Source organism: Mobula hypostoma, chromosome 3, assembly GCF_963921235.1.
Source record: "Mobula hypostoma chromosome 3, sMobHyp1.1, whole genome shotgun sequence".
Classification (NCBI taxonomy): domain Eukaryota; kingdom Metazoa; phylum Chordata; class Chondrichthyes; order Myliobatiformes; family Myliobatidae; genus Mobula; species Mobula hypostoma.
Genome location: NC_086099.1, coordinates 123092391 through 123229745, shown reverse-complemented (window position 1 = coordinate 123229745; position 137355 = coordinate 123092391). Strand labels below are relative to the sequence as shown.

At 44.4% G+C, this 137355-nt stretch overlaps 1 protein-coding gene across 1 annotated transcript; it reads right to left on the bottom strand.

The window, feature by feature from the left end:
• Positions 1-35764: 35764 nt before the first annotated feature.
• Positions 35765-107431, bottom strand: LOC134344238 (26S proteasome non-ATPase regulatory subunit 13-like). The gene is made up of 13 exons (XM_063043702.1): positions 107258-107431; positions 105531-105609; positions 94214-94248; positions 85482-85537; positions 81953-81996; positions 74147-74233; positions 65685-65856; positions 62651-62730; positions 60495-60620; positions 53619-53681; positions 52523-52603; positions 41635-41751; positions 35765-36034 (listed from the first exon to the last, which is right to left on the bottom strand). Exons 1-13 carry the CDS (start codon positions 107353-107355, stop codon positions 35939-35941), a joined length of 1134 nt encoding a protein of 377 aa, XP_062899772.1. The 5' UTR covers positions 107356-107431; the 3' UTR covers positions 35765-35938.
• Positions 107432-137355: the final 29924 nt, after the last annotated feature.

Genomic DNA, 137355 nt, shown 5'->3' with positions numbered 1-137355 from the left:
AGACTGAATCACTGTTCAGACGACAAGCCTGACACTGAATCACTGCTCAGATGACACTTCTCACACTGAATCACTGTTCAGATGACACTTCTCACACTGAATTACTGTTCAGACGACAAGCCTGACAGTGAATCACTGGTCAGATGTCACTTCTCACACTGAATCACTGATCAGACGACAAGCCTGACACTGAATCACTGTTCAGATGACACTTCTCACACTGAATCACTGTTCAGATGACAAGCCTCAGACTGAATCACTGTTCAGACGACAAGCCTGACACTGAATCACTGTTCAGATGACAAGCCTCAGACTGAATCACTGATCAGACGAAAAGCCTGACACTGAATCACTGTTCAGATGACACTTCTCACACTGAACCACTGTTCAGATGACAAGCCTCAGACTGAATCACTGTTCAGACGACAAGCCTGGCACTGTATCACTGTTCAGATGACAAGCCTCAGACTGAATCACTGTTCAGACGACAAGCCTGACACTGAATCACTGCTCAGATGACACTTCTCACACTGAATCACTGTTCAGATGACACTTCTCACACTGAATTACTGTTCAGACGACAAGCCTGACACTGAATCACTGTTCAGATGACAAGCCTGACACTGACAGAAGCCGGGAAGATGTGGAATCGATATGGGTAGAGCTGCGTAACACTAAGGGGCAGAAGACGCTGCTGGGAGTTGTGTACAGGCCACCTAACAGTAGTAGTGAGGTCGGAGATGGTATTAAACAGGAAATTAGAAATGTGTGCAATAAAGGAACAGCAGTTATAATGGTTGACTTCAATCTACATGTAGACTGGGTGAACCAAATTGGTAAAGGTGCTGAGGAAGAGGATTTCTTGGAATGTATGCGGGATGGTTTTTTGAACCAACATGTCGAGGAACCGACTAGAGAGCAGGCTATTCTGGACTGGGTTTTGAGCAATGAGGAAGGGTTAATTAGCGATCTTGTCGTGAGAGGCCCCTTGGGTAAGAGTGACCATAATATGGTAGAATTCTTCATTAACATGGAGAGTGACGTAGTTAATTCAGAAACAAGGGTTCTGAACTTAAAGAGGGGTAACTTTGAAGGTATGAGACATGAATTAGCTAAGATAGACTGGCAAATGACACTTCAAGGATTGACGGTGGATATGCAATGGCAGGCATTTAAAGGTTGCATGGATGAACTACAACAATTGTTCATCCCAGTTTGGCAAAAGAATAAATCAAGGAAGGTAGTGCACCCGTGGCTGACAAGAGAAATTAGGGATAGTATCAATTCCAAAGAAGTAGCATACAAATTAGCCAGAGAAAGTGGCTCACCTGAGGACTGGGAGAAATTCAGAGTTCAGCAGAGGAGGACAAAGGGCTTAATTAGGAAGGGGAAAAAAGATTATGAGAGAAAACTGGCAGAGAACATAAAAATGGACTGTAAAAGCTTTTATAGATATGTAAAAAGGAAAAGACTGATAAAGACAAATGTAGGTCCCCTGCAAACAGAAACAGGTGAATTGATTATGGGGAGCAAGGACATGGCAGACCAATTGAATAATTACTTTGGTTCTGTCTTCACTAAGGAGGACATAAATAATCTTCCAGAAATAGTAAGGGACAGAGGGTCCAGTGAGATGGAGGAACTGAGCGAAATACATGTTAGTAGGGAAGTGGTGTTAGGTAAATTGAAGGGATTGAAGGCAGATAAATCCCCAGGGCCAGATGGTCTGCATCCCAGAGTGCTTAAGGAAGTGGCCCAAGAAATAGTGGATGCATTAGTGATAATTTTTCAAAACTCGTTAGATTCTGGACTAGTTCCTGAGGATTGGAGGGTGGCTAATGTAACCCCACTTTTTAAAAAAGGAGGGAGAGAGAAACCGGGGAATTATAGGCCGGTTAGCCTAACGTCAGTGGTGGGGAAACTGCTGGAGTCAGTTATCAAGGATGTGATAACAGCACATTTGGAAAGCGGTGAAATGATCGGACAAAGTCAGCATGGATTTGTGAAAGGAAAATCATGTCTGACGAATCTCATAGAATTTTTTGAGGATGTAACTAGTAGAGTGGATAGGGGAGAACCAGTGGATGTGGTATATTTGGATTTTCAAAAGGCTTTTGACAAGGTCCCACACAGGAGATTAGTGTGCAAACTTAAAGCACATGGTATTGGGGGTAAGGTATTGGTGTGGGTGGAGAATTGGTTAGCAGACAGGAAGCAAAGAGTGGGAATAAACGGGACCTTTTCAGAATGGCAGGCGGCGACTAGTGGGGTACCGCAAGGCTCAGTGCTGGGACCCCAGTTGTTTACAATATATATTAATGACTTGGATGAGGGAATTAAATGCAGCATCTCCAAGTTTGCGGATGACACGAAGCTGGGTGGCAGTGTTAGCAGTGAGGAGGATGCTAAGAGGATGCAGGGTGACTTGGATAGGTTGGGTGAGTGGGCAAACTCATGGCAGATGCAATTTAATGTGGATAAATGTGAAGTTATCCACTTTGGTGGCAAAAATAGGAAAACAGATTATTATCTGAATGGTGGCCGATTAGGAAAAGGGGAGGTGCAACGAGACCTGGGTGTCATTATACACCAGTCATTGAAAGTGGGCATGCAGGTACAGCAGGCGGTGAAAAAGGCGAACGGTATGCTGGCATTTATAGCGAGAGGATTCGAGTAGAGGAGCAGGGAGGTACTACTGCAGTTGTACAAGGCCTTGGTGAGACCACACCTGGAGTATTGTGTGCAGTTTTGGTCCCCTAATCTGAGGAAAGACATCCTTGCCATAGAGGGAGTACAAAGAAGGTTCACCAGATTGATTCCTGGGATGGCAGGTCTTTCATATGAAGAAAGACTGGATGAACTGGGCTTGAACTCGTTGGAATTTAGAAGATTGAGGGGGGATCTGATTGAAACGTATAAGATCCTAAAGGGATTGGACAGGCTAGATGCGGGAAGATTGTTCCCGATGTTGGGGAGGTCTAGAACGAGGGGTCACAGTTTGAGGATAGAGGGGAAGCCTTTTAGGACCGAGGTTAGGAAAAACTTCTTCACACAGAGAGTGGTGAATCTGTGGAATTCTCTGCCACAGCAAACTGTTGAGGCCAGTTCATTAGCTATGTTTAAAAGGAAGTTAGATATGGCCCTTGTGGCTACAGGGGTCAGGGGGTATGGAGGGAAGGCTGAGTTCTGAGTTGGATGATCAGCCATGATCATAATAAATGGCGGTGCAGGCTCGAAGGGCCGAATGGCCTACTCCTGCACCTATTTTCTATGTTTCTATGTTTCTATGAATCACTGCTCAGATGACAAGACTCAGACTGAATCACTGTTCAGACGACAAGCCTGACACTGAATCACTGTTCAGATGACACTTCTCACACTGAACCACTGTTCAGATGACAAGCCACAGACTGAATCACTGTTCAGATGACACTTCTCACACTGAATCACTGTTCAGATGACACTTCTCACACTGAATTACTGTTCAGACGACAAGCCTGACACTGAATCACTGTTCAGATGACAAGCCTGACACTGAATCACTGTTCAGATGACAAGCCTGACACTGAATCACTGTTCAGATGACACTTCTCACACTGAATCACTGATCAGACGACAAGCCTGACACTGAATCACTGTTCAGATGACACTTCTCACACTGAATCACTGATCAGACGACAAGCCTGACACTGAATCACTGTTCAGATGACACTTCTCACACTGAATCACTGATCAGATGACAAGCCTCAGACTGAATCACTGTTCAGACGACAAGCCTGACACTGAACCACTGCTCAGATGACACTTCTCACACTGAATCACTGTTCAGATGACAAGCCTCAGACTGAATCACTGTTCAGACGACAAGCCTGACACTGAATCACTGCTCAGATGACACTTCTCACACTGAATCACTGTTCAGATGACACTTCTCACACTGAATCACTGTTCAGACGACAAGCCTGACACTGAATCACTGTTCAGATGACAAGCCTGACACTGAATCACTGTTCAGATGACAAGCCTGACACTGAATCACTGGTCAGATGACACTTCTCACACTGAATCACTGATCAGACGACAAGCCTGACACTGAATCACTGTTCAGATGACACTTCTCACACTGAATCACTGTTCAGATGACAAGCCTCAGACTGAATCACTGTTCAGACGACAAGCCTGACACTGAATCACTGTTCAGATGACAAGCCTCAGACTGAATCACTGATCAGACGAAAAGCCTGACACTGAATCACTGTTCAGATGACACTTCTCACACTGAACCACTGTTCAGATGACAAGCCTCAGACTGAATCACTGTTCAGACGACAAGCCTGACACTGAATCACTGTTCAGATGACAAGCCTCAGACTGAATCACTGTTCAGACGACAAGCCTGACACTGAATCACTGCTCAGATGACACTTCTCACACTGAATCACTGTTCAGATGACACTTCTCACACTGAATTACTGTTCAGACGACAAGCCTGACACTGAATCACTGTTCAGATGACAAGCCTGACACTGAATCACTGTTCAGATGACAAGCCTGACACTGAATCACTGGTCAGATGACACTTCTCACACTGAATCACTGTTCAGACGACAAGCCTGACACTGAATCACTGTTCAGACGACAAGCCTGACACTGAATCACTGTTCAGATGACAAGCCTGACACTGAATCACTGTTCAGATGACAAGCCTGACACTGAATCACTGTTCAGATGACACTTCTCAGACTGAATCACTGTTCTGACGACAAGCCTGGCACTGAATCACTGTTCAGATGACAAGCCTCAGACTGAATCACTGTTCAGACGACAAGCCTGACACTGAATCACTGTTCAGATGACAAGCCTGACACTGAATCACTGTTCAGATGACACTTCTCACACTGAATCACTGTTCAGACGACAAGCCTGACACTGAATCACTGTTCAGATGACACTTCTCACACTGAATCACTGATCAGACGACAAGCCTGACACTGAATCACTGTTCAGATGACACTTCTCACACTGAATCACTGTTCAGATGACAAGCCTCAGACTGAATCACTGTTCAGACGACAAGCCTGACACTGAATCACTGTTCAGATGACAAGCCTCAGACTGAATCACTGTTCAGACGACAAGCCTGACACTGAATCACTGTTCAGATGACACTTCTCACACTGAATCACTGTTCAGATGACAAGCCTCAGACTGAATCACTGTTCAGACGACAAGCCTGACACTGAATCACTGTTCAGATGACAAGCCTGACACTGAATCACTGTTCAGATGACAAGCCTGACACTGAATCACTGGTCAGATGACACTTCTCACACTGAATCACTGTTCAGACGACAAGCCTGACACTGAATCACTGTTCAGATGACAAGCCTGACACTGAATCACTGTTCAGATGACAAGCCTCACACTGAATCACTGTTCAGACGACAAGCCTGACACTGAATCACTGTTCAGATGACACTTCTCACACTGAAACACTGTTCAGATGACAAGCCTCAGACTGAATCACTGTTCAGACGACAAGCCTGACACTGAATCACTGCTCAGATGACACTTCTCACACTGAATCACTGTTCAGATGACACTTCTCACACTGAATTACTGTTCAGACGACAAGCCTGACACTGAATCACTGTTCAGATGACAAGCCTGACACTGAATCACTGTTCAGATGACAAGCCTGACACTGAATCACTGGTCAGATGACACTTCTCACACTGAATCACTGATCAGACGACAAGCCTGACACTGAATCACTGTTCAGATGACACTTCTCACACTGAATCACTGATCAGACGACAAGCCTGACACTGAATCACTGTTCAGATGACACTTCTCACACTGAATCACTGTTCAGATGACAAGCCTCAGACTGAATCACTGTTCAGACGACAAGCCTGACACTGAATCACTGCTCAGATGACACTTCTCACACTGAATCACTGTTCAGATGACAAGCCTCAGACTGAATCACTGTTCAGACGACAAGCCTGACACTGAATCACTGCTCAGATGACACTTCTCACACTGAATCACTGTTCAGATGACACTTCTCACACTGAATTACTGTTCAGACGACAAGCCTGACACTGAATCACTGTTCAGATGACAAGCCTGACACTGAATCACTGTTCAGATGACAAGCCTGACACTGAATCACTGGTCAGATGACACTTCTCACACTGAATCACTGATCAGACGACAAGCCTGACACTGAATCACTGTTCAGATGACACTTCTCACACTGAACCACTGTTCAGATGACAAGCCTCACACTGAATCACTGTTCAGACGACAAGCCTGACACTGAATCACTGTTCAGATGACAAGCCTCAGACTGAATCACTGTTCAGACGACAAGCCTGACACTGAATCACTGCTCAGATGACACTTCTCACACTGAATCACTGTTCAGATGACACTTCTCACACTGAATCACTGTTCAGACGACAAGCCTGACACTGAATCACTGTTCAGATGACAAGCCTGACACTGAATCACTGTTCAGATGACAAGCCTGACACTGAATCACTGTTCAGATGACAAGCCTGACACTGAATCACTGGTCAGATGACACTTCTCACACTGAATCACTGTTCAGACGACAAGCCTGACACTGAATCACTGTTCAGATGACAAGCCTCACACTGAATCACTGTTCAGATGACAAGCCTGACACTGAATCACTGTTCAGATGACAAGCCTCACACTGAATCACTGTTCAGATGACACTTCTCACACTGAATCACTGTTCAGACGACAAGCCTGACACTGAATCACTGTTCAGATGACACTTCTCACACTGAATCACTGATCAGACGACAAGCCTGACACTGAATCACTGTTCAGATGACACTTCTCACACTGAATCACTGTTCAGATGACAAGCCTCAGACTGAATCACTGTTCAGACGACAAGCCTGACACTGAATCACTGTTCAGATGACAAGCCTCAGACTGAATCACTGTTCAGACGACAAGCCTGACACTGAATCACTGTTCAGATGACACTTCTCACACTGAATCACATTTCAGATGACACTTCTCACACTGAATCACTGTTCAGACGACAAGCCTGACACTGAATCACTGTTCAGATGACAAGCCTGACACTGAATCACTGTTCAGATGACAAGCCTCACACTGAATCACTGTTCAGACGACAAGCCTGACACTGAATCACTGTTCAGATGACACTTCTCACACTGAATCACTGTTCAGATGACAAGCCTCAGACTGAATCACTGTTCAGACGACAAGCCTGACACTGAATCACTGCTCAGATGACACTTCTCACACTGAATCACTGTTCAGATGACACTTCTCACACTGAATTACTGTTCAGACGACAAGCCTGACACTGAATCACTGTTCAGATGACAAGCCTGACACTGAATCACTGTTCAGATGACAAGCCTGACACTGAATCACTGGTCAGATGACACTTCTCACACTGAATCACTGATCAGACGACAAGCCTGACACTGAATCACTGTTCAGATGACACTTCTCACACTGAATCACTGATCAGACGACAAGCCTGACATTGAATAACTGTTCAGATGACACTTCTCACACTGAATCACTGATCAGATGACAAGCCTCAGACTGAATCACTGTTCAGACGACAAGCCTGACACTGAACCACTGCTCAGATGACACTTCTCACACTGAATCACTGTTCAGATGACACTTCTCACACTGAATCACTGTTCAGACGACAAGCCTGACACTGAATCACTGTTCAGATGACACTTCTCACACTGAATCACTGTTCAGATGACAAGCCTCAGACTGAATCACTGTTCAGACGACAAGCCTGACACTGAATCACTGTTCAGATGACAAGCCTCAGACTGAATCACTGTTCAGACGACAAGCCTGACACTGAATCACTGTTCAGATGACACTTCTCACACTGAATTACTGTTCAGACGACAAGCCTGACACTGAATCACTGTTCAGATGACAAGCCTGACACTGAATCACTGTTCAGATGACAAGCCTGACACTGAATCACTGGTCAGATGACACTTCTCACACTGAATCACTGTTCAGATGACAAGCCTGACACTGAATCACTGTTCAGATGACAAGCCTGACACTGAATCACTGTTCAGATGACAAGCCTGACACTGAATCACTGTTCAGATGACACTTCTCACACTGAACCACTGTTCAGATGACAAGCCTCAGACTGAATCACTGTTCAGACGACAAGCCTGACACTGAATCACTGTTCAGATGACAAGCCTGACACTGAATCACTGTTCAGATGACACTTCTCACACTGAATCACTGTTCAGATGACAAGCCTCAGACTGAATCACTGTTCAGACGACAAGCCTGACACTGAATCACTGTTCAGATGACAAGCCTCAGACTGAATCACTGTTCAGACGACAAGCCTGACACTGAATCACTGTTCAGATGACAAGCCTCAGACTGAATCACTGTTCAGACGACAAGCCTGACACTGAATCACTGCTCAGATGACACTTCTCACACTGAATCACTGTTCAGATGACAAGCCTGACACTGAATCACTGTTCAGATGACAAGCCTCAGACTGAATCACTGTTCAGATGACAAGCCTGACACTGAATCACTGTTCAGATGACACTTCTCACACTGAATCACTGATCAGACGACAAGCCTGACACTGAATCACTGTTCAGATGACACTTCTCACACTGAAACACTGTTCAGATGACAAGCCTCAGACTGAATCACTGTTCAGACGACAAGCCTGACACTGAATCACTGCTCAGATGACACTTCTCACACTGAATCACTGTTCAGATGACACTTCTCACACTGAATTACTGTTCAGACGACAAGCCTGACACTGAATCACTGTTCAGATGACAAGCCTGACACTGAATCAGTGTTCAGATGACAAGCCTGACACTGAATCACTGGTCAGATGACATTTTTCACACTGAATCACTGATCAGACGACAAGCCTGACATTGAATAACTGTTCAGATGACACTTCTCACACTGAATCACTGTTCAGATGACAAGCCTCAGACTGAATCACTGTTCAGACGACAAGCCTGACACTGAATCACTGTTCAGATGACAAGCCTCACACTGAATCACTGATCAGACGACAAGCCTGACACTGAATCACTGTTCAGATGACACTTCTCACACTGAATCACTGTTCAGATGACAAGCCTGACACTGAATCACTGTTCAGATGACACTTCTCACACTGAATCACTGTTCAGATGACAAGCCTCAGACTGAATCACTGTTCAGACGACAAGCCTGGCACTGAATCACTGTTCAGATGACAAGCCTCAGACTGAATCACTGTTCAGACGACAAGCCTGACACTGAATCACTGCTCAGATGACACTTCTCACACTGAATCACTGTTCAGATGACACTTCTCACACTGAATTACTGTTCAGACGACAAGCCTGACACTGAATCACTGTTCAGATGACAAGCCTGACACTGAATCACTGTTCAGATGACAAGCCTGACACTGAATCACTGGTCAGATGACACTTCTCGCACTGAATCACTGTTCAGATGAGAAGCCTCACACTGAATCACTGTTCAGACGACAAGCCTGACACTGAATCACTGTTCAGTTGACAAGCCTGACACTGAATCACTGTTCAGATGACAAGCCTGACACTGAATCACTGGTCAGATGACAAGCCTCAGACTGATCCACTGTTCAGACGACAAGCCTGACACTGAATCACTGTTCAGATGACAAGCCTCAGACTGAATCACTGTTCAGACGACAAGCCTGACACTGAATCACTGCTCAGATGACACTTCTCACACTGAATCACTGTTCAGATGACACTTCTCACACTGAATTACTGTTCAGACGACAAGCCTGACAGTGAATCACTGGTCAGATGTCACTTCTCACACTGAATCACTGATCAGACGACAAGCCTGACACTGAATCACTGTTCAGATGACACTTCTCACACTGAACCACTGTTCAGATGACAAGCCTCAGACTGAATCACTGTTCAGACGACAAGCCTGGCACTGAATCACTGTTCAGATGACAAGCCTCAGACTGAATCACTGTTCAGACGACAAGCCTGACACTGAATCACTGCTCAGATGACACTTCTCACACTGAATCACTGTTCAGATGACACTTCTCACACTGAATCACTGTTCAGACGACAAGCCTGACACTGAATCACTGTTCAGATGACAAGCCTGACACTGAATCACTGTTCAGATGACAAGCCTCACACTGAATCACTGTTCAGACGACAAGCCTGACACTGAATCACTGTTCAGATGACACTTCTCACACTGAAACACTGTTCAGATGACAAGCCTCAGACTGAATCACTGTTCAGACGACAAGCCTGACACTGAATCACTGCTCAGATGACACTTCTCACACTGAATCACTGTTCAGATGACACTTCTCACACTGAATTACTGTTCAGACGACAAGCCTGACACTGAATCACTGTTCAGATGACAAGCCTGACACTGAATCACTGTTCAGATGACAAGCCTGACACTGAATCACTGGTCAGATGACACTTCTCACACTGAATCACTGATCAGACGACAAGCCTGACACTGAATCACTGTTCAGATGACACGCCTCAGACTGAATCACTGATCAGACGACAAGCCTGACACTGAATCACTGTTCAGATGACACTTCTCACACTGAACCACTGTTCAGATGACAAGCCTCAGACTGAATCACTGTTCAGACGACAAGCCTGACACTGAATCACTGCTCAGATGACACTTCTCACACTGAATCACTGTTCAGATGACAAGCCTCAGACTGAATCACTGTTCAGACGACAAGCCTGACACTGAATCACTGCTCAGATGACACTTCTCACACTGAATCACTGTTCAGATGACACTTCTCACACTGAATCACTGTTCAGACGACAAGCCTGACACTGAATCACTGTTCAGATGACAAGCCTGACACTGAATCACTGTTCAGATGACAAGCCTGACACTGAATCACTGTTCAGATGACACTTCTCACACTGAATCACTGATCAGACGACAAGCCTGACACTGAATCACTGTTCAGATGACACTTCTCACACTGAACCACTGTTCAGATGACAAGCCTCAGACTGAATCACTGTTCAGACGACAAGCCTGACACTGAATCACTGTTCAGATGACAAGCCTCAGACTGAATCACTGTTCAGACGACAAGCCTGACACTGAATCACTGCTCAGATGACACTTCTCACACTGAATCACTGTTCAGATGACACTTCTCACACTGAATCACTGTTCAGACGACAAGCCTGACACTGAATCACTGTTCAGATGACAAGCCTGACACTGAATCACTGTTCAGATGACAAGCCTGACACTGAATCACTGGTCAGATGACACTTCTCACACTGAATCACTGATCAGACGACAAGCCTGACACTGAATCACTGTTCAGATGACACTTCTCACACTGAATCACTGTTCAGATGACAAGCCTCAGACTGAATCACTGTTCAGACGACAAGCCTGACACTGAATCACTGTTCAGATGACAAGCCTCAGACTGAATCACTGATCAGACGACAAGCCTGACACTGAATCACTGTTCAGATGACACTTCTCACACTGAATCACTGATCAGCCGACAAGCCTGACACTGAATCACTGTTCAGATGACAAGCCTGACACTGAATCACTGTTCAGATGACAAGCCTCAGACTGAATCACTGTTCAGACGACAAGCCTGACACTGAATCACTGCTCAGATGACACTTCTCACACTGAATCACTGTTCAGATGACACTTCTCACACTGAATCACTGTTCAGACGACAAGCCTGACACTGAATCACTGTTCAGATGACACTTCTCACACTGAATCACTGTTCAGATGACAAGCCTGACACTGAATCACTGTTCAGATGACACTTCTCACACTGAATCACTGTTCAGATGACAAGCCTCAGACTGAATCACTGTTCAGACGACAAGCCTGACACTGAATCACTGTTCAGATGACAAGCCTGACACTGAATCACTGTTCAGATGACAAGCCTGACACTGAATCACTGTTCAGATGACAAGCCTCACACTGAATCACTGTTCAGACGACAAGCCTGACACTGAATCACTGTTCAGATGACAAGCCTCAGACTGAATCACTGTTCAGACGACAAGCCTGACACTGAATCACTGTTCAGATGACACTTCTCACACTGAATCACTGTTCAGATGACACTTCTCACACTGAATCACTGTTCAGACGACAAGCCTGACACTGAATCACTGTTCAGATGACACTTCTCACACTGAATCACTGATCAGACGACAAGCCTGACACTGAATCACTGTTCAGATGACACTTCTCACACTGAATCACTGTTCAGATGACAAGCCTCAGACTGAATCACTGTTCAGACGACAAGCCTCACACTGAATCACTGTTCAGATGACAAGCCTCAGACTGAATCACTGTTCAGACGACAAGCCTGACACTGAATCACTGCTCAGATGACACTTCTCACACTGAATCACTGTTCAGATGACACTTCTCACACTGAATTACTGTTCAGACGACAAGCCTGACACTGAATCACTGTTCAGATGACAAGCCTGACACTGAATCACTGGTCAGATGACACTTCTCACACTGAATCACTGTTCAGATGACAAGCCTCACACTGAATCACTGTTCAGATGACAAGCCTGACACTGAATCACTGTTCAGATGACAAGCCTCACACTGAATCACTGATCAGACGACAAGCCTGACACTGAATCACTGTTCAGATGACACTTCTCACACTGAACCACTGTTCAGATGACAAGCCTCAGACTGAATCACTGTTCAGACGACAAGCCTGACACTGAATCACTGTTCAGATGACAAGCCTCAGACTGAATCACTGTTCAGACGACAAGCCTGACACTGAATCACTGCTCAGATGACACTTCTCACACTGAATCACTGATCAGACGACAAGCCTGACACTGAATCACTGTTCAGATGACAAGCCTGACACTGAATCACTGTTCAGATGACAAGCCTGACACTGAATCACTGTTCAGATGACATTTCTCACACTGAATCACTGATCAGACGACAAGCCTGACACTGAATCACTGTTCAGATGACACTTCTCACACTGAATCACTGATCAGACGACAAGCCTGACATTGAATAACTGTTCAGATGACACTTCTCACACTGAATCACTGATCAGATGACAAGCCTCAGACTGAATCACTGTTCAGACGACAAGCCTGACACTGAATCACTGCTCAGATGACACTTCTCACACTGAATCACTGTTCAGATGACAAGCCTCAGACTGAATCACTGTTCAGACGACAAGCCTGACACTGAATCACTGCTCAGATGACACTTCTCACACTGAATCACTGTTCAGATGACACTTCTCACACTGAATTACTGTTCAGACGACAAGCCTGACACTGAATCACTGTTCAGATGACAAGCCTGACACTGAATCACTGTTCAGATGACAAGCCTGACACTGAATCACTGGTCAGATGACACTTCTCACACTGAATCACTGATCAGACGACAAGCCTGACACTGAATCACTGTTCAGATGACACTTCTCACACTGAACCACTGTTCAGATGACAAGCCTCAGACTGAATCACTGTTCAGACGACAAGCCTGACACTGAATCACTGTTCAGATGACAAGCCTCAGACTGAATCACTGATCAGACGACAAGCCTGACACTGAATCACTGTTCAGATGACACTTCTCACACTGAATCACTGTTCAGATGACAAGCCTCAGACTGAATCACTGTTCAGACGACAAGCCTGGCACTGAATCACTGTTCAGATGACAAGCCTCAGACTGAATCACTGTTCAGACGACAAGCCTGACACTGAATCGCTGCTCAGATAACACTTCTCACACTGAATCACTGTTCAGATGACACTTCTCACACTGAATTACTGTTCAGACGACAAGCCTGACACTGAATCACTGTTCAGATGACAAGCCTGACACTGAATCACTGTTCAGATGACAAGCCTGACACTGAATCACTGTTCAGATGACACTTCTCACACTGAATCACTGTTCAGATGACAAGCCTCAGACTGAATCACTGTTCAGACGACAAGCCTGACACTGAATCACTGTTCAGTTGACAAGCCTGACACTGAATCACTGTTCAGATGACAAGCCTGACACTGAATCACTGGTCAGATGACAAGCCTCAGACTGATCCACTGTTCAGACGACAAGCCTGACACTGAATCACTGTTCAGATGACAAGCCTCAGACTGAATCACTGTTCAGACGACAAGCCTGACACTGAATCACTGCTCAGATGACACTTCTCACACTGAATCACTGTTCAGATGACACTTCTCACACTGAATTACTGTTCAGACGACAAGCCTGACACTGAATCACTGTTCAGATGACACTTCTCACACTGAATCACTGATCAGACGACAAGCCTGACACTGAATCACTGTTCAGATGACACTTCTCACACTGAATCACTGTTCAGATGACAAGCCTCAGACTGAATCACTGTTCAGACGACAAGCCTGACACTGAATCACTGTTCAGATGACAAGCCTCAGACTGAATCACTGTTCAGACGACAAGCCTGACACTGAATCACTGTTCAGATGACACTTCTCACACTGAACCACTGTTCAGATGACAAGCCTCAGACTGAATCACTGTTCAGACGACAAGCCTGACACTGAATCACTGTTCAGATGACAAGCCTGACACTGAATCACTGCTCAGATGACACTTCTCACACTGAATCACTGTTCAGATGACACTTCTCACACTGAATCACTGTTCAGACGACAAGCCTGACACTGAATCACTGTTCAGATGACAAGCCTGACACTGAATCACTGCTCAGATGACAAGCCTCAGACTGAATCACTGTTCAGACGACAAGCCTGACACTGAATCACTGTTCAGATGACACTTCTCACACTGAATCACTGTTCAGATGACAAGCCTCAGACTGAATCACTGTTCAGACGACAAGCCTGACACTGAATCACTGCTCAGATGACACTTCTCACACTGAATCACTGTTCAGATGACACTTCTCACACTGAATTACTGTTCAGACGACAAGCCTGACACTGAATCACTGTTCAGATGACAAGCCTGACACTGAATCACTGTTCAGATGACAAGCCTGACACTGAATCACTGGTCAGATGACACTTCTCACACTGAATCACTGATCAGACGACAAGCCTGACACTGAATCACTGTTCAGATGACACTTCTCACACTGAATCACTGATCAGACGACAAGCCTGACACTGAATCACTGTTCAGATGACACTTCTCACACTGAATCACTGTTCAGATGACAAGCCTCAGACTGAATCACTGTTCAGACGACAAGCCTGACACTGAATCACTGCTCAGATGACACTTCTCACACTGAATCACTGTTCAGATGACAAGCCTCAGACTGAATCACTGTTCAGACGACAAGCCTGACACTGAATCACTGCTCAGATGACACTTCTCACACTGAATCACTGTTCAGATGACACTTCTCACACTGAATTACTGTTCAGACGACAAGCCTGACACTGAATCACTGTTCAGATGGCAAGCCTGACACTGAATCACTGTTCAGATGACAAGCCTGACACTGAATCACTGGTCAGATGACACTTCTCACACTGAATCACTGATCAGACGACAAGCCTGACACTGAATCACTGTTCAGATGACACTTCTCACACTGAATCACTGTTCAGATGACAAGCCTCAGACTGAATCACTGTTCAGACGACAAGCCTGACACTGAATCACTGTTCAGATGACAAGCCTCAGACTGAATCACTGTTCAGACGACAAGCCTGACACTGAATCACTGCTCAGATGACACTTCTCACACTGAATCACTGTTCAGATGACAAGCCTCACACTGAATCACTGTTCAGACGACAAGCCTGACACTGAATCACTGTTCAGATGACAAGCCTGACACTGAATCACTGTTCAGATGACAAGCCTGACACTGAATCACTGTTCAGATGACACTTCTCACACTGAATCACTGTTCAGATGACAAGCCTCACACTGAATCACTGTTCAGACGACAAGCCTGACACTGAATCACTGTTCAGATGACAAGCCTCACACTGAATCACTGTTCAGACGACAAGCCTGACACTGAATCACTGTTCAGATGACACTTCTCACACTGAATCACTGTTCAGATGACACTTCTCACACTGAATCACTGTTCAGACGACAAGCCTGACACTGAATCACTGTTCAGATGACACTTCTCACACTGAATCACTGATCAGACGACAAGCCTGACACTGAATCACTGTTCAGATGACACTTCTCACACTGAACCACTGTTCAGATGACAAGCCTCAGACTGAATCACTGTTCAGACGACAAGCCTGACACTGAATCACTGTTCAGATGACAAGCCTAAGACTGAATCACTGTCTCAGACGACAACCTCAACTGACACTGAATCACTGCTCAGATGACACTTCTCACACTGAATCACTGTTCAGATGACACTTCTCACACTGAATTACTGTTCAGACGACAAGCCTGACACTGAATCACTGTTCAGATGACAAGCCTGACACTGAATCACTGCTCAGATGACAAGCCTCAGACTGAATCACTGTTCAGACGACAAGCCTGACACTGAATCACTGTTCAGATGACACTTCTCACACTGAAACACTGTTCAGATGACAAGCCTCAGACTGAATCACTGTTCAGACGACAAGCCTGACACTGAATCACTGCTCAGATGACACTTCTCACACTGAATCACTGTTCAGATGACACTTCTCACACTGAATTACTGTTCAGACGACAAGCCTGACACTGAATCACTGTTCAGATGACAAGCCTGACACTGAATCACTGTTCAGATGACAAGCCTGATACTGAATCACTGGTCAGATGACACTTCTCACACTGAATCACTGATCAGACGACAAGCCTGACACTGAATCACTGTTCAGATGACACTTCTCACACTGAATCACTGATCAGACGACAAGCCTGACATTGAATAACTGTTCAGATGACACTTCTCACACTGAATCACTGATCAGATGACAAGCCTCAGACTGAATCACTGTTCAGACGACAAGCCTGACACTGAACCACTGCTCAGATGACACTTCTCACACTGAATCACTGTTCAGATGACAAGCCTCAGACTGAATCACTGTTCAGACGACAAGCCTGACACTGAATCACTGCTCAGATGACACTTCTCACACTGAATCACTGTTCAGATGACACTTCTCACACTGAATTACTGTTCAGACGACAAGCCTGACACTGAATCACTGTTCAGATGGCAAGCCTGACACTGAATCACTGTTCAGATGACAAGCCTGACACTGAATCACTGGTCAGATGACACTTCTCACACTGAATCACTGATCAGACGACAAGCCTGACACTGAATCACTGTTCAGATGACACTTCTCACACTGAACCACTGTTCAGATGACAAGCCTCAGACTGAATCACTGTTCAGACGACAAGCCTGGCACTGAATCACTGTTCAGATGACAAGCCTCAGACTGAATCACTGTTCAGACGACAAGCCTGACACTGAATCACTGCTCAGATGACACTTCTCACACTGAATCACTGTTCAGATGACACTTCTCACACTGAATCACTGTTCAGACGACAAGCCTGACACTGAATCACTGTTCAGATGACAAGCCTGACACTGAATCACTGTTCAGATGACAAGCCTGACACTGAATCACTGTTCAGATGACAAGCCTGACACTGAATCACTGTTCAGATGACAAGCCTCAGACTGAATCACTGTTCAGACGACAAGCCTGACACTGAATCACTGTTCAGATGACAAGCCTCAGACTGAATCACTGTTCAGACGACAAGCCTGACACTGAATCACTGCTCAGATGACACTTCTCACACTGAATCACTGTTCAGATGACACTTCTCACACTGAATCACTGTTCAGACGACAAGCCTGACACTGAATCACTGTTCAGATGACACTTCTCACACTGAATCACTGATCAGACGACAAGCCTGACACTGAATCACTGTTCAGATGACACTTCTCACACTGAACCACTGTTCAGATGACAAGCCTCAGACTGAATCACTGTTCAGACGACAAGCCTGGCACTGAATCACTGTTCAGATGACAAGCCTAAGACTGAATCACTGTTCAGACGACAAGCCTGACACTGAATCACTGCTCAGATGACACTTCTCACACTGAATCACTGTTCAGATGACACTTCTCACACTGAATTACTGTTCAGACGACAAGCCTGACACTGAATCACTGTTCAGATGACAAGCCTGACACTGAATCACTGCTCAGATGACAAGCCTCAGACTGAATCACTGTTCAGACGACAAGCCTGACACTGAATCACTGTTCAGATGACACTTCTCACACTGAAACACTGTTCAGATGACAAGCCTCAGACTGAATCACTGTTCAGACGACAAGCCTGACACTGAATCACTGCTCAGATGACACTTCTCACACTGAATCACTGTTCAGATGACACTTCTCACACTGAATTACTGTTCAGACGACAAGCCTGACACTGAATCACTGTTCAGATGACAAGCCTGACACTGAATCACTGTTCAGATGACAAGCCTGACACTGAATCACTGTTCAGATGACATTTCTCACACTGAATCACTGATCAGACGACAAGCCTGACACTGAATCACTGTTCAGATGACACTTCTCACACTGAATCACTGATCAGACGACAAGCCTGACATTGAATAACTGTTCAGATGACACTTCTCACACTGAATCACTGATCAGATGACAAGCCTCAGACTGAATCACTGTTCAGACGACAAGCCTGACACTGAACCACTGCTCAGATGACACTTCTCACACTGAATCACTGTTCAGATGACAAGCCTCAGACTGAATCACTGTTCAGACGACAAGCCTGACACTGAATCACTGCTCAGATGACACTTCTCACACTGAATCACTGTTCAGATGACACTTCTCACACTGAATTACTGTTCAGACGACAAGCCTGACACTGAATCACTGTTCAGATGACAAGCCTGACACTGAATCACTGTTCAGATGACAAGCCTGACACTGAATCACTGGTCAGATGACACTTCTCACACTGAATCACTGATCAGACGACAAGCCTGACACTGAATCACTGTTCAGATGACACTTCTCACACTGAACCACTGTTCAGATGACAAGCCTCAGACTGAATCACTGTTCAGACGACAAGCCTGGCACTGAATCACTGTTCAGATGACAAGCCTCAGACTGAATCACTGTTCAGACGACAAGCCTGACACTGAATCACTGCTCAGATGATACTTCTCACACTGAATCACTGTTCAGATGACACTTCTCACACTGAATCACTGTTCAGACGACAAGCCTGACACTGAATCACTGTTCAGATGACAAGCCTGACACTGAATCACTGTTCAGATGACAAGCCTGACACTGAATCACTGGTCAGATGACACTTCTCACACTGAATCACTGATCAGACGACAAGCCTGACACTGAATCACTGTTCAGATGACACTTCTCACACTGAACCACTGTTCAGATGACAAGCCTCAGACTGAATCACTGTTCAGACGACAAGCCTGACACTGAATCACTGTTCAGATGACAAGCCTCAGACTGAATCACTGATCAGACAACAAGCCTGACACTGAATCACTGTTCAGATGACACTTCTGACACTGAACCACTGTTCAGATGACAAGCCTCAGACTGAATCACTGTTCAGACGACAAGCCTGGCACTGAATCACTGTTCAGATGACAAGCCTCAGACTGAATCACTGTTCAGACGACAAGCCTGACACTGAATCGCTGCTCAGATAACACTTCTCACACTGAATCACTGTTCAGATGACACTTCTCACACTGAATTACTGTTCAGATGACAAGCCTGACACTGAATCACTGTTCAGATGACAAGCCTGACACTGAATCACTGTTCAGATGACAAGCCTGACACTGAATCACTGGTCAGATGACACTTCTCGCACTGAATCACTGTTCAGATGAGAAGCCTCAGATTGATCCACTGTTCAGACGACAAGCCTGACACTGAATCACTGTTCAGTTGACAAGCCTGACACTGAATCACTGTTCAGATGACAAGCCTGACACTGAATCACTGGTCAGATGACAAGCCTCAGACTGATCCACTGTTCAGACGACAAGCCTGACACTGAATCACTGTTCAGATGACAAGCCTCAGACTGAATCACTGTTCAGACGACAAGCCTGACACTGAATCACTGCTCAGATGACACTTCTCACACTGAATCACTGTTCAGATGACACTTCTCACACTGAATTACTGTTCAGACGACAAGCCTGACAGTGAATCACTGGTCAGATGACACTTCTCACACTGAATCACTGATCAGACGACAAGCCTGACACTGAATCACTGTTCAGATGACACTTCTCACACTGAACCACTGTTCAGATGACAAGCCTCAGACTGAATCACTGTTCAGACGACAAGCCTGGCACTGAATCACTGTTCAGATGACAAGCCTCAGACTGAATCACTGTTCAGACGACAAGCCTGACACTGAATCACTGCTCAGATGACACTTCTCACACTGAATCACTGTTCAGATGACACTTCTCACACTGAATTACTGTTCAGACGACAAGCCTGACACTGAATCACTGTTCAGATGACAAGCCTGACACTGAATCACTGTTCAGATGACACTTCTCACACTGAATCACTGTTCAGATGACAAGCCTCACACTGAATCACTGTTCAGACGACAAGCCTGACACTGAATCACTGTTCAGATGACAAGCCTCACACTGAATCACTGATCAGACGACAAGCCTGACACTGAATCACTGTTCAGATGACACTTCTCACACTGAACCACTGTTCAGATGACAAGCCTCAGACTGAATCACTGTTCAGACGACAAGCCTGGCACTGAATCACTGTTCAGATGACAAGCCTCAGACTGAATCACTGTTCAGACGACAAGCCTGACACTGAATCACTGCTCAGATGACACTTCTCACACTGAATCACTGTTCAGATGACACTTCTCACACTGAATTACTGTTCAGACGACAAGCCTGACACTGAATCACTGTTCAGATGACAAGCCTCAGACTGAATCACTGTTCAGACGACAAGCCTGACACTGAATCACTGTTCAGAAGACAAGCCTGACACTGAATCACTGTTCAGATGACACTTCTCACACTGAAACACTGTTCAGATGACAAGCCTCAGACTGAATCACTGTTCAGACGACAAGCCTGACACTGAATCACTGCTCAGATGACACTTCTCACACTGAATCACTGTTCAGATGACACTTCTCACACTGAATTACTGTTCAGACGACAAGCCTGACACTGAATCACTGTTCAGATGGCAAGCCGGACACTGAATCACTGTTCAGATGACAAGCCTGACACTGAATCACTGTTCAGATGACACTTCTCACACTGAATCACTGATCAGACGACAAGCCTGACACTGAATAACTGTTCAGATGACACTTCTCACACTGAATCACTGATCAGACGACAAGCCTGACATTGAATAACTGTTCAGATGACACTTCTCACACTGAATCACTGATCAGATGACAAGCCTCAGACTGAATCACTGTTCAGACGACAAGCCTGATACTGAATCACTGCTCAGATGACACTTCTCACACTGAATCACTGTTCAGATGACAAGCCTCAGACTGAATCACTGTTCAGACGACAAGCCTGACACTGAATCACTGCTCAGATGACACTTCTCACACTGAATCACTGTTCAGATGACACTTCTCACACTGAATTACTGTTCAGACGACAAGCCTGACACTGAATCACTGTTCAGATGGCAAGCCTGACACTGAATCACTGTTCAGATGACAAGCCTGACACTGAATCACTGGTCAGATGACACTTCTCACACTGAATCACTGATCAGACGACAAGCCTGACACTGAATCACTGTTCAGATGACACTTCTCACACTGAACCACTGTTCAGATGACAAGCCTCAGACTGAATCACTGTTCAGACGACAAGCCTGACACTGAATCACTGTTCAGATGACAAGCCTCAGACTGAATCACTGTTCAGACGACAAGCCTGACACTGAATCACTGCTCAGATGACACTTCTCACACTGAATCACTGTTCAGATGACAAGCCTGACACTGAATCACTGGTCAGATGACACTTCTCACACTGAATCACTGATCAGACGACAAGCCTGACACTGAATCACTGTTCAGATGACACTTCTCACACTGAACCACTGTTCAGATGACAAGCCTCAGACTGAATCACTGTTCAGACGACAAGCCTGACACTGAATCACTGTTCAGATGACAAGCCTCAGACTGAATCACTGATCAGACGACAAGCCTGACACTGAATCACTGTTCAGATGACACTTCTGACACTGAACCACTGTTCAGATGACAAGCCTCAGACTGAATCACTGTTCAGACGACAAGCCTGGCACTGAATCACTGTTCAGATGACAAGCCTCAGACTGAATCACTGTTCAGACGACAAGCCTGACACTGAATCACTGCTCAGATGACACTTCTCACACTGAATCACTGTTCAGATGACACTTCTCACACTGAATTACTGTTCAGACGACAAGCCTGACACTGAATCACTGTTCAGATGACAAGCCTGACACTGAATCACTGTTCAGATGACAAGCCTGACACTGAATCACTGGTCAGATGACACTTCTCGCACTGAATCACTGTTCAGATGAGAAGCCTCAGACTGATCCACTGTTCAGACGACAAGCCTGACACTGAATCACTGTTCAGTTGACAAGCCTGACACTGAATCACTGTTCAGATGACAAGCCTGACACTGAATCACTGTTCAGATGACAAGCCTCACACTGAATCACTGTTCAGACGACAAGCCTGACACTGAATCACTGTTCAGATGACAAGCCTCAGACTGAATCACTGTTCAGACGACAAGCCTGACACTGAATCACTGCTCAGATGACACTTCTCACACTGAATCACTGTTCAGATGACACTTCTCACACTGAATCACTGTTCAGACGACAAGCCTGACACTGAATCACTGTTCAGATGACACTTCTCACACTGAATCACTGATCAGACGACAAGCCTGACACTGAATCACTGTTCAGATGACACTTCTCACACTGAACCACTGTTCAGATGACAAGCCTCAGACTGAATCACTGTTCAGACGACAAGCCTGGCACTGAATCACTGTTCAGATGACAAGCCTCAGACTGAATCACTGTTCAGACGACAAGCCTGACACTGAATCACTGCTCAGATGATACTTCTCACACTGAATCACTGTTCAGATGACACTTCTCACACTGAATTACTGTTCAGACGACAAGCCTGACACTGAATCACTGTTCAGATGACAAGCCTGACACTGAATCACTGGTCAGATGACACTTCTCACACTGAATCACTGTTCAGATGACAAGCCTCAGACTGAATCACTGTTCAGACGACAAGCCTGACACTGAATCACTGTTCAGATGACAAGCCTCACACTGAATCACTGATCAGACGACAAGCCTGACACTGAATCACTGTTCAGATGACACTTCTCACACTGAACCACTGTTCAGATGACAAGCCTCAGACTGAATCACTGTTCAGACGACAAGCCTGGCACTGAATCACTGTTCAGATGACAAGCCTCAGACTGAATCACTGTTCAGACGACAAGCCTGACACTGAATCACTGCTCAGATGACACTTCTCACACTGAATCACTGTTCAGATGACACTTCTCACACTGAATCACTGTTCAGACGACAAGCCTGACACTGAATCACTGTTCAGATGACAAGCCTGACACTGAATCACTGTTCAGATGACAAGCCTCACACTGAATCACTGTTCAGACGACAAGCCTGACACTGAATCACTGTTCAGATGACACTTCTCACACTGAAACACTGTTCAGATGACAAGCCTCAGACTGAATCACTGTTCAGACGACAAGCCTGACACTGAATCACTGCTCAGATGACACTTCTCACACTGAATCACTGTTCAGATGACACTTCTCACACTGAATTACTGTTCAGACGACAAGCCTGACACTGAATCACTGTTCAGATGACAAGCCTGACACTGAATCACTGTTCAGATGACAAGCCTGACACTGAATCACTGGTCAGATGACATTTCTCACACTGAATCACTGATCAGACGACAAGCCTGACACTGAATCACTGTTCAGATGACACTTCTCACACTGAATCACTGATCAGATGACAAGCCTCAGACTGAATCACTGTTCAGACGACAAGCCTGACACTGAACCACTGCTCAGATGACACTTCTCACACTGAATCACTGTTCAGATGACAAGCCTCAGACTGAATCACTGTTCAGACGACAAGCCTGACACTGAATCACTGCTCAGATGACACTTCTCACACTGAATCACTGTTCAGATGACACTTCTCACACTGAATTACTGTTCAGACGACAAGCCTGACACTGAATCACTGTTCAGATGACAAGCCTGACACTGAATCACTGTTCAGATGACAAGCCTGACACTGAATCACTGGTCAGATGACACTTCTCACACTGAATCACTGATCAGACGACAAGCCTGACACTGAATCACTGTTCAGATGACACTTCTCACACTGAACCACTGTTCAGATGACAAGCCTCAGACTGAATCACTGTTCAGACGACAAGCCTGACACTGAATCACTGTTCAGATGACAAGCCTCAGACTGAATCACTGTTCAGACGACAAGCCTGACACTGAATCACTGCTCAGATGACACTTCTCACACTGAATCACTGTTCAGATGACACTTCTCACACTGAATCACTGTTCAGACGACAAGCCTGACACTGAATCACTGTTCAGATGACAAGCCTGACACTGAATCACTGTTCAGATGACAAGCCTGACACTGAATCACTGGTCAGATGACACTTCTCACACTGAATCACTGATCAGACGACAAGCCTGACACTGAATCACTGTTCAGATGACACTTCTCACACTGAATCACTGTTCAGATGACAAGCCTCAGACTGAATCACTGTTCAGACGACAAGCCTGACACTGAATCACTGTTCAGATGACAAGCCTCAGACTGAATCACTGATCAGACGACAAGCCTGACACTGAATCACTGTTCAGATGACACTTCTCACACTGAACCACTGTTCAGATGACAAGCCTCAGACTGAATCACTGTTCAGACGACAAGCCTGGCACTGAATCACTGTTCAGATGACAAGCCTCAGACTGAATCACTGTTCAGACGACAAGCCTGACACTGAATCACTGCTCAGATGACACTTCTCACACTGAATCACTGTTCAGATGACACTTCTCACACTGAATCACTGTTCAGACGACAAGCCTGACACTGAATCACTGTTCAGATGACAAGCCTGACACTGAATCACTGCTCAGATGACAAGCCTCAGACTGAATCACTGTTCAGACGACAAGCCTGACACTGAATCACTGTTCAGATGACACTTCTCACACTGAAACACTGTTCAGATGACAAGCCTCAGACTGAATCACTGTTCAGACGACAAGCCTGACACTGAATCACTGCTCAGATGACACTTCTCACACTGAATCACTGTTCAGATGACACTTCTCACACTGAATTACTGTTCAGACGACAAGCCTGACACTGAATCACTGTTCAGATGACAAGCCTGACACTGAATCACTGTTCAGATGACAAGCCTGACACTGAATCACTGGTCAGATGACACTTCTCACACTGAATCACTGATCAGACGACAAGCCTGACACTGAATCACTGTTCAGATGACACTTCTCACACTGAATCACTGATCAGACGACAAGCCTGACATTGAATAACTGTTCAGATGACACTTCTCACACTGAATCACTGATCAGATGACAAGCCTCAGACTGAATCACTGTTCAGACGACAAGCCTGACACTGAACCACTGCTCAGATGACACTTCTCACACTGAATCACTGTTCAGATGACAAGCCTCAGACTGAATCACTGTTCAGACGACAAGCCTGACAGTGAATCACTGCTCAGATGACACTTCTCACACTGAATCACTGTTCAGATGACACTTCTCACACTGAATTACTGTTCAGACGACAAGCCTGACACTGAATCACTGTTCAGATGACAAGCCTGACACTGAATCACTGTTCAGATGACAAGCCTGACACTGAATCACTGGTCAGATGACACTTCTCACACTGAATCACTGATCAGACGACAAGCCTGACACTGAATCACTGTTCAGATGACACTTCTCACACTGAACCACTGTTCAGATGACAAGCCTCAGACTGAATCACTGTTCAGACGACAAGCCTGGCACTGAATCACTGTTCAGATGACAAGCCTCAGACTGAATCACTGTTCAGACGACAAGCCTGACACTGAATCACTGCTCAGATGACACTTCTCACACTGAATCACTGTTCAGATGACACTTCTCACACTGAATCACTGTTCAGACGACAAGCCTGACACTGAATCACTGTTCAGATGACAAGCCTGACACTGAATCACTGTTCAGATGACAAGCCTGACACTGAATCACTGGTCAGATGACACTTCTCACACTGAATCACTGTTCAGACGACAAGCCTGACACTGAATCACTGTTCAGATGACAAGCCTGACACTGAATCACTGTTCAGATGACAAGCCTCAGACTGAATCACTGTTCAGACGACAAGCCTGACACTGAATCACTGTTCAGATGACACTTCTCACACTGAAACACTGTTCAGATGACAAGCCTCAGACTGAATCACTGTTCAGACGACAAGCCTGACACTGAATCACTGCTCAGATGACACTTCTCACACTGAATCACTGTTCAGATGACACTTCTCACACTGAATTACTGTTCAGACGACAAGCCTGACACTGAATCACTGTTCAGATGACAAGCCTGACACTGAATCACTGTTCAGATGACAAGCCTGACACTGAATCACTGGTCAGATGACATTTCTCACACTGAATCACTGATCAGACGACAAGCCTGACACTGAATCACTGTTCAGATGACACTTCTCACACTGAATCACTGATCAGACGACAAGCCTGACATTGAATAACTGTTCAGATGACACTTCTCACACTGAATCACTGATCAGATGACAAGCCTCAGACTGAATCACTGTTCAGACGACAAGCCTGACACTGAATCACTGCTCAGATGACACTTCTCACACTGAATCACTGTTCAGATGACACTTCTCACACTGAATTACTGTTCAGACGACAAGCCTGACACTGAATCACTGTTCAGATGACAAGCCTGACACTGAATCACTGTTCAGATGACAAGCCTGACACTGAATCACTGTTCAGATGACACTTCTCACACTGAATCACTGATCAGACGACAAGCCTGACACTGAATCACTGTTCAGATGACACTTCTCACACTGAACCATTGTTCAGATGACAAGCCTCAGACTGAATCACTGTTCAGACGACAAGCCTGACACTGAATCACTGTTCAGATGACAAGCCTCAGACTGAATCACTGTTCAGACGACAAGCCTGACACTGAATCACTGCTCAGATGACACTTCTCACACTGAATCACTGTTCAGATGACACTTCTCACACTGAATCACTGTTCAGACGACAAGCCTGACACTGAATCACTGTTCAGATGACAAGCCTGACACTGAATCACTGTTCAGATGACAAGCCTGACACTGAATCACTGGTCAGATGACACTTCTCACACTGAATCACTGATCAGACGACAAGCCTGACACTGAATCACTGTTCAGATGACACTTCTCACACTGAACCACTGTTCAGATGACAAGCCTCAGACTGAATCACTGTTCAGACGACAAGCCTGACACTGAATCACTGTTCAGATGACAAGCCTCAGACTGAATCACTGATCAGACAACAAGCCTGACACTGAATTACTGTTCAGATGACACTTCTGACACTGAACCACTGTTCAGATGACAAGCCTCAGACTGAATCACTGTTCAGACGACAAGCCTGGCACTGAATCACTGTTCAGATGACAAGCCTCAGACTGAATCACTGTTCAGACGACAAGCCTGACACTGAATCGCTGCTCAGATAACACTTCTCACACTGAATCACTGTTCAGATGACACTTCTCACACTGAATTACTGTTCAGACGACAAGCCTGACACTGAATCACTGTTCAGATGACAAGCCTGACACTGAATCACTGTTCAGATGACAAGCCTGACACTGAATCACTGGTCAGATGACACTTCTCGCACTGAATCACTGTTCAGATGAGAAGCCTCAGACTGATCCACTGTTCAGACGACAAGCCTGACACTGAATCACTGTTCAGTTGACAAGCCTGACACTGAATCACTGTTCAGACGACAAGCCTGACACTGAATCACTGTTCAGATGACACGCCTCAGACTGAATCACTGATCAGACGACAAGCCTGACACTGAATCACTGTTCAGATGACAAGCCTCAGACTGAATCACTGTTCAGACGACAAGCCTGACACTGAATCACTGCTCAGATGACACTTCTCACACTGAATCACTGTTCAGATGACACTTCTCACACTGAATCACTGTTCAGACGACAAGCCTGACACTGAATCACTGTTCAGATGACACTTCTCACACTGAATCACTGATCAGACGACAAGCCTGACACTGAATCACTGTTCAGATGACACTTCTCACACTGAATCACTGTTCAGATGACAAGCCTCAGACTGAATCACTGTTCAGACGACAAGCCTGGCACTGAATCACTGTTCAGATGACAAGCCTCAGACTGAATCACTGTTCAGACGACAAGCCTGACACTGAATCACTGCTCAGATGACACTTCTCACACTGAATCACATTTCAGATGACACTTCTCACACTGAATCACTGTTCAGACGACAAGCCTGACACTGAATCACTGTTCAGATGACAAGCCTGACACTGAATCACTGTTCAGATGACACTTCTCACACTGAATCACTGATCAGACGACAAGCCTGACACTGAATCACTGTTCAGATGACACTTCTCACACTGAACCACTGTTCAGATGACAAGCCTCAGACTGAATCACTGTTCAGACGACAAGCCTGACACTGAATCACTGCTCAGATGACACTTCTCACACTGAATCACTGTTCAGATGACAAGCCTCAGACTGAATCACTGTTCAGACGACAAGCCTGACACTGAATCACTGCTCAGATGACACTTCTCACACTGAATCACTGTTCAGATGACACTTCTCACACTGAATTACTGTTCAGACGACAAGCCTGACACTGAATCACTGTTCAGATGACAAGCCTGACACTGAATCACTGTTCAGATGACAAGCCTGACACTGAATCACTGGTCAGATGACACTTCTCACACTGAATCACTGATCAGACGACAAGCCTGACACTGAATCACTGTTCAGATGACACTTCTCACACTGAACCACTGTTCAGATGACAAGCCTCAGACTGAATCACTGTTCAGACGACAAGCCTGACACTGAATCACTGTTCAGATGACAAGCCTCACACTGAATCACTGTTCAGACGACAAGCCTGACACTGAATCACTGTTCAGATGACACTTCTCACACTGAATCACTGATCAGACGACAAGCCTCAGACTGAATCACTGTTCAGATGACAAGCCTGACACTGATTCACTGTTCAGATGACAAGCCTCAGACTGAATCACTGTTCAGACGACAAGCCTGACACTGAATCACTGCTCAGATGACACTTCTCACACTGAATCACTGTTCAGATGACAAGCCTGACACTGAATCACTGCTCAGATGACACTTCTCACACTGAATCACTGTTCAGATGACACTTCTCACACTGAATCACTGATCAGACGACAAGCCTGACACTGAATCACTGCTCAGATGACACTTCTCACACTGAATCACTGTTCAGATGACACTTCTCACACTGAATCACTGTTCAGACGACAAGCCTGATGCTGAATCACTGTTCAGATGACACTTGTCACACTGAATCACTGTTCAGATGACAAGCCTGACAGTGAATCACTGGTCAGACACAATCCTCACACCGAATCACTGTTCAGATGACAAGCCTCACACTGAATCACTCACACTGAATCACTGCTCAGATGACACTTCTCACACTGAATCACTGTTCAGATGACAAGCCTCACACTGAATCACTGTTCAGACGACAAGCCTGACACTGAATCACTGTTCAGATGACACTTCTCACACTGAATCACTGTTCAGATGACACTTCTCACACTGAATCACTGTTCAGATGACAACTTCTCACACTGAATCACTGTTCAGATGACAAGCCTCACACTGAATCACTCTTCAGACAAGCCTCAACTGAATCACTTCTCATATGACAAGCATCACATAGAATTACTGGTCAGACACCATGTCTCACACCAAATCAATCTTCAAATGACACTTATCACCGAATCACTTTTCAGATGGTTCTACACCGAATCATTGTCCAGCCAATGTCTCATCGTGCATCACTGTCTGTGGGAGAAAATATCAAGGCCTTACATTGTAATGGGCATTGAGGGGCTAATGATTTGTTTTAAAGTGTGAATTCGAAGTCTACAATCATTTATCTGTAACTAATGGACTCTGTGTGACTGAAATGTGCCCAGCAAAGAGACACAAAAATAACTGTATCTGTACTTCTTTGTTCTGAGAATCTCACATGTCTGCAGCTGAACCAGCTTGCCTGATATATTTTTTGAGAATTAACACTTAAGTAAAATGTGCAGCAGCTCAAGGATGTATTTTTGCTGCTTCGCTGTTTGGTAGCGTTGCTGGAGTTCCACTAAATACTGAGAAAGTTTGCTAAGCTTCACCTTGAAGTCGTCATGCAGGATGCAGTGGACTAATTATACATGGTTCTCTAATTTGCAGGTGCAGTGGACTAATTATACATGGTTCGCTAATTTTCTAGACAAAGGCATAAATAAAGGATTGCCTGTTGAGGCAATGTCTTGAAGCAGGTTCTTAGAACAATGATTAGCTAATGATCGAACATCTTATAAGTACCTTATGTTACTGTTGCTGGGCAAGTCAGAAAGAAACCCTACCCAGCAACAGGTGACGTACTAGACATTGTTCTCTGTAAATGTTAGACAAGGGTTCAAATAAGGAATTATCTGGTCATACAATGTCCTGAGGCACATGACCTTTACTTCTGTAAAAATCTGCCTAAGTGTCTCTTGTCACGTACCATTCATGTATAAATATCACTGAGTTTTCTTGTTTGACAGAGTCCCAAGACCCTGCTTTTAGGAGCTTGGGCTCTCCATGATATCATGTATCAATAAAGATTTTCTGAAGCAGCTCCCTCCGGGTTCCAGTCCTCTTTTCCGCGACACTGTCTCACACAGAATCAATCTTCAGATGACACACTTCACACTGAATCAATCTTTAGACAACAAACGTCACACTGAATCAATCCTCACACAAGCGTCACATCGAAACAATCTTCAGACAAGCATCACACTGAATCAATCTTCAGGCAACAAGCATCACACCGAATCAATCTTCAAACAAGCGTCACACTGAATCATTGGTCGGATGACAGGTCTCACTCTGTACCACTGTTCAGATGTCACATCTGACACCGTATCACTGTTCAGACAACAAGCCCTACAACGAATCACTGGTCAGTAAATGTTCCCACTTAAGTAGGCTTTGTATTTTGTATCTGGTGCTGTCACGGTCCCGACCGTTAATTCCCTATTTGCTCCTAATTCTCTTTGATAACGGCAACCTGGTCTCTATCAAGACATGCAGCATAAGAACCCTGGCTTTACAACCAATAGCTGCCAGATCGTTGGTTTTGCCTGTGTGGTAATTAACGTTTCCAGGTCACTTAGGACTGTGTGTTCTAAGTTTTGCTCCCATTTCTCTTTGTGTCAAGATCAGTTTTCTAAGTTCTACTCCAGTTCCGAGGTTTACCTGAGAAACCCAGCCTCTCCAATTCCTGGGTGGTCACACATTTTAAATCAATTTAACGTTCCTAATCCATCATGTCGGTCCATGGACTCCTCTGTTACCACGATGGGACAACACTTGTGCATTCTCCCTGTGACCGCATGGGTTTGCTCCGCATGATCTCATTTCCTCCCACAGTCCAAAGACGTACTGGTTGGTGGGTTAACTAGGCAGCAAATCAATTAAGAGTGAGTTATCACCAGTTGTATAATTTCTGAGTTAATTCATTTACACTCGCAAACCACAGTCTGTTATCAGTATGCCCCCAGTCACCTTTTAGTCAATCAGTTTTCAGTAAACTAATGAATCATAGAGGACTAGAATATGAAAGCACTGGTGAGGCCTCACTTGGAGTATTGAGAGCAGTTGGGGCCCCTTATCTTGAGAAAGGATGGACTGACATTGAAGATTTCAAGGAGGTTTATGAAAATGACTCCAGGTTTGAAAGGTTTATCATATGAGGAGTGTTTGATGACTCTGGGCCTTTACTCACTGGAATTCAGAAGAATTGAAACCTGTCAAACATTGAAAAGCCTTGATAGAGTGGGTGTGGAGAGGGTGTTTCCTATAGTGGCAGTCTCAAAGACCAGAGGATATCGCCTCAGAATAGAGGGGTGTCCTTTTAGAATGTAGATGAAGAGGAATTTCTTTAGCCAGAAGAGTGGTGAATCTGTTGAAACTGTTGCCACAGGCAGCTGTGGAGGCCAAGTCATTGGGTACATTTTAGGTAGAGGTTGATAGATTCTTGATTAGTCAGAACATGAAGGAATATGGGGAGAAGGCAGAATTTTGGGGCTAAGAGAAAAAATGGATCAACCATTCTGCTCCTGCTCCTCTGTCTTATGGTCTTATACCTGAATAGATCACTTCCCATGCAGATAGTTCCACAGCTTATACCCTGCTATTTATTTTCTATTCAGAGATAGAGCGTGGAATAGACTCTTCCTGCCAAATGAGCTGCACCACTCTTCAGTCCACCTGTTTAACCCTAGCCTAATCGCGGGACAATTTACAATGACCGATTGAGCTACTACCCGATACGCCTTTCAATGAAGGAGGAAACTGGAGCACCCGGAGGAAACACACGTGGTCACAGGGAAAACGTACAAACCCTCATAGACAGCGTCAGAACTGAACTCTCAACTCCAATGCCCTGAGCTGTAATAAGTAATTAAGGCTATTGAATGGTCCGCTAGAATGATAAGGTGGCCTCCTGACCTCACAATCTACCTCATTATGACCTTGCACCTTATTGTCTAACTGCACTGTACTTTATCTGATTCTGCATTTTTGCTTTCGCAGGATACTGATGAAACAAAATGTTCTGTCTGGATGGCACATCTAAGTTTCTCAGTGTGTCTCAATAGATGTGGATGTTATGATAAGGAGATATGAGGAGAAAGCTGTCTCTCGCTCTTCACGCAGCTAATGAATCCATAGGGATAGCAGAGACTGATACAGGAGTATCACTCAGGAGTTGCCAGTCAGTGTTGAACTCAGCGTAGGACTACCTTAGGAACTCCAGCTGCAGATTTTTCCTAGGGGTTTACTCCCAAAGCTACAAGGCAGTGAAGGTTTGAGATCAGTTTTCCTTCTCCAAGATGAGCTAGCAACCACAGCTGACAAGCCTCATCTGCCTGGTCTAACTCAGTAAATAACAATATACTTGAATGATTTCAAGTGAACCATTTCCTCTTGAATCAGTTCCCAGTTTATCACTTCACAAAGAATGAAATCCATGGGTCAGTTCCCAGCAAGTGACTATCGTTAGGCATTTCTCTGTGTATCTCCCTATGGCATTTAACTGGGCACTAATGACCTTCACCCCTAAGGAACATCAGCGGTGGCAAGGTACCGTAGTGGTAGCACAACACTTTTCAGTACAGGCAACCTGAGTTTAATTCCCACTGCTGCCTGTAAGGGTTTGTATGTTCTCCTCGTGACCACATGGGATTCCTCTGGGTGATCTTGTTAACCCCACAGCCCAAAGAGGGTGGTAGGTTCATTGTAAATTGTCCCATGATTAAGCTAGGATTAACTCAGCGTTGCTGGGCGGTGAAGCTTGGAGGGCTGGAAGGGCCTATTCCACACCTTATCTCTAAATTTAAAAAATAACTATGACATGCAGCACAAAAACCACAATAAATAAAGAATATTAAGATGTAATACTAAAATAGGTGTAACAATAAAATAAAAAACATTAAGGAACATGTAAAACAAAGAACACTAAAATAAAGAAATTCTAGGCAATTTCTTGAGTAGGTTACATGGTCAGCACAACATTGTGGGCCGAAGGGCCTGTAATCGTGCTGTAGATTTCTATGTTCCAATACAATAATTAAAGAAATACAATAAATATAAATACACAGGGCAGGTATATACATAGATTGATTGCATGTCTATAAAGTGTTGCTAAGCACAGTGTCTGTACGTAAGGTGACCCGGACTGCAAATGATAAAGTCCTGGTGGTGGGCTGGATTGGTGAGTGGAGCTGTTGATCAGCCTTACTGCTTGAGATGGACCAAATGCAGGCTGACAGGACAGGCTCAGGAAGGTGCCTTGGTCAGCATGGACAAGTTGGGTACGAGGGCCTGTTTCTATTTCATGTTATTCTATAATTCAATGATCATTCAAACAGCTTATTGATCTGAAACTGAAAGACAAAAGATCCCCCAGATGCTGGAAATACAGAGCAAAACACAGATGGATTTATACAGCAAGACATTGGGTATATTTAAAGCGGAGGTTGATTAGTAAGGCTGTCAAAGGTTATGGGGAGAATGGGATTGAAAAGGATAATACATCAGCATTGATGGAATGGTGGAGGAAACTCGATGGACCCAGTGGCCTAATTCTGCTCCAGGGTTTTATGGTCTTTAATCAAATGTCAGAGAATCCACTCCAATCACATCATATCCCATTGAATCTGTACAAAATGAATTGGTTCCCAGTGAAACATTTCTCAATGTGCAGATGTTTTCAGCAAATTGGTTGATCCACACAAGTACTGTCCAGTTTACTTTCCTCTAATTTGTTCATTAATTAAAAGCAAAACACTTGAGATTCCAAAAATCAGGGAAGAAATCTCAAAGCAGGGAAACAATTAAAGTTTTAAGTTGACAAATAATTTAAAATACGTATAAAACACAATCTAAAATATACATAGATTATACAGAGAGGCCACTTTATTAAGTATCTCCTGTAGCCTACCCACTTCAAGGTTCAACACGTCGTGCACTCCTGCACACCACTGTTGTAACGCGTGGTTACTTGAGTTACCGTCACCTTCCCGTCAGCTTGAACCAGTCTGGCCATTCTCCTCTGACCTCTAACATTAACAAGGTCTTTTCTCCCACAGAACTGCCACTCACTGAATTCTTTTTTTGTTTATCACACCATTCTCTGTAAATTCTAGAGACTGCTGTGAGTTTCTGAGATACGGAAACCACTCTGTCTGGCACCAACAATTATTCATGGTCAAAGTCACTTACAACATATTTCTTCCCCATTCTGATGTTTGACCTGAACAACAACTGAACCTCTTACCTTTCCTGCATGCTTTTATGCACTGAGTGCCTGCCAAATGATGAGGTGATTAGATATTTGCATTAATGAGTAAGACAGGTATTTCTGATGAAGTGACCGCAGAGTAAGATATTTATAACATTGACCACTCTCCTAAAGGCACTGAATTAACACTACCCATGTCCCATATGCAGATAGAACTGTATCTTTATTAAATTTCACAGCGAAATAACACAAATTAACTTGTTTTCTCAGCAAACATGAACATGAACTGTGGGAATGCTTCTTTTTAAACTCTGCATGAACAAACACAACATCATAGGAAACTGCAGCAGGGTTTCAGCCAAGAACATCATGTGCATGATCTTCAACTAAAAAGGAAATGTTCTTCACATCAGTGCACCAGGCTTCCAGTCGTTGCTTCATATAGGACACCTAAGGGTTAGAAACACACACAGATTCCTTCACGTAATCAGTAAAAATAGAAATACACTCGGATTATACAACAATAATGAGGAATGCAATAAACATATATTGGTGTCAGATCCAAGCAGCTTTTTTTTGGGATGGGGCATTTAAGTACAAATTTACAGTAATGGGTTGGAATTTGCAACTACAGTAGCTTCTGACAACTACATTTTGACCCAATTGAGCAAATGTACCCCAATTAGCCAAAGTTTCATGGAAATAGTTAAAACAGTATAAAAAAGACAAGTTGAGTAACAAATTATGTTTAAATGAAGTATGGAACAGATTAGAACACTACCAATACTACTACAGTACTATAAAACTGTGGTTCCTAATAGTTATCGACAAAGGAATTCATCCAGTGTATGCTATGTGCTTTTGATTGACTGTAAGTGAAAAAGAGCAGCACAGACACCTAGTGCTGATAGTGGATTGCCTTCATACAGTGCTGTCATAGACTGCATTCTCCAAATCTTCATTTTCATTGTATCAATCCAAATCAATTTTGGTACATACCTTCGAGTTCTTCATACTTCCCAACATGTTAAAGTAGTGAAATCGTTTCATTTTCACTCCTGGCCATTTCTAGCATCTCCCAGCCTGAATGCTTGAAACCGCAGTAAACAAAGCAGTTCTGAATTGTCTTACTGCTTATGTTTTGCCAAGTAACAGTGACAAGAATGACTGCTTTTGAACAGAGACACACACAAGTGATGGTATTTTTTAAATTATTCATTATGGGCAGTGTAGTGTCTAACAGTCACACAAGTGCATGCGTCTGACTCTAGTTAGAAACTGCTCAGCAACAGCCTCCTGCCCCAATTAAGTGGTATGGTGTCGCAAATAAACTAAGGGAATCCCGGCTATTTTCTCGATTAGGTTTTTGTTCTTTAAGTGGCTGCCTCCATTAACGGATGGCCCAATTAACTGGAATCCATTGTATCACAATAAGGTTAAAGTCAACACTCAGTAACTTCAATTATTCAATGAGTGGATATGGCCCAGTCCATCATGGGTAAAGCTCTCCCCACCATTGAGCAGATCTACATGGAGGGCTGTGGCACGAAAGCAGCATCCACCATGCAGGCCACACTCCTCTCACTGCTGCCATCAGGAAGGTGTACTGGAGCCTTGGGTCCCACATCTCCAGGTTCAGGGACAGTTATTACCCCTCGACATAAGCCTCTTGAACTAGAGTGGATAACTTCACTCTCCCCAACACTGAACTAACTCAACAACCTTTGCACTCACTTTCAAGAACTCTACACCTCATGTTCCTGATATTATTTATCTATTATTATTTTGTTTTTCTTTTTTTATTTGCACTATCTTTTTTTTTGCACATTGGCTGTTGGTTCATCTGGGTGTAGTTTTACATTGATTCTATTGTGTTTCTTTGTATGTATTTATTCATTCATCTAGAATACAGCGCAGAACTCGCTCTCCCGGCCCTTTGAGTCATGCTGCCCAACAACTCAGTGTCAAGGTGGCGCTAGTGAACCGCAGCGATGTCCTGTGGGCTACGTACAATACTTCTAAATATACCTCTTTTGAATTACTCTCACTGCAATCCGCAGCACGTCACTTCCCTTTAAGCAATGTACTTTTAAATAGACTTTATCATCTGCAGATCTCACACCCTTCTGAAGAACTCAGTTGACTCAACTCTCAAGCAAGCAGGTATGGCACCTTTAAGCAGATGAAGGTTCATCACCACAGCTGGAAGTGAGGAGGTGCGGGGGAATCCAAGCCAGGCAGAAACAGAGGAATGAGACCCCCCTCTACCCAGCATCGTTAACAAATGTGCAATCGCTGAAGAACAAATTTGAGGACCCTGAGCGCAGGATTGCTGTATTGAAGGGAAATGAGAGATTGTGGTGTTCTACGCTTAACCTCGATATGGATTAATACCAGCACACTAGATATGGCGATCAGACCTTTAGACTTCTCGATTCACAGGGTAAACCGAACTGCTAATTCAGAAAAGACAAAAGATGCAGGTGTGTGTTACATGACAAACTCTCATTGGTATTTTGATGTGGCGGTTTTGTCAAACTTGTGTTTCCCCCTTTGAACTGCTAACGATGAAATGCTGTTTCTTCTATTTACAAAGGGAGATGTCATCTGTGATTCTCACTGGAGTTTACACAGCACCAGCAGCCAACTATAATCGAACGCTTGAGACACTGCATGATGTCATCAGCAAACAAGGAACAGTCCAACCCCACACATTTCAAATCATAGTCAGGGACTTCAACCAGGCATGTTTGAAGAAATCTCTGCCCAATTACTATCAGCATTTAACCACTAGCACTAGAGGTCCCAACACCACCGTCAGACCACTGTCATACGAAGATAGGGAATGCCTACCGTTTCATACCCAGACTGCATTTCAGGAAATCAGATCACCTGGCTGTCCTCCTACCAGCATACAGGCAGGGGCGAAAGAGCAAAGCTCCAGCAATTAGGACAGTAAAGGGATAATTGCAGGAGGCAAAGGAGCGGATATGGGATTGTTTCGAATCAGTGGACTGGGCCGTGTTGAAGGACTCACCTAGGGATCTGAATGAACACACCGTGGTTGTCACCGACTTCATAAACACAGTTGTAGTCGAGTGTGTCTGCACAAAATCATTCAGAGCCTTCCCCAACCAGAAGCCCGGGATGAACCGAGATTTGCAATCTACTGAGAGTATTCCAAGTCTGATGACCAAGAAAGTTACAAGAGGTCCAGATATAATCTCCGGAAAACCATCTCACAGACAAAGTGGCAATTCTGGACTAATCTTGAATTAATGAAGGATGCTTGACAGTTGTGGCAGGGCTTGAACGCTATCATCTCTTACAAAATTAAATCAAATGACATAGGCAACAATAGAGTTTCGCTTCCAGCTGAGCTCAATGCCTCTATGCTCACCTTGACCATCAAAACATGAAGGAACCATCACAAACTCCCACATCCCCTGATGATGCCGTAAATTCAGTTTCTGAGGCTGACGTGCAAGCATCCTTCAGGAAAGTGAACCGAAGGAAAGCATCCAGCCCAGATGAGGTACCTGGCCACTAAAGACCTGTGCTAATTAACTGGCTGGGTGGGTGCTCACTCAGATCCTTAACCTCTCGCTTCGGCAGTCTGAGTTACCCACCTGCTTGAAGCAGGATTCAATTATCCTGGTGCCTAAGAACAACATGGTAACCTACTTCAATGGCTATCACCCAGTAGCACTTACGTCCATATTGATGAAGTGTTTTCAGAGGCTGGTGATGAAACATATCAACTCCTGTCTGAGAAGCAACTTGGATCTGCTCCAATTTGCCTACCAGTGGACAGGACCCACGGCAGATGCCATCTCATTGGCTCTTTCACTCAACCCTGGAACATCTGGACAGCGGAGATACATACATCAGGATGTTCTTTATTAATTACAGCTCAGCATTCCATACAATCATTCTCTCAAAACTAATACATAAGCTCCAAGATCTTGGCCTCAATACCTCCCTGTGCAATTGAGTCCTTGATTTCCTCACTTGCAGACACTAGTCAGTTCAGATTGGCAACAACATCTCCACCACAATTTCCATCAGCACAGGTGCACCACAAGGCTGTGTGCTTAGCCCCCTCAGGTTTGCTGAGGACACTACAGCCCTAGGCTAAATCAAATGAATCAGCATATAGGAGGAAGATTGAAAATCTTCAATCTTGCCACAACAACAACCTCTTACTCAATGTCAGCAAGACCAAGGAACTGATTATTGTCTTCAGGAGAAGGAAACCAGAGGTTCATGAGCCAGTCCTCATTGGAGGATGAGAGGTGGAGAGGGTCAGAAACTTTAAATTCCTCGGAGTGACAATTTATTTACTTATTGAGGAACAGCAGTGAATAGACCCATCTGGCACTTTGAGCCATGCTGCCCAACAATCCCAAATCACTGGACAATTTACAATGTCCAATTAACCTACCAATCAGTATGTCTTTGGACTGTGGGAGGAAACTGAAGCATCTTGAGGAGACACCGCGATCATGTTATTGAGCCTGGGTCGCCTGCATCGTATAGTGTTGTGCTAACCACTACGCCACTGTGCTGCTCCAGAGGGTCTGTCCTCGGCTCAGCATGTAATTGCAATTATGGAAAAAGCATGGCAACACCTCTACTTCCTAAGGAGTTTGCAAAGGTTTGGCATAATATCTAAAACTCTGAGAAACTTCCACAGACGTGTAGTGGAGAGTATATTGGCTGGCTGCATCACATCCTAGTACAGGAACACCAATGACCGTGAACAGAAAACCCTATAAAAAGCAGTGGATACGGCCCAGGCCCAGTCCATCATGGGTAAAGCCCTCCCCACTACTGAGCACATCTGCAAAGCAGGGCCCATCATCAGGGACTCCCACCACCAGCTTCAGGAACAGGTATTACCCCTCAACCAACATACTTTTGAACCAAAGGGTACAACTTCACATGCCCCATCATTGAAATGTTTCCACAACCTATGGACTCACTTTCAAGGAATCTTCATCTCATGTTCTCTATTGATTGCTTATTTATTTATTTATTATTACTTTTTGTCATTAATTCTATTATTATTATTATTATTATTCTATTATGGATTTGTTGAGTATGCCCACAAGAAAATGAATCTCAGGGTTGTATGTGATGACATATATATACTTTGAAAATACATTTACTTTGAACTTTGAACCACAGGCAATCCTATTTAATCCTAACTTAATCATGGGACAATTTACAATGACCAATTCACCTTCCTGGTGTGTCTTTGGACTGTGGGAGAAAACTGGAGCACCCAGCTTCACTCCAGAGTCTATAGACGTACTAGATTGGTTAACTGGTCATTGTAAATTACCGTGAATGCCTGCAAGAAAATGAATTTCATAGTACAGTATATACAAACTTTGATAATAAATTTATCACAAAAAATTTATCACCCCCCCTCGCTCGACCCCTACCTCACCCTCCCCTCGCTCGACCCACCTCGCCCTCCCCTCGCTCGACCCCTACCTCACCCTCCCCTCGCTCGACCCCTACCTTACCCTCCCCTCGCTCGACCCATATCTCACCCTCCCCTTGCTCGACCCCTACCTCACCCTCCCCTCGCTCGACCCGTACCACACCCTCCCCTCGCTCGACCCCTACCTCACCCTCCCCTCGTTCGACCCCACCACACTCGACCCATATCTCACCCGACCCTCACTTGAGATGTACCTCACCTTCCCCTCGCTCGACCCGTACCTCATCCAACCCTCACTCGACCCATATCTCACCCAACCCTCACTCGAGACGTACCTGGCCCTACTAGTACCTCATCTTACCTGTATCTCACCGTTACCTCACCCCATTCTCACCTTACCTTAATTGCCCCTCACACTACCCAAACCTTACAGTACCCTCCTGTCACTAATGCTGAGCAAAGAAATAAGTTTTCTCAAAGGTGTAAGTTCCAGGTTTTTACGATTTTTCATGGGAAACCAGTGCCTCATTTCAGTGTTAAAATAAAGGTGAAACATACAGCCACAGAATAAGACGGAACCGCTGCTCAGTGCCCTTACCTGTTGCAGATCCATTACTCGTGGCTGAACCCAGGTCATGTGGACTTTGTGGTCCACCTCATCGATGCTACCTTTCACCAGGCCAGCGGACAGAGCTCTCATCACCAACATTTCCACCTGGTTGAACAGGAGAGTGATTAATGTTGGATAGGAGTCACCTTGTACCAATGACGTCTAGCCTCTGGTCACAAGCCAGGGCTGAGTAACTCAACATACGAAGCATGACCTTGCAAGATCAGAACAATTGTGATGCAGAGGGAGTGAATTGCTCTAAAATGAGTAGAGGAGCATGAGGGTGCCCATGTTAGCATGAGTGTGGCGTGCTGTCAGAGATGGAGTCAGATCTCACCCTATTAACCTCAGAGGTTCTGGCTGTGAACCCATCAAAGGGATCTCAGCCGGGGGCGGTGAGCTGCCAGCAGGCATGGGCAGTGGTAAGAACGGGTTTAATTGTAACATCTCTGAGGAGCTTGCGTAGGCACGTGGATGGGCAGGGTATGGAGAGCTGTGATCCAAGTGGGGGTTGATGGCACTTGACAGAGCAATAGTTCGAGAATAACTAGATGGGCCAAGGGGCCTGTTGTGCTGTAGTGTTGTATGTCATATTATACTGTAAGTGTATACGAAATAGAAGCAGGGGTAGACTATTCATCTCATGAAGTCTGTTTTCCTCCATTCAGTGACAACCTTGCTTGATGTACCTAAGCTTTGCTTTTCTGCTTTATCCCTTTATCCTTCATTCCTATAGTAAAGAAGGGAGGGGCTGGGGGTAGGGGGGTGGACTAGAGTAATCGAGGAACTTGGGATAGTCAGGTGGACCACATGGTCAGCATGAGGAATGCGTGAGAATGCGTGAGAAGCATTTGAAGGCTCGGGGCCTGTATTCGCTGGAGCTTAGAAGAACGAAGAGGGTCTCATTGAAACCTATTGAATATTGAAAGGTCTGGATAGAGTGGACGTGGAGAGGATGTTTCCTCTCGTGGCAGAGTCTTGGATCAGAGGGCACAGCTTCAGGATAGAGGGTCATCTCTTGAGGACAGAGATGAGGAGGAATTTCTTTCGCCAGAGGGTGGTGAATCTATGGAATTCATTGTCACAGACAGCTGTGGAGGTCAAGTCATTAAGTATATTTAAAATGGAGGTTAATAGATTCTTGGTTAGTCAGGGCATTGAATATTATGGGGAGATGGCGAGAGAATGGGGCTGTGAAAGATAATATATCAGCCATGCTGGAAGAGCAGAGCAGACTCAATAGGCCTAGTGGACAATTCTTCTCCTATTTCTTATGATTATGACCTTATAGCATGAAGTCGTTGGGCCAAAGGGTATACAGTATTTCTCTCACAGAATCACCAACACTTCTCTCTGCAGACTGGTCAATCAAATCAAAACACAGATGGGATCCAAATCAGGGAAAGGGTGATATACTGTAGATGCAGACACTTCAGTTTTTTGTGTCTTTCATCAATGAGTTGGTGTGCATTAGGGCTGATCCCAAACACCGCATGCCATTCCAGCTAAGCAAGAGGCAGGCAGTCACAAGGACCACAGCCGCAAACACAAGAGATTCTGCAGATGCTGAAAAACTTGAGCAACACGCACTAAATGCTGGAGAAACTCAGGTAAGGGAACATCTATGGAGAGGAATAAATAGTTGATGTTTCAGGCTTGGACCCTTCATCTGATTAAGGGTCTAGCTGGAAAACAGTGATCGATTATAGCCCTCCGTAGATGCTGTCTGACAAGAAACACAACACTGTCCTGAAACACACTGGACCAATTGCTACACCACCATCAAGAATGCCTACCATGCTGTTCCACGCCCTCACTTTGGGAAGTCTGATCACCTGGCTGTACTTCTACTCCCTGAGTATAGGCAGAGACTGAAGACTGCAGCACCAGCAGTGAGGACCAAGAAAGTATGGACAAGGGAAGCACAGGAGCGCCTACTGGACTGCTTTGAATTAGTGGACTAGACTGTATTCAAGGATTCATCTTTGAATCTGGATGAATATGCTGCAGTTCTTACTGACTTCATTAAAACCTGTGTGGATGAGCGTGTGCCCACAAAGACTTACTGTACATTCCCAAATCAAAGTCCGTGGATGAACCAGGAGATACGTTGTCTGCTGAAAGCTAGATCTGTGGCATTCAAGTCTGGCGACCCAGGCCTATACCAGAAAAACAGGTATAATTTGCTGAAGGCTATTTCAAGGGTGAAGAGACAATTTTGAACGAGGTTGGAGGTGACATCGGATGGACGACAACTCTGGCAGGGTCTGCAAGACATTACTTCCTACAAAGTGAAACCCAATAGCATCAATGGCAGCGATGCTTCACTACCAGATGAACTCAACGCCTTCTACACATGCTTTGAAAGGGAGAACACAACTACATCTGTGAAGATCCCTGCTGCACCCGATGATCCTGTGATCTCTCTCTCTCTCTCAGAGGCTGATGTTAGGCTGTCTTTAAAAATAGTGAACCCTCGCAAGGCGGAAGGTCCCAATGGAGTACCTGGTAAGGCTCTGAAAACCTGTGCCAACCAACTGGCGGGAGTATTCGAGGACATTTTCAACCTCTCACTGCTATGGGCAGAAGTTCACACTTGCTTCAAAAGGCAGCAATTATACCAGTGTCTAAGAAGAATAATGTGAGTTGCCTTAATGACTATCACCCGGTAGCACTCACATTGACAGTGATGAAATGCTTTCAGAGGATGGTCATGACTAGACTGAACTCCTGCCTCAGTAAGGACCTGGATCCAATGTAATTTGCCTATTGCCATAATAGGTCAACAGCAGATGCAATCTCAATGGCTCTTCACACAGCTTTAGACCACCTGGACAACACAAACACCTATGTCAGGATGCTGTTCATCATCTATAGCTTAGCATTTAATACTATCATTCCCACAATCCTGATTGAGAAGTTGCAGAATCTGGGCCTCTGCAATTGAATCCTCGACTTACTAACTGGAGAACCACAATTTGTGCGGATTGGTGATAACATCTCCTCTTCGCTTACAATCAACACTGGTGCACCTCAGGGGTGTGTGCTCAGCCCATTGCTCTACCCTCTATATACACATGACTGTGAGGCTAGGCATAGCTCAAATACCATCTATAAATTTGCTGACGATACGACCATTGTTGGTAGAATCTCAGGTAGTGATGAGAGGGCGTACAGGAGTGAGATATGCCAACTAGTGGAGTGGGGTCGCAGCAACAACCTGGCACTCAACGTCAGTAAGACAAAAGAGCTGATTGTGGACTCCCGAAAGGGTAAGACGAAGGAACACATACCAATCCTCATCGAGGGATCAGAAGTGGAGAGAGTGAGCAGTTTCAAGTTCTTGGGTGTCAAGATCTCTGAGGATCTAACCTGGTCCCAACATATCGATGTAGTTATAAAGAAGGCAAGAGAGCAGCTACACTTTATTAGGAGTTCGAAGAGATTTGGTATGTCAACAAGTACATTCAAAACCCTCTATAGATGTACTGTGAAGAGCATTCTGACGGGCTGCAGCAATGTCTGGTATGGGGGGCTACTGCACAGGACTGAAAGAAGCTGCAGAGGATTGTAAATTTAGTCGGCTCCATCTTGGGTACTAGCCTACAAAGTACCCAGGACATCTTCAAGGAGCGGTGTCTCAGAAAGGCAGCGTCCATTATTCAGGACCTTCAACACCCAGGGTATGCCTTTTTCTTGCTGTTGCTATTGCGTAGGAGGTACAGAAGCACGAAGGCACACATTCAGCGATTCAGGAACAGCTTCTTCCCCTCTGCCATCCGATTCCTAAATGGACGTTGAACCCTTGGACACTATCTCATATTTATATATGATATATCTGTTTTTGTACAATTTTTAATCTAGTCAATATATGTATATTGTAATTGAGTTATTTATTATAATTTTGTTTTTTTTTCTTCTTCTATATTATGTATTGCATTGTACTGCTGCTGCTGCTAAGTTAACAAATTTCACATCACATGCTGGTGATAATAAACCTGATTCTGATTCCCATTCTGAAGTTCAGGGTAAATTTATTATCAAAGTACATCTATGTCACTATACACAATCTGAGATTCCTTTTATTAGGGGCAATCACAGTAAATACAAGAAACATAACAGAATCAAACAATGACTGCACCCAACAGGATGGACAAATAATCAATGCGCAAACCAGGCAAATACAAAAAGAAAGAAAAAAAAGCAATAATTATGGAGAACATGAGATAAAGAGTCCTTGAAAGTGAGTCCATAAGTTATGGGAGCAATTCAGTGGTGCAGCAAGTGAAGTTCTCTCCTCTGGTTCAAGAGCCTGATGGTTGAGGAGTAATAACCATTCCTGAGCCTGGTGACCAGGGTCCTGAGGCTCCTTTACCTCCTTCTTAATGGCATCAGTGAGAAGACAGCATGACCCGGGTGGCGGGGTTCTTGATGATGAATGCTGCTTTCTGCAACAACACTCTATGCAGATGTGTTCAACAGTGGAGAGAGCAGTGATGGACTGGGCCACATCCACTGCTCTTTGTAGGATTTTTTGTTCAAGGGCTTTGATGTTTGCATAGAGACGTTGCTATGCTTTCTTCATAATGGCCCTTTTGTGCTGCACCCAGGACAGATCCTCTGAAATGATAACGCTGTGGGATTTAAGTTGCTGACCCTCTCCACCTCTGATCCACCAATGGACTGGCTCATGAACAACTTCCCCTCCTGAAGTCAATAATTAGCTCCTTGGTCTTTGTTGTGGCACCACTCAGCTAGATTTTCAATCTCTCTCCTATGTACTGAGTCGTCACCACCTTTAATTTGGCCAATGACAATGGTGTCATCAGCAAACTTGAGCTGTGCTTAGCCTCACAGTCATAAGGGTAAAGTGAGGAGAGTGGGGGGGCTAAGCACACAGCCTTATGGTGTACCTGGGTTGATGGAAATCGTGGAGGAGAATCCGAACTGACTGGGATCTACATGTGAGGAAATTGAGGATCCAATTACATAAGGAGGCATTGAGGTACTGAAAGGTCTTGAAGCTTATCGATTAGTTTTGAGGGCCACTATGTGGCCACACAGCTATGTGAGCTCACTAACCATAAGACCATAAGATACAGGAGCAGAAGTAGGCCATTTGGCCCGTCGAGTCTGCTCCACCATTCAATCATGGCTGATCCAATTCTCCCAGTCACCTCTACACCCCTGCCTTCTCCCCATACCCTTTGATGCGCTGGCTAATCAAGAACCTATCTATCTCTGCCTTAAATGTACCCAATGACTTGGACTCCACAGGTGCTCACGGCAACAAATTCCACATATTTACCACCTTCTGACTAAAGTAATTTCTCCGCATCTCAGTTCTAAATGAACGTCCTTCAATCCTGAAGTCATGCCCTCTCGTCCTAGACTCCCCTATCATGGGAAATAACTTTGCCATATCTAATCTGTTCAGGCCTTTTAACATTCAGAATGTTTCTATGAGATCCCCCCTCATTCTCCCGAACTCCAGGGAATACAGCCCACAAGCTGCCAGACGTTCCTCATACGGTAACACTTTCATTTCTGGAATCATTCTTGTGAATCTTCTCTGAACCCTCTCCAATGTCAGAATATCCTTTCTAAAATAAGGAGCCCAAAACTGCATACAATACTCCAAGTGTGGTCTCACGAGTGCCTTATAAAGGCTCAACATCACATCCCTACTTATATACTATACATCTAGAAATGAACGCCAACATTGCATTTGCCTTCCTCACCACCAACACAACCTGGGGGTTAACCTTAGGGTATCCTACACTAGGACTCACAAGTCCCTTTGCATCTCTGCATTTTGTACTCTCTTCCCATCTAAATAATAATTTGCCCGTTTACTTCTTCCACCAAAGTGCATGACCATAGACTTTCCAATATTGTATTTCATTTGCAAATTCTTTTCCCATTCCTCTAAACTATCTAAATCTCTCTGATTTGTATCATCGGCAAAGTTAGATACAAATCCATTAACCCCATAGTCCAAATCATTGGCATACATAGAAAAAAATAGCGGTCCCAAAACTCCACCGGTAACCGGCAGCCGGCCAGAATAGGATCCCCTTATTCCCACTCCGTCTTCTGCCGATCAGCCAATGCTCCACTCATGCGAGTAACTTCCCTGTAACTCCATGGGCTCTTATCTCGCTGAGCAGGCTCACATGCAACGCCTTGTCAAAGGCCTTCTGAAATTCCAAACTTTCAGCAGTGGTCACATTCAGCTGGTAGTGGAGAGTCAAATGGAGTTACAATATCTGTCCAGCAAGTTATAACCACAAACTGATTGGGAAAAGTGGAGTTTTCTGTCATGGTGGAGTGGGAGGGAGGGGAGAACATCACAAATAATGAAGTATTCACTCAACAGGCCTGATGCTGTGCTGTGGTTTTAAATAGTAACACACACAAAATGCTGGAGCAATTCAGCAGGTCAGGCAGCGGAATAAACAGTTGCCGTTTCAGGTGAACACCCTTCATCAGGATTGAAAAGGAAGTGGGCGGTATCCGGAATAAGAAGCTGGGGGAAGAGGAAGGAAGACAAACTGGCAGATGATAGGTAAGACCAGGTGAGGTGGGGGGAGGGGAGGGGGAGGTGGGAAGTAAGAAGCTGACACGTGATTGGTGGAAAAGGGAAAGACCTTAAGAAGAACGGATCTGATCAGAGAGGACAGTGGACCATGGGAGAAAGGGAAGGAGGAAGGGCACCAGAGGAAGGTAAGTAAGGAGAAGACAAGAAAGACCTGTAGAAAAAGGATGGGTTGTACTTGAATCTCAAGGGGACCAATATCCTGGCGGGGAGGTTTGCAAAGGCTATCGGGGAGAGTTTAAAGTGTGGGGTGGGAACCGAACTGAAGTGATGGAGGAAGAGGCGGTTGGCTCACAAATAGAGAAAGCTTGTGGACAGTGTGTGAGGGAGGACAGGCAGGTGATAGAGAAGAGACGCACTCAGACCGATGGTTTGAGATGTGTCTATTTTAATGCAAGGAGTATTATGAACAAAGCCGATGAGCTTAGAGTGTGGATCAGCACTTGGAGCTATGATGTTGTGGCCATTACAGAGACTTGGATGGCTCAGGGGCAGGAATGGTTACTTTGAGTGCCAGGCTTCAGATGTTTCAGAAAGGACAGGGAGGGAGGCAAAAGAACTGGGGGTAAGGCACTGTTGATCAGGGGTAGTGTCACGGCTGCAGAAAAGGAGGAAGTCATGGAGGGGTTGTCTACGCAGTCTCTGTGGGTGGAAGTTAGGAATAGGAAGGTGTCAATAACTCTACTGGGTGTTTTTTATAGACCACCCAATAGTAACAGGGACATCAAGGAGCAGATAGGGAGACAGATTCTGGAAAGGTGTAATAATAACAGGATTGCTGTGGTGGGAGATTTCCCAAATATTGATTAGCATCTCCCTAGAGCAAGGGGTTTAGATGGGGTGGAGTTTGTTAGGTGTGTTCAGGAAGGTTTCTTGACACAATATGTAGAAAGCCTACAACAGGAAAGACTGAACTTGATCTGGTATTGGGAAATGAACCTGGTTAGGTGTCAGATCTCTCAGTGCAAGAGCATTTTGGAGATAGTGATCACAATTCTATCTCTTTTATCATAGTATTGGAGAGGGATAGGAACAGACAAGTTAGGAAAGCATTTAATTGGAGTAAGTGGAAATATGAGGCTATCAGGCAGGAACTTGGAAGCATAAATTTGAAACAGATGTTCAGGGGACATTTGTGTGGGGTTCTGCATAGGTACGTTCAAATGAGACAAGGAAAGGATGGTAGGGTACAGGAACTGTGGTGTACAAAGGCTGTTGTAAATCTAGTCAAGAAGAAAAGAAGAGCTTACGAAAGGTTTAAAAAACTAGATAATGAAAGAGATCTAGAAGATTATAAGGCTATCAGGAAGGAGCATAAGAATGAAATGAGGAGGCCTTGGCGGACAGGACTAAGGACAACCCAAGGCATTCTACAAGTATGTGAAGAACAAGAGGATTAGACAAGAGAGAATAGAACCAATCAAGTGTGACAGTGGAAAAGTGTGTATGGAACCGGAGGAGATAGCAGAGGTACTTAACGAATACTTTGCTTCAGTATTCACTACGGAAAAGGATCTTGGCGATTGTAAGGATGACTCACAGTGGACTGAAAAGCTTGAGCATGTAGATATTGAGGAAAAGAATGTGCTGGAGCTTTTGGAAAGCATCAAGTTAGATAAGTCACGGGGACCAGACGAGATGTACCACAGGTTACTGTGGGAGGTGAGGGAAGAGATTGCTGAGCCTCTGGTGATGATCTTTGCATCACCAATGGGGACAGGAGAGGTGTTGGAGGATTGGAGGGTTGCGGATGTTGTTCCCTCATTCAAGAAAGTGCATAGAGATAGCCCAGGAAATTATAACCAGTGAGTCTTACTTCAATGGTTGATAAGTTGATGGAGAAGATCCTGAGAGGCAGGATTTATGAACATTTGGAAAGGTATGATTAGGAATAGTTAGCATGGCTTTGTCAAAGACAGGTTGTGCCTTACCTGATTGAATTTTTTGATGATGTGACTAAACACATTGATGAAGGTAGAATAGTATATGTAGTAAAAATGGATTTCAGCAAGGCATTTAATAAGGTACTCCATGCAAGGCCTATTGAGAAAGTAAGGAGTATGGGATCCAAGGGGACATTGATTTGTGGATTCAGAACTGGCTTGCCCACAGAAGGCAATGAGTGGTTGTAGATAGGTCATATTCTGCATGGAGATCAGTGACCAGTCGTGTGCCTCAGGGATCTGTTCTGGGACCCCTACTCTTCGTGATTTTTATAAATGACCTGTATGAGGAAGTGGAGGGATGGTTTAGTAAATTTGCTGATGACACAAAGGTTGGGGGTGTTGTGGATAGCGCGGAGGGCTGTCAGAGGTTACAGTAAGACATTAATAGGTTGCAAAACTGGGCTGAGAAGTGGCAGATGGAGTTCAACCCAGGTAAGTGAGAGGTGGTTCATTTTGGTAGGTCAAATATGATGGCAGAATATAGTATTAATGGTAAGACTCTTGGCAGTGTGGAGAATCAGAGGGATCTTGGTGTCTGAATCCATAGGACACTCAAAGCTCCTGTGCAGGTTGATTCTGTGATTAAGAAGGCATATGGTGCATTGGCCTTCATCAATCGTGGGATTGAGTTTGAGTCAAGAGGTAATGTTGCAGCTTTATAGGACCCTGGTCAGATTCCACTAGGAGAACTGTGCTCAGTTCTGATCGTCTCACTACAGGAAGGATGTGGAAACCATAGAAAGGGTGCAGAGGAGATTTACAAGGATGTTGCCTGGATTGGGGAGCATGCCTCATGAGAATAGGTTAAGTGAACTTGGCCTTTTCTCCTTGGAGCGATGGAGGATGAGAGGTGAGCTGACAGAGGTGTACAAGATGATGAGAGCCATTGATCATGTGGATAGTCAGAGGCTTTTTCCCAGGGCTGAAATGGCTAGCACGAAAGGGCATAGTTTTAAGATGCTTGGAAGTAGGTACAGAGGAGATGTCAGGGCTAAGTTTTTTTTTACGAGAGAGTGGTGAGTACGTGGAATGGGCTGCCAGCAACGGGTGGAGGTGGATGCGATAGGGTCTTTTAAGAGACTCCTGTATAGGAACATGGAGCTTAGAGAAATAGAGGGCTATGGCTAACCCTAGGTAATTTCTCAGGTAAGGGCATGTTTGGCACAGCTTTGTAGGCTGAAGGGCCTGTACTGTGCTGTAGGTTTTCTATGTTTCTAAGAAGGGGTGACACAGGAGCCAGAGTGGGCAATGGAAGGAGATGGTAAGGGGAAAAAAAACAATCAGAAGTTAGAGAAATTGATGTTCATACCATCAGGTTGTCCACTTTCTTTACTCTCTGTATACCTATAACTGTGTCACCACCCACAGCTCTAATCTGCTAATTAAATTTGCTGACACTACATTGATTGGCCTAATCTCAAACAATGACGAGGTGGCCTACAGAGAAGAAGTCATCTCTCTGACACAGTAGTGTCAAGAAAACAACCTCTCCCTCAAAAGTCACAAAAACAAAGGAGCTGGATGTGGATTACAGGAGGAACAGCTTTAAATTCCTCGGCATCCACATCACCGAGGACCTCACGTGGTCTGTACACACCAGCTGTGTGGTGAAAAAGGTACAACAACATCTCTTTCACCTCAGAACTTTCTACAGGGGCACAACTAAGAGCATCCTGACTGGCTGCATCACTGCCTGGTATGGGAATTGCACCTCCCTTAATCGCAGGATTCTGCAGAGAGTGGTGTGGACAGCCCAGTGCATCTGTAGTTGTGAACTTCCCATGATTCAGGATATTTACAAAGACAGGTGTGTAAAAAGCACCCGTAGGATCAATTGGGACCCAAGTCACCCCAACCACAATCTATTCCAGCTGCTACCGGTACCGCAGCATAAAAGCCAGAACCAACAAGCTCCAACACAGCTTCTTCCACCAGGCCATCAGACTGATTAACTCACGCTGTGTATTCTATGTTACATTGACTGTTCTATTTATTATGAATTATTATAAATTACTATGATTGCACATTGCACATTTAGACAGAGATGTAACAAAGGTTTTTCCTCCTCATGTATGTGAAGGACGTAAGAAATAAAGTCAACTCGTTCCCAATCTTCATATTCTGGATTCTTGCCACAATCCTTTCTAGTCCTAACAAAGGGTGTCGGTCCAATACACTGACCGTTTTCTCCCTTCCCTGGATGGTGCCTTACTCGCTGAGTTCATCCAGCATCCTGAGTGTGTGTTACTCTGATTTCCAGCATCTGCAGATTCCCTTGTGTTTATGATGAATTGTACTTTTCTATGATCTGCTGATCCAGTTCACGACTCACCTCATTGATAGGCACCTTAGCCTGATGTGCTATCTCCTGGAATGTCATCTTCCGATGATTGGCTGGTCTTGTAAACACCATCTTAGAAATACAAATGAATTTTAATGATAATAACAATAAGACTTGGCAACAAAAGAAAGACACGGTTTGGGAATATGGGTGGAAACTGGTGGGTGGGAATCAATCACTTCCATGACAGCTGAATAACCAGATAACATTCTCCTTAAAATGTCTTCAACTGAAAGGAAAAATTGGACATGGGACAAGGCACATACTCTCAGCGGCCACTTTATGAGGTACACCTACAAATATTTAATCAGTCAATCATATGGCAGCTTATAAAAGCATGCGGACATGGTCAAGAGGTTCAGTTGCTGTTCAGACCAAACAACAGAATGGGGACGAAATGTAATCTAGGTGACTTTGACCATGGAATGATTGGCACAGACAGGGTTGTTCGAGTATCTCAGAAACTGCTGATCTCCTGGGATTTTTACACACAATATTTAGAGTTTACAGAGAATGGTGTGAAAAACTAAGAACATCCAGTGAGCAGCAGTTCTGTCAGTGAAAATGCCTTGTTAAGGAGAGAAGGCAGGGGAAAATGGCCAGACTGTTTTAAGCTGACAGGAAGGTAACAGTAACTCAAATAACCATGCGTTACAACAGTGATGAGCAGAACAGCATCTTCTTGCACAATATGTCGAACCTTAAAGTGGATAGGGTACAGCAGCAGAAGACCCCGAACATGCATTCAGGGGCCACTTCATTAGGTACAGGAGGTAGCAGATAAAGTGGCCACTAAGTGCACATGAACTTGAGATTCATTTTCTTGTGGGCATTCACAGTAGATACAAAGAAACACAATAGAATCAATGAAAAACTATGTGTAAAAGACGACAAATTGTGCAAATACAAAAAGCAAATAATACTAACAATAAATCAATCAATAATAAACAATACTTGAATGTAATTCCACAGGTTGTGGAAACATTCAGAGTTGAGATGAGTGCTAACTTTGGATTACTTATCCCTCTGGGGTCCACGGATCCCTGTGTTACCACCCGGGCAAACGTCAGCCTCAATGCATACGTACCTCCATTAGGCAGAGCAGTTGGAGTTTCTCCTTCAGTCGTTGTTCATTATTGGCCAGGTCTGACTGTCGGAGAGAGAAAGAAAACAAGTTAGTGCCTACATCATCCCTGTGCTTCAGATTAAGATAGCGCCAGGCCAGGTTGTGGCTCATACTCTGCGGTGCCCAGCAACCCACCTATTTAAGCCTAGACTAATTAGAAGGCAATTAACAATGACCAATTAACCAACTAGTCAGTATATCTTTGGTCTGTAGGAGGAAACCGAATTAGCCGAAGAAAACACATGCAGTCACAGGGAAAGACAGACTAAACAGGAAAGTCAAAGCTAACTGTCTGTGAATCCATGAGTTCACTGGAGACTGGAGGGGGGGGTGTGTGTGTGTGTGTGTGTGTGTGTGTGTGTGTGTGTGTGTGTGTGTGTGTGTGTGTGTGAGAGAGAGGGAGGAAACAGGCTTGTTTACTGTTGTTGTTTTGTTCCTGTGTTGTTGCTGCTTTCATTATTCTGCCGAGCACTGTGGATATGTGTGGTGACACACCTGCAAGCTGCCTCCAGCACATCCTTAGGTTGTGCTGGTTGTTAATGCAAATGACACATTTCACTGTGTGTTTTGATGAATGTGAGACAAATAAAATGAATCTGAATTTGCTTTGATCGTGCAGAGCTCGCTGGGCTGAGCTGGCGTGGCTCTCTGCAACTTAACATGTGTTCCCATATTGCTTTTATGTGTTCCTTTACTGATGAGAAACGCCCAGCACTCTCTTGGTTGTGAGTTTTACCCACAGTTCCCTTCTGTTGGCTTCTGTACCAGACTCTCAGTGCACCCACCTAAACTGTTACAGCAGGTTACCTCCAATGGGCCAGACACCATTGACGATAACTCAGTGCGTGATTCTCAGAATGGTTGGAGGAGCAACATCTCATATTCCCTCAGGGTACCCTCCAACCTAATGGCATGAACACTGATTTCTCCAACTTCAGTAATTTCTCTCCCTCCCTTTTTCCATTCCCTATTCTGGTTCCCATCTCACACCTTCTCCCCATACCCTTCTAGATCTCCTCCATTTTTATCATGGCTCCTTATCCTTTCTTACTAAAACCCACCCCCTTCGGCCCTTTACTTTTCCCTTCCCCATTCTGACTCCCCTCTCACCCCTTCTCTTCTCCTCACCTACCTTTGGGGTGCCTCTCCCCCTTCCCCTTCTCCAATGGTCCACTCTCCCCTCCTGTCAGATTCCTCCTTCTTCAGCTCTTCACCTTTTCCATCTATCGCCTCCCAGCTTCTCACTTCATCCCTCCTCCACTACTCGCCCGCCTTCCCCCTCACACCTGGTCTCACCTACCAGCTTCTCACCTCATCCCCCTCTCCCGCTCTCACCCACCTTCCCCCTCACCTGGTCTCACCTACCACCCTCCAGCTTCCCACTTCATCCCTCCTCCACTACTCGCCTGCCTTCCCCCTCACCTGGTCTCACTTATCACCTGCCAGCTTCTCACTTCATCTCCCTCACCTGGTCTCACCTACCACCTCCCAGCTCCTCACTTCATCCCCCCTCTCCCCCACACACCCACCCTCCCCCTCACCTGGTCTCACCTACCACCTCCCAGCTTCCCACTTCACCCCCCTCTCACCCACCTTCCCCCTCACCTGGTCTCACCTACCACCTTCCAGCTTCTCACTTCATCCCTCCTCCACTACTCGCCCGCCTTCCCCCTCACACCTGGTCTCACCTACCAGCTTCTCACTTCATCCCCCTCTCCCACTCTCACCCACCTTCCCCCTCACCTGGTCTCACCTACCACCCTCCAGCTTCTCACTTCATCCCTCCTCCACTACTCGCCTGCCTTCCCCCTCACCTGGTCTCACTTATCACCTGCCAGCTTCTCACTTCATCTCCCTCACCTGGTCTCACCTACCACCTCCCAGCTTCCCACTTCACCCCCCTCTCACCCACCTTCCCCCTCACCTGGTCTCACCTACCACCTTCCAGCTTCTCACTTCATCCCTCCTCCACTACTCGCCCGCCTTCCCCCTCACACCTGGTCTCACCTACCAGCTTCTCACTTCATCCCCCTCTCCCGCTCTCACCCACCTTCCCCCTCACCTGGTCTCACCTACCACCCTCCAGCTTCTCACTTCATCCCTCCTCCACTACTCGCCTGCCTTCCCCCTCACCTGGTCTCACTTATCACCTGCCAGCTTCTCACTTCATCTCCCTCACCTGGTCTCACCTACCACCTCCCAGCTCCTCACTTCATCCCCCCTCTCCCCCACACACCCACCCTCCCCCTCACCTGGTCTCACCTACCACCTCCCAGCTTCCCACTTCACCCCCCTCTCCCCCTCTCACCCACCTTCCCCCTCACCTGGTCTCACCTACCACCTGCCAGCTTGTACTCCTCCACCCCTCCCCCACCTTCTTCCTCGTGCCTTTCCAGTCCTGATGAAGGGTTTGAGTCCAAAACAGCAACTGTTTATTCTCTACGGATGTTGCCTGACCTGCTGAGCTCCTTCAGCATTGTGTGTGTGTTGCTCTGGAATTCCAGCACCTGCAGAAACCTTTATTTTCATTTTATTTACTGATACAGCACATTAACAGGTCCTTCCAGCCCAATAAACCCATGCTGCCCAATTACATCCAACTAATTAATTAACCTACCAGCCCATTTGTCTTTGAACTGTGGGAGGAAATCAGAACACCCGGAGGAAACTCATGTGGTCATGGGGAGAACGTACAAACTCTTTACAGGCAGTGGCAGTAATTGAGCCTGGCCTGACCTAGCATTGTGATAGTGTTATGCTAACCACTAAGCTATCTTATGCTAGTGACTCAGAAAACAACCACCGGTTTCACACTTTTTAGAATAAGGATAGGAAAATATAAGAGATGTGTTAGTAGGTTATTTGGCTGTGAATTACCCCTGGAAAATGAGGGTGAAACTAAAGTTTACCAGAAAGTGGGGAAAATGGGACAGGTGCCAAAGATGTGATGCAATGAAAGGTCTCCTATATCTCAGAAAGGAAGGAATGTCGGCACTTATATTTCATCGGGAGTCTGAGGAGATCTGGTATCTTCTTCCTGAAGTTGTAACCATATGTGCTATGTGCAGTATGCCGTGTGCTGTCTTACACCTTGGCCCAGGAGGAACGCTGTTCTGTTTCGCTATATTCATGTACAGTTGAAAGATAATTAAACCTGAAACTCGAAAGCTCTAGCAAATTTCTACAGATACACCATGGACAGCATTCTACATCAAGGTCCCCTCTTCTCCGTCACACCATCCCTTTGACCTCTTACCATCAGGCAGACGGGACCGGCAGTATATAATAAGGTCTGTTAGGCTAGGTAACAACTTCTCCCAGGCCGTGAGACTTCTGAACACCCTGATACCACCCAGTACGCATTATTTATGACAATGCCAGTAATAGTAATGTTGTTATATATTTAAATATATGTCATATTTGCATTTTATGTCAGCTTGTACAGCTAAAGAATTTATTATATATTAATAGTATTATGGTAATGTTATTTTATACATTGAATGTGTGTTTTGCACCATGGTCTCAGAGGAATATTGTTTCACTTGACTGTACACATGTCTACAGTTGAATGACAATCAATGAACTTGACCTTGGAAAAAAAAACGGAATAATTTAGGGACCGAATCTCAAAATCTCAGCATCATTGGAGATAAAGCTTGGCTTCCACTAACAAAACTGCCAAAGTCAGGGCACAGATGAATTCCACATATGCTGATATTTCTGTGAGATATAGGATTGGGAGGAGATTACAGACGGGGTGCTGGCATTTCTGTGAGGTGTAGGATTGGGAGGAGATAACAGACGGGGGCTGGCATTTCTGTGAGGTGTCGGCTTGGGAGGAGATTACAAAAAGGGTCCTAAGTATTTCTGTGAAGTGTAGATTTAGGAGGAGATTATAAGTGGGATGCTGGTGTTTGTATATAATAATGAGAATTTTAAAAGGAAGCTCTGACATAGGCAGATGAATATGAAGAGAATGGAGGGATGTGAACTATAAGCATGTTGAAGAGAGTAGATGACATTAGTTTAATCAGTTTGCCACGTCATGGGCCAAAGGGCATTTTTCTGTACCATTCTATTCCCCGCTGTCAAAAAATGTGGATCAGAAATAACAACTCCTCTTCTCTGACAATCACACTGGCGCACGGCAAGGATGCATACTTAGCTATATTTTCTCTACCACTGCCTGGCTAGGCACAGCTCAAACACCATCTATAAATTTGTCGACCACACAGCTATTGTTGGCAGGATGTCAGGTGGTGATGAGAAGGCATACAGGAGTGAGACAGATCAGCTGGGTTGAGTGGTGTTGCAGGGATACCTTACACTTAAGGAAATGATTGTGGACTTCAGGAAGGGGAGGTCAAGGGAACACATACAGTACCAGTCTTCACCAAGGAACCAGTAGCAGAAAGGGTGAACAGCTTCCATGTTCCTGAGTGTCAACAACTCTGAAATCTTTCCTGAGCTCAACATATCTTACAGTTGCAAAAAAAAAGGGACAACGGCTATATTTCATTAGCAGTTTGAGAAAATTTGATGCCTCACCAAAGACACTTGCAAATTTCTACAGGTGTATCATGAAGAGCATTCTAGCTGGTTGCATCACCATCTACTATGGAGTGGCCACTGTACAGGATCGGAAAAAGCTTCAGAAAGCAGTAAACTCAGCCAGATCCATCAGAGGCACTCAGCTTCCCAGCAATGAAAGCACCTTCACAAGGCGATGACTCAAGAAGGCAGCATCAAAAAGGACTGCCATCACCCAGGCCATACTCTCTTCTCAATGGTACCATCAATGAAGTAGTACAGGAGACTGAAGGCACACACTTAAAGTTTCAACAAGAGCTTCTTTGCTCATTTCATGAGTACTAAATCACTGATACTGGTCCTAAATGGGACCTCCTCTAATTACACTTTAAATAAGAATCTGAATTAAATCTACAAATTACATGTTCAGAAAATATCTGCCTAATCAGCTTAACTTACAAAAAAAATAGCATAGCAGCTAATTGTAGAATAAGTTATAGTGGCATGCAAAAGTTTGGGCACCCCTGGTCAAAATTTCTGTTACTGTGAATAGTTAAGCGAGTAAAAGATGACCTGATTTCCAAAAGGCATAAAGTTAAAGATGACACATTTCTTTAATATTATAAGCAAGATTACTTTTTATTTCCATCTTTTACAGTTGCCAAATAACAAAAAAGGAAAAGGGCCCGAAGCAAAAGTTTGGGCACCCTGCATGGTCAGTACTTAGTAACACCCCCTTTGGTAAGTATCACAGCTTGTGAACACTTTCTGTGGCCAGCTAAGAGTCTTTCAATTCTTGTTTGGGGGATTTTCACCCATTCTTCCTTGCAAAAGGCTTCTAGTTCTGTGAGATTCTTGGGCCGTCTTGCATGCACTGCTCTTTTGAGGTCTATCCACAGATTTTCGATGATGTTTGCGGCCAAAAAGTTCTATTTTAACTTCATCAGTCCACAGGACTTGTTTCCAAAATGCATCAAGCTTGTTTCGATGTTCCTTTGCAAACTTCTGATGCTGAATTTTGATGCAATGACCAAAGGTATGTTTGGAGAAAAAAGGGTGCAGAATTTCATGAAAAGAACCCCTCTCCAACTATTAAGCACAGGGGTGGATCGATCATGCTTTGGGCTTGTGCTGCAGCCAGTGGCACGGGGAACATTTCACTGGTAGAAGGAAGAATGAATTCAATTAATTACCAGCAAATTCTGGAAGCAAACCACACTGTCAGTAAAAAAGCTGAAGATGAAAAGAGGATGGCTTCTACAACAGGATAATGATCCTAAGCACACCTCAAAATCCACAATGGACTACCTCAAGAGGCGCAAGCTGAAGGTTTTGCCATGGCCCTCACAGTCCCCCCCGACCTAAACATCACTGAGAATCTGTGGATAGACCTCAAAAGAGCAGTGCATGCATGAATCTCACAGAACTAGAAGCCTTTTGCAAGGAAGAATGGGTGAAAATCCCCCAAACAAGAACTGAAAGACTCTTAGCTGGCCACAGAAAGTGTTCACAAGCTGTGATACTTGCCAAAGGGGGTGTTACTAAGTACTGACCATGCAGGGTGCCCAAATTTTTGCTTCAGGCCTTTTTCCTTTTCTGTTATTTTGAAACTGGAAAAGATGGAAATAAAAAAGTAATCTTGCTTAAAATATTGAAGAAATGTGTCATTTTTAACTTTATGCCTTTTGGAAGTCAGGTCATCTTTTGCTCGCTTAGCTATTCAGAGTAACAGAAATTTTGACCGAGGTGCCCAAACGTTTGCATGCCACTGTATATAAAAATTATGGAAAGGATGGTGAAGCTTTAAGAGGGTACAGAGGAGGTTTACCAGGATGTATCGAGGATTAGAGAGCATGTCTTCTGACAAAAGATTGAGTAAGCCAGAGTTTTCTCTTTAGAGAAAAGGAGGTGACTTGATAGAGGTGTACAGAATGATCAGAGGCACAGACAGAGTGGACAACCAGGGCAGGAATGACTAATGTCAGGGGGCATAACTCTAAGATGATTGGAGGAGAGTATGGGAGGGTGTCGGATGAAGGTTTTATTGCAGAGAGATTGGTGAGTGCGTGGAACATACTGGCAGGTGCAGGTGCAGTGCCAGAGGCACTGAAACTCTTGGACAGGCACATGGATGTTAGAAAAATGGAGGGCTATGTTGATCTTGGAGTAGTTGGAAGGTCAGCACAACATTGTAGGCCAAAGGACCTGCACTAAGCTGAAATGCTCCATGTTCAAACCCATTGTAGCTCCAAACCTTGAATCACGGCCCCCGACAGGTTTTAAACAGTGACAAAGGGTTCAGCTGACCTGAGATCCCCAGAAGGTCTTCAGGCAGAAGAAAGTCTCCACATCCCCACTGTTGAAAGCGTATAGAGTGTCAATCAACCACTGGTTCTCCGTATCGCGCAGCGATTCCAGGATCGGGTGCATTAACTGCAGAGAAAGAAGAGTCATCTTCAGCATCACACAGGGTAAGAGACCACACAGAAACACAGTGCATCTACTGCCATCACCACCTCCATGGGTCCCTCACCAACCACTGTGTCCACAGGTCCCTCTGCCATCACCACCTCCACGGGTCCCTCCACAATCACTGCATCCACAGGTCCCTCTGCCATCACCACCTCCACGGGTCCCTCACCAGCCACTGCATCCACAGGTCCCTCTGCCATCACCACCTCCATGGGTCCCTCACCAGCCACTGCATCCAGTTCCCTCAAAGATCACGTCCAGATCCCTCACAGACAGATCACAACAACAGATCCCTCGGACACATCCACAGATCCCTCCCAGACAGATCATATCCACAGATCCCTCACAGATTACGTCCACAGATCCCTCACAGACAGATCACATCCACAGATCCCTCAAAGATCACATCCACAGATCTCAGACACATCATGTCCACAGATCCCTCAAAGATCACATCCACAGATCCCACAGACACATCACATCCACAGATAGATCACATACACAGATCCCTCAGAGACACATCATATCCACAGATCCCTCAGACAGATCATGTCCACAGATCCCTCAGACAGATCACATCCACAGATCCCTCACAGACAGATCACATCCACAGATCCCTCAAAGATCACATCCACAGATCCTTCACAGGTCACATCATGTCCACAGATCCCTCACAGACAGATCACGTCCACCGATTGCTCACAGAAACACCATGTCCACAGATTGCTCTGTAACGGCTCTGCATAGCGTAGTCCAATCTGCCCAACACACCACTGGCACAAGCCTACCCACCATCAAGGACACATCTATGGACAGGTGCCAGAAGAGGGCTAGTATCATCAGGAAGGATCCCACATATGCTGCTCATGGACTGTTCGTCCCACTCCGATCAGGGAGGAAGTTATGTAACAGCCACACCAGGACCACCAGACTCAAAAACAGTTACTTTCACCAAACAGTAAGGCCGAACAACACCTCCACCCATCCCTCCATACCTCCAACCAGCACTACTTCATCATTTCCTGTCAATCATCTTATGCACCTAGCATCACTTCATGGACATACAATTAATGTGTGTACATAAGCTATCTTATAGATTTATGTTTACTGTGTGTTTTTTTTCTTTTTTATTATTATTGTGTATTTTTTCTTTTGTGCTGCATCAGATCTGCAGTAACAATTATTTCATCTCCCTTCACTTGTGTACAGGAAATAACATTAAACTATGTGGAATCAATTGGTTTACCAAAATGTTGCTGCCTGGATTAGAGGCATGTATTGTAATGAGAGGTTCGACAAAGGGGTTGTTTTCTCTGCAGTTGCAGAGGCTGGGGGGAGATCTGATAGGGGTTTATCAGACAATGGCAGGCAAAGATAGAGTAGGCAGACAGTATTTTTTTATTTACTGAGATACAGCGTGGAATCGGCCCTTCAAGCTGCACCACCCAGCAACCCCCAGTTTAACTTGAGCCTAGTCACAGGAAAATTTACAATGACCAATTAACCTACCAACCAGTATGTCTTTGGACTGAGGGTGGAAACCCACATGGTCATGGGGAGAAAGTACAAACCTCTTACAAAGAGTAACAGGAATTGAACCTGGCTGCTGGTACTGTAAAGCACTGTGCTGACCACGCTTTCCCGTACCAGCGGTGAAATGCCTAATACCAGAGGGCATCCATTTAAGGTGATATGAGGGACACGTTTTTTTTTTAAACACAGAGATCAGTGGGTGCCTGGAATGCGCGGCCTGGGTTGATGGTAGAGGCAGAAACATTAAAGATTTTTAAGAGATGTTTAGATAGCAGATGAATGTGAGGAAAATAGAAGGATATGGACAATTTGTAGGACTAAGGACCATTCAATTGATTTGGCACAAGACTGTGGGCTGAAGGGCTTGTCCCTGTGCTGTACTATGTTCACCAAAACGATCCGGAAGTGGAGTTGGAAAGTGTGCTGTAATCACCACTCGTGAGTTAATTTGTACTTACCAGTTCACCAAAGTTGTAGATGCCTTCCCCCAGTAGGGCAGCCAGGCCGAGGGTGAATGCTCTCTGCTGTTGTGAGCCCACTAATGAGAAGGAACAGTTCAGAAAAATATCAGCCTACTTCATAACCGGCCGAAGTTCAGGATGAGTGTAACTAGTGAAAGTGCAACACAATCACACTTGCAATATTTTATTTTATATTTTATTTAGCGATCCACCACGGTAACAGGCCCTTCTGGACCAGTGAGCCTATGCCACCCAATTTCACCGATGGAACTAATTCTTATCCCTTACACCTTTGGAACGTGGGAGACACCGGAGCACCCAGAGGAAACCCACACGGTCACGGGAAGAACGTACAGCCTTCTTACGGACTGTGGCAGGAATAGCTGGTGCTATAACAGCGTTACATTCACCACTACGGTATCGTTCCGCTGCAATGTTGAGTTCATAAACACAAGAGACTCTGCAAACACTGCAAATCCAGAATAACACACACAAAATGACAGCAGATACCAGCATTAATGGGGCCCCAGTTTTAAAGAACTATACATATAGTACACCTTTATAATTTGTCAGTAGCTTATTTTTAGTGAATTGACATTTAACAAAAAAGAGACAAATCTCTTGGTTCATCAGGTGGAAACTTGAGTTATTTATTGAGAGAGCTGAACAGGTCCTTCTAGCCCTTTGAGCTGCACTGCCTAGCAACCCTCGATTTAATCTCAGCCTAATCATGGGACAATTTACAATAACTAACTAACCTACTAAGCAGTAGGTCTTTGGACTGTGAGAAGAAACAGGAGCACCCGGAGAAAGCTTACGCATTCCATGTGAAGGACATACAAAGACCCCTTAGAGAGGACGCTAGAATTAAACTCCGAACTCCATCACTACATACTGTAAGAGAGCTATGCTGATGTTGTGTGTCCTGGAAAACCACATGAACAGGATGCACTTTCTGCTCAGGTATAAGTTCATGAGGGGGCTACAACTGTTCAAGATATTGGCTCACTTTCCTTCTTTGAGGGAAAAGACACAGGGGTAACAAATTTTGGACTCGCCATCGACAAAAAGATCCCAAAAAATTCAACGAATATCTTCGGGGGAAAGAAAGCATTTGTGCCGACTGATCTGTACCTTTTACTGAACCAGAATGAACAATTTAGATGTTGCCTAGGGAATACTAAAATCCAGGAAAAAAGTGTCTCAACCCGAAGCATCAACTTTTTATTCCTCTCCACAGATGCAGCCTGACCTGCTCAGTTCCTCCCGCATTTTGTGCGCATTTCGCTGGATTTTCAGCACCTGGTGTCTGTAAAAGCCATGAGGTTAAGCTAAATGTGAGAACTGCATCCTGGTGCCCTACATTTAATTCCAGACATTACACCACAGTAGCACAGCAGTTAATGCAACACTATTAAAGGTTGGGGGCGTCAGAATCCTGACATCCTTTGTAAGCCCGAGTTTTCTCCGGGTGATCCCGATTCCTCCCACAGTCCAAAGGCTTACCGAGTAGGTTAACTGGTCATTGTAAATTGTCTCGGGATTAGATCAGCGTTAAACCAAGGTTGTCAGGGGATGCTCGGTGGTGTGGCTCCAGAGGGCCAGAGAGGTTTATTCTGTGCTGCATCGCTAAATAAATAAATTCATCTTCAGAAAGGCAGGGAGGTTTGGGAGGAGGCAAAGAATTCGGGAATAGTTCTGAGGATGAGGAGTTACAGTTACGTGAATACAGAAGCTGGAGAAGCAGGGGTCTCTCTTCCACCCAACCGAGATATTTATCGGGACCGCTGCAAACACAGGGCCCAAATGATTCCTCCCAACCATCAATGCAGAGCCACCCTTTCACTCTTATCTAACCACCAGGCTGAACAGCTGAACTCTCATCCTCAAGCTATGTGGAAAGGGATTCATAGGAAAGTAGCGTTGACTAAAAATTTATTTTTTGTATTCAGAAGCAACGAGCAATGTTGTGACCAGAAATCTGCATGCAGTGGAAACACTGAAAAGATGGGAGATGATAGGTGGAAGAGGTAAAGGGCTGAAAGAAGGTGCTCTCCTCTGCCGGTCGCTCAGTGCTGTCCTCCAGTGTTCACTCAGTGGAACAAGCGGGACCAGGACAATCTTTAGTCAGACCACTTAGGGACTTGGGCAGTATTACTTTTTCTCTCCTTTGTGACTGTATGTTTTTCTGAAATCATGCTACTGGTGCAGTGTGCAGTTGAAAATGTGCTTTGCACCTGGGCCCCACAGGAACGTTGTTTCGTTTGGCTATTTCCATGTATGGTTGAATGACAATTGAACTTGAATTTGAATAGAAAAGGAAAGGACAGTGGACCATAGAAGAAAGGGGAAGCAAAGGGAGGTGATGGGCAGGTGAGAAGAGGAGGAGTAGTGAGAGGTGAGCCACTGTCTGAACAGGGAATGAAAAAAGAAAGAGAAGGGGAAGGTGGCAGTAAGTACAGGAAATGAGAAAAAATGATGTTCATGCCATCAGGTTGGAAGCTACCCATCCATTTCTGATCACCACCTTTTAGCAAGGATTCAAAGTCCTTGGAAGGGTGCAGGGAATAACGAGAGAGCTTCTGAATATTGAGGGATGAAAAGGTAATCAGAATTTGGAATGGGGAAAGGAAAGGAAGGAGGTGGTGTAATTGATGGAAACTAGAGAAATCGATATTCACGCCATCAGGTTGGAGGCTGCCCAGACAGAATAAACCTGATTCTGATTCGGAGACATTGCAGAGGACTGCAAAATTATACATAGTTCTGGGGTTGGGAGCGAAATCCTTTAAAAAAACTAAAAGGGAAACAAGCAAAAAGTGAGAAATTATAGAATCTCTTTGACCAGCTGCCAAAATTTGACCAATCGCTGAAACAGATATACTGAGCAAAACACACAAAATGCTGGAGGAACTCAGCAGGTCAGGCAGCATCTATGAAAAGGAATGATAGTTGACGTTTTATCAGGATCTGTATCTCTTGTTAACAGATACATTGAAACATTTGTAAAAAGGAAGGCACCGGTGATTACTTGACAAGTCAGAGAGTTCGGTACAGCCGAGATACCGCAGAGCCTCCCTGTAGTAGGCCGCGTGGTCACCCACCACCTGGTAGTAACTGCAGGAAGTGTCATAGAAGCGGCCGTGTACTGACGTCACCCCTGGCATCTTCTCCAGCATCTTGTCAATTTCTTCAATGATGTCCTAGTAAATGGAAAGATCACACACATTAGATTGGGGACAAACAGCTGTAGGCAAGGTGATGGAACAAATAATGTCACTGGAATTGTATTTATCCCAGTAACCTTATATATAACACTGCATTGGATCCCGAGAAACAATTATTTCGTTCTCCTTATGTACAGAAAATGACATACAACAATCTTGAATGCTTGGGGATAAATGCTTTCCAGGACAGGAGAATTTTCTATTCTTCATTCTGCTATGAATTTTTCTGCACCAAATTGAATAGAAGCTTGGTTATAAAGAGGCTTGGTAACGAAGTCCTACAATCTGAGAATCCCACTTGACCTTTATCTGAAGTCCAGAAGCTTTCCATCACTGAGACTGCAATAGCAAATATCTCCATACTTTACTCAGCCTGCAAGGAAATGAGGAAACCCTCACTCACATCCCTGGTAAATGAGGGGGTCACTATGCTGAAACCCTCACCCACATCTTTGGTGACTACGTAATTCACCTTTGACCTGTCTGACCATTGCCTCATAAATCCTTTTCTTTATGAGAAAATTTTTACCCTCTTGTACTTGAAAAGTCATGAGCTGTAGGCCTACAAAGCAAATGCTGGAAGGTGACCTGTACAGGCACGATCAGCCAAATGGCCCCCTGGGTCACAATCTTCCTAATGTTTTGTGATACCCTGGTATGTGAGGGCCTATATGGTGTCCCAGTCCAGAAAAACCTAGAAATAAACATCCTACTACTGAGCTGGTAGACAGCAGACTGAGATCAATGAGTCTCATAAAGCAACCCCAACCACAAGTGCAAATTCCTCACTCTTTCCCTCAAATGCCTTCCCAGTTCTCACTTCCCCGAAAGGCAATTAATTAGGATGCAATGTTGAGCTTTATAGGCAATAGTTAGACAGCACTTGGAGTATGCGGAGCAGTTTTGGGCCTTTTATCTGTGAAAGGATGTGTTGGTATTGAAGAGAGTACAGAGGAAGTTCAAAAGAATGATCCCAGGAATGAAAGGATTAATGTATGAGAACCCTTTGATGGCTCTGGGCCTGTGCTCGCTGAAGTTTAGAAGAATGAGGGGGGGAATCTCATTAAAACCTACTGAATATTGAAAGGTCCAGGTAGAGTGGATGTGGAATAGCTACTTCCTACAGCAGGTGAGAGTAGGACCAGAGGGCACAGCCTCAGGATAGAGTGACATGCCTTTAGAACAGAGATGAGGAAGAATTTCTTTAGCCAGAGGGTAGTGTATGTGTGGAATTCATTGCCACAGATGGCTGTGAAGGTCAAGTCACTGGGTATATTTAAAGCAGAAGATGATAGGTTCTTGATTAGTCAGTGTGTCAAAGGTTATGGGGAGAAGGCAGGAGAATGGAGTTGAGAGAGATAACAAATCAGGCATGATAGAATGGTGGAACAGATGATGGGTCAATGGGCTGTATTTTTCTGTAGGCCTTTCATTCCTAAACATTGCCTTCGGGCAAGTACACCAATGTCCCTCTGATCTTGTGTGCCATTTAGTCCGATATCTAAAGCTTTGACAAACTTCTTTTGATGCACAGTGGAGAGTATACTGACTGGTTGCATTGTGGCCTAGTATGGAACCACCAATGCCCAGGAACGGAAGGATCAACAGAAAGGAATGGATACAGCCTAGTTCATCACAGCCAAAGCTCAACAATCTTGACGCAACCAACAACAGAATGATTTTCAATTCTTATTGCTGATTATATCCAATGCTTGAATTCAGTCCCAAACCTTTCTGCTCCCTTCCCTCAAAACTTCCCACACAATCTAAATTTATGCTCACTTGCCCCAATATTTCATACTTACTCTCAAATTTTGTTTGGCAATGCTGCTGTGAATGTCTTGGGATGCTTTAGTATACTAGAAACGCATTAGCATTCATTTCAAGAGGGCTTTTTACCTACCATGGGAATTCTCTGGGGTCATTCTGGTAGCAGTTTACATTCCACCTCAGGCCAATGTCAAGCAGGTTTTAGATGATCTGAGCAATGGGATCAACATGCATGAAACAGCGCACCCTAACGCCTTCACCATTGTTTTGGGAGATTTTAACCAGGCCAGTCTGGAAAAAATCACTAAGCAACTACCATCAACAGATCACTTGCAATACCAGAAGAAACAACACACTGGACCATTGCTACACCACCATCAAATATGCCTACCGTGCTATTCCACAACTTCACTTCGGGAAGTCTGATCACCTGGCTGTACTTCTAATCCTTGAGTATAGGCAGAGGCTGAAGACTGCAGCACCAGCAGTGAGGATCAAGAAGGTATGGACAAGGGAAGCACAGGAGCGCCTAAGGACTCCTTTGAATAGGTGGACTGGACTGTATTCAGGGACTCATCTTCGAACCTGGATGAGTATGCTGCGGTTGTTACCAACTTCATTAAAATCTGTGTGGATGAGTGTGTGCCTACAAAGACTTACTGTACATTCCCAAACCAAAAGCTGTGGATGAACCAGGAGATACATTGTCTGCTGAAGGCTGGATCTGTGGCATTCAAGTCTGGCAACCCAGGCCTGTACCAGAAAACCACATATGATTTGCGGAGGGCTATTTCAAGAGTGAAGAACAATTTCGTGTGAGGCTGGAGGCGACATCGGGTCTGCAGACATTAGTTCTTACAAAGCGAAACCCAATAGCATGAATGGCAGTGATGCTTCACTACCAGATGAACTCAACACTTTCTATGCACGCTTTGAAAGGGAGAACACAACTACAGTTGTGAAGATCCCTGCTGCACCTGATGACCCTACGATCTCTGTCTCAGAGGCCAATGTTAGGCTGTCTTTAAAGAGAATGAACCTTCGCAAGGTGGAAGGCCCTGGCGGAGTACCTGCTAAGACTCTGAAAACCTGTGCCAACCAACTGGGAGTATTCAAGGACATTTTCAACCTCTCACTGCTATGGGCAGAAGTTCCCACTTGCTTCAAAAAGGCAACAATTATACCAATTATACAACAATCAGATCCTTGACTTCCTAACTGGAAGACCACAATCTATGCAGATTGGTGAAAACATCTCCTCCTCACTGACTATCAACACTAGCGCACCTCAGGGGTGTGTGCTTAGCCCACTGCTCTACTCTCTATACACATGACTGTGTGACTAGGCATAGCTCAAATACCATCTATAAATTTGCAGACGATACAACCATTGTTGGTAGAATCTCAGGTGGTGACGAGAGGGTGTACAGGAGTGAGATATGCCAACTAGTGGAGTGGTGCCACAGCAACAACCTGGCACTCAACGTCAGTAAGAGAAAAGAGCTGATTGTGGACTTCAGGAAGGGTAAGATGAAGGAACACATACTAATCCTCATAGAGGGATCTGAAGTGGAGAGAGTGAGCAATTTCAAGTTCCTGGGTGTCAAGGTCTCTGAGGATCTAACCTGGCTCCAATATATCAATGTAGTTATAAAGAAGGCAAGAGAGCAGCTATACTTCATTAGGAGTTTGAAGAGATTTGGCATGTTAACAAATACACTCAAAAACTCAAATAGTTGTACTGTGGACAGCATTCTGACAGGCTGCATCACTGGCTGGTATGGAGGGCCTACTGCACAGGACCAAAAGTAGTTCCTGTTGTAAATCTAGTCAGCTCCATCTTGGGTACTAGCCTACAAAGTACCCAGGACATCTTCAAGGAGCAGTGTCTTAGAAAGGCAGGGTCCATTATTAAGGACCTCCAGCACCCAGGGCATGCCCTTTTCTCACTGTTACCATCAGGTAGGAGATACAGAAGCCTGAAGGCACACACTCAGTGATTCAAGAGCAGCTTCGTCCCCTCTGCTACCCAATTCCTAAATGGAGATTGAATCTTTGGACACTACCTCATTTGTTTTAATATACAGTATTTCTGCTTTTGCATATTTTTAAAAATCTGTTCAATAGATGTATAACTGTAATTGATTTACCTGTTTTTTTTCTCTGCTAAATTACGTATTGCATTGAACTGCTGCTGCTAAGTTAACAAATTTCACATCACATGCCAGTGATAATAAACTTGATTCTGATTCTGACTACAATATGAAAGCAAGGATGCAATGCTGAAGCTTTGTAACACATTGGTCAGAGTATTGTGAGGAGTGTGGGCCCTTCATCCAAGAAAGGATGTGCTGGCACTGGAGAGGGTCCAGAGGCGTCTCACAAGAACGATCCCAGAAACGAAAGGTTTAATGTATGAGGAGTGATTAATGGTGCTGGACCTTCAGTTTAGAATAATGGGGGGAGGAGGGAATCCCACTGAAACCTATTGAGTATTGAAATATCCGTATGGAGTGGATGTGAACAGGTGTTTCCAATAGGGGAGAATCCTAGACCCATAGGGCACAGCTTCAGAATAGAAAACAGATGAGGAGGAATTTCTTTAGCCAGAGGGCACTGAATCTGTGGAATTCATTGCCATGGACGCTCTGGAGGCCAAGTCATTGAGTATATTTAAAGCAGACGTTGATGGATTCTCGATTAGTTAGGGCGTCAAAGGTTACAGGGAGAAAGCCGAAGAATGGAGTTGTGAATGAAAATAAATCAGCCATTATAGAATGGTGGAACAGACTCAATGGGCCAAATAATTTTGCTACTTTTTGCCTTATAATTTGTTTTTCTGTCACTGATTTGCCAGATGCATCCTACGCCGAGGTCTCTGAAGTAAAGCTTGACCGCATATTCTTACTCTGTTATCAAAGAACCAACCTACAGCTCTAAATATTGCCACCTTTCAATTGCTGAATATAATTTTGCATCATCAGGGGCTATGCAAGGACTCACCTGCCCCCGACAAAATCCTGGCCAAACCCATGGTCTTCACAAACCCACACCCTCAATCACCATCCCCAGGGTGCAGAGGAGATTTACCAGGATGCTGCCTGGATTAGAGAGCATGTCTTATGAGGATAGGTTAAGAGAGTCAGGGCTTTTATCTTTGGAATGGAGGAGGATGACTTGATAGAGGTGTACAAGGTAAGAGGCGTAGACAGCGTGGACAGCCAGAGACCTTTTCCCAGGATGGAAATGACTAATAGAAATGGGCATAATTTTAAAGTGATTGGAGGAAAATGTAGAGGGGATATCAGAGGTAGTTTCTTTGAAAAAACACAGATTGGTGGGTGTGTGGAACACCCTGCTAGTGACGGTGGTGGAGGCAATTAGGAACATTTAGGAACTCTTAGATAGGCACACGGATGATAGAAAAATAGAGGGCTACGTGAGAGGGAAGGGTTAGATCAATCTTGGAGTAGGTTTTAAAGTTCGGCATAACATCGTGGGCCAAAGGGCCTGTGCTGTGCCGCACTGTTCTATGTCCTTCTGGATTAGCCACAAAGGAACAGCAGAGCAGACACAATGGGCCAAATGGCCCAAATCAGATTCTGTGTCTTATGGTGACTCAGAAAAGAAAGAAGCATGCTAAACAGAATCCCAAAATCACTCTTATCAGCAAAAGTTTCCTCTTTTGGATATACTCTTCCAGACATATGCAACCATGTTTTGCAAGAGCATATCCAGAAGAGAGCAGATGTTTTGGAAATGTTAAGAACCCAAAAGTGATCATCATCATAGCTTGTCACACCAGACAGCCAGCCACTCTAGTGCTGTCTGGTTGATGTTGAGCAGGTCAGTGTCAGCTAAATCAGGTGAGAGTGGGCAGTTGCGCAGAATGTGTTCAATGTTCTGCACCCTTTCGCCACACTCACAGGATTCGCTGGTCATTAAACCCCACTTCACCATATTGTCTCCCATCCTACAAATTTCCGCTCTCGCTCTGTTGAGAGCGCACCACTTCCGTCTGTCAAGCAGTGCCCCATCTGGCAACATTTCTATGGGCTCTTGCACTGTATTGTTTGGTGGGGTTCTGGCTTCTGTTCGTTGTCAGAGATCAATCCTGTATATTTGGGGGGATGTTCTGTGCGGTAGTTCCTCCACTGTAGCAAAGCTTTTCCTCGATTTTAGGCAGTTGGAAACTGGCACACGATGATGTAGTGGGTGTCGTGGATCCAAGTTCTGTTTACCTTTTTCAATTTTTGTTGTAGTGTGTCTTCGGATCTTTGGGGCAGCAATGCCTGCAAGTCTGTAGATGATGCTAGTGGGTGTGGCGTGCAGTGTGCCCGTGATATTTGGCAGGCTTCGTTAAGCAACATGTCTACTTTCTTTGCACGGGCTGATCTGTCCCACACAGGTGCACAGTATTCTGCAGGTGCATAGCAGAGTGCTAGGGCAGTTGATCTAAGTGTGTGAGCATTAGCTCCCTATTTCGTGCCTGCTAATATTTTCAAGAGAGGATTGCAAGAGCCAACTTTCCCTCGGAGTTTTTGGACGTGGGTGGCAAATGAGAGCGTCCTATCCAGTGTCACGCCCAGGTAAATTGGAGTTCGATGGCGTTCGAGCTCCTTCCCACACCAGAAGATCTTGAGTTTCCGAGCTGCTCCTCGATGGATTTGGGTTCAGAGACCATTTTTCATAATACTGCTTCATTGCTTCGAGGACTGCTCTAAGTCGTACTTCAACTTCTTGGAAGGAGTTTGCTTGTGTTGCTATGCATAGATTGTCTGCATAGATAAACCTGCGTGTGTTAGGAAAGGTTGGTTGGTTGGTTGGTTGTTTGTGTAAGCATTAAATAGTAGAGGTGCCGGGACTGATCCCTATGGTAGTCCGTTCTTTTGTGGATGCCACCTACTCTTAATTCCATTCATTTCTACATAAAATTTACAATTTTCTAGGAGGCTTCTTATTACTTTGACAGTGGATTCATTCTTTAACATTTTAGATAATTTCAGTAGAAGGCCTCTGTGATTCACAGTGTCATATGCTGCTGTTAAGTCAATGAATACTGCCCCTGTAATTTGTCGCATTTCAAAGCCATCCTCAATATACTGGGTTAAGTTCAGGACTTGACTGCAGCAAGAGCGGCCTGGCCTGAACCAGGCTTGGTCTGGTGTGAGAAGATCTTCGACTAAGGGGGATATTCTTTTCAGTATGAGTCTCTCGTAGAGTTTATAGAGGGTGCAGAGCAAGGAAATCGGTCTGTAGTTTTTAGGAATGTTGGGATCTTTATTGGGTTTTGGAAGAGCAACAACTTTGGCTCTTCTCCACTTTTTAGGTATTTTTAATGATCGTAGGCAACAGTTAAAAAGGGACAGAAGCCAGTGGAGTGCTTGAAGTCCAAGATATTTAAGGAATTCATTAAGAATCCCATCAATGCCAGCAGCTTTGTTGGATTTTAGCTGTGATACTTCATCCTTTACTTCTTCTAGGGTGAGAGGTGGGAAGTTGTTATTCCCGTTTGAGAGAGCTGACTCCATCTCCTGATGTTGCTTTTTCTTTTGCCTCCGTTCCTTGTTATTTGGTCGACCATTTAGTATTAGTTGGTGGGTAACCTGATTGGGTGTTATGGCAGCAATTCTCTGTGGTGGTCTATTGTCTGAGTTGAGTTTCCGAACAGTTGCCCATGCCATCTTACTGTTCTTGGTCATGTCTGTGATTTCTATCAGTTCCTGCTAACACTGTTGTCTCTCTTGGCTCAGTAGGGACAGAACTGACTCTCCCATTTCAATTGTGTCTTGACCAAACGGGCCTTGGTCACATAAGTTGACATACTCATCATAACTTTGCTTGATATCACTTGTCAATCCCTGAACATACTTGGTTCTGCAGCCTCTAGGTATGTTCTGCTGCGCTACTTTCCAGATTAGTTGGACAAATTCATCATAATGATCAGGTTCTGGTGGTATGGTTTCGATAAGTTGATCAAGGGATTCTGTGAAAGATGTCCAGTTTGCTTTTCTCAGGTTAAATTTTGGTAGGTACTTTGATGGTAGAGGTCTCAGAACTGGAAGGGATTCTACCTGGACTGGACGGTATTGGGATTTGGGTATATAGACTGTTCATGTGAAGAGGTTGGAGCTTGCCGAGGTAACAAAGGCAAGGTCTGGGTTGTATCCTTTTCTCCATCTGGCACTTGTGAAGGTAGGGGTGTCCTTTGACTCGTATAGTAGCTCAAGGCTGTTGTTTAGAGCCCATGATACAACTTCTTCTCCATTTGTATCATCATCTTCGTATCCCCAGTTGGTGATATGGCTATTAAAGTCACCAATAATGAGGTACATTTTGTCCTGGAAATCTAAGTTAGGTGGCCACATGAATGGTTCATTAGGGTAAGAGGATAAACCCAAAAGTGTTAATCCCCTTCAAACCCCACACACTTTCCTCCTCTCTGGAGACAGCTCTCCCCATCCCCCATACAATCCTCAGATCCTTTTTATTTTACCTTGGTTTCCTGGAGGTCCCCGATTTTGATTTTTATGGCAGCTATGGCTGTCTTGCAGAGAATTAAGGCTTCATCATTACCTTTTACCTTTCAGATTAAAGAAAAAAATGTAATCAATTCACATAATAAGCACATGAAACACTTTGATTTCTCCCCACAAAAAATCCTCTTGTAATATGCTGGAAATGCCCAGCCCAGGCCGCATCTCCAACAGACTCAAAGATAGTTCCTTTCCCCAAGCAGTAAAGCTGATCAACGCACTAACCCACCCCTCCACATCCCCAACCACCACAACTTCATAATTTTCTGTCAGTCACCTTATGTACAAGCACTCCTGTGCTTAGTGTCAATTTATGAACATATAATTAATCCACGTCTACAAGCTATCCTATATATTTATATTTCTATTATCTTACGTATTTATTGTGACTTTTAAAATTATAGTATTCTTTAGCTTGTGTTTTTTTTGTGCTGCAGTTTCAAACTCCTGGGAGTACACATCACAGACAACCTCTCATGGTCCCAGAACACATCCTACAGAGACAGAAAAGCTCACCAACGTCTCTAGGCTGAAGAGAGCTGGACTTTGCACATCCGTACTCTTGACCATCTACAGATGTAGAGCAGAGAGCATCCTAAGAAGCTGCGTCACTGCTTGGCATGGAAACTGCACTGCGATGGACAGAAGGCTCTGCAACGGGTAGTCAGAACTGACCAATGCATCACCGGCACCAGAAAACCCACCAAGGACATAAATACAGAAAGGAACCTGACAAAGGTCAGTAATATCATGGAAGATCCCACCCACCCTGCTCATGGACTGCTTGCCCCACTCCCATCAGGGAAGAGGCTACATAGCATCCACACCAGGACCACCAGACTCAAAAACAGTTACCTTTCCCAAGCAGTAAGGCTGATCAACACCTCCACCCACTAACCCACCCTCCACACCTCCACCACCTCTACTTCATCTTTTCCTGTCAGAGTCACCTTATGTACAGACACTCCTGTGCCCAGCACCACTTCAGGGACATGCAATCGATCTATATACATAAGCTATCTGTGTATTCGTATTTATTGTGATTTTTTATTGTTGTATTCTTTATTTTTAGTGATGTAGTTTCAAACTCCTGTGGTTATTTTGTACTGCATCGATCCAGAGTAAGAATTATTTTGAGCGCCTTACAGGAAATGAGATTAAACGATCTTGAATCTTGAATATAGAGCAATGTCACAGAGGAACAGGACCATTCACCCACGATATCTAAACCAACCATGATGCCAAATAAAACTAATCCTATCTGCTTGACAGTATCCATACTGGTCCTTTCCCTTTTTGTTCTTGTATCTGTCAAAGTTACTCTTAAGCACATCATGTCTGCTTCCACCATCACCCCAGCAGTGTGATCCAGGTGCTCACCGCTCTCTGGGGTGGTACACGAGCCCAGCGGTTAGCAAAATACTACCAGTAGAGCAACAAATGCTGGAGGAACTCAGAAGCATCAATGGAGAGGAATAAACATTCAAAGTTTCAGGCGGAGACCCTTCATCAGGACTGAAAAGAGAGTGGGACAACTCCAGAAGAAGGTGGTGGGGAGGAGGGAGGAGTAGTAGGAGCTAAAAGGTGATAGGTGAAGCCAGGTGAGTGGAGGTGGGGAGATGAAGTGAGAGGTGCAGAGGTGATAGGTGAGACCAGCTGAGGGGAAGGTGGGTGGGTGGGGGTGAGGGCAGACGAAGTGAGAAGCTGGGTGGAAAATGCTGAAGACGAAGGAGAAGAGGTAAGTGGGGGTGCCAGAATGGGGAATAGAAGTAGCAGCAAGGGGGAGGGATAAAATTACCAAAAGTTAATGAAATTGATGTTTATGCTGTTAGGTTGGAGGCTATCCAGACAGAATATGGGGTGTTGCTCTTCCAACCTGAGAGTGGCTTCATCACAGCTGCGGAAGAGGCCATGTGCTACTCTAGATTTCCAGCATCTGCAAAAACTCTTGTGGTTATCACCAGAAGTAGTGTGATCACTTTAATCGAGTCTATTGGTGGCTCCTCAGGTGGCTGATCCAGGATCCAGGATCCAAGAACCTTTGTGGGCAGCTCACAAAGACCACTAGACATTCTACTAGATATAGATCTGAACGGAGATCACTGCAGTCTGCAATTTCCCTTGAAGGGACGTACTTTTGAACAATCTGGCAATGTTGCAATCTTCTGGCAGACTTGGCGAATGAGACTCTCAAGAATGCTGGCACGTACAAAGCGGCCATCACTGGGAGTGGACGCTGTGTCGTCTGACAGTGGAAGGACGGACCCATGATTGGCTCTATTACTCCACGCAAATCAAAATGTCCAGCAGGATTAAAATCATCGAGGTCAGGAGTGGAAAACAAACAGGAGTTTGGCACCATCTGCCTGTGTTTGACTGGCCTTCCTCTCTTCTCACTACTACCACTGGGTGAAAGGTGCAACAGTCTTGGGTCCCATGCCACTAGGTTCCGGACCAGCTTCACTCTCCTCAGTGCTGAACAGATCACTCTGGGGTCTCGGCAGTTCATGTTCTATGTGTTACTTGTTTATTATTTATTTATTGAGTCACAGCTCAGAACTGCCCTTCCGGCTCTTTGACCCCGATTTAACCATAGCCTAACCATGGGACAATTCACTATGTCTCTGGACCGCAGGAAGAAGCTGAGGCATTTGGAGAAACCCCAGGTGTTCCACGGCGAGGCCTTACAGATGATGTTGGAATTGAACTCCGATGCCCCGAGCTGTAATAGCATCACCCATGACTTTTGCAATGTCCCCTTCAGCAGACCAGATATGTCGCGGTCTTTGTTGTGTGTAGTTTTTCATGGATTCCATTGCATTCTTTGTGTTTCGCGCCTGCAAGACAACGAATCCTAAGGTTGTACATTGTATACCTACTTCGGTAATAAATTTGAACTTTGAACATATTCTGGTGCAGTGTGGGCAAGTGTAAGTGGTGGCTGTGGTCAGAGGTGGAGTCTTTTGCTTATTCAACCTCTCCTTTCGCAGCTGCGGCTTGTTCTCTGTGGTGTAGCAGAGGTTGTTCTCATGTAGCGCAGCTCCCTCTTGAACAGATTTCTTTCAGGTGCACCTGTGGCAGCGAAACACGGCCAGAGTGCCAGTGAGCGGAGATCAATCCTGCCGCTGCCTGCAGCAGGTTTCCATGCTCTCCTAATGACCGCATAGGTTTCCTCCAACATTTCAAAGGCGTACTGGTTTGCAGTTTAATCGCTCACATGGGTGTAAATGGGCTGCACAGGCTCATTGGACCGCAAGGACCTGTTGCCATGAGGTATCTCTAAATGATTAAAAAAACTCCCCGCCCACCCCCCCCCCAGCATATCAGTATCCAAACTTGACCCATTCCTCGTTGTGCTCCTTATGAAATCAGTCCAACATGTGGGATTACCCATACCTCACCACACACACACCATGAAGCCATACCCAAACATTGCTCACACCTAGTGTCATCATCAAGGCCCTCCGCTGGTCAGTATCGACCATGGATGTTGAGTCCCAGCTGTCTGCACGATACACAAGCCGGGCAGTACAATATGGAGAGCAAGCTATTGCCCACGTATCAGGCTCCCTGTTTCCATGCGGTTGATGAATTCAAAGGAACGGCGGAGACTGATATAGTTTGGCACCAGTGGCTTTGCAGGAGCTGCCAGTCAGTGTTGAAGTCAACAGAGGACTGCTTTAGGGACTCCAGCTCCAGATTTTCCCATGGGACTTACTCCCAAAGCCTTCTCTGAGTGGGTGTAGCCTCAATGCAGCAGAGGTTGAGATCAGAATTTTCCTTCTTCTAGATAAGCTGCCAACTATGGCTGACAAGCTCCATCTGCCCAGGGCGACTGGTTTTTAGGCAGCTTTACCCCTTTTCCTGTCAGCAGAAACAATTCTGCCAGGCTAAGCCACATGTAAAGGCCCGGAGCTGGACTTGGTTGTCAGGGGCTATTTGAGAGCACTTAATAGGTGGTGGGAGTTTATCCCCACTGCCTCCCAGGGCTATGATAATCTTAATTAACCTACTCACAAATAAAGCCCTCCCCACTCTGTACAGAACTGTATCAAGAACCAGAATATCCACACAACAAAATCTGAACATACTCCTAACCCTTGTGTATTAGAAAGATGATTAGCCTTCTTTGTCACATTGACATCAAATGAAATGCTTCATTTTGCTTCCACAACCAACACAATCCGATGATTGTGCTGGAGGCAGCCCACAAGTGTCACCATGTTTCCGGTGCCAACATAGCACGCCCACAACTTACTACCTCTGACCCAAATCTGTTTGGGATGTGGGAGGAAACCGGAGCATCCGGAGGAAACCCACAGTCACGGGGAGAACGTACAAACAGAGACGGGAATCAAACCCTGATCAGTGATTGTTGGTGCTGCAAAGCTGGAAGATTGTTTAATGTCACTCCCTGTACACAAGTGTATTGTTACTCTGAATCCAATGCAGCACAAAAAAACACAATAAGATAAAGAACACAATAATAATAAAACACAATAAGTATAAATACATAAGATAGCTTATATACAAAGATTTATTGTATGTCCATAAAGTGACGCTAGGCACAGGCATGTCTGTACATAAGATGGCTGGCAGGAAATCACAAGTAGTGGTGGTTGGGAGTGAGCAATTATGCTAACAGCTATACTACCATGTCTTCCTAGATATAAAGGTCACTCGTCCTTATTACAATATATCTGAACTACACTATCCTGGTCCACGAATTACACCCAAGCACACGTCATCTGCTACCAGAGAAACCTTGCACACTGGACCTGTTTCTTCCTCCAAAACATTACACAAATCTAACTCGCGCAAGTCCCTGAAAAAAACTGTCCCTAACCCCTATCCTAACCAGCCCCACTATATCTCTACCTGAAACAAAAAAACCTACATGTATCCTTCGGGATTCCCTAAAGAGTAACTTGCAGGTTGAGTCGGTGTAAGGGAGGCAAATGCAATGTTAGCATTCACTTTGACAGAACTAGAATATAAAAGCAAAGTATTTAAGGCCGAGGTTTTATAAGGCATTGGTCAGATCATGCTCAGAGTATTGTGAGCAGTTTTGGGCCCCTTATCTAAGAAAAGATGCGCTGGCATTGGGGACGATCCAGAGGAAGTTCATGAGAATAATCCCAGGAATGAAAGGGTTAACATATGAGGACTGTTGAAGGCTCTGGGCCTGTACTTGCTGGAGTTTAGAATGGTGATGGCGGGGGGGGGGGGGGGGCGCGGCAAAGATCTCATTGAAACATGTGTTGAAAAGTCTAGATAGAGTGAGTGTGAAGAGGATGTTTCCCATATTGTGAGAGTCTAGGATCAGAGGGCACAGCCTCAGAATAGAGGGATGTCAATTTAGAATAGGGATGAGAAAGAATTTCTTTAGCCAGGGGGTGGTGAATCTGTGGAAATCATTGCCATGAATGGCTGTGGAGGCCAAGTCGTTGAGTATATTTAAAACTAAGGTTGATAGGTTCTTGATTAGTAAGGCTATGGGGAGAAGGCAGTAGAATGGGGCTAAGAGGGATAATAAATCAGCTGTGACGAAATGGCAGAACAGATTCAATGAGCCAAACAACCTAATTCCACTCTACGTATTTTGGTCTTAGGGAAACACTGCCTGCTCCCACAGAACCATACCCAAGTAAATCATCTAACCTCCATGAGACTGGGTTCAAACTTAAAACTACTGCTGAATCACACCAAACAGTACTCAAACACAAATTAGCCCTGATCCCTACGGAATTCTTTCCGACGAGAATCACTCCTAATCTCTACTGAACCATTTTCAAAAACAGAGTTCAATCTGAAGCAATTCACTTTGGAAGGTTGAACTTGAAGGCAAAGCACAGGGTTAATGACAGGACTCTTAGCAATGTGGAGGAAGCGAGGGATCTTGGGGTCCACGTCTGTGAGCAAGATGATAGGGTGGTTAATAAGACATATGGTGTGTTGGCCTTCATTAGTTGGGGGATTGAGTTCAAGAGCTGTGAGACAATGCTGCAGCTCTATAAAGCACTGTTTAGACTACACTTGGAGAATTGTGTTCAGTTCTGGTTTCCTCATAGGGATGTGAAATACCAGAGAGGATACAAAGATTTACCAGGATGCTGACTGGATGAGAGAACACGTCTTAAGAAAACAGGTTCGGTGAGCGAGGGCTTTTCTCTTTGGAAGGAAGGAGAATAAGAGGTGACTTGATAGAGGATTGAGTGGCAGCCAGAGACTTCGTTAGCCAAATTTGGACATGGCTAACACAAGGGGGTATAACTTTAAAGTAACTGGAAGAAAGTATAAGGAGTGTGTTTTTCTTACTGAGAGTAGTGGGTGCCAGGGGACGTGGTAGAGGCTGATTCACTAGATATTTAAAAGACTCTTAAGACAGGCAGGTGGATGAAAGAAAAATGTTGGGAAAGATTAGACTGATTTTAGAGTAGTTGAAAGGGTGAATACAACATTGTGGGCAAAAGTGCTCGTACTGTTCTATGTACAAACAGGACTTGCTGCATGTTCCAGTGGAAATGCATCAAGTTTTACATACTCCAACCACTTTGTTCCCTATTCTGGTGAAAACTTGCACAATACTCTGAGTTCACCAAAACCATGCCCAAGGACGTTGATCACAGCTGTTATAATGAGCCCATATCCAACTGTATCTTCTCCTGGTACAACTGAAACTAAACCTGCTAAATTGTTATTTTCTTCGCAAATTAACAATTAATTGCCTGCTTGTATTTTATATGACTACTTATATACATGTTAGTATGTTTCTGAGTGGTCACAGTGTGTATATGCATTGGTTCAGTGTGTCCTCTAGTGGTTACATTTGCATGGCTCTGGAAAGCTCTGGAAGTGTCTCGGGAGCTGCATTATTTTAATAGGGCTGTCTGAGTGGCTGGCTCTTATCTGTAAACCTGAGTGGAATTTTTCTTATTTATAAAGAGCTGACCACATGATGGCACCATCATCTGTTTGCTCCTCTTTTCCTTCACTTACATACTGCCCCTTTTTCAATGCTTTTTGTTCCATTACATTTAATAAAACGATCATGAAGTAACCAGTTATGTACCTCATGCCTGACTTCGAAAAGAACTTTAGATTAAAAACATCAGAATCCAATAGACCAAAATGTGAAACTGATACACTGCCAGACCAGTGAAACCTCATTAACACCCTGAACAACTACTCTCAAAACAAATCTGATTCCAGACACCATGAGACCTTGTCCGATCAAATGGCTCCTCATTCCTGAAAAATGTACACAAAGTTATAAGTATATTCTCTCTTCCCCCTTTTTCAATTACCCATTCTGGCTCCCCCTTATGCCTTCTCTTCTCCCTCTAGTTCCCTTTCTCCAATGGCCCACTGTCCTCTCCTATTAGATTCCTTCTTCTTCAGCCCTTTACCTTTTCCTCTTCCTCTAATCACCCCCCAGATTCTCATTTCATCACTCTCCCCCAACCACCCACCTTCCCCCTCACCTACCACCTACTAGCTTGTCCTCCTCCTCCCCCTCCCACCTTTGTATTCTGGCTTCTGTCCTTTTCCTTTCCAGTCCTGATGAAGGGTCTTGGCCCGAAATGTCAACTGTTTATTTCCCTCCACAGGTGCTCCCTGACCTGCTGAGTTCCTCCAGCATTTTGCGTGTGTTGCTGTAAAAGTATTATCTGGTTCTAAATACTCCAGAGGTACAGGTAAGTTTTATGTGCAGTTGAACTGGACATTAAAATGCTGAGGATATAAGGCTGTCTCTTGTAGTTTACCTTCTCCCAAGTTTTCTCCAAGAGAGACAATGCCATTTGTGCATCTGAGAAAAGAACAAAACATTAGGAAACTGGACAGAAATTAGGCAATTCAATATTTTAATTTTCCCATAGGAACATCAGCTTGAACAAAACCATTCAGCATTACTATGTCATGACTCAATTTGTGTTCCAATGAGTACTTACCCAAAATCAAGATGCTGGCCATGTTACCACCTGCCCCTCCCATATACTCTTCCTCAAACCCCAGTGACCTCCTTGCCAGCAAAAGCTGACCAAAAGAAACTTATGGGAGTTCTCAGGTCCACACCACCACATTCAGGAAGAGTTATCACCCTTCAAGTATCAGGGTCCTGAACCAGCATGGATAACTTCTCTCACTTCAACACCAAACTCAGCACTGCACACAACCACCAGACTCACATTCAAAGACTCTACAACTCATTATCTCAATCTTATTTATTTATTATTTTTGTATTTGCACAGTTTGTCTTTTGCACATTGGCTGTTTGTCAGCCTTTGTGTATAGTTTTCCATTGATTCTATCGTGAATTTGGTTCTACTATAAATGCTTACAAGAAAATTAATCTCAGGATATTATATGGTGACATGTACGTACTTTGATAATAAATTTACTTTGGACTTTGTGAAAATACCTGATGAAGATTCTGACAACTGAACTTAACGCATTAATGGCCATTTAGTGACCCAACTGAGAAATCAGTTGTGAAGCAGAAAACGGAAAGGATAATGAGCTTTAGAGAAGGTGCAGAGGAGATTTACCAGGATGCCAACTGCATTAGAGGGAATGTTTATGAGTATGGGTTGAGTCAGCTAGGGTGTTTATCTTTGGAGCAAAGCAGAATGAGAGGTGACTTTTTAGAGATTTACATGAGGCTTGCTCAACCTAAGCTGCACTTGGAGCATTGTGTTGAGTTCTGGTCACCTTTTATAGGAAGGATGTGAAAGCTTTAGAGAGGGTGCAGTGGAAACTTACAGGGTACTCAAACACGAGCAAATCTGCAGATGCTGGAATTTCAAGCAACACACATCAAAGTTGCTGGTGAACGCAGCAGGCCAGGCAGCATCTCTAGGAAGAGGTACAGTCGACATTTCGGGCCGAGACCCTTCTTTCAGTTAGTCCTGTGTGTGCATGCATGACGTGCGCATACGTGGCTTGCCCATGCGCATACGTGGCAAATTTTTTCCCTCACAAATCGGATTTGGCTTAATCTTCCCGACTACACTGTACACACATTATTTCTACTTTATATAGGCTGTGTATTCATATCATTCCTGCTTTTACTATATGTTAGTGTTATTTTAGGTTTTATGTATTATTGGTATGATTTGGTAGGTTATTTTTTGGGTCTGGAAACACTCAAAAATTTTTCCCATATAAATTAATGGTAATTGCTTCTTTGCTTTACACCATTTCGGCACGAAAGGTTTCATAGGAACACTCTACCTTAGCGGGGGAAATATGGGACAAGGGCGGTCCAGTATGGGACAAACCAATTTAGCCCAATATACAGGATGTCCCAGCAAATATGGGACAGTTGGCAACACTGTGTTCAAGTTCAACAGTGCGTGACAGGGAATGAGGAAAGATGCAGCTGACTCATATCGTTTCCTCGCGGCCCGGTAGCACATGCTTTGCAGCCCGGTAGAACATGCTTTGTGGCCCGGTACCGGTCCATGGTCCAGTGGTTGGGGACCACTGCCCTCGGCAGTCACATACAGGATCAGGGTTAATATCTCTGCCATATGTTGTGAAATTTATTGTTTTGTGGCAGCAGTACAGTGCAATAAATAATAAAAAAAACTAATTTACAACAAGAAATATATATATGAAATAAGTAGTGCAAAAAGAGAGCAAATCAAATAAGAAAAAAAGTGAGGTAGTCTCGATGGGTTCATTGCCATTCAGAAATCGAATGGCAGAGGGGAAAAAAGCAGTTCCTGAAATGTTGAGTGTGGGTCATCCAGCTCCTGTACCTTACCCCTGATGGTAGCAATGAGAAGAGGGAATGTCCTGGGTGACAGGGGTCTTTAATGATGGATGTTGCCTTGCTGAGGCATCACCTTTTGAAGATGTCCTCGATGCTGGCAGACTAGTGCTTGTGACCCCTAGGCTCTCTTCTCCATTAAACTTGATTCACCTCTTACTCATCTGCTCACTTCTGCTATAAAGTTACAGAAACTTAACTTGTTTCAAGAATTATTTAAATATTCATTGGAAAATATTCATGAAGTCAAAATTCATAAGTCAGCACACTCATGTGTATACGTGCCCACGAGCTGAACATTCACAACCTAGGAATTGGTTGTGGATTTCAGGGAGGGAAGTCAGGAGAACACACACTTATCAAGGAGTCTGCAGTGGAAAGGGCGAGCAGTTTTCAATTACACACAGAAAATGCTGGAGGAACTCTTCGGGTCAGGCAGCATCCATGGAAAAAAATAATAGTCGATGCTCTGGGCTGAGACCCTTCTTCAGGACTGGAGGGGAAGGGAGAAGATGCCAGAACAAAAATGTTGGAGATGGGGAAGGAGGCCTAGCTAGAAGTGATCTATTATGAAGGGGTCACTGTACAGGATTGCAAAAAACTACAGAGGATTGTAGACTTCAGCCAAATGGGCACTAACCTCCCCAGTGTCAAGGACATCTTCAAAGTGCTGTGTGTCAAAAGAGGTTGTATCCAACATTAAGGATGCCACCTCCTAGGCAGCAGTACATAATGTTTTTAAAAACTAAATTACAGTCAGAAATATATACAGAATATGAAAATAAATAAGCAGTGCAAAAGGGAGGGAACAATAGTTCCTCTTCTCAGCCCTATCATCAAGCCAGGGCAAACTGGAAAGGTCAGGTATGGACTGAATCCAACTGGGAGGGTCTGAGCCCGAGAGTGTATCGAAGAGGTAGGTCTAGGACTGAGAGCGAGGGTTTGGACGACATCAGCGCTGGGCTAGATTAGAAAGGTCAGGGTGTCAGGGTTCGAGGCAAGGGACAGCCCCGTTCAGTTTGCTGCTCCGCAAGGTTACTCATCTCTGTGCTGAACTGAGCCTGTGGCCTGCGGCCTGCAACCTGCAGCAATGATGACAGCACACTGGGTGTATGACAGTGTGCTGTAAGGGGTGCCTTTAAGGAGGCAGTTGTATATAGTGCACATACTCTGATAATAAATGTACTTTGACTTTGAGGAGGGACAGGAGCCTGAAGAGAGAAACTCAACTGCTTCTTCCTCTCTGGCATCAGATTTCTGAATGATCCATGAACCCATGTATACTACCTCAGATATTTTTGCTCTCTTTTTACTGTATTTGTAGTATATTTATCTATTACACCGTACTGCAGCCGCAAAATGCAAAACAACAAATTTCACGAGGTATGTCAGCGATAATAAAAGTGACTCAGATTCTGGGATAGCCCATACATTTAAAAATCTAAAATAGATGTAGGATTGCTGCAAAATATAAACCAACAGGCTAAATGGATGAACTGAAATGGAGTGTGGAAACATACCATTCATCTGTTGAACCACACGCAGAATAATTTCCACCAGGGATAGAGGGTTTATTCTGTGTGAAAAAGCATTAATTCCAGCATCAGTGAACCTTCTGTGTCGAATACACTACTGCAATTACAGAACAGTTTTAAAAATAAATACATCCAATCCCCAGCTGTTTTGCTAAATGTCCTCAGGTGAAGGGCAGCTTTCAAAAATGCATCCACTGATCATCACCAAGGACTCAAAAGGGTAGTTCTAGTGCAGAGCATGTAACACACAACTGTAATTTTTTAGGGTTAGAGTCAGTCATAGACAAGTACAGCACAGAAACAGGCTATTCAGCCCATCTAGTCCATGCTGAACCATTTAAACTGCCCCCTCCCACCGACCTGCACCCAGACTGTGGTCCTCTATACTCCTCCCATCCCAGTACATTTCCAAATTTCTTAAATGTTGAAACCAAACCTGCATTCACCACTTGGGCTGGCAGCTCATTCCACACTCTCACCACCCTCTGAGTGAAGAAGTTTCCCCTCATGTTCCCCTTAAACTTTTCACCTTTCACCCTTAACCCATGACAGTCACACCCAACCTCAGTGAAAAAAGCCTGCTTGCATTTACCCTATTTATAACCACTCATAATTTTGTACACCTCTATCAAATCTCTCATTCTCCTATGTTCTAAGGAATAAAGTCCCAACCTATTCAATCTTTCCTTATAACTCAGGTCCTCCAGTCCCAGCAACATCCTTGTAAATTTTCTCTGTACTCTTTCAACCTTATTTACATCTTTCCTGTAGTTAGCTGACCAAAACGGCACACAAAATACTCCAAATTAGGCCTAATGAATGTCTTATTCAACTTCAACATAACATCCCATCTCTTGTAGTCAAATCTGATTTGTGAAGGCCAATGTGCCAAAAGCTTTCTATACAATGCTGTCTACCTGTGATGTCACTTTCAATGAATTATGGACCTTTAGCCCCATATCTCTTTGGTCTACCGCACTCCTCCTTGCCCTACTGTTGACTGTTTAAGACCTACCCTGATTTGTCCTACTGAAGTACATCTGCCATTAAAATCCATCTGCCATTTTTCAGTCCATTTTTCCATCTGCTCCAGATTCAACTGCAATATCTGATTGTTTCCTCGCTGTCCCTTGTCTTGGTGTCATGCACAAACTTACAGATCCAGTTTACCACATTATCATTCACATCATTGTTGCAGATGACAACAAAGGACCCTGCACTGATCCTTGTGGCACTCCACTAGTCACAGGCCTCCAGTCAGAGAGGCAACCACCTTCTACCACTCTCTGGCTTCTCCCTCAAAGCCAATGTCTAATCCAATTTGCTACTTCATCTTGAATGACAAGCAGCTGAACTTACTTGACCAATCTTCCATGCAGGACTTTGTTAAATGCCTTGCTAAAGTCCATGTAGACAACATCCACAGCCTTGTCTTCATCAACTTTCCTGGTAACTTGTTCAAAAAAGCTATAGAACTGGTGAGACACAACCTACCATGCATAAAGCTATGTTGACTATCCCTAATCGGATCATGCCTATCCAAATACTCAAATCTGGTCCCTTACAATACTTTCCAATAACTTTCCCACGACTGATGTCAGGCTCAGCAGCCTTTAACTTGTTGGTTTATTTTTAGCACCTTTCTTAAACAGCTGAACAATAGAGTTAACAGAAATGCAAAAAAGTCCATTTAAGATCCCCCCGCCACCAACATCTCTTTGGCTCCATGCATAGATTACCAATGCGATCTTCCAGAGGACAAATCTTGTCCCTTGCAATTGTTTTGCTCTCAACATACCTGTAGAATGCTTTAGGATTCTCCTTCACCATACCTGTTAGAGCAACCTCATGCCTTCTTTTAGTCCTTCTGCTTTCTTTCTTAAGTGTTCTCTTGTATTTATTATATTCAAGTACCTCATTTGTTCCTACCTGCCTATATCTGCTATATACCTCCTTTTTTCCCTTAACCAAGTCCTCACTATCTCTTGAAAACCAAGATGCCCTAAATCTGTTGCTTTTTATTCTGACAGTCACATACAAACTTTGTACTCTCAAGATTTTACTTTTGAAGGCATCCCACTTACTGAGTACCCCATTTCCAGGGAGGAAAAAAAAGCCTGTCCCAATCCACACTTGCCAGATTATTTCAGATAATGACAAAATTGGCCTTTCTCCAATTTAGAATCTCAACCTGCAGACCAGAGGTATCTTTTTTCCATTTCTTACTTTGAAACTGATGGTATTATGATCACTAGAAGCAAAGTATTCCCCTACACAAACTTGTCACGTGTCCTGTCTCATTCCTTAACAGCAGATCAAGAAAAGCGTGCTTTCTCATTGAGACTGCTGTGCACTGATGAAGGAAACTTTCCTTTACACATTTGACATTCTCTATCCCATCCAGTTCTTTTACAGTATGGAAGCCCCAGTCAATATATGGAAAGTTAAAATCACCAACAAAAAAAATCTTGTGTTCTTTGCAACAGTCTGCGATTTCTCCACAAATTTGCTCCTCTACACCTCTCAGACTGTTGGGTGGTCCATTGCCCCATTAACGTGGTCATACATGTCTTATTCCTCAGTTCCATGCATAAAGCCTCATTAGACGAGTTCTCCAGTCTGTCCTGACTGAGAACTGCTGTGACTTTTTCCGACTAGTAACACCACCACTTCCCCTTTCATCCCTCCCACGCTGTCATGTCAAAAACAACAGAACCCCGGAATATTGAGCTGCTAGTTCTGCCACTCCTGCAACCAAGACTCACAAATGGCTGCAATATCATAATTCCAGGTGTTGATCCATGTCCTGAGCTCATCTGCCTTCACTACAATACTTCTTGCATTGAAACATACACAGCTCAGGATATTCGCTGCACCATGCTCAATCTTTTGATTCTTGACTTTGTCTGCAGTCTTAACAACATCTGTCACGACGACTCTCCACTATCTGTTCTGACACTCTAGTTCCCACCCCCCTGCAACTTTCATTTAACCCTCCCAACCCACCACCATGTAGCACTAGCTAGGATATCAGTCCCCCTCCAGTTCAGGTGATAACCTGAACAGATCCCACCTTCCCTTGAGGACAGCCTGATGATCCAAAATTCCGGTGCCCTCACCAACTCCTTAGCCATGTGTCAAACTGTATGATCTTCTCATTTCTGGCCTCACTTGCATGTGCTAGGGGCAGCAATCCTGGGGCACAACCCTGGAGGTCCTGCCCTTTAATTCACTCCCTGAACTCACTTTGCAGAACCTCCGTCACTCTTTCTACCTATGTCGTTGGTAGACTCCAACCTCTGGGCACTCACCCTCCTACACAAGAGTGCTGAGGACTCTATCAGTTATGTCCGAGATGCCGGCACTCAGGAGGCAACACACCATCTGGGACCCTGTTCTTGTCCACAGAACCTCTTCTCTATTCCGCTCATTCACGAATCCTCTATCATCACCCTTTGCCCCTTCCCTTCTGAGTCACAGAGCTAGACAGTGCCAGCTACCTGACCGCTGTGACTTTCCTCTGCTAGGTCACCCCTCCCCCCTCCTCCTGACAGCATCCAAAGTGGTATACATACCTGTTGTTGAGGAGGATGACCGCAGGGGTACTCTGCACTGGCTACTGAACCCTTTTCCCCTTCCTGTCAGCCAGTCTCCTGTGTCCTGAACCTTGGGTGTAACCACCTCAGTGTACATCCTATCCATCACCCCCTCAGCCTCCCGAATTATCCGGAGTTCATTCAGTTTTAACTCCAACTCCTTAATGCAGAGTGTTAGAAGCTGCAGCTAGATGCATTCCTCTCAGGTGTAGTGATCAGGGACTCTGGAGGTCTCCCTTCCTTTCCACATCCCACAAGAAGAGTATTCAACGATATTGCCTGGCATTTCCACTATTGCAACTGTGCAAATATAAAGGAGGAAAACAATAGATATACTGGGGGGGGGGATCTACCTAGAGCTCTTTTGCCTTCTCTCACTCAAGCCTCTCCTCACTGAAGCCTCAAAGAGCTAAAACTTCAAGATCCCCACTCTAACACTGTCCATTTCAACAAAGGCCGCTCCGCTTATTTTAATTTGTTCTTGCCAATCAATCCCAAATGCTGATTGACCGCTGCTCTAAACACCAAACTGCCATAAATTGATGTCTTATATACTAAACTGGCGAACCTGAGTGAGTTATGTCTTCTCATGCTTCAGATCTCCAAATGGGCATTGCTCAAAACACCAAACAGCCATGAATCGATGCCTTACGTACTCAGTCAGCAAACCTGGGTGAGCTACATCTTCTCACGCTTCTGATCACTGATTACCTGCTGCTCAAAAAGTTGTTTCCTCCTTCTTTTTAGCCCATCACTCCTACTGAGGCATAGGCCACTGAAAGCAGCTCACCAGCGTCCTCTGTCCTGGGTCAGTTTTTGAAGTTGTCCCCAAGTGTGAACCATCTTTGAAGACCCTTCATCTCCCAGTGATGATGTCTTTGGAGCTTCTGTTGGCATTTCTGTAGCTCTTAACTTTTAATTTGATATAGTTGAGAGGCCCACGCCCAACTCTCCTCCTTTCGCAGCCAGTCTTGGGACCATCCATGGTGGAGTTAAATTTTAAGGTTGTTAAATGTAATTATTTTCTTTATTGCCCATTATAGTTGCCCTTAAGGTATTCAGAGTCAGATTGTGAAGGTATGGTACCATAGAACATAGCAGAGAGGAAGAAGCAGTTCCCCTCCAACTATCCTTCTGAAATAAATACTCCTGAATACCCAAGTCCCAATAAATGCAATCAAGTCGTACCCATTTATTTTCAATTACATCATTGACTCATTTAATCTGTGGGCATTCAGATAAACTGCCTTTTATCTTACTGCATCACTGTTCATCCCTCCCCAGCATTGAGCACATCTACACAGAGCGCTGTCACAGGAAAGCAGCATCCATTATTAGAGACCCCCACCATCCAGGACATGCTCTCTTCTCACTGCTGGCATCAGGAAGGTGGTACAGGAACCTCTGGACTCACACCACCAGGTTTGGGAACAGTTATTACCCCTCAACCATTAGGCTCTTGAACGAGAGGGGATAACTTCTCTCAGCACCACTCACCCCATGACTGAACTGTTCCCACAACCTATGCATTCACTTTCAAGGACTCTTTGTCTCATGCTCTTGGTATTTATTACTTACTTATTTATTGTTACCATTATCCTTTTTTATTTTTGTATTTGCATAGATTGTTGTCTTATGCACACTTGTTGTTTGTCCATCCTGTAGGGTGTGGTCATTCATTGATCCTATTGCGTTTTCTGTATTTACTGTGAATTCCCACAAGAAAATGAATACCAGAGTTGTATATGGCGACATACAAGTAGTTTGATAATAGATTTACTTTGAACTTTGTATTTGTTGACACATGTATGTTCTGTTTCTTTATGAGATACATCATTTACCATTGCCTCTCATTACCTATACTATTGCCTGTCTAGAGCAACACACGCAAAATGCTGGAGGAACTCAGGCAGCATTCATGGATAGAAACAGACAACCGACATTTCAGAGCAAGACCCTTCAGCAGGACTCAGACTTATTTATTTAGAGATACAGTGCGAAACAGGCCCCTCCAACCCTTCAAGCAGCATCACCCAGCAACGCACTGATTTAACCCTAGCCTAATTGGGACAATTTACGATGACCAATTAGCCTACTGATCAGTATGCCTTTAGACTGTGGGAGGAAACCCACACGTACATGGGAAGACATATAAACTGTCTTAGAGAGGATGCCGGAAATAAACTCCAACGCCCCGAGCTGTAATAGTGTCAAGCAATCCCCTATGCGATTGTGCACCCTTAAGGCTCACGGCCTGAAATGTCAACTCGTTATTTCCCTCTATAGATGCTACCTGACCTGCTGAGTTCCTCAAGCATTTTGTGTGTGCTGCTCTGGATTCCCAGCATCTGCCTTCCTCGATTCTTCTATCCACCAACCTCCTTTTTCCTGTTTCTGGATAGCTTCTCTTCTCTGATTCTATCCTCCTAAGTTCAAAGCAAATTTATAATCAACATAAATATATGTTTGTATATACAACCCTGAGATTCATTTCCAATTCACTCCTTTCCACCAAGCAAGACTGAACCCTTCTCAATAGCACTGGAACCCCATCCTCTGCTTTTGCATCCCCCCTTCTTACAAGGGTAAATGTCCCCTTTCCACTGAGGTGCATACTGCCTGTTGGTCTGGTTGAAGGGCAATAACTGTCTTAATTCCTGGCCCACCTGGTTCAGGAACAATTATTACCCCCCCCCACCCCCCAACCATAAGGCTCCTGAACCAGTGTGGACAACCTCACTCATCTGAACTCTGAACTGATTCCAGGACCTACGCTCACTTTCATGGACTCTACAACTCATGTTTGCGGTATTCTTTAGTTGCTTCTTTATAATTTCTTTTCTATTTGCACAGCTCGTCTTCCTTTTGCACATTGTCAGTCTTGGTTTATGTATAGTTTTTAATTGATTCTGCTGTGTTTCTTTGTTCCACTGTGAATGCTCACAAGAAACAGGATCTCAGGGTCATGTTGCATGTTTGTATAATTGTTATTAATTGCCTGCTTGTATTTGTATTATGTAACTGTTTAATATATTTCCTAGTGGTCACAATATGCATATGCAATTGTCCAGTGTGTTCCCTCGTGGTTACAGTTCTGTGTCTTTCTGGACATTTCTTGGTATCACATTATTTGAATGGGGGCTATCTGATTGGTTAACTCTTATCCACATATTTGAATGGAATGTTTCTTATCTATGGGGTACAAGGGCAAAACACATTGCCCCACTACCTTTATTATTTTTCTGCTGTTTGTTCGTACCTTCTAAAGTTTCACTATTCCCCGTTTCCAATTCTCCTTGTTCTATTAGCGCTTAATATAACCATCACAAAGCACCAAGTTTTTAAGTGTTTACCTGACTTCCAAAAGAACCTTGGAAAGAAAACATCAGAATCCAACAGTAGAATATAGTGACACATACGTACTGTGATAATAAATTTACTTTGAATTTTGTAGCCATCCATGGTTGTGAGCTGGACCTACCAAACAAACCTTCACAGTTTAAGAAGAAAACTCGCTCAACTTTCTCATACAACTAGGAATGGGCAATAAATAGCAGTTTAGTTATTTATTTTTACTTAGCGATAACAGTGTGGAATAGGCTCTTTTGGTCTTTTGAGCAGTGCCTCCAGGCAACCTCCAACAAACCCAATTTAGCCCTAACCTAATCACAGGACAATTTACAATGACCTGTTAACCTTCTAACTGATACGTCTTGGACTGTGGGAGGAAACTGGAGCACTCAGAGAAAACCCATGCATTTCATGCGGAGGACGTACAAAAACTCCTTACAGAGAACTCCCTGACTGAACTCTAACATCCTGAACATCACACTAACCGCTACGCTATCGTGGCACCTTGTGTCCTCAGAATGGATTGAAAAAGAAAGCTAAAGACACAGGCAACTCTTTGTAGAGAAGATCCCTTTCATTCTCTATGTGGATTTTTGGAAAACTTTAATGTTAATCATTAAAGATGCCACAATATTATTATTCGAGTGAATTCAAAGAATCTTGGTGCCTTTTCATCTTTGACTTCCAGAAGCCATTCCTATCCTACTGAGCCTAAACAATGTTCTCAGTGTTTTTTAAATTTATTTTTGCACAATTTGTCTTCTTTTGCACATTGATTGTCTTTAGTCATATATTTCATTCAGAGATATAGCATGGAATAGGGCCTTCTGGCCCTTCAAGCTGTGCCACACAGCAGTCCCCAATTTAACTCTAGCCTAATCAACGGACAACTGTATAGCTTTTCATAATTTTGTTGTATTTCTTTATTTTTTATGTAAATACCTACAAGTAAATGAATCTCAAGGTAGCATATGGTAACATGTATACCCAGTGGCCGCTTTATTAGGTACACTTGTACACCTGCTTGTTAATGCAAATATCTAACTAGCCAATCATATGGCAGCAACTCAATGCACATAAGCATGCAGACATGGTCAAGAGGTTCAGGCCAAACAGGAAGGGAAAGAAATGTGATCTAAGTGTCTTTGACTGCGGAATGCTTGTTGGTGCCTGGTGGGGTGGTTTGAGTATCTCAGAAACTGCTGATCTCCTGGGATTTACACACCAATTATCTTAAGAGGTTACAGAGAATAGTGTAAAAAAAAGCAAAAACCATCCAGTGAGTGGCAGTTCTGTGGGCGAAAACACCGTATTAATGAGAGAGGTCAGAGAATGGCCAGACTGGTTCAAGCTGACAGGAAGGGGACAGTAACTCAGATAATTAAGCATTACAACAGTGCAGTGTAGAAGAACATCTCTGAATGTACAACACGTCGAATCTTGATGTGGATGGGCTGCAGCAGAAAACCACGCACATACACTCGGTAGTCATCTTATTAGGTGCTGGAGGTAGCTAATAAACTGGCACTAGGAATATATTTATCTTGAGAATACATTTACTATGACGTTTGACTTTTGAGAATGAATATCACACCTGAAAAAACATCCACCCTACTGTATCCCAAGTCAACAGTCAGGATATTTGCATTACTTACCCAACAGTTGAAATTCACCTTATCATTAGAACCCTTGGACAAAGAGATTACACTTTAAACCCAATTAGATCAATCATGTTTTAAAGGAACTTTAGCCATCTTGCCAAATGCTTACCTGTGCTCAAAATCACTTATGAAGTTTTCATACAACTGTAATACAAAAATGGTATGGTTATATGTGGAGCCTTTGTATCTGGAATTGATTAACTTATCAGTTCTTCAAACATATCCAAAGAAACTTATTGCCTTTGGTTAACAACTCAAAACAAGTGTAATATTATAAAGTAGAAGCCATCAGGAGTTCCCAGCCTGGGTCCTCAAACCCCTTGGTTAATGGTAGGGGTCTAAAAAAGGTTGGGAACCCCTGAGCTCGATGCTGCCTGACCCGCTGTGTTCCTCCAGCACTTTATGTGCATTGCTCTGAATTTCCAGCATCTACAGAATCTGTGTTTAGCTATTTATAATGATTCAGGAGATAAAGAAAACTCCATCATCTTGACATGTAAACTTTATTTTGATTTTATCCAAAGATCCATATCGAGCTTTAAAGCATCCTATAAACAAAACAAACCCTGAGAAGCAAAATACTGTAAACAATCATCTCTGCTCCAATCACCAATAGTGGAATTTTCCGGTGACCAACCATTTTAATTCCTATCCTCATTCCACAGCCTCCTCTTTTGCCATGATGTGGCTACCCTCAGGGTGCAGGAGCAACACCTCATTTTCCATCTAATTTGTCTTCAACCTGATGGCATGAATATCAATTTCTCCTTCCAGTCGTTTTCCCCTCTCCCTTCCCTCTTCTTCTATTCCCCACCCTAGCCCTCTACATATTCTCCTCACCTACCTATCACCTCCCCCTGGGTTTCCCCCTCCACCTTTCTCCTTCTCCCATGGTCCACTCTCCTCTCCTATCAGATTCCTGCTTCTCCAGCCCATTACCTTCCCCACCCACCTGGCTTCACCTGTCACCTTCCAGCTTGCCCTCCTTACCCTCCCCCACCATTTTATATTTGCATCTTCCCCCTTCCTTTCCAGTCCTGATACAGGGTCTCAGTCCAAAACACCAATTGCTTATTCCCCTCTATATAAACACTGCCTGCCCTGCCGGGTTTCTCCAGCATTGCTTGTGTGTGTGTGTGTGTGTGTGTGTGTGTGTGTGTGTGTGTGTGTGTGTGTGTATTTTCCCAGCATCTGCAGAATCTTTTGTGCCTATATTTATTATACTGCTATTTATGCACCAAAATATCCCAAATCACTTCATAGATACATCTTCATAAGACCATAAGTCATAGGAATAGAATTTGGCCATTCAGCTCATCAAATCCACTCTGTACAGTCCATCACAGCTGATTTATTGTCCCTTACCAGATCGTAAGACACAAGAGCAAAATGTTGGAACAAAATTATACCAAACCACAAAAGGTATCAGTGCCGATGGACAGATCTTTCTCAAAGATTTACAAGGAGAGAGAGAAAAGTAGAAATGTTTTGGGAAGGAGATCTACTGCTTAGAACCCTAAGAACAGTGTGCTTGGGCCTCAGAATAGAGGAACGTCCAGTTGAAACAGGGTTTGAGGAGGAATTTCTTTACTCAGAGTGTGGTGAATCTGTGGAATTCATTGTCACAGATGGCCGTGGAGGCCAAATCATTGAGTATGTTTAAAGTTTAAAGATTAATCAGGGTGACAAAGGTTATGGGAAGAAGGCAGGAAATGAAGCTGAAAGGGCTAATAAATCAGCCATGATGGAATGGCAGAGCAGACACAATAAGCCAAATGGCCCAATTCTGCTCCTATGTCTTATAGTCTCTATGACTAAAATCTGAACATACAAGGCTCTGCATGCAGGGGAGCACACATTTCTTTGCAGGTTCCATTGGTGAAGGAGATAGGAGATGTGCTAAACTGAGAGCATCTAGGGATCTTAAAGAAAGGATGAGAGTTGCCAGTCCAGGGGTCAAAGCAGGTGTCCAATGACAGGATCAAAGTGTGGTTCTGGGCAGTAGACTTATAGACAAGTCAAGATTTAAATGGGGAAGGTGGGAGGTTATCCACTTCAGATTGGACAGTCAAGGCTGTTGGAGTAGAATATTTAATTATGTTCTTTGCAGTTAACAATTAACGATCAAAGTTCAAAGCACATTTATTATCAAAGTATGTATACAACCTCGTGATTTGTATCCTGATAGGCAGTCACAAAACAAAGAAACCCTGAAGAACCCATAAAGAAAGACCATCAAACGCCCAACGTGCAGAGAGAAAAAAAATCACGCAAACAATAACTGCAAGCAAATAGGGTCTGAATTGAAGTCTACAAAAGTAGTTTCATAGCTCAGCATCGTTCATTTTCGAGCACAGCCGTGGAGCAGTGATTTGAACTGGCCCACCCCTCACCTCGGGCTCCAACACCCTGCCCTATTCAATCCGGCCGGGCACTAATTCGATGTCCAGACGTAGGGTTCAATTGCCTCAATAAGGTCAGGGGTCAGGGGTCAGGACCCTGCCCCTTGATTCGGACTGTGCTCAACCTTTCCCATTCAGCTCTGCGCTTACACCTCCGTCCAAACACTGGGTTCAGCCGGCCCAATCCGCTCTGATTCCTGGACCCCACTTCCATGTTTCGGACTGTAACCAACCTTTCCGATTTGGCCCTGCGCTTAAACCTCCATCCAAACATCGAGTTCGGTCACTCAGGTATGCTCTGTTGCCTGAATATCGCTGCCTGTAATCGGACTTCAGCACAGCTCTTAAAACGATCGAACTTCAGGTCTTCCTCACCCTTGGCGAGGGGCCCGATGCCTGACTTGCCTTGATTCTGCCACATCGAATTACGCCCCCTCCCCAGTCCAAAGGGAAGTTACAGACCATTACTCACAATAATCATTTGCCAGAAAAAGTGAGATTAACAATGTATTTAGTTGTTCTCCTTGTTTCGTTAGCCATCAGCCAGAGGTTCACCAGTGCCACCTCAACTGCATGCTTGTATTTTATGTAACTACCAATATACATGTACCCGCTTAGTAAGTTTCCTAGTGGTCACAGTATGTATACTCAATTGTTCAGTGTGTACCCTAGTGGCTACTGTTCTTCGTATCATTCTGGAAAGTTTCTCTGGTGTTGTATTATTTGGATAGGGATTTATTTGATTGGTTAACTCTTATCTACATATTTAGATGGAATGTTTAAAAAACATGGTATAAAAAGCTGAGCACATCAGCTGCCATACCTTCTATTACTTTCCATTGCTATCGGTTACTGACTATCTCCAATTCTTTGTGCTGTTAGTACTGAGATCGTGAAGCAATAGGTTTTGTGTCTCTTTCTTGACTTCCACAAAGCCCAGGAATAAACACAGGTTTCGGCATTAATTGGCATTGACAGAATGCAGAGTTGGGCTGAGACATGGCAGACGGTGTTCAATCCGGAAAAGTGTGGGTACTACACGTTGGAAGGTTGAATTTGACAAGGTACAGGATTAATGGTAGGATTCTTAGCAGTGTGGAGGTACAGCAGAATCTTGGGATCCATGTCCTTAGATCCCTCAAACCTGCTGTGCAAGTTGATAAATGGTTAAGAATGCATATGGTGTGTTGGCTTTTATCAGTCGCGGGGGTGGTGGGGGGAGGGAATTGAGCTCAAGAGAAATGAGAATGTTGCAGCTCTATAAAACTCTAGTTGGACTATGCTTGGAAAATTGTGACAGATCCGGTCACCTCATTATATTAAGGATGTGTAAGCTTCAGAGAAGGTGAAGAGATTTACCAGGATGCCACCCGGATTAGAGAGCATGTCTTATGAGGATAAGCTGATCAATCTAGGACTTTCCTCTATGGAGTGAGGAGGAGTAAGAGGACCTTCCAGTAGAAGATGCTGGCTTGCTTGGATTCAGTATCAGAATCAGGTTTATTATCACTGGCATGTGATGTGAAATTTGTTAACTTAGCAGCAGCAGTTCAATGCAATACATAATCTAGAAGAGAAAAAATAATAATAAATAAAATAAAATAATAATAATAAACAAGTAAATCAATTACAGTGTATGTATATTGAATAGATTAAAAAATGTGCAAAACACACAAATATTGTATATTTTTTAAAAAGTGAGGTAGCGTCCAAGGGTACAATGTCCATTTAGGAATCAGATGGCAGGGGGAAGAAGTCGTGATAGTCTTAGTCGGTTTTCTTGTGATGCAAGACCCTGTTAGACAGTGGAATGCTGCAAGTCCGATTTACTAACTTATTGGCAGACTGCAGGGGAGCTGCATTCCCTGGGTCCAGCAAGGACGAGGCCTGCTTTCAGTTGCCCAGGAGAGCGGTGGAGTCTGTACGTTCCACAGTAGGTGGTGTGGCGCTGTGTACATGCTAGAGGCTGTGCTGGCCTAGAGTGTTCGCTCAGAAACAAGATGCATTGTCTTTGACTGCAGACTGCTGCAACATTCATGGACTCTGGGACTTGGACTATATTGTTTGTGTGACAGAATCTTAACAATATCTCATATGTGCTATGGTTCCTGAAGGTTGTTATAGCCAGGGGTGGTAACAGGGTCAGCTCCCACTGCCTATTCAATGCTCACAATGGCATGCACCCCAGATAGCCTCTGACAACCAAGTCCAGCTCCTGGCCTTCAAATGTGGCTTAGCTATTAAGCCTGACTGAATCATTTCTACTGACAGGAGAAGAGGCGAAGGTGAGGGTTACCGGCATCTTAAAACCAGTCGCTTCAGGCAGATGGTGCTTGTTAGCCGTGGTTGGAAGCTCGTAGAGAAGGAAAACTGATCTCAAACTTCCGCTGCCTTGCAGCTATACCCACTGATGGGGAAGGTTTCGGGAGTAAACCCCACCCCAGGGGAAAAATACAGAGCTGGAGTCCCCAAGGCGATCATACATCAAGTTCAATGATGACTGGCAACTTCTGCAACACTGCTGGTACCAAACCGTATCGGTCTCTGCCGTTCCTTTGGGTTCATCAGCTGCATGGAGAGGGGGAGCTTGCTTGTTCTCATTGTACTGCCCAGGCTTGAGTACCTAGACAGCGAAGGTGCAAAATCCATGGCCAACTCTGGCTGACGGAGGCGTGAGAGTGAGTGACTGTTGGCCAGAGTAACGCTGCTTCATTTCACTGTATCTATGGGATTCATATGGCTGAAACACAGTTAAACTTGGACATGATAGAGGTATACAAGATGATAAGAAGAGGCATAGATAGAGCAGACAGCCAGAGACCTTTTTCTTAGAGTGGATATGGCTAATACAAGGGGGCATAATTAAGGTGATCGGAAGAAATTATAAAGGGATGTCAGAGGTAAATCTGTTTTTTTTTTATATACAGTACACAGAGAGTGGTGGGTGTGTGAAATGCTCTGCCAGGGTGGTAGTAAAGGCAAATACACTAGGGACATGGATGATAGAAAAATGGAGGGCTATGTAAGCAGCAAGGGTTGGAATGATTGATCTTGGTGTGGGTTAAAGGCAGATATGGGGCCAAGCAATAAAAAAGTGGAATTATGTGCCAATGGAGCAGTTTGAAAGCTTGTCTCATGGTCAGACTTTGAAAGGCTGTCAACAATCTGAACGAGGTTCCAACTGCTGCGTGGGAACGGTCGGGATGGAAATAAAACCAACAGCTTCCATCCTGCTGAGGTCTGCTATCTGAGACAAAAGCAAAGCACTGGCCCCTTTGTTTTCTTCCTGAAATATCAGCTCATATCTCCTTGAGAGGGTGAGTGAGAGACAGAATACACACACACTTATTGTAATTTACAGTTTATGTAATGCACTGTACTGCTGCCGCAAAATAACAGATTTCACATTAAATGACAGTGATAAACCTAATCTTGCTTTTAAGTATCTGGAAGAAATTTCTGGCACTAAGATCGACCACTGCATAAGATACAGGGCACAACAAAGAGGCAAGCTCTCAATGCCACCTTCAGGCAGGAAGTACAGGAGCCAGAAGATCCGCACTCAAGTTTCAACAGTTTCTCCTCTGCCATCAGTTTCTTGAACTGATCAGAAAACCCTTAATACAACTTGAACTGTATTCCCCCCACCCTCAATCTTGCATAAGTTTTATTTATTTTGCACACCTAAGAGGAAGGAAAGTTGTTTCCACTAGTAAATGAGACTAGAACTAGGGAACATGGCCTAGAACAAGGGGTATAGATTTTTAGAGCAGAAATGAGGAGGAACGCTCTTCCCAGAGTAGTGGAACTGTGGAACTCTCTGCCCAGGCAAGCAGTTGAGGCTACCTCATTAAATACAATGGTTTCTGCTTAACTGTGCCATCGATTAACCTGCATATTTAGGAAAATGCTTAAAAGAACAAATACTTGCTGAGAAAATAGCTGGGATTCCCTTCACTTATTTGACACCATGCCACTTAATAGGGGCAAAGACTTGTCGGACAGTTTCTAACCGGTGCCAAACGTGCATTTGTGTTGCCATTAGACACCAAACCAATCTTAGAGCGAACAGATTTTAAATTACATCAGTTGTGTGTGTTTGTGGTCAAAAAGCAGTGATATTTGTCACTGATAGTTGGTGAGAAATAAGCAGCAGACAACTCAGAACTGTTTTGTTCACTGTGGTTTCAAGCATTCAGGGCTGAACCTAGCAGATGCCAGAAATGATCAAGAGTGAAATTGAAATGATTTAATTACTTCAAAAAGTTAGAAGAGTCTGAAGGCATTGACAATCACCTTAAATGTTACAATAGAAATGAAGATTTGAAGGATGCAGTTGCTGACAACAGGCAGTCCATTGTCTTACAAGGTGTCTTAGCTGATTTTGTTCATTTACAGTTAATCAAAAGAACACAAACTGAATTCCTCTGTTGATAACTATTAGCAACTGATACACACTTTTATAATACTGTAGTAGTATTGGTAGCATTCTAATTTGTTCTGTATTTCATTTAGATACATAATTTGTTATTTAGTTAAAGTGCTTAATTGGGCCAAAATGTACTGATCCTGATTTGTCCAATTTGACTGGAATCAACTGTACATTTAAGACAGTTAGACAGATTTTTGTATAGCAGGGGAATTAAAGGCGATGGGGAAAAGCTTGGTAGCTGGAGCTGAGTTCATGGTCAGATCGGCCATGATCTATTGAATAGTGGAGTAGGCTCAACGGGCCAGATAGCTGCTCCTGCTCCTCGTTCTTATGTATAATTTATTTTAATACACCAGTACTTATAATTTACTGCGCTTCCGAAAAAGCTAATTTTTATGGCATTTATACCGTGTATGTATGCCTATGACAACCATAAACCTGAACTGTAGAGGGTGGTGTGGTGGAAGCGGGAAACCTGATGTGTTTTAGAACATATCATGAACAATGTGGTGAAATGAGTGGTGGTGGCCGGGGTGAGGAGATCGTCAACATATCGATGCTGGAGTCAGAAGACTTTCTATGTAAGGGTGGGTGGGGATGGGGCCTTTATTGACTGTTCTGCTTTGCTGTTGTTCTGTTGTTGTCACTCGTGTTGCTCTGCCGAACGTTGCCAGCATGATATGTTGACATCAGTGCACGTGGCAACACTTGCAGGGTGTGCTGGTTGTTAACACAAACGATGCATTTCACTGCATGTTTCAATGTACAGTACACGTGATAAATAACTCTCAATCTGAACAGTGGAGTTCTACATCACCAAAACAGACTCGTCGGCCTATTACGTCCATATTGATCAAGAAGTCCCCATTTGCCTGTGTTTGGTCAATATCCCTCCAGCCATACACTTACCTAAACGGCTTTTACAGTAAATGCTGTAACTGTACCAACAATTACTACATCCGCTGGAAAATTCAGGGGCCAGATGTCTGCGAGTCCACTGGAGGCTGGTGGCCCGGGGCGGCCTATCCTGAGGTTGGAGGCCTGCGATGTTTGTGAGCCCGTGGACGAGGGGGCCGAAAAGGGGCCTGTTTTGTTCCTGTGTTGTTCTGCTGAGGATTGTGGGAATGCTGTGTTGGCGCCAGAATGTGTGGTGACACTTGCGGGCTGCCCCCAGCACACCCTCGGGTTGTGTTGGTTAACGCAAATGACGCATTGCAATGTTTTGATGTACATGCAATAAAGAAAGGAATTTGAATCCCTTACAGGTAATTCTATAGCCCCATTTTCTTAGACAGGATCAGTCCCACCCAGCTGGACAGCAGAGGTGAGATCTGGATGAGGGTGGACATGGTCAATCAGTGGTGAAGGCTGTAGCACTGTGGGGAAGGAGAGCGAGAAGGAAGATTTGCTCAGTCAAATTACTTTGATTAAGGTCATTTCAACACAACAGCAAAAGAATTCTGCCTGGAGAGAAACAAGCAAGGAAAGCAAACAAATGTTTAGCTTTATTTTTATGTTGCTGCTTGCTAAAGCAGAGGCCACAATGCCACTAGGTCGAAATCTACTAATTCTAATCATTCTGCTCAGCTGCTGCCATCAGCACATCCGCCCCACGCCTCCTCTCCGTGAAACTGCAGGCATAATGTCAGTAGGGTTTTTTATAACTCAGTGTGTGTACTCTAGCATTTGTTCTAAGCATATTAAAGACCCTAACACACAGGTGCAGAAGTAGGCCATTCTGCCCATCGAATCTGCTCCACCATTCCATCATGGCTGATTGATTATCCCTCTCAACTCCATTCTCTTCCCTTCTCCCCTGTAACCTTTGACAGCCTCATACCTGATTTAAACGGACATCCCTCTATTCTGAGGTTGTGCCCTCTGGTCCTAGACTCCCCCCATACGAGAAACATCCTCTCTACGTCTACTCTATCTTGGCCTTTCAATATTCAATAGGCTTCAATGAGATCCTTGATATTCTTCCAGATTCAAGCGAGTATAGCAGGGGCCAGGAATATATTTAGAAACCATCCAAAACTTCAATTGGTCATAAATGCAAAACACAGGCGTGGACAGAAAAAATTGTTTGCAGAAAACTATCTCAAGTGCTTACAACTTCAAAGCCAATTCCATTTTGAAAAACAGGATAAGTTGTCCATCCACCCTATCTCCACCCACTGGAGCGCACCGGCCTTAAATCCACTTTTGAATATGAACCAATAGCATTTACACCCCATGACAGAATACCGTGTAGGGAAGTGTATGGTCATACAGTTTGGTAGACGGAATAAAGGTGTAAACTATTTTCTAAACTACAAGAAAAAATCAAAAGTCAGAGGTGCAAAGGGACTAGGAAGCCCTCGTTCACAATTCCCTAAATGTTAAACTTGCAGGCTGAGTCAGTGGTAAAGGCGGCAAATGCAATGATAGCATTCATCTCCAGAGAACTGGAATATAAAAGGATGTAATGTCGATGGCTTGTAAGGCACTGGTTAGATAGCACTTGGAATATCGTGAGCTGTTTTGGGACCTGCATCTAAAAACTGTGCTGGCATTGCAGAGGGTACAGAGGAGGTTCACAAGAATGATTCTGAGAATGACATACGGGGAGTTTAGAAGAACGAGGGGGATCTCATTGAAACTTATCAAATATTGAAAGCCTAGATAGAGTGGGCACGTGGCCAAGTGGTTAAGGCATTCAACTAGCGATCTGAAGGTCATGAGTTCGAGCCCCAGCCGAGGCAACGTGTTGTGTCTGCGACGACACTGGTGCCAAGCTGTGATGCCCTTCCCTTGGACAACATTGGTGTCGTGGGGAGGAGAGACTTGATGCTTGGGCAACTGCCGGTCTTCCATACAACCTTGCCCAGGCCTGCGCCCTGGAGAGTGAAGACTTTCCAGGCGCAGATCCATGGTCTCGCAAGACTAAACGGATGCCTTTAAGATAGAGTGGATGTTTCCTATACTGAGGGAGTCTTAAGACCAGAGGGCACTGCCTGGGAATAGAGGAACATCCATTTAATACAGAGCTAAGGAGGAACTTCTTTAGCCAGAGGATAGGGAATCTGTGGATTCATTGCCACAGATATCTATGGAGGCCAAATCATCAGGTATATTTAAAGTGGACGTTGATTGGTTCTTCATTAGTCAGATTGTCAAAAGTTACAGGGTTGAGAGGGATAATAAATCAGTCATGATGGAATGGTGGAGCAGACTCGATGGGCTAAATGGCCTGATTCTGCCCTTGCGTTGTATAGTCTTGTGAAAAGTGAGAAACATTGTGGTCCTTCTGTTGTTGGAGAGCTTGTGATTATTCATGCATTTTTCTGGACACTACATGCAAGACCAAAATTCATTTATCACTCTAATCGACCTACCAACATGAAAGAGATCAATAAAAAAAACCAGAAAACCTGCAAAGTGTTGCCAGGACTTCAAGACCTGAGCTTACAGGGAAGGATCTAATAAGTTAAGACTTTACTCTTGGAATGTAGAAAATTGAGGGGAGATTTGATAGAGGTATACAAAGTTATGAGGGGTATAGATAGAGTAAATGCAAGCAGATTTTTTCCATTGAGTTTGGGTGAGACTAGAACTGGAGGTCATGGGTTACTTTATACTTTATTGTCGCCAAACAATTGATACTAGAATGTACAATCATCACAGCGATATTTGATTCTGCGTTTCCACTCCCTGGATTACAAATATTAAAAATAGTAAAAATTAGTAAATGTTAAAAATTTAAATTATAAATCATAAATAGAAAATAGAAAAATGGAAAGTAAGGTAGTGCAAAAAAACCGAGAGGCAGGTCCAGGTATTTGGAGGGTACGGCCCAGATCCGGGTCAGGATCCGTTCAGCAGTCTTATCACAGTTGGAAAGAAGCTGTTCCCAAATCTGGCCATACGAGTCTTCAAGCTCCTGAGCCTTCTCCCGGAGGGAAGAGGGGCAAAAAATGTGTTGGCTGGGTGGGTTGTGTCCTTGATTATCCTGGCAGCACTGCTCCGACAGCGTGCGGTGTAAAGTGAGTCCAAGGACGGAAGATTGGTTTGTGTGATGTGCTGTGCCATGTTCACGATCTTCTGCAGCTTCTTTTGGTCTTGGACAGGACAACTTCCATATCAGGTTGTGATACACCCTAGAAGAATGCTTTCTACGGTGCATCTATAAAAATTAGTGAGGGTTTTAGGGGGCAGGCCAAATTTCTTTAGTTTTCTCAGGAAGTAAAGACGCTGGTGGGCCTTCTTGGCAGTGAACTCTGCTTGGTTGGACCAAGTCAGGTCATTTGTGATATTGACCTGAGGAACTTAAAGCTCTTGACCTGTTCCACTTGCGCACCACCGATGTAAATGGGGTCCTGCGGTCCGCTACTCCTTCTGAAGTCAACAACCAATTCCTTCATCTTGCTGACGTTGAGGGTGAAAGGTGGAACCTTTTCACTCAGAGGGTGGTGTGTGTGTGGAGCCAGTGCAAGCTGCGGCTGCACATAGGAGTGTTTCAAGGTGAGAGGAGGAGAAATAGGAAGCTATAACGTGGCTTCCCAGCCCATACATATCCTACAAGTTAAGGGTTGTTTAATTACATCCCCTACCTGTAAGAGATTGTCCCCAGATGGGAAACAGGGAATCAGTGTGAATTCCAGCAGCTCCACTGTGAGTTGATGCCAGAGCCTAGATCAAAAGAGAAGAGTTAACATTAGATCATAGGACCATAAAACATGGGAACAGAATTAGGCCTTTTGGCCCATCAAGTCCACTTTCCCATTCTATCTTGGCTGATTTATCATCCCTCTCACTTCCAATCTCCCACCTTCTCCCCGTAACCTTTGATGCCCTGACTAATCAAGAACCCATCAACCTTAATTTTAAAAACCCCCAATGACCTGCCTCCACAGCCATCTGTGGCAATGAATTCCACAGATTCACCACCTCTGACTGAAGAAATTTGTCATCTCCGTTCTAAAGGTTCACCCTTCAATTCTGAGGCTGAGCCCTCTGGTGCTAAACCCATGGAAATACCCTCTCCACATCTAGGCCTTTAAGTGATTCCCCAGGTTTCAATGCGTTCTTCACCTCATTCTTCTGAACTCCAGCCAGTACAGGCCCACAGCCATCAAACACTCCTCATACAGTAGCCTTTTCATTCCCAGAATCATTCTTGCGAACCTCCTCTGGATCCTCTCCAATACCAGCACATCCTTAATTAAAACCGCCCATAATACTCCAAGCATGATCTGACCAGTGTCTTATAAAGCCTCAGCACTTCATCCTTGCTTTTAGATTCTAGCCTTCTCAAAATGAATTTGCCTTCCTTACCACCGACTCAACTTGCAATTTGCATTTGAAATAGAGGCGAGTGCTTTACAAGGCACTTTGCAATCTATCCTTGTGAAATGGAACTTAAGAAAGTAATAATGAACAGACACAAAGGCTGATGGAAATATGGTCGGCATCTGTCAGTGAAAGGGCATGGTTGCATCTCTCCTAATGCAGTCAGGCTGCACTGGATCAGAAAAAGCTGCAGAGCACTGAAAACTCAGCCAGCTCTTTCATGGAACTGGCCTCCCCAGCACTGAAAACATCAAAAGGTAATGCCTCAAAAAGGCGGCGCCCATCATTAAGGACCCCCATCACCCAGAGCTTGCCCTCTGCTCCTTGCCACCATCAGGGAGGAGGGACAGGAGCCTGAAAATACACACACAACGTTTCAGGAACAGCTTCCTCCCCTCCATCATCACATTTCTGAACGGACAATGAACCCATGTACACCACCTCACTATTTTCGCTCTCCCTTTACACTACTGAATTGAATTTTCGTCTATACTCATTACAATTTAAGGACAGTGTACAGCTGCCGCAAAAGAAATTTCACGACTCATGTCAGTGATAATAAACCTGATTGTGATTCCAAAGAAGACCACATTCTCTAAATTCACTAGCCAGCCCATCCCTGGACCAAGGCACGCTGGCTGCGCATTTTGGCTGGCCCTGCACTTCCAGGCGTTTCAAACAGGGCAGGGTGCGAGGTCGAGCCGCACCTACCCCTAATTCTCCAGCCATTCAACTCAAAATGAAAAGGAGGAAAGTCACCTCATCCCGCATGAGTTACAAACCGGGACCCCGTCCGCCTGGTCCTGGGTAGGGCAGACGACTCCCCTTCCCCCAGCGAGAAGAGGCTGCCCAGTTACGCCTATGGCCCGGACAGCAGGGGAGACCCAGAATCCCCCACCAACACCTCCACAGGAGGCCGAGGCAGAGACCGGCCGGGGGTGGGGGGCGGTGTCCCGGGCACCTCGGGGCGGGGAGGGCGAGGCCTCACCTCCGGTTGTAAAAGGTCTCCATCCTCTGCCAGCGCTCGGCCGCATCCCCGCTGTCTGCTTCCTGCTGCCGCCGCAGAAACCCCACTGGGTCCCTCATCCTGCCGATCCTCACGGCCGCACTGCAGCCGACGACCGGCTTACCGCCCTGACGACCGGGGAGGCCCGTCAGTCAACCCTGGCCACGCCCCCAGAGACTCCGCACATGTTCTGGCCACGCCCCCAGACTCCGCACTCGTTCTGGCCACGCCCCCAGACTCCGCACTCGTTCTGGCCACGCCCCCAGACTCCGCACTCGTTCTGGCCACGCCCCCAGACTCCGCACTCGTTCTGGCCACGCCCCTCAGGAACTGACTCTCCGACCTGGTCACGCCCCTCGGGAACTGACACTTCGACCTGGTCACGCCCCTCAGCAACTGACACTCGGCCCTGGCCACGCCCCTCAAGGAACGTTGCTCCGTCCTGGCCCCTCCCCCCAAACCCCGCCTGCAATGAACCCTGGTCCCGTCTGTCCACCTTCGCCCCGCCCCGTTCTCCACCCACTGTTACCTTGGTAACTGTCAATCATACTCCTCACAGCCATGGTAACTATCGAAGCGGCCTTGGTCTTGCTCCGAGCTCAAAGAAACTGTAGATGCAGCAAATCTGCAATAAAAACAAAACGCTGGCCAAGTCGGGTGGCGTTATCGGAAAGAGAAAATGAGTTACAGTTTATGTTATCAAAACCAGGTCTCACTATCTCCGCTACCGATAACCGTGCACCACAAACTGCCTAAAGATACACACTGTATGATCCATTCATGGTCCTTCGTTCCTCTTCTAGCATTTACTGTCATCTTGGCGTGCGTTTCACTTCTCTGCCATGATGGCTGAATAATTAGGTGTGGTTGTTAGTTGGTGCAGTGGGTCTCTGTGAATTCACATTGTTTGATTACCTGGAATTCCCAGTTTACTGGATATATTCAGTGACTGAACACCCCCACAGCACAGTTGCCAAAGTTCGCTGAAAGGCCAATCGGCATCCATCATTAAGGACCTCCATCACCCAGGACATGCCCTCTTCTCATTGCTACCGTCAGGGAGGAGGTACAGGAGCCTGAAGGCACTCACTCGGTGATTCAGTAACACTCACAACACGCTGGAGGAACTCAGCAGGTCGGGCAGCATCCATGGAAAAGATCGATCGACGTTTCGGGCCGGAACCCTTCGTCAGGACAGTGTTTCGGTAACAGCTTCTTCCCCCTCTGCCATCTGATTTCAGAATGGACATTGAATCCTGTACACCACCTCACTCGTCTTTATTTCTATTTTAGCACTACTTATTTAATTTAACTATTTAATATACAGATATACATACTGTAATTCACATTTTTTCTATTGTTTAGTACGGCTGCCACAAAGACAACAAGTTCCACGTCATATGCCAGTGATATTAAACCTAATTCTGATTCTTATTCCTTACCCTTGAGCACATCTGTGAGGAGCACTGCCACAAGAAAGCAGCATCCATCATCGAGGAGCCCCACATTCCAGGCCATGCTCTCTTCTTGCTGCTACCATTGGACAAGAGGTACAGGAGCCTCAGGTCCCACACCAGGTTCAGGAACAGTTATTACCCCTCAACCATCAGGCTCCTGATCCAGTGTGGATATAGGGTGGCCATTTCCAAATAGGAGGACATTGCATACGTGGTCATAGGTTACCATATATATACAGTGCGTTTCAAAAAAATTTTTTTTAAATAAAATTTAAACCATATTGCAAAAACAACAAATGCAAACAGATGATCACTTTAGTTATTTTATTACATAAAAATTCTAACATGATACTATTTTTTGCCTATATAAATCCAGCAAAACCGTAGCTATTTCATCATTAATCAGTGATTTTCTGCCAGAGCCCTTTTTCCTATTCAATGATTCATCATTCTGCATATTACACACATGCATTCATACAGTATAAATAAAGAACTGAAAGAAATGAATATTCATTTTTCCTCCTGCTGAAGCAGAAATGCTAACCAAATTAACTTACTTCACAAACTAAAGGAAGTAGCCTACTTAGGCCTACCATGGTCTGCAAGGTATGGATGTCTATTTTTTGTATTTCTGCCCTTTACTTGCCATCTCCAGGAGCTTTCTGTTGGCCAGGAGTTTTTTGCACATGGCTGGGCACTCTTCTGAGAAGTTGCTCTGCTTTGACTGAGTCCACTTGCAGATGGTTTCTCTCGTTTCTCCAAGCTGAGGTCTGTGTGAGCATTGCTGCATGGAATAGAGAAGATGTAAGCACTCACCTTCTTCAGGTTTGTAAAACAGACCTCAGATTTACTGAACAGCTTGAGATAACGTCCTTCACTATGGCTATCCACCATCTCAGGAGAATTGAAAATTGCCTCCACAATCCCATACTCTTCATATAATTCATCCATATCAATATCTTGAAGGTTACAGGCCTTGACTGCATCACAGAATTCTCCAAAAGGTATGGCACTTGTTAGGCTCAATTTTGACACTTTGTTATGAAAGCTGTTTTCGGAGAAGTCACTTAAGTACTTTATGACTCTTCCATAGAAAACAATGAAGTCTGCTTCACATTTCTTAGACACACCAGGGGTAAGCTGGCTAAGTTTGGTGTTCACTGCAAAGCCAAAAGAACAGTCCTTTACTCTTCTCTCCAGTTTGCTTTTCAGTTCAGCCATTAGCTTAAATGCTGAAATTATGCTGAGTGACTTGGCTTCTAGTGCTTCAATAGTGTCTGAGAATAATTTAAGAGTGTGACTGAGGAAGAAGAAATAGATTTCTGATGATTCACAGGCATTTCCTTCATGTCCAAAGCACTTCCACAGTACCCTGGGGCACTCCTCCTCATCTAGGCTCTGAAAATAACTTTTTAGGACTTTCCAGCACTGAAGTATTCTGTCAATAGATGGCAAAAGAGAGAGGCATCTAGTCACAATGTGCCGTATCAGATTACAGTCATCAACATCCAGGAGTTCACAGAACTCCTTTAACTGTGCTGTTCTTTTACCTGAGATGCTGAAATGGTTGTACACTTTGAGCACAATATTTTCAACATCAAGTTCCAGTTTTCCTGTAGCAAATCTTGTTGCATTGTACAAAATATGGGCCAGACAATTTGCAGCAATAATGTTCTTCTGAGCCATTTTCAGTTTTTGATAAACACTGTCGTGTTTCCATAGTTTACATTTGCATTGTCAGCAGTGTATGTAGACACTTGATTCAGATCCAGACCTGATGTCTCTAGTTTAACCAGTAGCTGATTTGTTATGCCCTCTGATGATTCGTTATCCCTGTAAAAGTCAAGTAACACATGTTGCACTCCCTTCTCAAGGTGAAAGTATCTCAGAAGTATTGGGAAACACTTTGTTGCACCTTTGTTTGAAGCATCGGTTGCTGCTAAAAAGGGCCTTTGATATACTCCACATGCTTTTGTACAGAATACGGTGCAAGAATATTTTCACACAGAGCTTTTGCTTTAGTTTTCCCACATGTTACACCCTTCACCATCAATGAGTCACTGTACAGGTATACTTCTTTGTCAACTTTTACTCCACAATCAACACTTCTGTATGACTGATGATGCTTCACAGCATGATACACTTTACACAGTTCTGCAGCCAAGACTTTGTCATCTTGAGTCGATCGAGCTGGGGAGAAAAATGATAACAATGATGACGTACCAGCAGTACGAGTGTTAACTTTATGTTTATCTGTGATAGCGTGTCGTTCAACTGCACTTTTTCCCTTACTGACAATCTCCACATCACAACAGCATAGTCAACAAAAAAAACGTGAAAGTCACCCTTTCTGCTTTTAGCAATAAATCCAAATTCTTTGGCCCATTCATGGTTAAATATAGTCTTTCTTTTTGGCATTTCCTTAGGGGCTTGAAACGAGAACAAAAAAGTCAACCACTCTCCACTGCAGCCTTGGGCAGACTGACCCTCTGGGACATGTTGACGTCACGTGACTCGTACACTGCAGCTCGTCAGCAGTGTTGACAACGGCAACTACATATAATAAAAATACATTAACGATTGTTATAGCTTTCAGTTCCCACTGTTTTAAGTACATCTGAGGTCATTTATATAAGATTTTTAGTCAGACCTAAAAAAGGAGGACAAATTAACGTCCGGCTTGAGGTGGCACCGGACGGAGGACAGAGTGTTCAAAAGCCGGACTGTCCGGCCTAAAGCTGGACGTCTGGCCTCCCTATGTGAATAACTTCACTCACCACAACTCTGAACTGATTCCACAACCTACAGACTCACTTTCAAGGCCTCTTCTTGCTCTCTGCTCTCTTCTAGCTACTACCACTGGGAAGGAGGTACAGGGGCCTTCAGTTCCACACCACCAGGGTTCAGAGACAGTTATTACCCCTCAACCATCAGACTCCTGAACCGGTGTGGATAACTTCACTCACCCCAACACTGAATTAATTCCATAACCTACAGACTCACTTTCAAGGCCTCTACAACTTGTGTTCTCAGTGTTATATTTATTTTCACAGTTTGTCTCTCTTGGCAAATTGGTTGTTCATCAGTCTTTGTTTATATATAGTTATTTTTATAAATTCTATTGTATTTCTTTATTTTCCCGTGAATGCCTGCAAGAAAATGAAGCTGAAGGTAGTATACAGGAACTTTGATGAGAAATTTTACTTTGGAGTATTCTGAGACTCTGACACTTTAAGCAGAGGAATTGGTGGGTTGTCCGCTGCATCTGGCGATGATAGGAAACCTGTGTAGGAGAGTTTTTAAAGTGCAAAGGTCATTGCACTGGAACAGTTCCACTCTCTCAGAAGTCCGGATCCAGTCGTATGAAGAAGTGTCTCAACTGGGGTCTTCCCTGGCTGCAGTGGATGGCCATGACTCCCTCTATGTCTCGCCATGCCCCTCGCTCTCAACAGAGCGTGGCAGACCCGCCTTCCTGGCTGTTGGATCTCACTGGAGATTTCATCCGCCCAGTCGCGGCCTGGATCTGACTTTGCACGGTAGGCAGGCCTGTCCCTACTCACCAGGGCATCAAAGCCGCTACCCACCCTCACCTGGTTTAGCTCACCGGTCGAAGTCACGTACTGAGGTGTGGTCGCTTCTGCATCCAAACAGCTACTTGGAGCCAGAGGTGAGAGCTGAGTGTCCGATGGGGACCAAAGATGACTGTACTTCCCTAAAATGGATATGACAGGCCCCTTCACCAGAGATGCTCCCATTTCTGGACATACACCCCAAAGACAGAGGAAATATCATCCCCAATATACTCCCGAAAGCCAGTAGAAGTTTTATATGATATTTATTTAGCAGAGTAGGCCCATCCAGCTCTTTGAGCCACACTGCCCCAGCAACCCCACAACCTCAACTGAATTGAGTTGACTTTATTTCTTACATCCTTCACATACATGTGTAAAAATCTTTACATTATGTCTCCATCTAAATGTGCAATTTGTAGTAATTTATAATAAATAGTGCGTACAACAGGACAGTCAATACAACATAGAAATACAGTTGTATCAACATGATTTGATCAGTCTGATGGCCTGGTGGAAGAAGCTGTCCGGGAGCCTGCTGGTCCTGGCTTTTATGCTGTGGTACCGTTTCCCGGATGGGAGCAGCTGAAAAAAATTGTGGTTGAGGTGACTCGGGTCCTCAATGATCCCTCGGACCCTTTTTACACACCTGTCTCTGTAAAAGTCCTGAATAGTGGGAAGTTCACATCTACAGATGCGCTGGGCTGTCTGCACCACTCTCTGCAGAGTCCTGTGATTGAGGAAAGTACGGTTCCCATACCAGGCAGTGATGCAGCCAGTCAGGATGCTCTCAATTGTGACTCTGTAGAAATTTCTTAAGTTTTGGGGGCCCGTACCAAACTTCTTCAACCGTCTGAGCCAACATGTTCAGACCACGTGAGGTGCTCAGTGAAGTGTTTGCTGAGGAACTTAAAGCTGTTTACACTCTCAACCGCAGATCCATGGATGTTAATAGGGGTTAGCCTGTCTCCATTCCTCCTGTAGTCCACAACCAGCTCCTCTGTTTTTGCGACATTGCGGGAGAGGTTGTTTTCTTGACACCACCGTGTCAGAGAGATGACTTCTTCCCTGTAGGCTGCCTCATTATTATTTGAGTTTAGGCCGATCAGTGTAGTGGCGTCAGCAAATTTAATTAGCAGGTTAGAGTTGTGGGTGGCAACAATTAACCCTAACCTAATCACGGGACAATTTACAATGGTCAATTAACCTACTTGATTCGTCTTTGGACCCTGGGAGGAAATCAGAGCACTGGGGGAAAACCCACACATTCTACAGGGAGGACATACAGAGGCTTCGTACAGAAATAAACTCTGACCTTCGGAAGACCCTGAACTAACAACCACACTACTGTGGTGTCCAAATGATGATACCGCCTCTCGTTCTTTCAAGCTCGATCAGCCCAGCTGGCTTAATCTCTCCTCGCGACTCGATGCCCCATTCCTGGAATCAATCTGTTTAAACCGGAGTAGATGAATGCTGACAGGGTCATGCATACAAGGGAAACCTGCACAGAGGAGGCAATGAGGCCTAGGCCATATGAGTGGCAGGGCAGCTGCGAGGAGCTGAGTACTTTACTCTCTTCTGTTCAATCCATTAAACTCCCTTTCTCCTAAGTCTTTTCTTCCAGGCATATGAATTTAATTCTTCAGGTTATTTGTTCTATTGCTCTATCTCCCCTTGTCTCTCAGCTGCTCATGTGTGTCTGTGATATTCCCTGTTAATGTATTAAATGACTTTCGAGGTAGCTCCGAGCTGTGACCTCCTGAGGCCGCAGCTCAGTTTTAGTTTATTTCTCAAGTTCATTTGGGCTCGGGGGATGGTTTTGGGCACAGGAAAGGGAGTTAGCAGTCAAATTAGGTTTTCACGACGGGGATGTCGGGAATTTAAAGGACTTACATCAGCGAGTCATCGGCAGGTTCCAGAGCTGGCGTTCTGGCGGGCAGAGGGAATGAGGTCTGATGACCCCATGGCTCTCAAATTGGTGAGACCAGAGTTTGAGGCCCAGTGTTTGGCATCCTGACATTGGCAATCCAGAGTTAAAGGCCTGGTATTCAATGATTTCAATTCCAGGGGTTATTGCTGAGGATGAAGGCCCAAGGGTCAAATTAGAAGTCCAGTAGTCAAGGCTCGTCAGCCGGAGCCCCAGGTCTGTGAATCTCTGAGAGTCCACTGAGGTAGTCAAAGGCCCCACGTTTGCATGTCCAAGACCGAATCTGAATTCGAGCCCACTGGAGGCTGAAGACCAAAGAATACAGCCTGTCTTGGGGTTAGAGGACTATGTATGTGTGTAGTTGGGAGGGAGGAACGAAGGTTGTTTTGCTGTTTGTTGTGTTCTGTGTTGTTCAGCCGAGCATCGTGGGTACCAGAATGTGTGGCGACAATTGTGAGCTGTCCGTAGCACACCCCACAGGTATGTTGGTTGTTAACACAAGTGACACATTTCACTGTGTGTTTCGATGTACACATGATAAATAAACTTGAACTTACTGTATTGTAGAAATGCTTCCAATGCACATTGTACTTCTTGCAAAGATTATCACTGTCGTTTTTTGTATTCATTTAGAGATGAGTATCTAGACACATTTATTTGAGATAAGTGAGTCCAGCTCCTGGTCTTCACGTGTGGTTTAGCTGCTAAGCCCAATAAAACCATTTCTACTGACAGGAGAAAGGGCAAAGGTGGGTTCCTGGTGCCTTAAGACCAGTCGATCCGGGCAGACGGGTTTCGTCAGCCGTGGTTCACAGCTCATCTGGAAGAAAAACTCTAACCTTAGACCTCCGCTGCCTTGTGGCTGTACCCACTCAAATGAAAAGCTTCAGGACTAAACCCCGGGGAGAGGTCCAGAGCGGGAGTTCCGAAGGCAGTCCTACGTTGAGGTCAGTGCTGACTGGCAACTCCTGCAATGCCACTGGTGCCAAACTATATCAGTCTCCGCCGTTCCTTTGGGTTCATCAGATGTGTGGAGAGGCTGAGCCTGCTGAATGGGCAACAGCTCGCTCTCCATGTCGTACTGCCCTGGGTTATGTATCACGTAGACAGCTGGGACTCAGCACCCACGGTCAATCCCAACCAACAGAGAGCCTCATAATTTAGAGATACAGATGGGACAGGCCCTTCTGGCCCTCTGTGCTGCCAGCAACCAACCTATTTAAGCCTGGCCCAATCATGGTACAATTTACAATGACCGAGTAATCTACTCATCGCTGCATGTTTGGACTGCGGGAGGAAACTGGAGCAATCAGAGGAAATGCACCAGGTCATGGGGAAAACGTACAAATCCCTTACAATAGGTGCCAGAATTAAACTCTGAATTCTGGAATGCTCAGAGGTGTCATGGTGTTGTGCTAATCGCAATGCCACCATGGCACCCCAAGCGTGTCATTGTTTCCCATCAACTTGTTTGTCATTCATTCCCATGTTTTTAAAATTCTACTAACAATTAGTTGGATTGTCTCAGATTAGCAGTTTCAAACTCCTGGGAGTGCACATCACACACAACCTCTCATGGTCCAGGAACACGTCCTACACGGTCAGGAGAGCTCACCAACGCCTCTACATTCTGAGGAGGCTGAAGAGAGCTGGACTCTGCACGTCCACTCACACCATTCTGCAGATGCTCAGCAGAGAGAATCCCATCACACTGCGTCACTGCGTGGTACGGGAACTGCACTGTGGTAGGTAAGGAGAGTAGTCAAAAACACCCAATGCGTCACTGGCATCAGCTTACTCGCCATAAAAAACATACACTATGCAGAAAGATGCCAGAAAAGGGCCAGTAACATCATGAAGGATCCCACCCGCCCTGCTCAGGGACTGTTTGTCCCAATCCCATCAGCGAGGAGGCTACATAGCACCCACACCAGGACCACCAGACTCAAAAACAGTTACTTTCCCTAACACTTCCACCACTACTTTATTATTTCCGATCAGTCACCTTATATACAGCTTTTATGGATATACAATCAATCTATTATATCAATTATTTTATGTTCGTATATTTTTCATTATTATCTTTGTTTTCCTTATGGTATTGTGTTTTTTTTTGCACTGAATTGGATCTGGAGTAGCAATTATTTTGTTCTCCTTACAGCTGTGTACAGGAAACGACAATAAACAATCTTGAATCTTGAATTAGGAAGGCAAAATTTGGCAGCGCTAGAGAGCGGCAATAAATAATTGAGATTCTATTGAGAGTCAGTGTATACCACACCCTTAACCCGCTAACATAAAGGTATGAACACAAGAGATTCTGCAGATCCAGGGCAACACACACACAATCCTGGAGGAACTCAGCTGGTCAAGCTGTGCCTATCTGGGGAATAAACAGTTGAAGTTTTGGGCCAGCACTGTTTCTCAGGGCTAGAAAGGAAGGGAAAAGAAACCAAAATAAGGTGAAGGTGAGGGAGGGGAAGGAATACAAGCTGGTAAGTCATAGGTGAGAGGAAGCGAGAGGGAAGGTGGTTGGGTGGGGAAGGGATGGGGGCATGACATAAGAAGCTGGGAAGTGATAGGTGGAAGAGGTGAAAGGCTGACGAAGAAGGAATTTGATAGGAGAGGTGAGGGGACCATGAGAGAAAGGGAAGGAAGAGGGGGACCAAAAAGAGGTGAAGGGCCGATGAGGAGAAGAGAAGCTTTGAGAAAGGTTCCAGGATGGGGAAAGAAAAAGAAAGAAGGTGAAGGGGAGGGAAATTAATGGAAATTGGAGAAATTGATGTTCATGCTGTCAGGTTGGAGGCTGCTTAGACAGAATATGAGGTGTTGCTCCACCAACCTGAGAGTGGCCTCATTGTGACAGTAGAGGAGACCATGTTGGAATAGGGATGGAAAATCGAATTAAAATGAGTGGCCTCTGGGAAATCCTGCCTGTAGTGGCAGACAGAGTGAAGGTGATTGAAACAGTGCACAACCTCCAGCCCATTCCTGTGTTAGTCCTTGAAAGTCCTTGAAAGTGAGTCCAGTTGAGTAGGAACAGTTCAGTGATGGGGCGAGTGAAGTAATTCCTCTGGTTGAAAAGCCTGGTGGTTGAGGGGTGATAACTGTTCCTAAACTTGGTGCTGTAGGTTCTTAGGTTCCTGTATCTTCTTCCTGATGCAGCAGCGAGAAGGTGGCAAGGCCTGGCTGGTAGGGGGCCTTGACGATGGATGCTGCTTTCCTACAACAGTGCTGCGTGTAGATGTGGTCAATGGTGGGGAGGGCTTTCTAGTATGGACTGGGCCATAACTACTACTTTTTGTAGGATTTTCTGTTTGGGAGCATTGGTGTTTCCATAGCAGGCCATGATACAACAAGACAATATACTCTCCTCCACACATCTATAGAAGACTGCTAAAGTTTTAGAAGTTTTTGCAAATCTTCGCAAACTCCTGAGAAAGTGGAAGCATTGCCATGCTTTCTTCATAATGGCACCTATCGCTGGACCCAGGACAGATCCTCTGAAATGATGTGGCTGAGGAATTTGACGTTGCTGACCCTCTCCACCTCTGATCCCCTGATGAGGACTGGCTCACTGACCTCCGGTTTCCTCCTCCTGAAGTCAATAATCATCTTCTTTCTCTTGCTGACATTGAGTGAGAGGATGCCGCCGTGGCACCACTCAGCCAGATTTTCCATCTCCCTCCTATGTACTGATTTGTCACCAACTTTAATTCAGCCTTTGACAGTGTGTGTCATCAGCAAACTTGAATATGACGTTAGAGCTGTGCTTAGTCACACAGTCATAAGTGTAAAGCGGGTACAGCAGGGGGCTAAGCACACGGTCCTGTGGTGCATCTGTGCAGAGAGAGATAGTGGAGGAGATGTTGTTGCCAAGCCAAACCGACTGGGGTCTGCAAGTGAGGAAATTGAGGATCCAGTTGTACAAGGAGGTATTGAGGCTAAGGTCTTGAAGCTTATTGATCAGTTTCGAGGGGATGATAGTGTTGAATGCTGAGTTGTGGTCAATGCACAGCATCCTGATGTATGCATCTTCACTGTCTGGATAGTCTAGGGTTGAGCGAAGAGGCGGGCAAATTGTTATGATGATGGGCAAATTGGAGTGGATCCAAGTCGCTTCTCAGGCAGGAGTTGGTAAGCTTCATCACCAACCTCTCAAAGCACGTCATCACTGTGGATGTAAGTGCCAATGGATGATAGTCAACGAGGCAGGTCACCACATTTTTGGTATTAATGTCACAATGGCTATGGGTGAAGGCAAGATACATGGATCCTGGTGGGAATAATGGAGGCTGAAAGCCATGCCTTCTGCACGAATCCCCGTGCAGAAGTAGTACTGTGACCACTCGAGTCGAGTATGGTGTTCTCCTGAGGTGGGCCCTCAGGTGCCTGTAGAGGCTGATCCAGAATGCACATGTTTTAAGGGGCCTCCAGACCTCACAATCCCACCCCGTTTTGCCACTTGCTGATCGCCAGGGGACCTAATTGGAAATATTAGGGTGGATTCCATGAATGGAGAATGCCTGTGTGTGATTTTGTTTAATGTGGAGAGGGTGATGCACAGGCTGCTACCAGATGGTCCTTGACAGAGTGCAAGGTAACTCAGGACCCTTCACTGCTGCCGCCTTTCTCTGGCTTCACTACCGATGTGTTGTATCATCATCTTTCCACCAGCTCCGCCATCAAGGTCTTGGCGGGACCGCTCTTTGTCTGTGACCTTCCTCTTGACCTGACTACCATGACTGATCTTTCCAGGAGCTAAGCTCCAGACAGCATCATCCGCGGGATCCCAGGAACTCACAGACCTCTCCAGCACCACCAGGCGACAATTCTCGGAGGAGAGTGAATGCACTGAGTGAAAACGTAATACACAAGCAACAGGAGGCACACACTGAGTTAGCTTCCAGAAATGATGCTGTCCGTACATTGGAAGGTGGATGGAAACAAGGCCCTTCAGCCCAACTCACCCATGCCAGCTATGTTGCTTAATCTTCTTGCTGCCAACATAAATCAAAGACCTCCACCCACCCCAAACATTCTCTCTTCTCCCCCTCCCATTGGGGAGAAGATACAAAAGCCTGAAAGCATTTCCAACAAGGCTCAAAGGCATCTTCCATCCCACTGTTATCAGACTCTTCAACGGGCCACTTGTATGATAAGGTGGACTCTTGACCTCATAATCTACTGTGGCTTTGGTCTCTTCCCCCTTTCCGAACCACGATTCCCCTCTCTCTGCTCCCTTAGTCCACAATAGAAACCCATATCAGAGTCAGATTTATCATCACTCACATGTCATGAAATTTGTTTTTCTTTTTTTGTGGCAGCAGTACAGTGGAATACATAACATTAGGATGACTAAGACTTTTGCACCCTAAGTTCAAAGTTCAAAGTAAATTTTATTATCAAAGTACATGTACGTCACCATATACAATCCTGAGATTCAGTTTCTTGCAGACACTTTGTCCCTATAGCGTCTTTGGCACTCACTCCATGGGATAAAAGATTACGTGCTTTAACCCTGTCTGTCCTGTATACCTCTGTCAGGTCATCCCTCAATCTTTTACGTTCTCAGGAATAAAGTTCTGGTCTACACAAACTGCTTGTAACTCAGGCCTCCAAGTCCAGGCAACATCCTGGTGAATCTTTTCTGCATTCTTTCTAATAGCATATTTACTATACATGGTAACCAAAACTGTACACGTTACTCCATAAAAACTAGAGATTCTGCAGATGCTGAAAATCCAGAGTAAAGCACACGCAAAATGCTGGAGGAACTCCGCAGGTCAGGTACTTTATACTTTATACTTTATTGTCGCCAAACAATTGATACTAGAACGTACAATCATCGCAGTGTTATTTGATTCTGCGCTTCCTGGATTACAAATATTAAATATTAAAAATATGAAAAATAGTTAAAAATTAGTAAATAATAAAAATTTAAATTATAAATCATAAATAGAAAATAGAAAAATGGGAAGTAAGGTAGTGCAAAAAAACCGAGAGGCAGGTCTGGATATTTGGAGGGTACGGCCCAGATCCGGGTCAAGGTCCATTCAGCAGTCTTATCACAGTTGGAAAGAAGCTGTTCCCAAATCTGGCCGTACGAGTTTTCAAGCTCCTGAACCTTCTCCCGGAGGGAAGAGGGACGAAAAGTGTGTTGGCTGGGTGGGTCGTGTCCTTGATTATCCTGGCAGCACTGCCCCAATAGCGTGCGGTGTAAAGTGAGTCCACGGACGGAAGATTGGTTTGTGTGATGTGCTGCGCCGTGTTCACGATCTTCTGCAGCTTCTTTCGGTCTTGGACAGGACAACTCCCATACCAGGTTGTGATGCACCCTAGAAGAATGCTTTCTACAGTGCATCTATAAAAATTATTGAGGGTTTTAGGGGACAGGCCAAATTTCTTTAGTTTTCTCAGGAAGTAAAGGCGCTGATGGGCCTTCTTGGTAGCGCCTTTGTATAAGAATAAAGAGTCAGGGTTATTGGGCCGAGACCTTTCCATAAATGTTGCCTGACCTGCTGACTTCCTCCAGTATTTTGTGTGTGTTATACAACATGCCAAGTGTGGCTTCAGCCACATCTTACCTAACTGCATGATAACCTCCCAACTCCTATATTCAATGCCCTGATTGTTGAAGGTCCACATGCCAGTTACCTTCTTCTCCACCCCATCTACCTGTGACACAAATTAGGCACTTGATTCCTAGTTCCAAAATCCTAGAAGAGATTCATCAGAATGATTCCAAGAAAGGGCAGGTTAACATTTGAGGAATGTTTGGAGGCTGTGCGCCTGTAATTGCTGGAGTTTAGAAGAATAAGGGGGATCTCACTGAAACTCACCAAATATTAAAATACCTAGATAGAGTGGATGTGGGGAGGAAGTTTCCTATAGTTGGGGAGTGTAGGACCACAGGGCACAGCCTCAGAATAGAGGCTCGTCCATTTAGAACAGAGATGAGGAAGAAGTTTTTTAGCCAGAGAGTGGTAAATCAATAGATTTCACTGCCGTGCATGGCTGTAGTGGTCATGTTATTGAGTATATTTAAGGTAGAGGTTGATAGGGTCCTGATTAATACGGGTGTCAAAGGTTATGGAGAAAAGGCAGGAAAATGGGGATGAGAGGGATAATAAATCAGCCATGATGGGGCACACTCATGGGGCCAAATGGCCTAATTCTGCTCCGTTGCCTGATGGTCTTGTGTCATATAGTCCCTTCCTTTCCATCACAGTACCCAGGACCCTACTATTAAGGGTCCTCCCCTTGTATGCCCTCCACAAAATGCATTTATCTGGGTTGAGAGCTATTTACCGATACTCAGTCCACATACTGGATGATCAAACCCTGCATTTTTCATAACCTTCTATACTGCCTACGATACCACTGAAACTCAGTGTCCACTTTATTGGGTACACCTGCTCGTTAATGCAAATATCTAATCAGCCAATCGTGTGGCAGCAACTCAATGGATAAAAGCATGCAGACCTGGTCAAGAGGTTCAGTTGTTGTTCAGACCAAACATCAGAACGGGGAAATAATGTGATCTAAGTGACTTTGACCATATTGTTGGTGCTAGATGGGGTGGTTTGAGTATCTCAGAAACTGCTGCTCTCCTGGGATTTTCATGCACAAAAGTCTCTAGAGTTTACAGAAAATGGAGTGAGAAACAAAGAACAGCCAGTGAGCAGCAGTTCTGCAAGTGAAAATGCCTTGCTACTGAGAGAGGTCAAAGGAGAATGGCCAGACTGGTTCAAGCTGACAGGAAGATGACAGTAACTCAAATAACCATGTGGTGCAACAATGGTGTGCAGACGAGCATCTCTGAACACACAACACGTTGAACCTTAAAGTGGATGGGCTACAGTAGCAGATAACTATGAATATACACGCACTAGCCAGTGAAATAGGCACAGGAAGTATGTAAAAAATAGCCACTGAATGCATAGATTTTCATTGTATTTCTTTATTTTCCTGTCAGGCTGGGTGACAGCTTCTTGCCTCCGGCTGTGAGACTTGTTAATACTCTGCTTCCACCCAGCACAAACGTACACCCTGTCTGAATGCCCTGCCCCACCACACCCTCAGCAACCCCACCCCCCCCCCCAAACCCCCAACTCACAGACACACTCTCATCCTGCACTGGTCACATACTTACATTATTGTTTGTTTTATTATAATGGTGCCAGTAGCATTATACTGTCTCATATAAACATGCACTTCGCACTTTATGCCAACCTGTCAATATTTAGGCCATGTCACTCAAGGACTTGTGCTGATACTGTTCTGTGAGTGTATGTACTGGATTGTAACTATATGTGCTGTGTGTGGCTGTATGTGCTATGTTTTGCACCTTGGCCCCAGATCAATGACATTTTGTTTAGATGTGTATGGCTGAATGACTTGAACTTGAACTAGCAGTGCACGTAAAACAACAAGTCCAAAGTTTGTTTTGAATATGATGACATAAACATTCTTTGATAATAAATTTGCACCGACTATGACTTTGAACATCTTTAGAAATAGCTTAGATATGCTTAGATGTGCTTTTACCTAAAAAGTCAATACTCCTGTACTGGCTTTCTCTAATCAACATAATCTTGTTAAAATGGCTGGTAATATCACTGATAATTGTTTCTGTGATGTTTCCCACCGCAGATGTACAACCAACAGCCTTGATATTACTCAGTTTACCCATAACCACAAGAGATTCTACAGATGCTGGAAATCTTGAGCAAAGCACACAAAATACTTTAGGAATTCAGCAGGTCAGGCAGCATCTATAGAGGGGAATAAACAGATGGCATTTCATGCCAGGACCCTTCATTGGGACGAGAATGAAAGGCAGCAGAATCTATCTCCCCCTCCCCCTACCTTCTTATTCTACCTCCTACCACCTTCCTTTCCAGTCTTGATGAAGGGCTTAGCCTGAAACTTCAACTGTTTATTCCCCTCATTAGATGCTGCCTGACATGCTGAGTTCCTCCAGCATTTCGTGTTTGTTGCTCAGTTCATCCAAAGACATTTTTCCTGAACTAGGGTATAACATCTGCAGTTTTCCTGACCTTCTCTCCATCAACCTGACTTTTCTTTCCCCAAACATTCTCCCTCTGGAAATCCAGATAAGATAAAAGATCTCCCTTTTAAAGGCCTCTAATTATTCAATTATATATTTTGCTTGATGAACTTGGATTCCAACTTAACAAGGTGAGAGAGTATCCTAAATGTTATGATGTTACAATTCCCACCCTCCCCCACAATTATTCTTCCAAATAATTAGAGTACAGGCCCAGAACCCTTTCATTCCTAGAACCATTGTAGTGAACCTCCTCTAGACACTCTCCAATGGCAGCACACCTTTTCATTGATAAGGGGCCCAAAACTCTTTACCAATACTCCAGGTGCAGTTGGACCAATGCCTTATAAAGCCTCAGCAATACACCCTTGCTTTTGTATTCTAGTCTTCTCAAAATGAATGCCAACATTACCCTTATCTTCCTTGCCACCAACTCAACCTGCAAGTTAACCTTTAGAGAATCCTTCACGAGGACTCCCAAGTCCCTTTGCATCTCTTAGTTTCAAATTTTTGAATTTTTTCCCCATTAAGAAAATAATACATGCCTTTATTCCTTCTGCCAAAGGGCATGTCCATCAATATCAAATTTAATATCACCAGCATTTGTTGTGAAGCTTATTGCAATGCATGATAATAAAAATTGTGAATTTCAGCAAGTATGTATGGTTAAGTTAAATTAGTGTGAAAAAGTAGTGATGTACTATTCATGGGTTCAATGTCCATTCAGAATTCTGATCACAAAGGGGAAGAAGCTGTTGGTGAATTGTTGAGTGTGTGCCTTCAGGCTCCTGTACCTCCTCTTGATGGTAGCAATGAGAACAAGGCATGACCTGGGTGATGGGGGTCCTAAATGCTGGATGCTGCCCTCTTTGAGGCATTGCTCCGGGAAAATGTCCTGGATGCTGGGAAGGCTAGGCCCCATGATGGAGCTGACTGAGTTTACAGCTTTCTGCTGCTTATTTTGATCCTGTGCAGATCACCACCCTCTCCATGCCAGATGGTGATGCAGCCAGTTAGAGTGCTCTCCACATTACATCTATAGATATTTACGAGTACCTTTGGTGACTTACCAAATCTCCTCAAACTCCTGATGAAACATAGCCACTGTCATGTCTTCTTTGTAATTGCATCAATATGTTGGACCCAGGATAGATCCTTAGAGAAGTTGATACTGAGGAACTTGAAATTGCTCACTCTTTCCGCTTCTCATCCCTCTGAGGACTGGTGTGTGTCCCCTTGTCTTATCCGTTCTGAAGTCCACAATCATTTCTTTGGTCTTACTGACATTGAGTGCAGGCTTGTTGCTGTGACAGCACTCGACCAGCTGATCTATCTTGCTCCTGCACACCTTCACATCACCATATGAAATTCTGCCAACAATAGTTATGTCATCAGAAAATTTACAAATGACACTTGAGCTGTGCTTAGCCACACTGTCATGGGTGTAGAGAGAGTAGAACAGCTGCCACATACATCCTTGAGGTGTTGATTATCAGTGAGGTGGAGATGTTATTTCCAATCCGCACAGACTGTGGTCTATCATGCACTTCTCTGCATTCTACTCCATCTGCCATTTCTTTTCCTGCTCCCCCAATCTGTCTAAGCCCATCCACAGACACACTGCTTCCTCAACACTACCTGTCCCTCCACCTATCTTCATATAGTCTGTATACTTGGCCACAAGACCATCAATTCTTTCATTGAAGTCATTGACATATAACATGAAAAGAAGTAGTCCCAACACCAACCCTTGCTGATCACCACTAGTTACGGGCAGCAAAACAGAAAAGGCTCCCTTTATTTCCACTCTTGCCTCTTGGCAGTCAGACAATCTTCAATCCATGCAAGTATCTTCCCTGTAATACCATGGGTTCTTATCTTGTTAAGCAGCCTCATGTGCAGCACCTTGTCAAAGACCTTCAGAAAATACAAATAAACATCTACTGACTCTCCTTTGTCTACCTTGCCTGTTATTTCCTCAAAGAATTCCTGCAGATTTTTCAGGCAAAATTTCCCCAGAAAGCCATGCTGACTTTTGCCTATTTTATCATATGCCTCCAAGTACCCTGAAACCTCATCCCGAATAATACATCTTTCTAACCACTGAAATCAGGGTGACTGGCCTATACTTTCCTTTCTTCTGCCTTCCTCCCTTCTTAAAGACTGAGGTGACATTTGCAATTTTCCAGTCCTCCGGAATCATTCCAGAATCTAATGATTCTTGAAAGATCATTACTAATTCCTCCACAATCTCTTCAGCTGCCTTTTTAAGAATCCCGAGGTAAATTCTTAAGATTTCAAGACAAGGAAAGGATTCTACAGGCAGCTGCTCGAGCTGCCAAAGATAGAAAAGGGCCATTGATAATTGAAAGGAACAAAGTTTTTTTCTATCCTGATATAAGTTACGAACTTTTGAAGAGAAGGAAGAAATTTAATCCAGTGAAAAAAACCCTATGGGATCATGGTTATCAATTTACACTGCGTTATCCTGCAACCTTGAAGATTTTTTTGCCTGGTGGAGAAAAAAGATTTTTTGATGATTACCAGAAAGCAGAGCAGTTTGTGCGAGATTCTCTGAAAACTCACCAGATACAAGAACAAACCCAGGAGAGTGAGATAGATTGAAGATGAAGATTGGGTTAAAGAATGGACTTGATGGATTTTTGAAGCTGGATGAATGTATAAATATATTATTAATTATACGAGGCGGGTAAGAAAGGTTAAAACTGGAGGAATATTAGTTGGGAATAGTAATACTAATTTTGTCTATATATATATATAATGTTTTTTTTGTTGCGGGGGAGCTGGAAGAAGCACTGATCAATTGCTACGCTAGTCATGTGTGCAAGCGTGGCTTTTGCCACGACCCGCAAAATGGAGGGGGGTAGTGTTGTGTATCCTTTCATTCACAACATTAGTGGGGGGGTATTTTGTTTTTTCTTTTTTTGTACTTTTTCTATCTTCTTTTTTCTTTCTGCCTGGAAGGTTGGGAGGGAGACACATAGCAACATGGTGAAGTTTAAAGAGATTCCCCAAGGAACTATGAAAGTTGAGAAGATAAATAATGTTTTAGATTGGAGTAACTTTGTTAAGAATAATGACTGATTTATTGAATTTTTTGAGTTTTAATGTTAACGGGCTTAATGGACCAGTGAAAAGAAAAAGAATCTTAACACATATTAAAAAAATGAAGATAGATTTAGCTTTTTTACAGGAAACGCACCGAACGGAAACAGAACATCAGAAACTAAAGAGAGATTGGGTGGGAAGTGTTGTTGCGGCTTCATTTAATTCAAAAGCGAGGGGAGTAGCAATTTTGATCAACAAAACGTTACCAATTAGAATACAAAATGTAATAAGTGATTCTGCGGGGAGATATGTGATTATACATTGTCAACTTTTTTCTGAACTATGGACTTTTATGAATATTTATGCACCAAATGAAAATGATGCAAAATTCATACAAGAAGCTTTTCTGAATTTGGCGGATGCGCATGAAAAAATATTAATTGGAGGAGACTTTAATTTTTGCTTAGACCCAGTCTTAGATAGATCAACCAAGGCTGTTATAAAATCGAAGGTAGTAAATTTAACTTTATCATTGATGAAGGATTTAAATCTGATTGATATATGCAGAAGAATCAATCCTATCTTTCTTCGATGATCGAAAACCAGCATGGATTAAAATAGAACTAGACAAGATAGGAGAAAATAGACCTGAAGATTTTTTATATAAATGGGAATCTAAATCGATACGGGAAAAGAAACAATCTCCTATATTAACACATTTGATTGATCTATGGAATAAGATAAATGTTGATAATGAAACACAGAAATCTCTATTAGCAAGGAGACCTTTGTTCCAAAACAGACTTATTCCTTTTACAATGGACAATCAACTTTTATATAATTGGTACTAAAAAGGGATTAAATTTATAGGAGATTGTTTTGAACGAGGTACATTGATGTCATTTGAACAATTAAAGGATAAATATAAAATATCTAATAATACTTTCTTTTGTTACTTTCAATTAAGGACTTACTTAAAAGGTAAGCTGGGTCAAACAATGTTTTTGCCAAAACCTAATGAAATTGAAATTTTAATTCAAAAAGGGAAAATTAAAAAATTTATTTCTTGTATGTATAATTTGATTCAAGAACAGACAATTAAACAAGGAACCTATAAGTCAAAGCAAAAATGGGAAGCAGATCTGAATATTATTATTGATGAAACAAATTGGTCAAGACTTTGTCTTGACAGTATGACAAATACAATAAATGTTCGACTTAGATTAGTACAATATAATTTTTTACACCAATTATATATTACACCGCAAAAAATAAATAGATTAAATTCAAAGCTATCTGATAAATGTTTTCAGTGTAATCAAGAAATTGGTACTTTTTTACATTCTACTTGGTCTTGTTTTAAAATTCAACCCTTTTGGATAAATTTAAGAATCTTATTGGAACAAATTACTGCAACTCAACTTCCACATAACCCTGTATTATTTTTATTAGGTGATATTGAAGGGATAAAACCAAAACTTAAATTGAATAAATATCAGAAAGAATTTATAAAAATTGCATTGGCAGTAGCTAAGAAGACTATAGCAGTTACTTGGAAATCTGATTCGTATTTAAGTATGGATCGTTGGAATAATGAAATGGCTAGTTCTATTCCAATCGAAAAAATTACTTATAATTTAAGAGATAAATATGTAACATTTTTGAATATTTGGCGCCCTTATTTACAAAAGATAGGATGGCATATTTAAGTGCTCCGATAAAGACTTTGGTCACTTGGGGAAAGTAACGAATAATTATACCAAATTTATTTTGAATCCCATGGAGCATGTGGAGACCTTCCAACACCCAGGCGGCTCTTTTCTTTTTTCTCTTTTTTTTCTTTTTCTTTCTTTTTAGGTAGGACTATATATGGGGGGGGGGAGGGTAGATTCTTTTTTTTCATGTATTCTTTTTGAAAATTCAATAAAAATTATATTACAAAAAAAAAGAATCCCGAGGTGTAGTCCATCTGGCCCAGGTGACTCACCTACTTTCAGACCCTCCAGTTTCCCAAGCACCTTCTCCTTAGTAATAGCAATTGCACTCACTCCTGCCCACTGACTCTCTCACATTTCTAGCATACTGTTGATGTCTTCCATAGTGAAGAATGATGCAAATACATTAAGTTTGTCCTCCATTTCTTTGTCCCCCATTACTACCTCTCCAGCGTCATTTTCCTGTAGTCCAATATCAGCTCTCACTTCTCCTTTATGCTTTACATATCTGAAAACATTTTTATGTTATTAGAACTCTTATTAAAACTTGTTTCTATTATTGGCTAGCTTACTTTCATATCTTAACTTTTCTCTCCTTAAAGCTTTGTTAGTTGTCTTCTGTTGGTTTTTAATAGCTTCCCAGCTTCTAATTTTTTTGCTGTGTGATATGCCCTCTCTTATGCTTTTGAGGTCTTTGACTTCCCTCGTCAGCCATGGTTGCCTTATCCTACCTTTAGAGTACTTCCTGATCTTTGGGATGCATGTATTTTGCATCTTCTGAAATACTTGCAGAAATACCAGCCATTGCTGCTCTGCTGTCATCCCTTCTAGTGTCCCCTTCCAATCAACTTCGGCCAGCTTCACTCCTCTGCTGACGCCCTCCATTGGCCGGAGTTGACCATGGATGTTGTGTCCTAGCTGTCTACGTGTCACACACACCAGGGCAGTATGATCTGGAGAGCAGGATGTTGCCCGTGCATGTAGCAGACTCCACCCCTCCATGCATCTGATGAACCCAAAGGAACAGCAGACACCGATGCAGTTTGGCACCAGCAGCATTGCAGGAGAACTCAATGTAAGACTGCCTTAAGGACTCCAGCTCTGGATTTTTCCTCATGGTTTACTCCCGGTCTTCCCCATGAGCGGGTGTAGCCTCAAGATCATCGATCTTACTCCGACTGTGTGCATTCAAATATAACACTTTCCATCTTGTATTCATCACCCTTTTTGATTTTGGTCCCGTTACACTTTAACTCATCCCGCCGACTGTAATTTTGCCCTGTGTTCTGCCTGTTCTTCCTGACAGTCTCACTACACACTGCCTCTGCTTGTATACCCACTGCCCGATCCTCTGCCCTATTATTCCGGTTCCTATCCCCCTGCCAAAATTTGTTGAAACTCTCCCCAACAGCTCTAGCAAACCTGCCCGCAAGGATATTGCCCCCCCTTGGGTTCAGGTGTAACCTGCCCCTTTTGTACAGGTCACAAGAGATCCCAATGATCCAAAAATCTGAAACTCTGTCCCCATGTCCTCTCTTCAGGACCTCCTCCTTTCTCCTTCCAATATCATTGGTACCAATATGTACCACGACTTCTGGCTGTTCAGCCTTCCAGTTCACAAATGCCTTGGGCCTGATCTGAGAAATCCCTGACCCTGGAACCTGGGAGGCAACATACAATCCGGGTATCTCTATCACATCCACAGAATCTGCTCTCTGCTTCTCTAACACACAAGTCTCTAGAATCTAGTCTGGAGTTTAAGAGAATGACGCAAAAAGTGAAAAACATCCAGTGGGTGAAAATGCCTTGTTACTGAGGGAGGTCAGAGGGGAATGGCCAGACTGGTTCAAGCTGACAGTGACTCAAATAACCACACGTTACAACAGAGGCGTGCAGAAGAGCGTCTCTGAACACACATGTCGAACCCTGAAGAGGATGGGTTATAGCAGCAGAAGACCATGAACATATAGGTTAAGATTGTGCAATTAAGGGGTGGCTGTTCGCATATAGCTCCGATCGGAATCATCAAATATTCCCGTTTAGGACAACTACAGCTGAAATCCACACTCACATCCATGGGTATTTCGGTAAGCAGCATCATTTTAAGACGTTTAACTAATCTGTCGATACTCAAAGTTGATGAACTTCAGACAGCAGACTCGGATCACGAGTGCGTTTCCCCTTTAAGAAAATGGAAGCAGGCACCGCGCACTGGTTTGCAAGTACCATTGAAACACAGAGGCTTCACAAACATGGCGGTTCTGCGTCAGTCCAGTTCTCCCAGCCGGGAACATCCCGTTCCACCTCAGGCCAACGTCAAGCAGGCACTGGAGAAGCTGAACAACATCATCAGCTGTCACAAAACAGCGTGCCCTGATGTTTTCCCTGTCATTGCAGGAGATTCCAATCAGGCCAGCTTGTAGTCATCTCTGAACAACTACATATTACTCATGGAGCTAGAGGAGCCAACACACTTGACCACTATTACGCCACCATCAAGAACACATATCGTGCCATCCCATTCCTGCACTTCGGAAAGTTTGATCACCTGGCTGCACTTCTACCCCAGTGTATAGGCTGAGACTAAAGATGGCAGCACCAGTGGAGAGGGCCAAGAAGGTATGGTCAAGGGAGGCAAAGGAGTGCTTACAGGACGGCTTTGCGTCAGTGGTCTGGGCAATATTCAGGGATTCATCTTCGAGTCTGAATGATACGTCACAGTTGTCACCTACTTCATCAGGACCTGTGTTCCTGAACATAGCAGACATACCCAAACCAAGAGCCGTGGATGAACCAGGAGATTTGTAGTCTGCTGTGAGCTAGATCTGTGGCATTCTTGACCAGTGCTCCAGAAATACACAAGAAGTCTTCTGTAGGTTGTACCTGGACTATTTTAAGGCCAAGAAAACAATTCTGATTGAGGTTAAGAGTCTGAATTGGATGCACGTCAACTCTGGCTGGGTTTGCAGGCCATTACTTCCCACGAAGCAAAACCTAACACCATGAATGGCTGTGATGCTTCACTCCCAGGCGAGCCCAACACCTTTAATGCTCACTTTGAAAGGCAGAATAAGACGACGTTTACGTGAATCCCTGCAGCACCTGGTGACCCTGCGATCTCTGTCTCACGGTGTCAGGCCCTGATGGTGTGTCTGGAGAGGCTCTGACAAACTGTGCCAACCAACTGGCAGGAGTATTCAAGGACATCTTCAATCTCCCCCACTGTAGTCAGAGGTTCCCCCCCCCACTTCAAAAGGGTGACAATCTACCAGTGCCCAAGAGCAGGGGGAGCTGCTTCAACAACCATCACCCTGTAGCACTCACATCTACTGTGATGAAGTGCCTTGAGCAATTGGCCATGGCCAGAATCAACTCCTGCCTCAGCAAGAAATTGGATCTGCTGATACTGGCCTATCACCACAATATGTCTACAGTGGATGCAATCTCACTGGCTTTCCACTCAGCCTTGGTCACCTGCACAGTCACAATACTCTGGTCAGGCGGTGATTTACAGCTCAGTGTTCAAGATAATCATACAAACTCTCATCAGCAAGCTCCAAAACCTGGGCTTCTGTACCTCCCTCTGCAATCGGATCCTTGACTTCCTCACTGGGAGACCACAATCTGTGCGACTCATAAATAATAATTCCTCCTTGCTGACAGTCAGCACTGGCACACCTGAAGGATGCGTGCTATTGTTCTACTCTCTCTCTACACCCATGACTGTGAGACAAAGCACAGCTCAAACACCATCTGTAAATTTGCTGATGACACAACCATTATGGGCAGAATTTCAGATGGTGAGGCGGCGGCGTACAGGAGTGAGATAGATCAGCTGGGTGAGTGGTGTCACAGCAACAACCTTGCACTCAATGTAAGACCAAGGAATTGTCTGTAGACTGCAGGAAGGGGAAGTCGAGGGATAGAAGTGGAAAGGGTGAGTACTTTCAAGTGCCTGGGTGTCAACATCTCTGAGGATCTATCCTGGGCGCAACATATTGATGCAATTGCAAAAAAAAAATCACAACAGTGGCTACATTTCTTCAGGCGTTTGAGGAAAATTGGTATGTCAGCAAAGACAGTGGTAAATTTCTACAGATGTACTGTGGAAACCATTCTAACCAATTGCATCACTGTCTGGTATGGAGGGGCCACCGTACAGAATCAGAAAAAGCTGCAGAAAGTTGTAAACTCATCATGGGCGTTAGCCTCCCCTGTACCGAGGGCACCTTCACAGGCGATGTCTCAAAACGGTGACATCTGTCATTCAGGCCCCGTGTCACCTAGGACGTGCCCTCTTCTCATTGCAACCATCAGGAAGGAGGTACAGCAGCCTGAAGACAGACACTCAACATTTTAGGAACAGTTTCTTCCCCCTTTGCCTCAGTGTTACAGTGCAATAAAAAATTACTTTAATTTCCAATAAGCAATGTATAAAAATAAACAAGTAGTGCAAAAAGAAGCAAAATGGTGAGGTTACATACATGGGTTCGTGGAATGCTCAGAGGTCTGATGGTGGAGGGGGAAAAAAACTGTTCTTAAAATGTTGAGTGAGTGTCTTCAGGCTCCTGCATCTTCTGCGTGATGGTAGCAATGAGAAGGGGGCATGTGCTGGGTGATGGGGGGTGCGGGGGGGGGGTCCTCAATGATGGATGCCGCCCTTTTGAGGCATTGCCTTTTGAAGGTGTCCTGGATGGAGCTGGCTGAGTTTACAACTTTCTGCAGCTTTTTCTGATCCTGTGCAGTGGCCCCACCATACCAGACAGTGAGGCAACCGATTAGAATGCTCTCCATGGTATATCTCTAGAAATTTGAGACTGTCTAGTGATATATCAAGTCTCCTCAATCTCCAAATGAAATATTGCCACAGGTATGCCGTCTTGGTGATTGTACCAATATGTTGGGCAAAGGATAGATCTTCAGTGATTTACCTGTGAATTTTCTCTCATTTATCCAGTGCTCTCAGTCTAGTCTTATGGTCATCCGAGAGCATTGCATTCCTCACAGCCTGTCTGTATTCGCAGTAGTATAGATCAAAGTTCAAAGTAAATGTATTACCAAAGTACATATATGCCACCATGTACAACCCTGAGATTCATTTTCTTGTGGGATCCATAAAAGAATAACAACCATAATAGAATCAACGAATGACCACACTGACTAGTGTGTTCATCCAGTGTACAAAAGACAACAAACTATGCAAATAGAAAAAGGAAAAATAATAACAATAAATAGGCATCCGTTAGTCTCGTGAGACCATGGATTTGCGCCTTGGAAGGTTTCCAGGGCGCAGGCCTGGGCAAAGTTGTATGGAAGACCGGCAGTTGCCCATGCTGCAAGTCTCCCCTCTCCACGACACCAATGTTGTCCAAGGGAAGGGCATTAGGACCCATACAGCTTGGCACCAGTGTCATCACAGAGCAATGTGTGGTTAAGTGCTTTGCTCAAGGACACAACACACTGCCTTGGCTGAGGCTTGAACTAGTGACCTTCAGATCACTAGACCGACGTCTTAACCACTTGGCCATGTGCCAACAATAACAATAAATAAATAAGCAATAAATATCAATAACCTGAGATGAAGAGTTCTTGAAAATGAATTCCATAGGTTGTGGGAACATTTCAAAGATGGGGCAAGTGAAGTTGAGTGAAGTTATCCCCTTTGGTTCAAGAAGTTGAGGGGTAATAACTCCCTGAACCTAGTGGTGTGAGTCCTGAGGCCCCTGTAGCTGCTTTCTGATGGCAGCAGCAAGAAGAGAGCATGTCCTGGGTGGTGAGAGTCTCCGATGATGGATGCTGCTTTCCTGCCATAACGTTTCATGTAGACGTGCTCAATGGTACGGCAAGCTTACCAGTGATGGACTGGGTTATATCCAGTACTGTTCAAACGCATTGGTGTTAACATACTGGGCTGTGACGCAGCCAGTCAATACATCACACATCAATAGATGTTTTGTCAAATTTTTAGATCTCATGCAAAACCTTTGCAAACTCCTAAGAAAGTAGAATTGCTGCTGTGATTTCTTCACAATTCCATTTAGAGGCTGGGCCTAGAACAGGTCCTTTGGGATAATAACACCAAGGAATTTAAAGTTGCTGACCTCTCCACCTCTGATGAGGATTGGCACATGGACAGCTGATTTCCTTCTCCTGAAGTCAATAATCAGCTCCTTCGTCTTGCTGATATTGAGTGAAGGTTGTTGTTATGGCATCACTCAGTCAGATTTTCAGTCTCATTCATATATGCTGATTCATCAACACCTTTGATTTGGCCTGCGACAGTAGTGTTGTCAGCAAACTTGAATATGATATTGGGACTGTGCTTAGTCACAGTCATAAGTGTAAAGTGAGTAGAGCAGGGGGCGAAGCTCATAGGCATCACCTGTGCTGATGGAGATTGTGGAGGAGATGTTGTTGCCTATCTGAATAGACTGGAGTCTGCAAGTGAGGTAATCAAGGATCCAATTGCACGAGGAAGTATTGAGGCCAAGGTCTTGGAGCTTATTGTCTAGTTTTGAGGGGTTGATGGTATAGAATGTTGAACTATAGATGATAAAGAAAATCCTGATGTATGCATCTGAGCTGTACGGATGTTCCAGGATTGAATGTACAGCCAGTGAGACAGGATTTGCTATGGTCTGATGCTTCGGTTGGCAAATTAGACCATAAGACATAGGAACAGAATTGGACCATTTGGCCCATCAAGTCTGCTCCGCCATTTCATCGTGGCTGATCCATTTTTCCTCTCAGCCCCAATGTCCTGCCTTCCCCTCATATCCCTTCATGCTCTGACTAATCAAGAATCTATCAACCTCTGCTTTAAATACACCTAATGCCGTGGCCTCCACAGCTGCTTGTGGCAACAGATTCGCCACTCTTTGGCCATAGAAATTCCTCCTCAATGCCCTCTATTCTGAATCTGTGTCCTCTGGTCTTAGACTCCCCCCTACCCACTCTCCCCCATCCTCTCCACATCCACCCTATTGATAGGGTTCAATTAGCTCACCCTTCATTCTTCGGAATTCCAGTGAGTACAGTCACAGAACTACCAAATGCTCTTCGTATAACAAGCCCTTTAATCCTGGAATTATTTTTGTGAACCTCCTTTGAAGCCTCTCCAATGTCAGCACATCCTTTCTCAGATAAAGGGGCCCCAAAACTGCTCACAATACTCCATGTGAGGATTCACCAGTGCTTCATAAAGCCTTAACATCACATCTTTGCTTTTACAGTGCCTATAATAAGTATTCAGCCCCCTTGGAAGTTTTCATGTCTTACAACATTGATTCACAGTGGATTTAATTTAGCTTTTTTGACACTGATCAACAGAAAAGACTCTTTCATGTCAACGTGAAAACAAATTTCTACAAATTGGTCTAAATTTATTACAATTAAGAAACACAAAATATTTGACTGCATAATTGCTCACCCCCTTCGTCAGTATTTAGAAGATACACCTTTGGCAGCAAATACAGCCTTGAGTCTGTGTGGATAGGTCTCTATCAGCTTTGCACATCTGGACACGGCAATTTTTCTCCATTCTTCTTTACAAAAATGCTCAAACTCTGTCAGAATGCAAGGGGATCACAAGTGAACAGCCTTTTCAAGTCCAGCCACAAATTCTCAATTGGATTGAGGTCTGGACTCTGAATTATCCACTCTCGGACATTAACTTGGTTGTTTTTAAGCCATTCATGTGTAGCTTTAGCTTTATGCTTGAGGTCATTGTCTTGCTGGAAAAGGAATCTTCTCCCAATTCGCAGTTCTCTTGCAGACTGCATCAGGTTTTCCTCCAGGATTTCTCTGCATTTTGCTGCATTCATTTTACCCTCTACCTTCACAAGCCTTCCAGGGCCTGCTGCAGCGAAGCATGTCCACAGTATGATGCAGTCACCACCATGCTTCACGGTAGGGATGGTGTGTTTTTGATGATGTGTGGTGTTTGGCTTAGTCTGATGGCCAAAAAGCTCAATCAAAGTTTCATAAAACCTTCTTCCAGCTGACTTCAGAGTCTCCACAACCCTTCTGGCAAATTCTAACCAGGATTTCATATGGATTTTTTTAAAACAGTGGTTTTCTTTTTGCCACTCTCCCATAAAGCTGTGACTGATGAAGCACCCAGTCAGCTGTTGTATGCACAGTCTCTCCCATCTCAGCCACTGAAGCTCGTAACTCCTCCAGAGTTGTCATATGTCTCTTATTGGCCTCTTTCACTAGTCCCCTTCTTGCATGGTCACTCAGTTTTTGAGTACAGCCTGCCCTTGGCAGATTTACAGCTGTGCCATATTCTTTCCATTTCTTGATGATTGACAACTGTACTCCAAGGGATATTCAAGTACTTGGAAATTTCCTTGTATCCATTTCTTGATTTGTGCTTTTCAATAACCATTTTATAGAGTTGCTTGGAGTGTTCTTTTGTCTTTGTGGTGTAGTTTTTGCCAGGATACTGACTCATCAGCAGTCAGACCTTCCAGACACAGGTGTATTTTTACTACAATCAATTGAAGCACCCTGACTGCACACGGGTTAACTAATCATGTGACTTCGAAAACCAATTGGCTGCACCAGTGATGATTTGGTGTGTCATATTAAAGGATGGTGAATACTCGTGCAATCAATTATTTTGTGTTTTATATTTGTAATTAATTTAGATCACTTTGTAGAGATCTGTTTTCACTTTGACATGAAAGAATCTCTTTCTGTTGAACAGTGTCAAAAAAGGCAAATTAAATCCGCTGTGATTCAAGATTGGAAAACAATAAAGCATGAAAACTTCCATGGGGGTGAATACTTTTTATCGCCACTGTATATTCTAGTCCTCTGGAAATGGCTACTAACATAATATTTGCCCTTCCTTAGCACCAACCCAACCAATGCATGTCTGTTCTTACCCCATCCTCCTGCCACCCTACCAGGGATAGGATTCCTCTTGTCCTCACCTACCACCCCACTTGCCTCCACGTCCAGCACATAATTCTCTGTAACTTCCACCACCTCCAATGGGATCCCACCACCATGCACATCTTTCTATCTCACCCCCCCACAACTTTTTTCTGCTTTCCGTAGGGATCGCTCCCTACGTGATTTCCTTGTCCAATTGTCCCTCCCCACTGATCTCCCTCCTGGCACTTATTATTGCAAGTGGAACAAGTGCTACACCTGCCCTATACCTCCTCATTCACTACAATTCTGGGCCCTAAAAAGTTCTTCCAGGTGAGGCAACACATCACCTGTGAATCTGTTGAGGTCATATACTGTGTCCAGTGC

Coding starts and splice junctions, on each gene's coding strand:
- LOC134344238 (XM_063043702.1), bottom strand. CDS start 107,355: ATGAGGGACCCAGTGGGGTTTCTGCGGCGGCAGCAGGAAGCAGACAGC. Junction 60,621..62,650: donor TCTACAACTTTGGTGAACTG/GTAAGTACAAAT, acceptor CTTTCTCTGCAG/TTAATGCACCCGATCCTGGA. Junction 36,035..41,634: donor GAGTAATGGATCTGCAACAG/GTAAGGGCACTG, acceptor TCTAACCCTTAG/GTGTCCTATATGAAGCAACG.